This window comes from Helianthus annuus, chromosome 12 (assembly GCF_002127325.2).
Source record: "Helianthus annuus cultivar XRQ/B chromosome 12, HanXRQr2.0-SUNRISE, whole genome shotgun sequence".
Lineage (NCBI taxonomy): Eukaryota > Viridiplantae > Streptophyta > Magnoliopsida > Asterales > Asteraceae > Helianthus > Helianthus annuus.
Window position 1 is genome coordinate 73874219 of NC_035444.2, and position 144179 is coordinate 74018397.

The 144179-nt window shown below is 39.7% G+C and overlaps 2 protein-coding genes, 1 long non-coding RNA gene and 2 other non-coding genes across 10 annotated transcripts; 3 read left to right on the top strand and 2 right to left on the bottom strand.

Annotated features, from left to right (window-relative positions):
- The first annotated feature begins 39503 nt into the window (after positions 1–39503).
- LOC118485280 lies at positions 39504–39610 on the top strand. The gene has a single exon (XR_004875585.1). It is a non-coding gene; the product is annotated as a small nucleolar RNA R71 (small nucleolar RNA).
- Positions 39611–64717: 25107 nt separating this feature from the next.
- LOC118484734 lies at positions 64718–66315 on the bottom strand. The gene is made up of 4 exons (XR_004874213.1): positions 65643–66315; positions 65224–65540; positions 64998–65133; positions 64718–64899 (listed from the first exon to the last, which is right to left on the bottom strand). It is a non-coding gene; the product is annotated as an uncharacterized LOC118484734 (long non-coding RNA).
- Positions 66316–69511: 3196 nt separating this feature from the next.
- LOC110919456 (ctenidin-1-like) lies at positions 69512–70316 on the top strand. The gene is made up of 2 exons (XM_022163720.1): positions 69512–69816; positions 70226–70316. The coding sequence occupies exons 1-2, from the start codon at positions 69512–69514 to the stop codon at positions 70314–70316; spliced, it is 396 nt and encodes a 131-aa protein (XP_022019412.1).
- A 4043-nt stretch (positions 70317–74359) lies between these two features.
- On the top strand, positions 74360–102683 carry LOC110915931. 6 transcript variants are annotated; one of them, XR_004874216.1, is made up of 7 exons: positions 74360–74768; positions 74860–75072; positions 100704–100823; positions 101602–101713; positions 101819–101959; positions 102025–102216; positions 102623–102683. It is a non-coding gene; the product is annotated as an uncharacterized LOC110915931 (transcript). The 6 variants fall into 6 exon arrangements; XR_004874215.1 differs by having other exon boundaries at positions 101602–101959; XR_004874219.1 differs by lacking the exon at positions 101819–101959.
- Positions 102684–126713: 24030 nt separating this feature from the next.
- Positions 126714–127868, bottom strand: LOC110866737 (zinc finger CCHC domain-containing protein 9-like). The gene is made up of 2 exons (XM_035981299.1): positions 127508–127868; positions 126714–127054 (listed from the first exon to the last, which is right to left on the bottom strand). Exons 1-2 carry the CDS (start codon positions 127866–127868, stop codon positions 126714–126716), a joined length of 702 nt encoding a protein of 233 aa, XP_035837192.1.
- Positions 127869–144179: the final 16311 nt, after the last annotated feature.

Here is a 144179-nt window from a genome sequence, read left to right on the forward strand (position 1 = left end):
GGCCACCAGTATGTAGTTTTCAAGTCGTGGTACATCTTATCTGATCCAGGATGTACGGAGTAACGTGACTTATGTGCCTCATCCATTACAAGTTGTCGTAAGTCACCATAGAGTGGAACCCAGATGCGTCCGGTTACGTAGTAAGCACCGTCTCCCTTTTGTTCTAGTCGTTGCCTTGAGCCGCGTAAAGCTTCAGCTTGAACGTTCTCTGGTTTCAACGCTTCTAACTGAGCGTTTCGTATCTGGGAAGGAAGATTGGACTGGATCGTGAGTTGCAATGCTCGCACACGCCTAGGTGCATTATCCTTTCTGCTGAGGGCGTCAGCTACAACGTTCGCCTTGCCCGGATGATACTTGATGGCACATTCATAGTCGTTCAATAATTCAACCCATCGCCGTTGCCGCATATTCAATTCTTTCTGGTCGAAGATATGCTGAAGACTCCTATGGTCGGTGTAGATGGTGCATTTGGTACCGTACAGATAGTGCCTCCAGATCTTCAACGCAAATACCACCGCTCCTAACTCCAAGTCGTGTGTCGTGTAGTTTTTCTCGTGAATCTTCAACTGACGAGAAGCATAAGCTATCACCTTCTCGCGTTGCATCAACACGCAACCGAGACCCTGAATCGAAGCATCACAATATACCACAAAATCGTTAGTGCCCTCTGGTAATGACAAGATTGGTGCGCTGCAAAGTTTCTGTTTTAGTACTTGGAAGGCCTCTTCCTGCTTTGCTCCCCAAGAGTATGCCGTGTTCTTCTGTGTCAGCGAGGTAAGGGGTTGCGTGATCTTCGAGAAATCTTTAATAAACCTCCGATAATATCCAGCGAGACCGAGAAATTGTCGCACCTCAGATGGAGTCTTTGGTGCCGCCCAATTCTTAACTGCGTCCACCTTCGCAGGATCTACATGTATCCCTTTCTCGTTAACAACGTGCCCAAGGAAATGCACTTCTTGAATCCAAAAATCGCACTTAGAAAACTTAGCATACAGCTGTTCTCTTCTCAAAAGTTCTAAGATGAGACGTAGGTGACGCTCGTGATCCTCCTTGTTCCTTGAATAAACCAAGATGTCGTCAATAAACACTATAACAAACTCGTCGAGATATGGCTTACATACACGGTTCATGAGATCCATGAAGACCGCTGGTGCATTTGTCAATCCAAACGGCATGACCAAAAACTCGTAGTGTCCGTAGCGCGTTCGAAAAGCAGTCTTGGGAACGTCCTCTTCCCTAACCCTTACCTGGTGGTAACCCGACCTTAAGTCGATCTTTGAATAAAAACTTGACCCTTGCAACTAGTCAAACAAGTCGTCGATGCGTGGTAACGGGTAGCGGTTCTTAATGGTTACCTTGTTGAGCTCTCGATAATCGATACACATACGGAATGACCCGTCTTTCTTCTTTACAAACAGAACTAGGGCTCCCCACGGCGAAGAACGGGGTCGAATGAAACCCCTATCCAACAATTCTTGTAGCTGATTAGACAGCTCCTGCAACTCACCAGGGGCCAACCGTATGGAGCTCGAGCAATTGGGGCCGCCCCTGGCGCCAGATCAACCTGAAATTCTACTTGACGGTGAGGAGGTAACCCTGGTAACTCCTCTGGGAACACATCAGCGAATTCTCGCACCACTGGTAGATCCTCGATCTTTCTTTCTTCAGACTGAGCATTGGTAACTAACGCTAACATTGCAGGATACCCCTTTTGTAGATATTTCTGCGCATGCATAGCCGAGATAATTCCAACCATCGTCCCACTACGATGCCCTTGAACCAGTAATGACTCCCCATCAGGGAGAGGGATACGCACCACCTTCTCCTTGCACAAAATTTCTGCTTGGTGCTTGGACAGCCAATCCATGCCTACCACTATATCGAAACTACCGAGCGTAACGGGAAGGAGATCAATATCAAATACTTGACCCACGAGATCTAGCTTGCACCCGAAGAGGACATTCGAGGCTTCTATTGTTTTACCATCTGCTAGTTCTACTACTTGTTTAACTTCTAAAGGTGTTGGGGTTATCCCTAATCGTTGACTAAACTCTAGGGACACATAACTCCAATCGGCACCCGAATCAAATAATACAGAAGCAATACGATTGTTAACAGGAAATGTACCAGTTACAACGTTGCCGTCATTCTTGGCATCCCCTGCTCCAAGCTGGAACACTCTGCCTCGAGCACCATTTCCCCCATTGTTGCCGTTGTTGTTGTTGTTGTTTCCAGCATTGTTGTTATTCGGGCGGTTGTTGTCGTTAGCATTCTGGTTTAACTGAGGGCAATCCCGCTTAAAGTGACCCTCGTCACCACACTGATAGCACCCCTTCCTGAAACCCTGGTTCTGCTGGGGTGGTTGTCCCTGTTGTCTCTGATTCTGCTGGTTTTGTTGCTGCTGGTGTTTGGGCTGTGGGGCCCTACAATCCCTGGCCTCATGGCCCGCCTTACCACACCTGTTACATATCCGACTACACGACCCGAAATGATGATAGCCACACTTGTTACATCGTGGCTTCTTCCCTGCGTACTGACCTTGGCTTTGGCTACCCCCTTGGCCTTGATTGACAGAAGACGACTGGCTGATGCTGCGGTTGTTGTTATTATCTGGTCTTTTCTGTGTCTGACTCGCGCTAGAGGCTTTATCGTAGTCACTCCACTTCCGTTTGTTATCATTAGCGGATACAGTGGCAGTGGTGGTAGCAGCAGTGGCTGAAATGCGCGGGGGTAACGAATTGCTCTCTACCTCTTGGTCCACAATCTTATGAGTCAATCGAACAATCTGTGTCAAATCATTGAGATGGGCTGCAGTAACCAAACTCTTCACACGCGGAGGCAGCCCCTTGATGAATAACTCAATCCTCCGAGACATAGGCCGAGACAAGTTCGGGCACATGTCGGCCAATTCATACGATCGCTTCACATACGCTTCGACTTCAGATCCAACCATCTTCAAGTCATAGTACTCGTTTTCCAACTTCTGGACCTCATCCCGAGGACAATACTCCTCTCTGATCAGTTCTTTAAAGTCATCCCAAGTTGTGGCATTCGCTGCCTCAATGCCTAACAACTGCACTTGGGCATTCCACCACGTTAGGGCACCATCCGCCAAGGTACCCGCAGCATATTTCACCCTGTCCCCAGCGGGACAGTTACAGATAGCAAACACAGACTCTGCTTTCTCGAACCACCTCAGAAGCCCCACAGCCCCTTCTGTCCCGGTGAAGGTCTGTGGCTTGCGGTCCATAAACATTTTGAACGTACACGCAGGCTGGTTGGGTTGAGGTTGCGCTTGCTGACCTAAATGACAAAAGGAAACACGTTACAGGAGTGAAAAGATGTGTATGCGATATAAGAGTAAGAGTACTTGGTACATTCCGTACCAGCTTGATAGGCTGCTAAAGCCTCAGCCACACGGGTGTTGATTAGGTCAGTCAACTCAGCCTGAGTCATGTTGATGTTGCCACGTCCGTGTCCTCGTCCACTCATGATTCTATATATAGAGATGAACCAATTCAGGAAATCGAAACGAGATGGATATCAAGTATCAGGTTGATATCTACGTACTACCAAGTTCACACATAATAAGGCAGAACCCTTCTCACGCTCGATAAGCCTCACTGGGACTTGCATGCACCCCGCGTTATTATTAAGTGTGCACCCATAATAATAAGGCAATTTGCATGCTTATCTCAGTGCCTCTTAGCTTGCGCTCGAAGTTTCCCCCGTTCACACAACACAACGAATTGTATCACAGGTTTACTATTCACATAAGTCGATGAGTAGTGTCTCCCTATCTAGTCACCGTAGTATCGAGTATATCGTGTCATGCAAGTTATGAGTGTGTGACTACTAAAGAAGTAATGCATAAACTAAACAGGAGACGAACCTTGCGATCTGGAGCTGAGTGTCATGATCGATTCTTCGAAGGTATTTGGTTATAGTCTGGTTTTATAAAACGTTTTAAAACCTAGTTCACTATAACCAGTGGCTCTGATACCAAACTGTAACACCCCCAAAATACCACCTGCGGAAACCCCGCGAGGCGTGTTACACATCAGAGTCTGAGCCACCAATCACATTGAACTAATGATAAATCTTTAAATAAAACATGTCATTAATTGCCAAGATTAAATGTCACACATAATATCAATTCACCAAGAGTTATATAGCGGAAGCATGTGACAAATTGTTTAGCAAATGTTTCATGATAATACTCAAAACCAATGTATCTAATATAAGTAGACCAATAGCTTCGATCCATGACCACTCCAGCACTCCCAGATAGCAAGTCCATGTCTTGTATTCTAACGACCTGCAAGCATGCAGACAAGTATGTCAGACGACGCTGGTGAGTTCAACGTTTTGTTAACGTGTTTTGTTACCAGATGTATGTTAACGCGATTTAGTGTTGTGATACGATGTCGTTCACGTTAGATACCCTAGAGAGTGTGCCCATATGTATCCGGGAGTGTGTACCCCTTAACGACCGAAACTATGTTGTCTTCGCTAGATACCCTAGGGAGTGTGCCCATATGTATCCGAGGAGTGTGCCTCTAACAACCATAGCGATACCCAGATAATTAGTTCACGCCCGTCCTTACGGCCCGGTGTGAGGTTTCCCACCTAATAGCGTTATCAGCTAATTACCCCCATTGCCCTCCAGGCAATCCGATGATAGATTCCATGTTTAATAACCAAAACCGATTAAGTTGTTTACCCAAGGTTTCCCTTCCAAATGTTCACCAGTTGTCCCAAACCACCGGGACGCATGCTAGAGAAATGCAATGAACTCACCTTGATTTGCTCGGTATGTTACAGTAAGTGCTCACAAACAATCAGTCAAGTCCTACGGTACGTATATGTATATGATCAGTTGGTATTCACAAAGTTGGCACGTATGTGTAATCACAAAGGACAATACATCGATGATCACAAATAGCACATTGTACGCATTCGAATTCATATAAGTCATGTGTGTCACTTAACAGCAGTTAAATATCTCAGTTAACTTCTAACAATGTTAAATCAGGTTACTGTGCAAGTAATCAAGTTGGCGAAACAGAAGTTGGCGAATCACATAACTGGCGAAACACATGTTTGACGAAACACTTGTGTTTCGTCAACTACCCTTTGGCGAATCAAAATTCTATTTCGTTGATTATCCCTTGGCGAAACTGTTGGAACCTGAAGGTTTATTCATGTAGGTTAACAATATTAGGGATTGATTATGTAATTAGTTATCTATGTTTTGGGTTAAACATTGTGGGTTGGGCTAGAATAGGTGTCGCATGGGCCTAAGTGTGTTTTCGGCCCTAATGTGTTTTGTATATAAACACCCCTAATCACTTGATTAGGGGTTGTTGATTGCGAGTAGAAGGCAGGCGACACAAGGTATTGGAACCGAGTTCCATCCGAGATTTGTATCAGTCATCGTTCATCGTGAATGCAAGTTTCGGTTTGATTCTTATTTATTATTTGTTATTTGATCATAATATTAGTTCTTGAATCACCTTGTGTTTGATTTCCGCGCTCTCACAAGGCTTAGATTGATATCATTGAGATCCTCACGGGTTTTACAATTGGTATCAGAGCCATTGAAGCCATTCAAGGGCTCGGTTTTGGTATCAATCAGATTCAAGAAATTGCATATATTACTGATCCGGTTTGTTAAGTGTGTTTGCAGATTTTTATCGACTGTTCTTGACAAATTCATTGGAAAAATCACTGATTTTGGTTTGTTGATTTCAGTATTGGTGTTTGCTGATATTTCGGGATATCGGTTCAACAGATTCAAAGATTACAATATCTTTGAATTTTGGAAATTGCTGAAAAGTCGGGATTGCGAGTAAACAGTTCTTATCACTTATTGTTTTGCAGGTTACGACTCGCAATCACCCAGTTGCGGCTCATCACGTTTCAGTTACGACTCGCAACCTCAGCTGGTTTCGGTTCATACTGCCTCAGTTACGACTCGCAACCAAAGGATTGGTCTTCACTCGCAACCGTGGTTTCGGCTCATTCGGTTTTGTTACGACTCGCAACCATTCAGTTACGACTCGCAACCACAGAAATCTTGACTCGCAACCTACGTTGTTACGACTCGCAATCACTGAAGTTTCGACTCGCAACCTTGTCAGTTTCGACTAACAACCATCAGAAAATTGACTCGCAACCCCGTTTCGACTCGCAACGATTTTGTGTGACGGACATTTGGACTGTTGATTTTGGACTTAATAAAATTAATTAATTAATTAACTGATTAATTAACCATGTCAACCACCAACAGTGAATTGTCTGCCCTAACTCAACAACAAGAACTGGATTCAAAGCTAGGAACCACAACACGTATTCCGAGATTAACTCATGCTAATGACTTTCCCGAGTGGAAGTGGCGCTTTGAACAGCATCTGAAAGTTAAAGATTACAAGCTATGGCGCAGCATCTTGAGAGGACCTAGGGAGATCATGATGGAAAGCCCTACAGAACCTGATGTCAAAGTAAAGAAGCCTCGAGACCAATACACTGAAGAGGATCTGCTCATTATTGAAGAAGATGATAGAGCTCTCTATAGTGTCACCATGTAATCTCCAAAGGAGAACCTTGTACCCGACAATCCTAGGGATTGTGTGCAAGGTTCTCGAAGATCGTACCAGACGGTTCGTTGAAACCGTGTGCGATCTAATCAGCGACACTTTGATTTGTATTGAATATTTCTTTTTGTTCTTATGGATTGATCTTATTTTCCGCATTCGATTAATCCTAGAGTGATATCACGGGTTTTTCGGGACTAACAAGTGATATCACGGGTTTTTCGGGACTAACAAGTTTTCTATTCTTAGGTAGTTTTTATTTATGCACATATTTAGGGGGAGAAAAATCGAAAAATACAAAAACATTGAAAAATCGAAAAAATACAAAAACATTGAAAAATTAAAAAAAAAATACAAAAAGAGTTTCAAAAGGAAGTGTGGCTGGACTGGGAAATGAAATGAATTTTCACTTTATGGTCAAGGGCTGACTCATGTAAGACCAGTATCGAAATTGTTTGACTCTAGTATGATGTGTTGGTAGGCTCTATCCTTAAGATTGGAAACAATAGCTGTTTCTGTTCAGAACTAAACCAGTACATGACCTCAGAAAAGAAAATCACTTGGAATTAGCTCATGTCTATTTGAATGTTTGTATGCTTTTCCCGATACACACAATTTTGATCTGATTCTGAAATCTTATCTGAAAAAGTCGTGTACCTCCTCTGCTGCATCCAGATACATGCTGACCTGGAGGTGCTAGGCAACGTCAGCTTCTGCTGCATCCAGATACATGCTGACCTAGCTGTACGTTGTCGATCTGTAGATCAATTAACACCCGAAAGAGGCCCTCTAGTGCCCAAAAGAAACCCCAATAAACCTATATCAAATTGAGAAAACTCATTTGATCTGTATATTATATCATCTCAATCTAAGATCTATTCTGTTCTTTTCTCAACCTATTCCCAGTTAAGATTTCAGAGATTTGGGTTGGACTTGTGAAATATGTGGTAGGGAAACTGCTTGCATGATAGAGTGAGCTGTGCATAATTCCAGGATTTGATTAGTATTTCTTTGGGTGCTCATTATTAAAAAAAATATCAAAACATGATAAAAGGAGATACAGGCAGTTATATGGAAAAGATCTAGGGAGATGAGTTTAAGAGGACAAATATACTGGCAATCGTCTAGATCATCCTCTAGTAGATCAGTGTTGATAAGTGAAGTCATGCCCGAAACCTTGTGATTTGATCCCTGAATATCTATGCAAATTTCCTGATTTTATTTTTGTAAATAATTTTTATTATTTAATTTTGTTTTAGGTTTTATTTTGCAAATAAATGCTCAAAAAGGTTTAATGGGTAATTTTTGGTAAATCAGATTTTTAATTGGGTTTTGTTTAAAAAAATATCTTTTGAAAATCATGTTTGAGCCCATGTTCATCTGGCCCAAGCCCAAAAGATTTGGGCCCATGAGATACAGTGAGTATAAAATGGTCATTACGAGTCAACTTCATTTATTCACTCGTAATCAGCTTTTAAAGCTCTCTCAACATTCCGGCCGCAATCACGATTCCGACTCAATTCCGGTTGCGACTCGCAATCCGATTAGATCATCATCAGGTAATATGACGTCATTGTTCAAGTTTTTGCAGGATTTTTGAATTTTGGTTGAAGATTCCGGCGAATATATGAAGATTCCGATGAAGATTTGATGATTCCGATGAAGTTTCTGATGAGTTTTTGAAGTTTCCGATGAAGTTTCCAGTCGCAATCAAGAACAACAGGACTCGAAACCAGTGATTACGACTCGCAACCTCTAGATTGCGACTCGTGATTGCGACTCATTTTGGCTTGTTGCGACTCATGATTGCGACTCGCAATCTGCTGGTTGCGACTCATTTTGGCTGGTTGCGACTCATGGTTGCGACTCAGTTTTCCTGGTTGCGACTCATGGTTTCGAGTGAACAGTGCCAGTGTTTGTTTTATTTTTAATTTTTATCACTGTTGTTATTGGAAACTTATATGTTTTGTGTGGTGTGCAGAAAAATGGACTTAAAGTTTATCGCGTCTCACAATCAAGTAGCATATTTGGCACCTCCACCTGCAAAGCATAAGCAGCTGTTCACGTCTTTGATCAAAGGCCTAAGTACATGCCGTATTGCTCACGCTCTTCGTGAAAATCCGGTTGTGTATGAAAGCCTCATTCGAGATTTTTGGAAGACTGTAAAAGTGGAAATCATTGAAGGAAAATGAGCTATAGCTGCTGAAATCGACGGGACGAAGATTATTGTGACGGAGCAGGTTATCAGGGATGTGTTGAAGTTCAATGATCAGGAAACGGATCCAATCGAGCTTGCTGCTGGAGCGATTGAAGCAATTTTGCCACGACTGAGCTATGAAGGAAAATTTCCTCCCCTGGTTAAGAAGTTTGTTCATCCGTACTGGCGTTTATTATTGCACATGTTCCTGTTGTGCATGACAGAGAACCGAGGGGGAATTGATCAATTAAACACAACACAGACGGCTGCATTGATTTGTGTGATTACAAATGAGCCGTTCAACTATTCACGATATGTTCTAGAAGCGATGAAGAGAAATGCTATTGGGCTTCGAAAGGATAAGTTTCTTATGTATCCTAGATTTGTGCAAATGATTCTCAATGAGCGTTATCCTGAATTGAAGAGATCTGGTGATACTCTGGAGTTAAAGCCTATGGGCCCTTCGTGTTTTGGTGCTCTCACTACGAAGAAGGGAACAGAGAAAAGGTTTGAAGGTTTGATCGAGTTGGAAAAGTTTGGTCAGTTTGCAGAGACCGAAGACATTGTTGAGAATCCAGTCATGGCACAAGCCGTATCTACACGTGCCATTGTTGCTGAAGAACATGACATCCAAAGGAGAGCTGAAAATGAGCCTGAGCCAGAGCGTATCACTATTAACTCTGACGATGAAGGTGTTGAGATTACGTGTGATTCAGATGATGATAACATAGAACTTCCTCCTGAAGTTAATGCTGATGCTGTTTCTACAGTTAATCCAGTGATTTCTGCTGAGAGTTTGGCAATGCTGATAAAGAAAGTGACTGACACGATGGGAAATCCTCCTCCCAATCTGTCAGTATCTACTGAAGAGCCAGAAGAAAGCCCAAGGGATTCTGATTCTATTCCGCTAAAAAGGAAAAGAAGGGATCCTAGACCCGGAATGTTTATCGAACAAAGCAAAGATCAATCTGTAACTGTTGCTGATGATGCTGAAGGTTTATATGACTTCGATTTTGAAAAGTATGTTGACGATGCTACCACCACCACTACAGAGAATATCTTTGAGTCTGGTGTTCATACTCAAGGTGATGATACAGTTATGACGAATGTTGAAGTTCAAAATGAAGCTGTGCCTAATGTTGAAGCTCACGTAGAAGCAGGGCCCTCTGAAACTGTTAGTGCTGGACCTTCTGGTACTATTCATGAAGAACCGAGCAGTTCAAGTGGTAAACGGCCTGTAGAACCACTTAGAATGCCTTTCGACAGTGATTCTAGTGATGATGATGAGTTTATAAGCATGAGGGAAATGAAAAAACGTTTGGTTATGCTCGAACAAGATTCAATTCATAAAGATGCAAAGATCATACAGCTTGAAGACACCATTGTGAAGAAAGATCAACAAATTGAGCAACTGCAGGGAGATGTTGGCCTATTGTTCAATATTGTTTATGATCTGCGAGGTAAGCTTGAAAAGAAATTCGGACAAGAGTTTTCTGATCCCACAGATGTCGAAAACAGAAAGAAAGCTTTTGAGAAAGATAATGCTGAAAGGAGTGCTGCTATGGAAAAATACTTTGAAAGAGTTACTGATCCAGAAGCAGAGAAAGCTAAAGCAGAGAGGTTGAAGAAGAAAAGAGAGTTTGTGATTCTGAAGAACAAGAAAGCTAATCCAGATGATGAAGATGCACGTGCTACTCATCATTTAATGGATGTTGGTGAAACTCTCTACGATAAGAAAGGAAATCGATCTGGTGTAGTCAGCTGGGGTTATGATCATGATCGTAACAGATGGTGGATCAAGAGGAAAGTTGGACCGGTTGAATGGTACAAACATTCAGGACAATTTCAGTCGTTCACTAAGGTAGATTTGACAGACTTGACTAATAAACCTTATGTGGATGATAAGCCTAATGGTCCTGGTTATGCATTCTTCGAGAGATTGAAAAGGGAAGTTGCAAAAGGTTTTCCCTCGATGCGTACAGCGGATTCTATTGTTAAACCTGCAAAAGGGATTAGGGATCCGTATACGAATAAGCGAATGAAGATTGTCCATTGGCCAGCTACTGATAAAGAGAAGACGATTCCGTTGGTGAGGAAGATTCCAAAAGGGGCGCTGAAGACAATGCACTTTTGGGTGTATGATGAACGTCTTGGTCAAGCAGTAATTGTTTGTGATGGTGATGCAAGTTACTGTTTGGTAGATCAGATCGACTTATTGAATCTTGCAGTTGAAGATCTTGAAGTCTTGGCAAGCAACCAAATCCGAGCTACTGAAAAATATGAAGAAATTGCTAAGGGTTGGACATCTGCAGTAGCCTCTGTCATGCATATTCATAAGAAGGGTTTTGGTGGATACAAAGACAATATGAGTGGCGGTCATCAAAGCAGCTGAAGTCAGAAGAACCTGCATGCATAAACCTAGGGGGAGATTGTTGGAACCTGAAGGTTTATTCATGTAGGTTAACAATATTAGGGATTGATTATGTAATTAGTTATCTATGTTTTGGGTTAAACATTGTGGGTTGGGCTAGAATAGGTGTCGCATGGGCCTAAGTGTGTTTTCGGCCCTAATGTGTTTTGTATATAAACACCCCTAATCACTTGATTAGGGGTTGTTGATTGCGAGTAGAAGGCAGGCGACACAAGGTATTGGAACCGAGTTCCATCCGAGATTTGTATCAGTCATCGTTCATCGTGAATGCAAGTTTCGGTTTGATTCTTATTTATTATTTGTTATTTGATCATAATATTAGTTCTTGAATCACCTTGTGTTTGATTTCCGCGCTCTCACAAGGCTTAGATTGATATCATTGAGATCCTCACGGGTTTTACAGAAACACATTCCTGTTTCGTCAAGAGTTCCATTTCGTCAAGCCTTCACATTCGTCAACATTCTATTACGCCAAACATCCTAATTCGCCAAACATCCTAATTCGCCAAACATCCTAATTTGCCAAACATCCTAATTCGCCAAACATTCTGATTCGTCAAGCAGCAGTTACGTCAACATGTCAGTTACGCAATCATCACAGAAAACCCTAATCATTCTAACAGCCGTTATCAACGTTCAACCATACAGTCGTTAATCTCATAATCATCATCTAATCCTCATACAGCAATCATTACCCAGAAACATACGGAATCATTATCATATAGAAATCGATCAATACCGCACATCATCATCCATTTAACACAAAATCAGCAGGGTATAGCTATGTACAGATTCATAACATGTAACGCGTATTCATTCCGTATACATCAATAAGTTTTGCAACACTAAATCAACACTATAGACCATAGCCTAGTCAAAACCATCAACCAAAACATGAACACGGTTATAATCTAGCATGATTCTTCATGGTTACAAACAAGAACAGCAATGGATGATATAAACAAGCACTCACACATAGAAAAACACTAACCGTAAAGAACAAGGAAGCAACTAGATCGGTTCGGGGCTTCGGGTATGCGAGATCGCCGTCACAGAGCAAGGGAGTTCCAGGGTTTCGGTAGTTTTGATAAAAGTGACGAATGAACAGAGAGTTCGGTACATATGCAATTACGTAACGTGTTGGGCCCTTACTGGGCTTCGACGAGACTGGGCCGACGAAACAGACTTTGTTTCGTCGAATGGTTCTTGGCGAATCACAATTCTGATTCGTTGAGATGTGCTTGGCGAAACACACTTGTGTTTCGTCGAGTTGTTGTTCAAGAGTTAACAGTTTAAGACTAAGTTTTCTGATAAGTCACATGTTATACATATACAATCAAACACAAAACCAAGCAAACACAATTTGTTTCATTATAACATAACGTGTGCAGTTACAAGTCAATAAATCAAATACTACCAGTCAAAGTCAACGTGCATTTAATGTGAAAGTGAAGGTCGAAAACTCGAGTTGTCACAGTGTCCGAGGGCACTGTTTCATTAAAATTTTGTTTATTTTCGTAGAATGTCAAGCCAAAACAGTGGAACCTCTTCTGCGCACTCCAGAAACTGTCGAAGGGAAAGAAGGTCTTCAATTGAAGCAACTCTCGTACGCTACGTGATGGCATTACGTGAGGCGCTTGATGAGATGACATCGGTAGAGGAGGTCCTCATAGACCGTATAAATTATCTTATGGTGGGGTTGGAAAACCGTTTTCAAGAAATCAACGTCTTGCACCAGATGTTGAACATTCTTGTAACACCTCCCATGGAACCAATCCTCCCTCAAGAGGATTGGAACCTAGCACTTGGAGTCAACAATCCTACCGTATGGGATGACATTCCAGCGGAGCCTCCTCTTGAAGATCTTCAAGAAGTCCCAGTGGAGGTTGCACCCCCTCAAACCGATGCCAATGAGCCCGCCTTTCTTCTCCCAAGGGAGATAGAGGAGTGGCTCGCCGACGTGTGAGGGACCCATGCCCGGAGAAAGAAGTTCTTCAAGCCGCATCCAACCGAGAGAATTATCTTTTCGGAAATTTTGCTAATAGAATAAATTTTAGGCTAGAACTTCTTGGTTTAAACTTCTTGGGCTTCTTTTGACCTATTTATCTAGGATTTTAGTTTATTAGGAATATTATGTAATTTCTCTCTATTTGAATGAGTGACGGTTTTATTTAATTTGGTGTTTGGATGATGTTGTAATGGATAAAACACACTCGGGATGGTGAATGATACTAAGGGAAACTTGAACCAACACCCCATGCACAAAAACAGGGCCACCCGAAAAATTTTTCTTCATTACAGCAAGTTCAGCACGGGTCGTGCCCGCCCAACACAGCCCCGTGCTGCACAATCTGCAAGAAATGCCCAGTTCAGATAACTGGACACGGGGCATCCTCACTGAACACGCCCCCGTGCCCAGGCTTCTGTTTCTTTTTTTTTCTAATTTCATTAGTGGCGATCTGAACACGGGGTCGTGCCCGGACACCACGGGGCCGTGTCCAGACGCCCAGTAACATAAAATTTTGCTTTTTCACACCTTTTTACACATTCAATCAACCTAAAAACTTATTTTTGGGAGACATTAAGGACAACGTGTAATTTAAGTGTGGGGAGGGGATGCTAAAACCTTGAATCTTGCAAGTCCTAATTAACAAGCCTTACACAAAACTCTATTGGAACCGCTAATCACCCCAAATTTTTTCAAAAAAAAAATTCATTTTTTACTTGTCTAGGTTTAATTTGGGAATTTCAAGTTCTAAAAAGGTTATATTTTTACAAATTTACAACCGATAGCGTCGTGATAAAAAGAACCAACATAAGAAAATTATGAAACGCCATGACAAGTTTAGTTAAAATTTGATTATATATACTTGATCACGTAAAAACCCATTCCCATAAAAAGTGAGTTTTGAGCCTTTATTGAGCATACAAATACATATCTTTAAACTAAATGCTCATTTTTCGTTTCGTGTGTGAATAGCCGCTTGGTTCTTACGACTCTAGAACTTGCCACGACGATACATTCCCGGTCCTACCAACTTAAACCCGAGTAAGTAAATGATGGAAGCATTAGGACTAACCCTTTTTATTTCTACACCATTATTTTTCTTTTTTTTTTACCACCTATCCAAAATCCTCCTAGTTAACCCCTTTGAGCATAAACCTTTTCATTTCTTAACCCAAACAAACACCCTTTTACCCACTAAAACCCTTTTTCATTTTAAACCCTTTATTTTAGTAACAAGCTCGGTTTTTCTAAAGACTTGCTTATGAAAAAAAATGAGATGAAGCCAAAAGATATAAACAAACAAGTTTATAAAAAAAAGAACTTTGTTTGAAAGTAATGTTTCATCAAAATAAAAAAGTTATGAAAAATAAAAGGTCTACTGAAAACTGATGCCTTTTACGCCTTTCGCCCTTTTACTAACCACTAACCCAACCACCTACCTTTAACCCAAGCCTAACCCTTCACCCAAAAAGTCCTCTTGATATTTACAAAGGTGTATAGTTAAAAAGGAGGATGATTGATTGCTTGGCAAACCTATGGTAGGAGTAAGTTCCATGCCGCTCTCGAGTGATTCACTAAAATACATTTTCGGCCGAGTGTTGAGTGATCCCACGTGGTATATGAACTTGTATATAAATGGAATTTTAAAAAAGAAAGGCATGTTATGCCTTAATAAGTAGTTTATCTTATGTAACGTTTCAAATAAATCATGACGAATAGGATTATAAATAAATAAAAATAAAACTTAATAAAGAATCTTAGAAATCCCGACACTCTATGACAAGCCCAAAAACCTTCTCTTCTACCCTTTTGTTACGCGATCTTGGGCCTCCAAATACAAGATGGCCCGCTCTTCCACACTTGGGCCTGCATCACCGACCCCCCGACAGCATCTTCCCAAGAAAAACAAGAGAACAGAAGGCTGAACACGCCCCATGCTCAGTGAGCACGAGGGCGTGCCCAAGTGTCAGCAGAAAAGACAAAGTTGTAGAAGCTTCTATCACCCACCACGGGGGCGTGCCCACCGGACACGGGGCCGTGGTCAACTCTAAGATTCGCAGAATCTAGGGAAATCTTTATAGTACATATACGCTTCTGCACACCGGGTCGTGCCCAGCGGACACGGGGGCGTGGTCAACTAATGCAGACAAACTGCATTTAATGAAGAAAGAGAAGGAGGATGGACACGGGGCCGTGCCCGAGCTGCTGTTCAGGCTATAAATAGCGGTGCTTGGCTCATTTGCAAACCATCCCTTGGCACGCCACCTTTCTCACACTTCACCCACCCACCACCACCATCACAACACCATCCACCATCATCCCTCATAGAGTGTGTGAGTCGTCTCGGGATCCAAGATTGATCGTAAGAGTTCTTGACAATCAAAGGCCATGTTTGCCTAAGTCTCTTACATCACTTGGTGAAGACAAGTGTCTAGTGTAATACTTTTTATTTTTAATCTTTTCGCACTTTTTATTTGGTTATGTATTAATGACGTTAATAACTAGTTTCTTATGATGAAGGTGATTCTTCCTTATCGTTTGTCCGTGGTGTCTTGGCATTATTTTACTGTCTATATAAAATAAAAGATTTTCACCATTCATATCTCCACGGTCTATATGGAGATATGTTGGCTACCTGGTTGGGGGTTAAGGGAACGATTTGGTAAGAGTCTTGCCTTGTTTAGTGTATAGATCCTGCAAGGACCTGGGTCAAATTTAGTAGGACCTCCTTCAATACCCACCGGTATTGGATGGCGGGGGTCCAAACTCTTTGATCCCCTCATATGTAAGCTACTATTGAAACTTTAACCCGGCTGCTTAGGACAGTATCCCTGCTGACTCAGACTACTTAGCCGAGGGTAACGTCACCTTCAAAAGAGGGGCCTACCACATTATGCATTAATAACTTTATTAATTATCTTTCAATAATCCGACCCTTTAGGATTGTATCCTTGCTGACTCAAACTACTGGGTTGAGGGTAACGTCACCTTCAAAAGAGGGGCCTACTACAATAACTAAGATAATCTCTTAAAAAGTGCAAAAGTGCGGAAATAATTAAAGGTTACACTACACACGAGTCGGATCCAAGTGATTCATCTTGTCTATCTATTTTTATTTTTATTTTATTTTTCAGCATTTTAGTTAGTTTTATTTTTCTAGTTTAAAAACCTTTTTCTAACTTTTTGATTTGATTAGACGTTGAGGATAAACCGATACTAAAAGCTCTTGTGTCCTTGGACGACCTCGGTATCTTAACAACACTATACTACGCTCACGATGGGTGCACTTGTCCATATGTGTGTTTAGTGTTAGTAAATATCGTGTTTTATAAATTTAAAAGTTGGCTAAAAAATGTAAAAGTGCTTAAAATATACATAAAAATAGCACACTTCACGCACATCACTTACCATACTAAATCTATGGTAGTTTTCTCTTTTCGGAAGCTCAAACACGCAATGCACTGGGACCCGCCTTCAAGCTGGTAGTATTTCATTCATTTGGCCATACTTTAATATAGGATGCAGCCTCAGGACAACAGGTTTAAACAGGTTTAATCAAAGATAGATGTATTTCATTCATTAGACAATGGGACTTGCCTGCTTCGCAGTAAATGATGTAGCTTTAAACAAAGATGGATAATCAACAAAAAAAATGTAAAATAAATAGCAAAAAACTGCAAAACACCAGCAAAAACAGCATAAAAAACAGATAAAAACTAAAAAAAATAACAAAAAAACATTTGTGGTTACTTTGACAATACATAACTTCTTGGTGATTATTAGGCAAACCACTACATATTCTTCTGAACGATGGTCATATTTGGCTATTTATAGAACTGGATAAATACATACGGGTTGGATTGGGCTTGAAGCAAATAAAGAACAAATACTGAACTGGTCTGGTTTTTAAATATTGCAAAGTGGTTTTCCTTCAAGTTGTTAGGGTAATTAGCGATGAAGATCTCTAAGTCTTGTTTCTCATGGGGTTCAATATACACACTCACCTTGTCACCAAATTCATTAGTTTGACTAATTTACAAGTTGCTATTCTTCATGGGCTGAAGATCTGCATGATTGTTTATATATATTTTAGCAATTTTGATTTGATTTGTTGTTTAGACCGGTAATGATGATCCAAGGGTTTGTTACTTACCAATCTCAGTGGCTTGAGAACTTAACCAAGTTTGTTTAATAAAAACTTTAACTTAGATGGTTTAAAAGTTATCAACTTTTGACAGTTTTCTAAACAACCTGTTCTGATTCAAACTAAAATAAGCATTCTCTAAAGTGTCACCTTATCATCAGAACCCATTCTAACCTATCCGACCCAACCTACTCGTTTAGCGAGGCCGGTATACTAAAAAATAACTACCTAATTCATAATACCATATAGAGATGGTTTCTATTCTTATTCTGGTCATAACTACAAAATAATAACATATAAATGATGATGCGAGAAGAAATAATCACCTAAGAACAGATAAAAATACCATCTTTTGAACATATATAGTCAAATCTTGCAAGCATTAATTGGTCTCTTACCTTGCTGGTAATTCTGGAAAAAGAAGTCGGACAAAAATGTTACATTCTTGTTTAACCTTGGTGTGCCATCCGTAATCAACCCGTCAACAGGTCCAATATCCTTTCCTGTTTGAGCCATGTAGAACACAACCAAAGTAATCCTTTGATTTTCAGTGTTCACTAACACTTGATGCACCGGGCTCTTGAATATCCTATTTTACATTGTATGCACATTTTCATATCTTTCACCATTTGACAAGTAAGACTGATTTAGAGTTGTCACATTAACATAAAAAAATGAACATTTACCTCGATTTGGTCTCATTGATGGTTAGAGCATCAGGGATAATAGGAACTCCAGACCACTACTGATCATCTTTCAAAACCTAAAGACCTTCAACCTCTTTCTCTTGTAACAAACTCCACACACAATATCAATTATCAATAAACAAATATACAAACTGTTGGAATTTCTTTTATTAAGAAAAAAATAATCAACCTGATGAATAATTCTTTTTCTGGTTCATACCTACATTAACCAAATATCAGCATCATTCTAATGATTTAATCGTTCTTTTTTAAAATTTATGAGATTTTACATATAATTATCTTCATTTAAGTTGCAGGCATCGATAATACAACTCCAGGAGTGTATTGAAGGTTGAAACCCTAACCTTCAATTTCTCATTTCATTTGATCTGATCTGCGGCTTTTAGATCTGTCATGACAACAAACATTAAAAGATATCCTAAACTAAATTAAAGGTATGTTCGGCTCAGATACACAATCCCTAAACGGTAAACACAATAAACCTTTTATCAAATACTTTAATATAACGTATTGTAGGTGTAATCGATAAATAAACATACCTGCAATCTCAACATATGCAACACGTCCCTCATCATATAGACTTTCAAAACGTTGACCTGAATTCCAGAATTCACTAATTCAGTAACTCTGCAACCGATTTCTACTTTTCCTAAAAAAATGGACTTCTCCAACCAAAAACTTCTACCAATTTCGACCACAACATGATACTTTCAAAACATTGACTTGAATTCCAAAATTCAACTAATTTAGTACCCTTGCAACCAATTTCTACTTTTCCTAAAAAATTGACTTCTCCAACCAAAAACTTCACCAACTTCGACCATAACATGTTCCAAGATTATTGTCAAGATTTAGACATGTAAACGATTAAACGGACATCTATATGCGAATTAGACTATTTCATCTAACATGCATTTAGCATAACATTTTGTACGTGTCAACACATGGCAACCTCTAAATGTTCCATATGCAAGTAAGAGACAACCTCACTGAACGTGCCTGTAAACATGATTACACTCCACTTCATTCTTCAACATTACACACAAGTTATTTACTCCTCCATTTACTCCGACTTGACCGCACCCGTTCTCGATCTTGAACCCGATCTCGTTCTCGATTATTATATTTCTATACATTAACAGTTGTTTTACCATTTGGCAAATGATTATACTACACTGGTTATTTAGCATGTATATCAAAACATAAAAAAATGTTACTATTTAAAAATCACAATAATCAGCTCCAAAGCACAAATCCAAACACCTAGTTACAGCTCTTTCCATCCTACACAATGGACAATTCTACACATAATCAAAAGCAAATTAATTACATTTCTTTTTCCATAATGCGTGATAACGAAAGGGATACTTATGTAACATCAATTAACAGTCTTCTTTCAGACAAAACTTGTAAAGTGCATAATTTATTACGGGGAAAATAGACAAACCTGCTTGAGATGAGTATCACCTGTTAAAACACAAAAATTGTTTCATTAAAGCTCAAATTGCACACAATCATTTACCTAAACACAAAAATAAATCTGCCTGATCTTGCAAACAAACATGTTGTATACCAGTTTTGTCTATTGTGATAACCCGAGATTTCAAGGTCTTTCCTCTACGCATCACTTGTTTCACTATCCTGTTTTCACAAATCGTTTTACGTTGTATTATGTGCCTTGTATATGAATGATTAAAGTATTGTTATGTTTGGTTGTTGCATGAAAACTTAGGAAATTGTTTAATGTTTAATGTTTAGTCATAACATGTGCATACCACACTCATATCGACGAAGAACTCAAGTCGACGAAGAACTGGTTCTTCATTGACTGTCTTTGACGAAGAACTAGGGTTCTTCGTCACAACCACTCCTTGACGAAGAAGGGTTCTTCGCCAAGAAGGTTTTTCGCCGGAAAGGGCTCTCGGCCCAAATCTCTTCGAAGCCCAAGAGGGGCCCGGTTCACTTATTCGAGCATATACATGCATAGGGTTTTGTTATCTCACAAAATTCACCCTATTGCAAACCCTAGCGAACGACGGCAGCTCCTCCACCCTCATTTGAAACTCTCTAATCCTAAACACCACTGATTTATCTTACCCCAAGGTTAGTGTCTTGTTTTCATTCATTTGATTAATACCCGATACGTGATTTCATGTAGTGATGATTTTGTATGAGTATTTAGGGTTGCATATTAGTAGAGATCTCGATGAATACTCCGTTGCAACAAACTGTATGGTTAATCTAGAAGTATACTTGATGTTAATTGATGATCTAGAACTGTTATACATAAACTGATGATGATTATAGAGTATAAATCAATCGTTATTGTGGTTTGGATGTGACATGAAAAACTAGGGTTTGTATAGTGTTGTGTGTTCATTGGAATTATGGTGGTTCAACTCGATTAGGGAATATGAGTATTAAACTGTTAAACGATGATTAGGGTTATCGTAAATCATAGAATCTGATTAGTGATTATGTTGTTGATGAACGACTACAATTACAGTTGTTTGAACATGTATAAGAACGTGCTAAATTGTGTCGTTTGATCTGTTAACTGTTGTTACGAGAGTAGTGGGGAATCACAGAAGGAAATCATGTAATTGTTGAGGTGCAGCGATGAAGGACTCCCCAACGAAGAACGCAGGTCGACAAAGAATTGATACTTCGTTGACTGGCATTCGACGAACAACTAAGGTTCTTCGCCACCATCATTTCTCGATGAAACATGGTTCTTCGCCTGGAGGGTTCTTTGCCATGAGAATATCCCACGAAGAACTGGTTCTTCGTGAGGATGCTGCAAAAGATCAAACATGCAGAACTGTTTAAAACAGCAAATGTGTCCATATAACATAAGGTTTCGAATAATTCGTGATGAAGGTTTATGTTTATAAAACTATATTTGATGCATGTTAACAATATTAATTGAGAATGAGGAACCTGATTTGGCTCGTGTGAGTAACCAACTAATCTGTTAAAAGTTATTATGTGTCATGCACATGGGATGTGGACTTGTATAAGAACAGAGTACTTGCTATGTGATATACGGTGATGTGTGCGATGAATGAAATTTGTGAAAATACGTGACTTAATTGATTATGAAACTGATTTCGTTGGTAACCACGGTAGGGTTTGGTTGATTAACTTGGAATGGGTAACTTAACAAACCGAGCAAAACTAAGGTGAGTTCATTTCTCTTGAGCATGCGTCCCGGTGGGTGGGACAATCAATGGGTATTACTGAGAGGAACAAGTCTTTTGGGTAGAAACTGGGATGTTAGATAATACACACATTTCCTATCACTTTAAGTCCTATCTTATACCGAATTAGTTACCTGAGAGGTAACGGGGTATTAGTTGATAGCACTATTAGGCTTGGCAACCTCACACCGTACCTGAGAGGACGAGCGTGAACTAATGACCTTAATCATAACCAATGCATTGATAGGGGGCATTGTGGACGGGCAAAACAATCTGGAGCCATCTTGTACGGTACTCGAGTTATTATCAACATTATCCATAAACTGAACTAAACACTTGGCAATTAACGTTTTCGTAAAACTATGAACTCACCAGTGTTGTCTGATACACTTGTTGCTTGCTCGCAGGTCGTTAGATTTTATGGACAAGGAACTTGCTATCTGGGATTGCTGGAGTGGTCATGGGTCGTGCTGCTTGGATACACATGACGGGCTTACTGATTTTTCATACATTTGGTTTTGAAACATTTAAACAATGATAACTATTTGCTTTCACTGAACCTGTCAAACTTGTGATATGATTTGGAATGTTTGATTCAATAAATGGGAGTTTATTTTAATATCTTGTGAATAGTTCAATGTGATTGGTGGCTAGATCCTGGTACGTCACACGCCTAGCGGGGTTTTCCGCATGTGGTATTTTTGGGGTGTAACTATTTAGTATCAGAGCCACTGGTTATAGTGAACTAGGTTTTAAAACATTTTTATAAAACCAGACTATAACCGAATAGTTCAGAAATCGACCATGACACTCAGCTCCAGATTGCAAGGTCCGTCTTGTTTACTTATTGCACATCAAATCTAGTGTACACTTATGTATGACATTGTTTGTGAATGCACACTTAGCACTACAGTATGAGTTCCTGTGTTACTAGCTAACATTATGTATTTGATAGTGTGACACTCCTCTAAACCTTCATGATCTACGTTATGGTGTCTTTTGTCTTGCTACTAGAGTTTGAGGAACCTTTTAGCACGAGTTGGGAGAAGCTAAGATAAACATGCAAATCGTATTGTTATTATGGGTGCACACATTATAATAATGTGGGGTGTATGTGAGTCCCAGCGAGGCTTAACGAGTGTAAAAGGGGTTCTGCTCTGTTGTTTGATGTAATGATAGAACTCAGTAATCTGTAGAAGTCATCGTGATGTTTGACTCCTACTCAATCCCGACTTCTAGTCTTTTCCACTTTTTATATAGAATCATGAACGGACGAAGTGGTAGACGTGGTGGAGGCCGCGGCGGTGGACGTGGCAATATTGTTATGTCCCAGGCTGAATTAACTGATTTGATCAATACTCGTGTGGCTGAAGCCCTAGCGGCTCAGCAGGCTGGTACGATGTGTGCCAAATACTCTTTATCCTTGTGTCGCGTACTCGACTCTTACCCGTGTGTTGTATTTTCTTTCTTCTTTAGGTCAACATGTGAATCAGAATCAGAACAACCAGTCTATTTGCATGTTCAAAACGTTTATGGATTGTAAACCCCAGACGTTTAGTGGGACTGGAAGAGCAGTGGGGTTACTGCGTTGGTTTGAAAAGGCGGATCGGTGTTCGCTATGTGTAACTGTCCTGCTGGGGACAGAGTGAAGTATGCTTCAGGCACACTTGAAGATGGTGCCTTGACTTGGTGGAATTCCCAAGTCCAAATGCTGGGTATCGAAATGGCGAACACGACTACTTGGGCGATTTCATGGAGCTAATGCGTGAAGAGTACTGACCTCAAGATGAGATTCAAAAGTTAGAGAATGAATACTATAATTTGAAGATGGCAGGGTCTGAAATTGAAGCACACACGAAACGATCACATGAGCTCGTGAATATGTGTCCTAACTTATCACGACCACCCAACCGTAGGATTGAGCTGTACATCAATGGTTTAGCACCACAGGTCAGGGGTCTGGTCACTGCGGTGAATCTTGAAAACTTGCCTCGAATCATTCGTCTAGCTCATAAGATTACCGATCAGGAGGTGTAGCGTGGCTCGCTACCACCACGTGTTTCTGCTACTGCTGTTACTACTGCTACAGCTACTACTCCTGCTACTGACAGCTAACGTAAATGGAATGATGTGGACAAGGTGTCCAACTCGAATCAGTCACAGAAGAAGCCAGACAACGGCAGCAACCGCAGTTTTAGTTAGTCCTCCTCAGTTAATCAAAATCAGACCAACAACTCTAATCAGGGTTCTTACACAGGGAAACAACCAAAGTGTAACAAGTGCAACTTCCACCATCGTGGGCCATGCACCCGGGTCTGTCACGGGTGCAACAAGGTGGGCCATATGGCTAGAGATTGCAGGGCCCAATTCCCAAAACAGCAGCAACAGCAACCCCCACAGCAGCAGCCGCAGCAGCAGGAAAGGCAGCAGCCTCAACAGAACCAGGGAAATCGTAAGGGGTGTTTTCAGTGTGTAGACGAGGGTCATTTTAGGCGGGATTGCCCTCAACTGAATCAGAATGCTGGTAATAATAACAACAACACTGGGAACAACAACAACGGGAACAATGGTGGAAATGGTGCGCGTGGAAGAGTGTTTATTATTGGTGCTGGGGAAGCTAGGAATGATGGCAACGTGGTGACCGGTACGTTTTCTGTGAACATTCTATTTGCTTCTGTTTTATTCGACTCTGGTGCCGATTGGAGTTATGTGTCTTTGGGGTTCAGTCGTCAGTTAGGGTTGACCCCTACACCCCTTGTAAACAAGCACGTAGTAGAATTAGCTAATGGCCAATCGATTGAAGCTTCCCATGTTCTTTTTGGGTGTAAACTCGATCTTATGGGTCAAGTGTTCGACATTGACCTACTTCCCGTTATTCTTGGAAGCTTCGATGTAGTCGTTGGTATGGATTGGATGTCTAAGCATCAAGCGGAAATTCTTTGTAAGGAGAAGATCGTACGTATCCCTCTCCCCAGGGGAGAATCTCTGTCGGTTCAAGGTCATCATAGTGGTGCAATGGTTGGCATCATTTCAGCCATGAAAGCCCATAAGTGTCTACAAAAGGGCTACCCTGCTATTTTAGCACTTGTTACTGACACTCAGCCTGAAGAAAGGAAAATCGAAGATCTGCCTGTTGTCCGTGAATTTCTTGATGTATTTCCTGAAGAACTTCCTGGTTTACCTCCACACCGTCAGCTAGAGTTTCAGATTGACCTTACACCAGAAGCAGCCTTGATTGCTCGTGCTCCTTATCGTCTTGCACCAGGAGAGTTGCAAGAACTGTCTAACCAACTCCAAGAACTGTTGGATAGAGGTTTCATCCGACCCAGTTCTTCGCCTTGGGGAGCCCCAGTTCTATTTGTGAAAAAGAAAGACGGGTCCTTTCGTATGTGTATAGATTATCATGAACTCAACAAGGTGACCGTCAAAAACCGTTATCCTTTACCACGTATCGACGACCTGTTTGACCAGTTGCAAGGGTCAAGTTTTTACTCGAAAATCGACTTAAGATCGGGCTATCATCAGATGAGAGTCCGAGAGGGGGATGTACCAAAAACAGCTTTTCGAACGCGGTATGGCCATTATGAGTTTCTGGTTATGCCATTCGGGTTGACAAACGTACCAGCGGTTTTCATGGACCTTACGAATCGTGTGTGCAAACTGTATCTTGACGACTTCGTCATTATCTTTATCGATGACATTTTGATCTATTATAAGAGCAAGGAGGACCACGAGCGACACTTGCCTCTTATCTTAGAGCTCCTGAGGAAGGAGCAACTCTACACGAAATTCTCTAAGTGCGATTCTGGATTCGAGAAGTACAATTCCTTGGCCACATTGTTATTGAAACGGGGATACACGTGGATCCTGCTAAGATTGACGCTATCAGAAATTGGGCGGCACCGAAGAATCCTTCAGAGGCGCGACAATTTCTTGGTCTCGCTGGGTACTATCGTAGATTTATTAAAGACTTCTCGAAGATCGCTCAACCTCTCACCGCATTAACACAGAAAGGCGTTGTATTTTCTTTGGGGACGAAGCAGGAGGATGCCTTCCAACTCTTGAAACAAAAACTCTGCAGTGCACCGATCTTATCTTTACCTGAAGGTACCGAAGATTTTGTGGTGTATTGTGATGCTTCTATTCAGGGTCTCGGTTGTGTGCTAATGCAACGCGAGAAGGTGATAGCGTACACTTCTCGACAGTTGAAGGTTCATGAGAATAATTACACTACTCACGACTTGGAGTTGGGGGCCGTGGTCTTTGCGTTAAAAATCTGGAGGCATTACTTGTACGGTACTGAATGCACTATTTATACCGACCACAAGAGCCTTCAGCATATCTTCGATCAGAAGGAATTGAATATGCGACAGCGTCGCTGGGTAGAACTCTTAAATGACTACGAATGTGCAATCAAGTACAATCCAGGTAAAGCTAACGTTGTAGCTGATGCCCTTAGTCAAAAGGAAACGAAACCCAAGCGTGTCCGCGCTCTGCAGCTCACTATCCACTCTAATTTACCTGATCAGATCCGTTCTGCCCAGACTGAAGCGTTGAAGGAAGAAAACCTGGAAGCTGAATATTTGCGGGGCATGGAGAAACGACTTGTAGAGAGGTCCGATGGCATTTATTATTTCATGGAACGGATATGGGTTCCTTCGTATGGTAATCTTAGAGAGCTCGTGATGGACGAAGCGCACAAGTCTCGATACTCTGTTCACCCGGGTTCGGATAAGATGTATCAGGACCTCAAAGTTTTATATTGGTGGCCGAAGATGAAAGCTCACATCGTGACGTATGTGAGTAAATGTTTGACTTGTGCGAAAGTCAAGGTAGAGTGTCAGAAACCCTCAGGCCTGCTTCAGCAATCAGAAATACCCTTGTGGAAATGGGAGCAAATTGCTATGGATTTCGTCACTGGTTTGCCAAGAACTCAAAATGGAAACGATACCATCTGGGTGATCGTTGACCGTCTCACCAAGTCAGCGCACTTCCTAGCAATCAAGGAAACTGATAAGTTCTCACAACTTGCTGTTGTTTAACTAAAGGGGTGGTTTCTAGGCACGGGGTGCCAACCTCAATTATTTCTGATCGCGACCAGCATTTTATATCCGATTTGTGGTAGTCGATGCATAAATCATTCGGCTCTCGTCTCGACATGAGTACTGCTTATCACCCACAGAGGGATGGTCAAAGTGAACGAACCATCTAGACACTTGAAGACATGCTGCGAGCATGTGTGATCGATTTTGGTAAGGGTTGGGAGAAACACTTGCCGTTGATAGAGTTCTCCTACAACAACAATTACCATACCAGCATCCAGGCAGCTCTGTTCGAAGCATTGTACGGGCGGAAAGGTCGTTCTCCTCTTTGTTGGGTTGAGGTGGGTGACAGCCAGATCACAAGTCCAGAACTTGTACTTGAAACTTCAGAGAAGATTGTCCATATCAGAAATCGTATGGCGGCAGTGCGCGACCGTCAGAAAAGCTACGCTGACAAGCGTAGGAAACCTTTGGAGTTCGTTGTAGGCGATCGCGTCATGTTAAAAGTCTCACCCTGGAAGGGTGTGGTACGCTTTGGGAAGCGCGACAAGCTTAATCCGCGTTATGTCGGGCCATTCAAAATTCTGGAATCAATTGGTAAAGTGGCCTACAAGCTCGAGTTACCTGCTGAGTTGGGTAACGTTCATGATGTCTTCCATGTTTCGCAACTAAAGAAGTGTTTGTCCGATGAAACACTTGTGGTACCACTCCAAGAACTGAAGATCGACGACAAATTACAGTTTATCGAAGAACCCATCGAAATTATGGATCAGGAAGTCAAGGTCCATAAGCATAGCCGAATCCTGATCGTGAGAGTTCGTTGGAACTCAAGACGTGGACCGGAGTTCACGTGGGAACGCGAGGATCAGATGAAGCTCAAGTATCCTCGACTTTTCCCAACTGACCAGTCAATGCAACAGGTGAATTTCAGGACGAAATTCCCTTTCAAGTTGGGGATGATGTGGCACCCAACGAAAATCCGCTGTTATCCTGATCTAACTCTCTGCCGCTTTGGATTACTTATCAAATTTCGGGACGAAATTTCTTTCAAGCTGGGGATAATGTGACAACCCGAGATTTCAAGGTCTTTCCTCTATGCATCACTTGCTTCACAATCCTGTTTTCATAAATCGTTTTACGTTGTATCATATGCCTTGTATATGAATGATTAAAGTATTGTTATGTTTGGTTGTTGCATGAAAACGTAGGAAATGTTTAATGTTTAATGTTTAGTCATAACATGTGCATACCACACTCATATCGACGAAGAACTCAAGTCGACGAAGAATTGGTTCTTCGTTGACTGTCTTTGACGAAGAACTAGGGTTCTTCATCAAACCACTCCTTGACGAAGAAGGGTTCTTCGCCAAGAAGGTTTTCGCCGGAAAGGGCTCTCGGCCTAAATCTCTTTGAAGCCCAAGAGGGGCCCGGTTCACTTATTCGAGCATATACATGCATAGGGTTTTGTTATCTCATAAAATTCACCCTATTGCAAACCGTAGCGAATGACGGCAGCTCCTCCACCCTCATTCGAAACTCTCTAATCCTAAACACCACTGATTTATCTTACCCCAAGGTTAGTGTCTTGTTTTCGTTCATTTGATTAATACCCGATACGTGATTTCGTGTATTGATGATTTTGTATGAGTATTTAGGGTTGCATATTAGTAGAGATCTTGATGAATACTCCGTTGCAACAAACTGTATGGTTAATCTAGAAGTATACTTGATGTTAATTGATGATCTAGAACTGTTATACATAAACTGATGATGATTAGAGAGTATAAATCAATCGTTATTGTGGTTTGGATGTGACATGAAAAACTAGGTTTGTATACTGTTGTGTGTTCATTAGAATTATGGTGGTTCGACTCGATTAGGGAATGTGAGTATTAAACTGTTAAACGATGATTGGGGTTATCGTAAATCATAGAATCTGATTAGTGATTATGTTGTTGATGAACGACTACAATTACGGTTGTTTGAACATGTATAAGAACGTGCTAAATTGTGTCGTTTGATCTGTTAACTGTTGTTACGAGAGTAGTGGGGAATCACAGAAGGAAATCATGTAACTGTTGAGGTGCAGCGATGAAGGACTCCCCAACGAAGAACCCAGGTCGACGAAGAACTGATTCTTCGTTGACTGGCATTCGACGAACAACTAAGGATCTTCGCCACCATCATTTCTCGACGAAACATGGTTCTTCGCCTAGAGGGTTCTTCGCCAGAGAGTATCCCATGAAGAACTGGTTCTTCGTGAGGATGCTGCAAAAGATCAAACATGCAGAACTGTTTAAAATAGCAAATGTGTCCATATAACATAAGGTTTCGAATAATTCGTGATGAAGGTTTATGTTTATAAAACTATATTTGATGCATGTTAACAATATTAATTGAGAATGAGGAACCTGATTTGGCTCGTGTGAGTAACCAACTCATTTGTTAAAAGTTATTATATGTCATGCACATGGGATGTGGACTTGTATGAGAACAGAGTACTTGCTATGTGATATACGGTGATCTGTGCGATGAATGCAATTTGTGAAAATACGTGACTTAACTGATTATGAAACTGATTTCGTTGGTAACCACGGTAGGGTTTGGTTGATTAACTTGGAACGGGTAACTTAACAAACCGAGCAAAACTAAGGTGAGTTCATTTCTCTTGAGCATGCGTCCCGGTGGGTGGGACAATCAATGGGTATTCCTGAGAGGAATACGTTTTTTGGGTAGAAACTGGGATGTTAGATAATACACTCATTTCTATCACTTTAAGTCCCATCTTATACCGAATTAGTTACCTGAGAGTTAACGGGGTATTAGTTGATAGCGCTATGAGGCTTGGCAACCTCACACCATACCTGAGAGGACGGGCGTGAACTAATGACCTTAATCATGACCAATGCTTAGATAGGGGGCATTGTGAACGGGAAAAACAATCTGGAGCCATCTTGTACGGTACTCAAGTTATTATCAACATTATCAATAAACTGGACTAAACACTTGGCAATTAACGTTTTCGTAAAACTATGAACTCACCAGCGTTGTCTGATACACTTGTTGCATGCTCGCAGGTCGTTAGATTTTATGGACAAGGAACTTGCTATCTGGGATTACTGGAGTGGTCATGGGTCGTACTGCTTGGATAAGCATGACGGGCTTACTGATTTTTCATACATTTGGTTTTGAAACATTTAAACAATGATTTACTATTTGCTTCCGCTGAACCTGCAAACTTGTGATATGATTTGGAATGTTTGATTCAATAAATGGGAGTTTAATTTAATATCTTGTGAATAGTTCAATGTGATTGGTGGCTAGATCCTGGTACGTCACACGCCTAGCGGGGTTTCCCGCATGTGGTATTTTTGGGGTGTGACAGTTTGGTATCATAGCCTCTGGTTATAGTGAACTAGGTTTTAAAACGTTTTTATAAAACCAGACTATAATCGAACAGTTCGAAAATCGACCATGACACTCAGCTCCAGATTTTAAAACGTTTTTATGTGAATGCACACTTAGCACTACAGTATGAGTTCCTTTGTTACTAGCCAACGTTATGTATTTGATAGTGTGACACTCCTCTAAACCTTCATGATCTACGTTATGGTGTCTTTTGTCTTGCTACTCGAATTTGAGGAACCTTTTAGCACGAGTTGGGAGGAGCTGAGATAAACATGCAAATCGTATTGTTATTATGGGTGCACACATAATAATAATGTGGGGTGCATGTGAGTCCTAGTGAGGCTTAACGAGTGTGAAAGGGGTTCTGCTATGTTGTCTGATATAATGATAGAACTCAGTAATCTGTAGAAGTCATCGTGATGTTTGACTCCTACTCAATCCCGACTTCTAATCTTTTCCACTTTTTATATAGAATCATGAACGGACGAAATGGTGGACGTGGTGGAGGCCGCGGCGGTGGACGTGGCAATATTGTTATGTCCCAGGCTGAATTAACTGATTTGATCAATACACGTGTGACTGAAGCCCTAGCGGCTCAGCAGGCTGGTACGATGTGTGCCAAATACTCTTTATCCTTATGTCGCGTACTCGACTCTTACCCGTGTGTTGTATTTTCTTTCTTCTTTAGGTCAACATGTGAATCAGAATCAGAACAACCCGCCTGTTTGCATGTTCAAAATGTTTATGGATTGTAAACCCTAGACGTTTAGTGAGACTGGAGGAGCAGTGGGGTTACTGCGTTGGTTTGAAAAGGCAGAATCGGTGTTCGCTATGTGTAACTGTCCTGCTGGGGACAGAGTGAAGTATGCTTCAGGCACACTTCAAGATTGTGCCTTGACTTGGTGGAATTCCCAAGTCCAAATGCTGGGTATCGAAATGGCGAACGCGACTACTTGGGACGATTTCAAGGAGCTAATGCGTGAAGTGTACTGCCCTCGAGATGAGATTCAAAAGTTGGAGAATGAGTACTATAATTTGAAGATGGCAGGGTCTGAAATTGAAGCATACACGAAATGATCACACGAGCTCGCGAATATGTGTCCTAACTTATCACGACCACCCCACCGTAGGATTGAGCTGTACATCAATGGTTTAGCACCGCAGGCCAAGGGTCTGGTCACTGCGGAGAATCTTGACAACTTGCCTCGTATCATTCGTCTAGCTCATAAGATTACTGATCAGGAGGTGGAGCGTGGCTCGCTACCACCACGTGTTTCTGCTACTGCTGCTACATCTACTACTCCTGCTACTGACAGCAAACATAAATGGAATGATGTGGATAAGGTGTCCAACTCGAATCAGTCACAGAAGAAGCCAGACAACGGCAGCAACCGCAGTTTTAGTTAGTCGTCTTCAGTTAATCAGAATCAGACCAACAACTCGAATCAGGGTTCTTACGCAGGGAAACAACCAAAGTGTAACAAGTGCAACTTCCACCATCGTGGGCCATGCACCCGGGTTTGTCACAGGTGCAACAAGGTGGGCCATATGGCTATTTGCTTCCGTTGAACCTGTCAAACTTGTGATATGATTTGGAATGTTTGATTCAATAAATGGGAGATTATTTTAATATCTTGGGAATAGTTCAATGTGATTGGTGGCTAGATCCTGGTACGTCACACGCCTAGCGGGTTTCCCGCATGTGGTATTTTTGGGGTGTGACATCTATTTACTCACCTTCTCACAGTCCTTATGAATGGTGTGGCGACCACTAAACATGGCAGTGAGCATCGACCGAGGCTCCCTATTAGTTAGGCTATGAATGATTCTGCAAAACACGCTTCAACCTGTAGATAATAAACTCAAATCAACAAATCTGGTCTCATGTCTTATTCATCTAGTACAAACTTCATACTACCTATTAGATATTAATTTTAACCCTAAATCGAATCAAAATGGGTAAATACACAATTTCTTTAACCAAGCACGTAAGTGAGTGTAGAATTTACAAATAATTATGCATGTGATTTCTTGTAATATCAAAAATAAGAAGGGAGAATAGCATAGGATATCAAACAAAAGCATAAATTAAAATTGCTAGTGCTAGAGAATGCAGAACCAAACCTGCGAATGGGAATTTTAAGACCGGTTCAAGAAACCTGCAAATGGTGATGTACCGGTGAACTTTCAACTTAAGAATAGCAAAATCGAACTGGAGTAGAAAAAAGATTGTTTACCTGCAATGATAGAGAATGAGAGATATAACCACCTGGATCCCGACCCAACAGATAGAAAAAGGAAGGCAGAGGTGCCTAGTATTTTCTTCAACCATTCAATTGCTCGACGACATTGATTGTTTACCTCCAATGATAGAGAATGAGAGAAACACAATTAAAGTCACTCAGTTTGGTGAGAGTCAACTTTCCTTGTTTTGCAGAAAAAAAAAGTTTAAGCAAATCACACAATTTGACCAAAGGCAAAGCAATTATCACAGTTTGGCCTTCTGCTAAAAGTCAAATTGACTAAAGAAACTCCTAATTTTTTTTTTGCATAATAATGAAACTAAGCTAAATCACATCTTTTTTTGGTAAATTAATCTATTAATTTTAAATAGTTTGAAGTTACCAAACACTAAAAAGTAAAAACATTTGGGTATCTCTTTATATAACTGCAAATTGTGAAATCACATTCCAAGACATTTTTTTGTTGGTGCAGTCATCTGTCGTCTTCGTCTGATGTCGAGTCTCAGTCTCGGAGTGGATTTGATCAAGCATGACATCACGAAACAAGATAATGAATCCTGGCCGTTTGAAGCAAGTGTGGCCGTTTAAAACAAGCCCTTCCGTTTGAGACGTGGCCGTTTGAAGTGATGTGTGTCGTTTGAATTGTGACCGTTTGAGGGCATTCCGTTTGAGTGATACATGACCGTTTGAGCATGTTCAAACGGTCAAGCTTCTAGTATATATATCATTCAAACGGTGACATTTGTAACGATTCGAAAATTTGATACCGAGGTGTTGCCGGTATTTCCTCTCATTGTAGACATTGTTTATTGAATGAAAAAGAGGATTAAAGTGATTTTCTAGCTGTTTTCAAGTTCGTTTCTTAGTTTCCGCCTCTGAAACGGATTAGAGCTCTTCCGAATGACTCATTCAGGTAGCGAATCCGATCCTACAATTGGTATCAGAGCTCAGGACGAGGAGTTCATGCCATTTTCAGCTTGAAAATCTGATTTTCTACACCTTCTTTCTCAAAGCCGATACTTTCCACGGTCAAAATTAGCTCAAAACTTCACATTGTGTTCGGAATTGACATTTAACAAAGCCTTAAAAGTTTCAGACTGAAAATCGAAGTAAACTGATAGATAGCTGCTTGTCCGTTTGAAACTGTTCGGGAAATGATGACGTCATAGACTTTTTCGTTTGAAATCAGGTTCCTATCGTTTGAAAACCGTCTAATCGTTTGAAGCATCGTTTGAAGCTACTGTCCTATCGTTTGAAGCTGTTGTCCGTTTGAATAATATCCTGTCGTTTGAACAGATCGTTACCGTTTGAAACTGTTCCGTTTGAAAGTTCATCGCTTGAACCAACTTTCGTTTGAAAACGTGTGTTCAGTTTGAAAGCGAACTGATCGTTTGAAATAGTGTACCATTTGAAACTTTATTGTCCGTTTGAAAGTTGTTCAGTGTGTTAAATATGGATTCTGAGTTTTATAACGCTTTTGCAACACCGATGTCAGTGACTCAAAGTGCTATGATTGAAAATGAAACCGGAACATCTCAGAAACCACCCAAACTCATAGATATTGATGACTATAACGTGTGGTCTGAACGTTTTGGAAATTGGGTCGAGGCTTATCATCTAGATGCGTGGGAACATACTGAAGAGCCGTATGTTAAGCCCACAAAGAACGATGTTGTGAATGGTACTTTGTTAACACTTAGAGAGATGAGTACTGCAGATAAAAAGAAATATCGAGATGAGAAATTGATGGTGAGTCTGCTTCAGCAAGCGATAAAAGAAGATATTTTGATACTGCTTCAACATGATGGAACTGCACATTCGATTTGGACAGAGTTGGAAGCAAAGTTTACTGGAAGTGACGATATGCTTAGGAATAAGATGTCTCTCATGAAAAAGGAATTTGACTTATTTAGGGGATTGAAAAATGAAAGTACCAAGCAAATAATTGATAGATATTGTAACTTGGTGAGAAATATGACGAAACTTGGTGTTAAGAAAGATACTGATGAATTGATTGAAAAACTTGCAGATGCGCTACCATATGAAACATGGGGAACATTTCTGATGATGCTGCGGTCAAACAAAACAGATTATAAGAAAATGACACTGGGAGATTTTATCAAGCATCTGGAAGCTCAGGAGATGGAGCAGAGGAAGATCGCTAGAATGAAAAACTATGATGGAGAACAGGATATCAGTTTGTACTATAAGAGTGGTGCTACTGATTCTACAAAGTATTCTCCAAAGATCGAAACTGCTTACAGTGTTAAAGATTCTCCTGAGAAGAAGGCATCTCAAGGATCAAACAGCACAAGATTTTCATCATACGATCCTAACATCTCTGTAACAAAGAATGGTAGAAAACTTCAGTGTAACATTGTGTTAAGCCTTGAAAATGATCAAGACTACACTGAAGAAATTGCAAAAAATCAAATGTGTTTGTTAGGGATGATTTTAGAGTCTTATAGTTGCTTTGTTGCAGGAAAGATCGGAAATCCAATGCTCACGAAAGAGGATTACGATCAAATCGATGCTGAGGAAATGGAATTGATAGATATCAAATGGTGTATGGCGAGTGTGATGAGACGTGCTGAAAAGTTTAAACAAATTACAGGTCGTGATGATTTTCGTGATGCAAACGTTTCAGCTTTGGGTTTTGATAAATCTAAAGTTACGTGTTTTCGTTGCAGGGAGAAGGGGCATTTCAAGAGGGAGTGCAAAAACCGTGAAGCTACCGGAGCCCAGAATCCTTTAGGAAACAACGACTATCACAAGAAGGCCATCTATCATCAAATCACACCACCAGCACAGCAACAGGCACAAACAGCTCATGGAAGAGATGTGGTTGATAGAAAGGCATGTGTTGTTAGTCAGGGAAAATATGATAATTTTACATGGGAAAAGTATCTTCCGAGAGACAGCAAAGTGTGTTTAGTTGAACAAGTTGATGAAAAGTTGGCTGAAGGTTTTACTTGGGATGATTTTAGTTCGGATAAAGATCTCATGACCAAAGAGATGTCCAAAAACACTTCTCATGCTTTCTTTGCTAATGCTTATGATTTGAAATGTGCAGAAAGGTGCAGAAAAGTCATGGAAGCTGCTGAAGAAAGACGAAGGAAGAACAAAGAAGAGGAAGAAAAGGAAGAGAGATTGATGATGTCTGTCGTTATGGACATGCAAAAACCTATTTAAACTATTAGTATAGAATAAGCAGGGTATCGAACCAAGGGAGGACTGTGGAAAGTGTCGTAATGAAAAGGATTGATTAAATATTACTGAATGAGAAAATCGGTTTGTTTGATTTTGAGAAATAGCTAAATTAACGAATAAAAATTATGTTTTAAATCAATGAGAAGAAAGATGGTTCCTCCAGATTTCAGGTTCTGCAGTTAACTTCAATTATGTGTTTAATCATACCTACATAGACATAGGTGTTAAACTCGATTAATTAATTGTGACAACCAACGACTAAGTACTCCGGTCAATACATAACGGGAGGTTATCGAATGATTATCAATTACAATTTACAAACCCTAACCCCATGTCAAATATATCCCAATTACTAGAACTCTCGGGAACTGAATGCTTAGAAATTAAGGTTTAAATAAATGCAATTGGTTACAATCAAGAAATCAAATCAATGGTGAAAAGCATCGAATGCTTAGATCACCAGGTTAAACGATTGTGTCAACACATAATATCAATCAACTTACAAAAACCCTCCATCCGGAGGAAACCACAAAAAGTTTAGCCGCTCATCTCGCACGAAGAATCTTCAAAAGCTTGAATTGATGAAGAAATCATGGTTGATTCAGTGATGGAATTGAGAATCTTGATGGAATTGGATGGAAGAAACCTTGAATCTTGAGTATCTTGAAGCCTAGGATCGATTTGGAAGATGAGATAATCATTGCCCACATTAACCAACCCTAATATATCATAAAAACCCTCAAATTTGCGTTTTTTCGTAACCCAAACCGTAGGCTACGGTTTGAGAACCGTAGCTTACAGTTTCAGAATTCTGACCAACATCAGCACCCAACCGTAGCTTACGGTTGGTGAACCGTAGCTTACGGTCGGCAGATTCTTCCAAAATTGTTTTCTTCATAACTTCTTCGTTTTAGCTCCGTTTTACGCACCGTTTTCGCCCACGTCTTCGTAATTCAACCCTCTATCATGCCATCTTCTAATATCTTCATTTTAAATCCATTAACATTCCCCAAAACTCATCCAATCTTCGTATTTAACCTACAAAACATCATTTTCTCATAGTTATCCAATTCCACACATATAAACAACCAAATATGCATAAGATTAGACATTAAACACATATAAATCACATTCCTAAACCCATCCATCACATCCCCACACTTACCTTTGCTTGTCCTCAAGCAAACCAACTAAGAGTAGTCACCACAGTAACAATACCTCTAAACTCCCTAACCGGTTCAACCTGTTCAGTCCCAAGTCATACCCATCCCATAGACTGACATAATCGAGATTGACAGTCTGACAAGTAAATGATGCAATTTCAAAACTTAAGACTTGTCTATCTAAAACTAACATGTTTACAATTAACCACATGCTACACACCCCTCACAATGTACTCTCCTCTCGGGTTAATATCTGGACTAGCGTGTAATGTGCTAGTATATAAACACTCCAAAAAGCAAACATGAAATCCTGCAATCATAGGCTTGTATGACAATCACACCTCCACCGTATCATCTAACATGGCACAGATCAAAAGGACTTTCGGGTTTTGGGCTTAGGGTAAAGGTAGGAAAATATTTTTTTTAGGTTCTTTTTCTTTTCTAGTTGGCTCACAAACAATAACCAAACCGTGATCACTTTATTCAAACACAACTTATACTATTGGGTTGGTTTCTACCCAAGAACATAGTCGATATTCACAACACTTATATTTTTGTTCTTTTCTTTTTCTTTTTCATTTTCCTTTTTTCTTTTTCTCTTCTTTTTTTTTCATAACAATATCATCACGGTCGGTTTTTCACAATCAACAATGAGCGAACAAACGAAAGGTAGTTAGGCTCAACAGGGCTACTAAAGGAAATTTGGTGAATAACACAAAAGAAACACAACACAAAAGGGTGTGACAGGAAATCCTACTGCCTTTATCACACATGTGCACATGTCAAACCCACAATCTCAGCATGCATCGAATCATACAAGTTCTAACACAGAATGACACGTAGCCTACACTCAACAAATGAATTCATCATATAATGTATCCTATCCATCTACAGGCTCAAGATCTCACCAAGAAAAGGTAAAAAGGTTGACGACATGTAGCATATGCAATTAAAACATGTTACCCCTAGATAGACATCTCTTTTCACTCATTTTCTATAAAAACACTTGTCAAACCTACTCTCATGAAACTTAAAGGGACATCCATTACAAGGGACTAATCTAGCTTACTACCGGTAAGAAGCCTATTAGTGATTGAAACTTTAGGTTTTCGTATCCAATTAGCTTGTTTAAGGCGATGAAAAATTTTAAAATTTTCAACATTTTCAATTTTTACCAAATTTCATCGATTTCAACCACTTTCAATCGCTTCAAAGCTTTATCCACAAATTCCTTCCCGGGCTCCCCCATCCCCACACTTGGGATACATTGTCCCCAATGTATGGTGCTTTTAAAATATAAGCCCGGGAAAACAAACCAACTATCCTAAATGAACGGCTAACTCATAACAAAACAAACAAAACACATCCCCTAAACAAAATAAAGTTTCACACCACCAAAAACAACAAAACACACCAAAGGCAAATTAAGATAGATAAACACATGCACCTGATCATGTGTCTGTAGTGATGCGACTGTTGTGCTTTAACCGGAATAGACGTATTCCATAGATTCTTTGACATCTCACCGGGGATGTTGCGAAACATCCCCACACTTGAATTATTGCATCCGTGAAGATAGAATCAAGAACCTGACAAAACACAAACACAAAACAACACAAAACAAGGTACACTGCTCTACATCCTCGGGCTGCCTCCCGAGAGCGCTAAGTTTTAGGTCTTCAGCCAGACCGTACCTGATGTTCAAGGTGGTTCAGCTGCACGTTTTCCCTCCCATGTCTCTCCGTACATATCCATCCAGTTTTTAGGGAGGGTCACCGTTTCACTTCGGTTGGGGTTAACTACAGTTTCATTACCCCATCCAAACCCACCATCAGGTGGTTTTCCTCCGCCAAATGGCCTTCTCACACTTGACTTCTTCACCCGATATCCACTCGCCTCTAACCTGTCCTTTGTCACACTTGAATCATGTTCATTAGTAGCAACTGTGTGACAAGCATCATTAACAGGATCGTAAGAAATAGTTTTTAAAAACACATTAAAGTACAACTTACGATTCTTATAGCTCATGGTGACCATTCCGCTTTGACAATCAATCTGGGCATTCGCAGTATATAGGAATGGGCGACCCAAAACTACCAGCGGCTGCTCGTATGTAAGCGATGGTGCATAATCGACCACCATAAAATCAACCGGGTAGTAAAAATCGCCAAGTTGGATGACCACATTCTTCACAACCCCCCGTGGTCGTTTCAAACTCGCATCTGCGAACATGGCCATGCTATCACATGCTTGTAGCGGACCGAAGTCATACTGGTCATACAAGCTACCAGGTAACACGCTCACTCCTGCTCCGTAGTCCAGCAATGCCTTGTGGATTTTGAACTTCCCAACTCTGATGGAGACAACCGGCTCCCCCAAATCGATTCCACTTTCTTCCACAACCGCTTCATTTAGACCTGCAATCACATTCGAAGCAGACAAACCATTATCATAACAAGTATTATTAGGAACTGGATTTACCCCACTGATCAATGTACTCCGTGTATTCTTGGGGTTTGGTTGAGTATCACTTGGCAGCTTCCCTTGTTGTTGCTTCAGCTCCTTCACATCGGTTGCAAGTTGGGCCATTTGTGTGGTTAATGATTGAACGGATTTATCTCGCATCTCCTCCTTTTGAGCAAGATTTTTCAATTCAAGCCTTTGATTTTGTAAGTCAAGCTTAATTGCTTTCAACATATCCATCATATCATTGTTCCCCTGACCACTATTCTGCTGGTAGTTTCGTTGGAAACCCGAATTATCACCCCCTTGATAATTATTTTGGTTCCGAGGCTGATAATATTGGTTATTTCCTTGGAAACTCGAATACCTGTTCCCACTACCCTGCATCATATTCACCTCATCCAGATTACCGATAATGCTAGAGCACTGATCAGCAATGTGCCCTATATCCCCACAATGACCACAAAACGGGTATGGTCCCCCAGTCTCTCGTAACTGGTCTGCAGCTTTCACTGTCGAATGTCGTGCACTTCTAGAAGATTGAGCTTTGCGTTTTGACGCCCTTGCGGTTCTTTCTAAATATTCCCAATCATCCTCTTCGTAAAACGTACCATTGGATATTGAATTTACATCCCTTGCATCTTCATCTGTTAGGCCTTCGTGGAATATATTGATGAGCTCCCACAAATATATCTCATGATGTGGACAATTCTTGAGCATCATTTTGAAACGATTGAACGCTTCGTGAAATAACTCACCGGGTTGTTGTCGAAACCCTCGAATATCCTTCCTGGCGTTGTTAGTACGCAAATGAGTATAAAATTCGTCTAAGAATTGTTGCTGCATTTCGCCCCATGTGAAGATCGAAGCTGACGGTAGCAAATGAAACCATTGTTGTGCTTTGTCTTCAAGTGTGAATTGGAAAAGTACCAATTTCACATCATCAACTGAGAAACCTTGGCTGCTGATTGTGTTGCAACGTGCATCATATGCAGCAATGTGTAGATATGGTTCCTCATGTGCGTGACCATGAAACTTAGGCAGACTGAATATTGATTGTGTTCGTACTTCGAATGACCGCCCTCCTTGTAGTTGCGGGATCACAACCGGTGATGGGTTGTTAATTATAGCAGGCCTGAAGTGGCTCTCTATACCTCGAACTGGACCTTGATTATTTCGACGTGGAATTCCTTCCGGTAAAATCACCGGTCGGTGTAGGTTTCGTGGCAGCGGTCTTGCCTGACCCTGCATCTGAGGTACCGGTGGTGGTAATGGAATATCCACCACCGGCCTTCTCGGAACAGGCTGCTGATTGATTGGGTCAGGTTGATTATATTGATCCTGTATCGGTTGCACCTGCGGTTGTTGATATAGAACTTGTTGTTGCTGCACAATCGTTTGATAACCCAAAACATTCTGATTCCCCTGTTCTAATACTCTCGAACCCATATTTCCTTCGTAATTACCCAATTGCATTCCTTGCCGCTCACCTTGATTCCCGTAATTATCATACTCATCGTAATCATCCCCAAAATCCCTTGAACTATTCCCTTGCTCAAGTATTGAAGGTCTGAAAGAGAACCGTTGATGCTGAGCTGGTTGGTAATGGGATGGTTGTGTCGGTAAATAAATTGAAGTGGAAGAGTTAACGGGTTGTGCTTGATTAGGTAGGGCGGTGCTCTGATCATCAACGATCCTCACGTATGGTGAAGAATGTTGAATGCTAGAAGTTTGGGTGTATGTTGGGTATTGGAAGGATATTGGTTGAGTTGTGAGGGGTGGCATGTTGTCTAAATTCGGGAATGGTGGTGGTGGCATAGGTGGAAGTGGAGAAGTAGCTTGGGTGGTTTGTGGTTGTTGTTCAGACGGTATAAAGGTGTTGGGTGATAGCTGTGTAGGAGTCGGGGTGAATTGAGTTTGTTCAGTTGAAGTTTCGGGTTGCTTCTCGAGGTTGCTTGAATTCTCCATTGCTTTGAGATTCGATGTTAATGCTTGCACAACTTTATTTTCTCGTTGCACAACTCGGGTGTCCCTAGAGGTTCTCTCGATTTCTGGATCAAAAACTAGTGGTGAAGTTTTTCCGGAATTTCTCGTATGATGTATACAAATATGAGATCACCTGCGCAACACAAACAAACAAAACCTCGCGTAATTCTGAACAAAACAAAACAAAATAAAAAGACACTATTTTTGGATTTTTGTATATTTTTAACTAAAACTAGAACTAGAACTTAACACTAAGCACTTTGCGCACGCCTCCCCGGCAACGGCGCCATTTTGATGTCTGTCGTTATGGACATGCAAAAACCTATTTAAACTATTAGTATAGAATAAGCAGGGTATCGAACCAAGGGAGGACTGTGGAAAGTGTCGTAATGAAAAGGATTGATTAAATATTACTGAATGAGAAAATCGGTTTGTTTGATTTTGAGAAATAGCTAAATTAACGAATAAAAATTATGTTTTAAATCAATGAGAAGAAAGATGGTTCCTCCAGATTTCAGGTTCTGCAGTTAACTTCAATTATGTGTTTAATCATACCTACATAGACATAGGTGTTAAACTCGATTAATTAATTGTGACAACCAACGACTAAGTACTCCGGTCAATACATAACGGGAGGTTATCGAATGATTATCAATTACAATTTACAAACCCTAACCCCATGTCAAATATATCCCAATTACTAGAACTCTCGGGAACTGAATGCTTAGAAATTAAGGTTTAAATAAATGCAATTGGTTACAATCAAGAAATCAAATCAATGGTGAAAAGCATCGAATGCTTAGATCACCAGGTTAAACGATTGTGTCAACACATAATATCAATCAACTTACAAAAACCCTCCATCCGGAGGAAACCACAAAAAGTTTAGCCGCTCATCTCGCACGAAGAATCTTCAAAAGCTTGAATTGATGAAGAAATCATGGTTGATTCAGTGATGGAATTGAGAATCTTGATGGAATTGGATGGAAGAAACCTTGAATCTTGAGTATCTTGAAGCCTAGGATCGATTTGGAAGATGAGATAATCATTGCCCACATTAACCAACCCTAATATATCATAAAAACCCTCAAATTTGCGTTTTTTCGTAACCCAAACCGTAGGCTACGGTTTGAGAACCGTAGCTTACAGTTTCAGAATTCTGACCAACATCAGCACCCAACCGTAGCTTACGGTTGGTGAACCGTAGCTTACGGTCGGCAGATTCTTCCAAAATTGTTTTCTTCATAACTTCTTCGTTTTAGCTCCGTTTTACGCACCGTTTTCGCCCACGTCTTCGTAATTCAACCCTCTATCATGCCATCTTCTAATATCTTCATTTTAAATCCATTAACATTCCCCAAAACTCATCCAATCTTCGTATTTAACCTACAAAACATCATTTTCTCATAGTTATCCAATTCCACACATATAAACAACCAAATATGCATAAGATTAGACATTAAACACATATAAATCACATTCCTAAACCCATCCATCAATTGAAGACCGAAGCAAAAGCTGAGAAATGAAGAAGAGCTGAATTTTTACAATCAAGCAGAAGTGTCAAAGAAGTTCCAGAATATGAAGTGAAGATTGATACAGAACAAGTTGAAGTTTCTGAAAAGTGCATGAACTGTGATTCGTTAATCAAACAAAACAATGAGTTTTTGCACAATATTCACAAGTTGAAAGAATCGTATGACACAATGAACAGAGAAATCAACAAATATACTGATTCGAGTGGTGAACAAGCAATGGCGATGAATACTTTGAAAGTAGCATATCTTAGACCGCTGGATGATGCTAACTTTCATATCAAAAAATGTGCTGATTTAGAATTGGAGCTGGCAACACAGAAGATAGAGACTGAGAAAGTAAAAAAGTTGTTAAACAGTTACTCATGTTCTTCTTTTGTTGTTGACAGGATTTATGCCATAGTGGAGAATTTGAAGACGTTTGAAGAAATGAAAATGTCTGAAGAAGAGAAAGCTGTGACTAAAGATGAAGGAAAAGTAAAATCTTCTGGTAAGAAATCAAGTGTGGTCTATAATAGATGTCCGCCCCCGGTTGAATATGGATTTATGCCTCGAAATCCAAATTCTGAAAGAGTCAATAAAGCAATCAATTTGCAATGGGAGTCTGGGCCGTCAGATAACTTGCCAGAAAGTATTGATGTTATGTATACGTTATCAGACACTGATCATGAGTCAAAGTTGATAAAAAGTGTGGTAGATCAGGTGTTAGACAAAGATGACAGTGAGGAGTCAAAACCGGAGTCCAAACCCGAGTCAAAGTCTGGGTCAAATATGTCAACGCCGACAAATAAAAAGGACAAACGGGTTTATGATAACGAGTTTTTACTTTCGAAATCTAATTTGAATGATGAATCGGTCAAAGTGGCATATACTTTGAAAGGTTCTGACAAATTATATTCTGACGAGAGTTTTCCAATAAGAAGTGTCAGATTTGAAATGATTCAAAAGGTTTTCAAAATAACAGAAATTAATATTTCTGAAATAAAAGATTTAAATCTTTCCGGAAAACCTAAACAATACACTTCAAGAGTTCAACAAAGAATTAACAAGAAAATGGGTTACAATTGTGGTTATAATTTCCAAAAGAAATCAAACCATAATCGTAATTTCAAAAAGAAAGGTCTTGGTTTTGTTCCACCGAAAAACTATAAAAATAAAAAAAAGTATAAACCAAAAACTGTGTTTGTTTCAAGAAAAGCGTCAGAAGCTGAAAAAGAACAATCATTTAGAAAACAGTCGAAACAGGAATTCCTTGCCAAGAAGCAAGAAGAACTGAAGAAGAATGAAGTTCCGAAGAAGATTGAGAAGAGAACTTGTTTTCTGTGCAAGATTGCCGGTCATGTGGCGAAGGATTGCCCAAAGACATTCAAGCCAAAACAGGAAGTCTCTGGTAAAATGAAAGAAAAAGTTGTTGAGAAGACTGAACTGTCAACCCGGAAGTTTACTGGCTTTGAAAATTCAACTTTTGAGAAAGGAGAATGTTCAAAGAGTGCTTCAAAAATGAAAGATAATATGCCAAATCAAAAATGGGTTGTGAAAGGTTCAGGTAATAGTTCTGGTGATGAATCTGATTCCATAAAATCAGAGGAGCCACGTGTTGAGAAAAAAATTGAAAGATCAGTTCCAACTATGAATGATGAAAATTTTCCACCGTTGTGTGCTGAAAATTTTATGAAGAAAGTTGGAAAAGTAGAAATTTCAAATCAATTTTATTCTGATAAGAAGAAATTTGATGTTGAAAAGACGTTCAACGGCAATGTGAAACGTATCTTTGGACAAATGGTCAACGGTAAGTGATGTGCGTGAAGTGTGTTATATTTTTAGATATATAATTAAGCCCTTTTTACACTTTTAGCCAAGTTTTAAATTTATAAAACACGATATTTACTAACACTAAACACACATATGGGCAAGTGCACCCATCGTGGACGTAGTATAGTGTTGGTAAGATACCGAGGTCGTCCAAGGACACAAGAGCTTTTAATACCGGTTTATCCTCAACGTCTAATCAAATCAAAAAGTTAGAAAAATGTTTTAAACTAAGAAAAATAAAAACTAACTAAATGCTGAAAAATAAAATAAAATAAAAACAGATAGACAAGATGAATCACTTGGATCCGACACGTGTATTAGTATAACCTTTGATTATTTTCGCACTTTTGCACTTATTTAAGAGATTATCTTAGTTATTGTAGTAGGCCCCTTTTTCGGAGGTGACGTTACCCTCAACCCAGTAGTTTGAGTCAGCAAGGATACAATCCTAAAGGGTTGGATTATTGAAAGATAATGAATTAAGTTATTAATGCAAATTATGGTAGGCCCCGCTTTTGGCGGCGACGTTACCCTCGGCTAAGTAGTCTGAGTCAGCAGGGATACAGTCCTAAATAGCCGGGTTATAGTATTAATAGTAGTTAGCTTATGAGGGGGTCAAAGAGTTTGGATCCCCGCCATCCAATACCTATGGGCATTGAAGGAGATCCTACTAAATTTGACCCAGGTCCCAAGCAGGACCTCTAAACGCTGAACAAGGGCAAGACCTTTACCAAACCGTTCCCTTAACCCCCGACCAGGTAGCCAACATACCTCCATATAGACCGTGGAGATATGAATGGTGAAAATCTTTTATTTTATATAGACAGTAAAATAATGCCAAGACACCACGGACAAACGATAAGGAAAGATCACCTTCAACATAAGTAACTAGTTATTAAAGTCATTAATACAAAACCAAATAAAAAGTGCAAAAGATTAAAAATAAAAAGTATTATACTAAACACTTGTCTTCACCAAGTGATGTAAGAGACTTAGGCAAACATGGCCTTGATTGTCAAGAACTCTTACGATCAATCTTGGATCCCGAGACGACTCACACACTCTATGATGGACAATGGATGATGGTGGTGGATGATGGTGTTATGGTGGTGGTGGGTGGTGGATGAAGTGTGAGAGAGGTGGTGTGCCAAGGGATGAGAGAGAATGAAGCCAAGCTCCTCTATTTATAGGCTGAACAGAACGCTGGACACGGCCCCGTGTTCGCTGAACACGGCCCCGTGCCCGTCTGACATTCTCTCTCTTCATTAATTGTAATTGCGAATTACAATTAATGCGCCTGCTGTACTTTCAACACGCCCCCGTGTCCGCTGGGCACGGCCCCGTGGTGAGCAATGGAAGCTTCTACTGGTTTGTCTTTTCTGCTGCTTCCTGGGCACGCCCCCGTGTCCACTGGACACGGGGCGTGTTCAGGCTCTGTTTCTCTTCTCTTTGTCTTGGGAGGTGCCGTTGAGGGTCCGGGCAGTTCACCTTTGTTCCTTTTCTTGTATTTATGGTAGATTTAGTAGTCTTTTTGCTTCTTTTGTGATTTTGAGCTCATTTCATCCTGAAAATACAAAAGGAAGACAAAAACACTCTTTTTCCAACATTAGTACTTAAAAAGGGTTAGTTTTATGCCTTAATTGATGTGTTTTATATGTTGCATTTTACACACATCAAATACCCCCACACTTGAACTTTTGCTTGTCCTCAAGCAAAACTCTTTTAATGTGGCTTACACTCCCAAATGGAATAGGTAGAAGAGAAGTTTTTCAACTTGTCCTAGAGTGTCGGGAATCCAAGGTTTAGATAGGTTCTATTTTTATCTTATTTACAATCTTATTCGTCATGGTTTATTTTGAACTTTTCATAAGATAAACTACTTAATTTGGCATAGCATGCCTTATTAAAATTCCATTTATATACAAGTTCACATACCTCACGGGAGATCACTCAATCACTCGGCCGAAGGTGTATATTTAAGTGAATCGCTCGAGAGCGGCACGGATTTACATTTTCCATATGCTTGCCAAGCGATCAATCCTCCTCCTTTTTAACTTTTTACCTTTGTAAATATCAAGAGGACTTTTGGGGTGAAGGCTTGGGTTTAAAGGTGGGTGGTTGGTTAGTGGTTAGTAAAAAGGGCGAAAATTGTAACAAGTGTCGGTTTTCATGAAATACCTTATTTTTTTGGTGACATTTATTTTTGAAGTATTTCTCCAAACAAGCTTTTTGTAGCTTATGTTTGTTTTTGACTTCATATATAAATTTTTTTTTTTTTTTTTTTTTAAGTCACGTAAAGGGTATGTTTATGAAAAACCGAGTTTGTTACTAAAATAAAAGTAAAAAAAAATGAAAAAGGTTTTTGGTGGGTAGAAAATTGTTTTGGGGGTAATGAAATGAAAGGTTTAGGCTCAAAGGGGTTTTCTAGGGGGATTTTTGGGTAGGTAAAAAAAAATGAAAAATAATGGTTTTGAAAGAAAAATGGTTAGTCCTAATGCCTCCATCATTTACTTACTTGGGTTTAAGTTGGTAAGGACCGGGAATGTATCGTCGTGGCAAGTTCTAGATTTGTAAAGACCGAGCGGCTATTCACACAAGAAACGAAAAATGAGCATTTAATCTAAATATGTGTATTTTTATGCTCAATAAAGGCTCAAAACTCACTTTTTGTGGGAATGGGTTTTTAATGTGACCAAGCATATATAATCGAATTTTAGCTAGACTTGTTATGCCGTTTCATAATTTTCTTATGTTAGTTCTTTTTATCACGACGCTATCAGTTGTAAGTTTGTAAAAATATAACCCTTTTATAACTTGTTATTCCCAACTTAAACTAAGACAAATAAATAAAAAAATGAAAAAGTTTTTGAAAAAATTTGGGGTGTTTAGCGGTTCCAATAGAGTTTTGTGTAAGGCTTGTTTTAGGATTTTGCAAAATTCCAAGGTTTTAGCATCCCCCCCACACTTAAATTACACATTGTCCTCAATGTGTCCAAAAATATAGTTTTTGGTTGATTAGAATATGTAAAAGTGTGTTTAAAAACAAAGATTTGTGTTACTGGCGCTCTGGACACGGCCCCGTGTTGACCGGGCACGGCCCCGTGGTCAAGTGCCAGTAACAAAAATTATAGAATTGAAACAGAAGCCTGGACACGGGGGCGTGTTCGCTGAACACGGCCCGTGTCCAGTTACCTGAACTGGGTGATTTCTTGCAGGGGGCTCAGCACGGGGCCGTGTTGGTTGGGCACGGCCCGTGTGGAGCCTTCTGTTTTGGAGATTTTTGTCGGTTTGTTCTGTTCTTCTGCATGGTTCCATTTTTTCTCGTTCCCTTTTTCATCCATTACCACCATGAGTGTGTTTTATTCTGCAAAAACTAAGAGATTAAACTAAACTAAGGATAGGTCCGCGGAATGCCTCCGTGGTGCGCCACGTTTATAAGGGTCCTTGGCTAGACCCAATTCCCGGTCACACGTCATTTGATTGGGGTGCCTTGCCTCCCAAGTTACACCGTCGGAGAGCGGCATCCAAGCTTGAGTCGATAACCTTCATGTAGTGGACCGGGTCGTCATCCTCTATTCTTTTCCCAACTCCGAACTTTACCTCATCGTCCCCATACCTCAATGTTAGTGTCCCTTCATTCATGTCCACTACTGCTTGTGCGGTGGCAAGAAAAGGCCTCCCTAGAATAAGGGGGACCTCGTTGTCTTCCTCCATGTCGAGTATGACAAAGTCAACAGGATAAACAAACCTGCTTACCCTTACCAAGACATTCTCGATGACACCTTGCGGGAACTTGACCGATCGATCCGCGAGTTGTATGCTTATTTTTGTGGGGCTTGTGGTTCCCAAGCCAAGCCTTTTAAACATTGAAGAGGGCATGAGGTTAATGCTTGCCCCTAAGTCGGCCAAGGCATTGCGAACGGGAGATTCCCCTATTGAGCACGGAATCGTGAAGCTTCCGGGATCGATCTTCTTTTGGGGCAGTTTATTGAGTACGAGGGCAGAGCATTCTTCGCCTAAATTAACTAATTGCAAATTCTCAATTTTCTTTTTATGTGTAAGGAAGTCCCTCATAAATTTAGAGTATTTGGGCATTTGGGTTAGGACTTCGATAAAAGGAATATTGACATGCAATTGTTTTAGCAAACTTTCGAACTTTGCGAATTGCTCGTTGGTTTTTTGACGAATTAACCTACCGGGGTACGGAACTCGAGGAGCCTTGGTAGGCTCTGTTGATGGGGGAGGGTCCTTTTCCTGCAGATGTGTTTGCGTTGATTCTTCCGCGGTTGGAGGTACTTCTGCAGGCCCTACGGTTCGGTTTCGTAGCGTGATGAGGTGAACTTGTGCCTTCGGGTTGGTTTCGGTATTGCTGGGTAACGCGCCCTGTGGTCTTTCGGAAAAATTTTGAGCTAGTTGATTTATTTGTTTTTCTATATTTTGAATGCTAGCTTGTTGATTCCTGAAGTTTGATTCTAATTGTAGGAATCTTTCCGAATTTTTCTTGTCAGTGTCAGAGACGAGGCGAGATATAGTATCTTCGAGCCTTTCTCTCCCACTTTGTTGAGTGAAATTTTGTGACTCATTTCTTGATTGCTGAAAGTTTGTTCGTTGTGGTTGTTGGTTACTACTATTGCCGGGCTCCCTCCAACCAAGGTTTGGGTGGTTTCGCCATCCTTGGTTGTAGGTCCCCGTTGGAGGACCCGACGGCCTAGGTCTATTGTCAATGTAGTTTACCATTTCTTGTTGATCGTCCGTTTCTTTCATGCAACTCCAATTTTCATGTGACCCACCACACCCCTCACAAGCCATAACCGAGACTGTTTTTGACATTTCTAGTTTTTTTATTTTTGAAGAAAGGGCCTCGATTTGAGCTTGTAGAGAGGTGCTTTCGTCCACCTTATGGGCGCCCGGGGCGATAGTTTTATTTCCCCGGGGAGTGTGCCATTGAAAATTGGTTTGAGCAATTTCCTCAATTTGATTATATATTTCGTGTGGGCGTCGATTACCTAAAAGTCCCCCGGAGCTAGAATCAAGTGTCTGCCTAGTATGTGGCAACAACCCATTGTAGAAAGTGGATACTTGTTGCCATATTGCGAGGCCGTGATGGGGACACTTGCGTAATAGCTCCTTGAACCTTTCCCAAGTTTCATATAAGGATTCCCCGTCCTCTTGTGAGTATGTGTTAATTTCAGCCATTAATTTAGCAGTTTTAGAAGGAGGGAAATACTTATATAGAAATTTTTGGGCTAGTTCATCCCAGGTGTTTACCGATCCAGCTGGGAGGGTGTTGAGCCAAGCTTTCGCTCGGTCTTTTAGTGAGAATGGAAACATACGAAGGCGGATGGCGTCGTTTGATGCTCCATTGATCCGAAATGTATCACATATCTCTAAGAAATTAGTTATATGTAGATGGGGATCCTCGTCTGCAAGCCCGTGAAAGGTTGCGGAGTTTTAGAGCATTTGTATCAAGTGCGGTCGAAGTTCGAAGTTATTGGCTTCGACATTCGGGGCATTGATAGCGGCGCCGAGATTACCTACGGTGGGCCGTAAGTAATCCATGAGGGTACGTTGGTCCGCCATTGGGGTTGGGTCACCCGAAACTTTCTCTTGGTTTTTGGCTTTTAACCTTTTTCTGAGAAAGCGTTCGGGTTCTTCTAATGGTTCCTTTATGTCTTTATTGGAACTGGAGCTCATACACTATGCGAGGTTGGCGTCGGGTTCCAAGTCCTGCAATAAAAACAGAAAAGAATGTTGGTCAGAAGGTTCACCACGGCCCCGTGTCGAGCGAACACGGCCCCGTGGTCGGAGATACAGTGGTTGTTGAGCACGGCCCGTGTCCGACCAGGCACGGCCCCGTGCTGAGCTCTGCAGAAGCTGAAAAATCTAAAAAAATCCTAAAAAATTAAAGAAAAATAAAAAGATGATTAGGCCGTTGATTCCTAACTTTCTTAAAATCCTTGTGTCCCCGGCAGCGGCGCCAAAAACTTGATGTGCGTGAAGTGTGTTATATTTTTAGATATATAATTAAGCCCTTTTTACACTTTTAGCCAAGTTTTAAATTTATAAAACACGATATTTACTAACACTAAACACACATATGGGCAAGTGCACCCATCGTGGACGTAGTATAGTGTTGGTAAGATACCGAGGTCGTCCAAGGACACAAGAGCTTTTAATACCGGTTTATCCTCAACGTCTAATCAAATCAAAAAGTTAGAAAAATGTTTTAAACTAAGAAAAATAAAAACTAACTAAATGCTGAAAAATAAAATAAAATAAAAACAGATAGACAAGATGAATCACTTGGATCCGACACGTGTATTAGTATAACCTTTGATTATTTTCGCACTTTTGCACTTATTTAAGAGATTATCTTAGTTATTGTAGTAGGCCCCTTTTTCGGAGGTGACGTTACCCTCAACCCAGTAGTTTGAGTCAGCAAGGATACAATCCTAAAGGGTTGGATTATTGAAAGATAATGAATTAAGTTATTAATGCAAATTATGGTAGGCCCCGCTTTTGGCGGCGACGTTACCCTCGGCTAAGTAGTCTGAGTCAGCAGGGATACAGTCCTAAATAGCCGGGTTATAGTATTAATAGTAGTTAGCTTATGAGGGGGTCAAAGAGTTTGGATCCCCGCCATCCAATACCTATGGGCATTGAAGGAGATCCTACTAAATTTGACCCAGGTCCCAAGCAGGACCTCTAAACGCTGAACAAGGGCAAGACCTTTACCAAACCGTTCCCTTAACCCCCGACCAGGTAGCCAACATACCTCCATATAGACCGTGGAGATATGAATGGTGAAAATCTTTTATTTTATATAGACAGTAAAATAATGCCAAGACACCACGGACAAACGATAAGGAAAGATCACCTTCAACATAAGTAACTAGTTATTAAAGTCATTAATACAAAACCAAATAAAAAGTGCAAAAGATTAAAAATAAAAAGTATTATACTAAACACTTGTCTTCACCAAGTGATGTAAGAGACTTAGGCAAACATGGCCTTGATTGTCAAGAACTCTTACGATCAATCTTGGATCCCGAGACGACTCACACACTCTATGATGGACAATGGATGATGGTGGTGGATGATGGTGTTATGGTGGTGGTGGGTGGTGGATGAAGTGTGAGAGAGGTGGTGTGCCAAGGGATGAGAGAGAATGAAGCCAAGCTCCTCTATTTATAGGCTGAACAGAACGCTGGACACGGCCCCGTGTTCGCTGAACACGGCCCCGTGCCCGTCTGACATTCTCTCTCTTCATTAATTGTAATTGCGAATTACAATTAATGCGCCTGCTGTACTTTCAACACGCCCCCGTGTCCGCTGGGCACGGCCCCGTGGTGAGCAATGGAAGCTTCTACTGGTTTGTCTTTTCTGCTGCTTCCTGGGCACGCCCCCGTGTCCACTGGACACGGGGCGTGTTCAGGCTCTGTTTCTCTTCTCTTTGTCTTGGGAGGTGCCGTTGAGGGTCCGGGCAGTTCACCTTTGTTCCTTTTCTTGTATTTATGGTAGATTTAGTAGTCTTTTTGCTTCTTTTGTGATTTTGAGCTCATTTCATCCTGAAAATACAAAAGGAAGACAAAAACACTCTTTTTCCAACATTAGTACTTAAAAAGGGTTAGTTTTATGCCTTAATTGATGTGTTTTATATGTTGCATTTTACACACATCAGTAAGGCCAAAAGTATCGAAGATTTTTATGCTTCAAAAGGACGTGTTTACAAGTCTGTTGATAGAAAAGATGAAAAAGATGTAGTTACACCCAAGGAAGGTCAGGCTTGGGTGGATACATTTTTCAAAGAGTAAAAACTTGACTTGCCGGAGATCCCAATATGGTATCGTGGATCATGAATCGGCATCCATCTAAATCTGTGTTTGAGAAATTGCAAGACTTGCCGGAACTCCCAGGTTGGTAAGCGTGGAGTAGGAATCAGCACCTTGAGAATTCAACCAACAGATGGTAATTGGTTGAAAAACAGGTTTGAGTTGTATGTTTGTGATTGTTATAAGTGATTCAGAATTTGAACTAGGTTGATCGTACAAGTGGTTAAATCAAGGTCATTAATTTGAACTTGAGTTAACTATCATTCACAAGATTGGTAAGACAATATGATGAACCACAACCCCGAACTTGTTATTGATAAATCTACAAGTGATAAAATCAATCAAACTTATTTTCCGGAAAAACCATTTTGATTAAAACAAACTTAAGTGTTTTGAAATCTAAATGGGAAAATAGTTTGTTGTGAGGGGGAGTTCTGATTGTTTATGCCAAGCGAATAGCGAATTGTAGTAATTCGATATCAGTTGTCATGTTCTGTACAGTTTGTTTTCAAATTTTCATTAGATATTTTTGAATTTTAGGGGGAGTAAGAATTTTTAGAAAATCCAAAAACATCAGAAAATTAAAAAAAAAACAAAAACATGATAAAACTGAAAAATGAGTTTTCGTTGCATAAAAGAGGAAATGATAGTACATCAGTGGACTATCACGACACGCTAAAGAAATGTATAGTCAAAAATGTGATAAACAATCTTACTGTGGATGTGTCAGTAGGTTTTCGCACATTTAGTAAATTGTAACGAGATATAAACCTAAAATCAAACTTGCTTATTCTGTGGGTTAACAAAACTGCTTGGATATATAGGTAACCCCTGAAATCTTGTTTGAAAGGTCCCGTATTCTGAGATACTAGGTCTTTATACTCAGTGATATCTGGGGTATTATCCTGGTGTGACAACTCGAGTTACCAAGATTCCGTATTCACATTAATTGCGCGTTAATTGTTAAACTGTTTGGTTCACGACTGGTTGCTTTGTAATTGTACACGTTTGTTATATGTTGTGACATTATATGATTGTTACATTTATATGCTTGGTGACTTAATATGTAAACTGTTCAAAAGTTAGGAACATTAGACTGTTATACCCCGAACCAACCCAATGAAACAAATGTGTTTCGCCAAGTTCATTCCGACGAAACAGAGATTGTTTCGTCACAAGCTCCTCGACAAAATAGAAGTGCTTCGCCGGCCCATGATCCGTCGAAGCCCAGTAATGGGCCCAGCTCTGTTACGTGGGTTATACCACACAAACAACGATTTCATTTGGGAAACTCATCACAAAAAGCCGAAACCCTAGAGCCTCCTCTCTGCCAACAGACGGCTGCTCTCATTTACCCGAAGTCCTTGGCGTTTTCTCCCTCTCCCAAACCTTTACTAGTCTCACATCGTAGTTGGTTAGTATTCCGTCTTAGTAATTCGATTGTTGTTATGTTCTGAATGGTTGTTAAGCTTACATGTTATTGCGGATCATGTGTACACATATGCGGATTGACGATGATATGATTTTTTTGTCATTGATTTAATTGATTAGTATGGTAGGAATCTTGGTAATCTGATGATGTGATTGATATTGTTTATTGCATGTCATAAGTTGGTCCAATGATTTCTTGAGGTGAGTAACGATTTGTCGGCCATGTTTATTAATAAGATTTTCATGCATTGTATGTCATGTTGAGATTAGATCTGATGATATAAGTATTGTCGGCTAGTGCATATGATCACCTCATCATAATTGACTAATGGTTAGAATGCATATGTCATGTGAATAAAGCTGCAGCCTACTACTACATATATTAGGTCAAATAATTGATTCATGTGGGGGGGCTTGACTTTTGAGTAATAATTTAATTAATCAATTTGTGAAATTGGACGGCACAACATGAACCAAGGGATCAAACTGTGCATGTTGTAATGATTGTTTAGGGTTATGGAAACTCATAATAACTAGTGATGATAATTGCGGCCCAATGAACATTTGTCCTATGTATGGCGGTCCAATAAGACTTGGGGGTGGTTGATAGATGTCCGACTTTTCTTGCCAAAAAGAATGTTGTCCGAGTTTTGTAATGGGGGACCTAGTCCGACTTTTCAAGGGTGTTAAGAGGTCCGAGTTTTAACCCCCCACCCCCTTTGTCCGACTTTGTGGCCCTGTTCCCTTCTGTCCGAGTTTTAACCCCCAACCCCCCTCACTTGTCCGAATTTCTTGTAGTAATGATGTCCGAGCTTTTGCTGGTGTTAAGTGTTGGCCCGAGTTTCGTTATCTGTTAAGTGATTTACCCTGTTAAATAAGTTAAGTAAGTTAACTATGTTAACTTTGTGATGATAACTATGTTATGAGAGTTAACTGTAATATGGTTCTGATTTAACTCTGTTATGCATTGAACTATGCAAAGTGTATTAATCCAGTTAAGTGCGGATGATATTGTTAGATTAAATTGAGAAAGCCTTTATGTGAAACGTGGATTGTATGAATGTGATTAACTGACGTATGATGCATGATATCAACTATTGAACATACTCTGTGGTATTAATTGCATGTGAAACTTTATGAACACGAACTGATCCAGTACACGTGCTTACTATAGGACTTGATTGATTAATTGCAAGCACATAGTTAAGCATACCGAGCAAACCAAGGTGAGTTCACACAGCCAAGGCATGGGGTTCCCAGGGTGGGAATGGGTTTGGATTATTTACTTGTACTTACCTAGCATATGGAACTTAATTATATGGTCCTCGGGTGAGGAAGGGTTATTGATAAGATACGACTAGACTAGTGATACTTATAGAACTGATCTTCGCACACACGCCGGGGTTGGCTGCGATAATATGACTGATCTTCGCACACATGCCAGGGTTGGCTGCGATAATATGACTAATCTTCGCACACATGCCTAGGAAGGCTGCGAACTATACACAAAACTTCGCACAGGTGCCGGGTGGCCGCGATACAAATATACCTAGTCTAGAATACTTGGAAACATTCCCTAATCTTCGCATACATGCCTAGAGGGCTGCGATACGAACTAATACGATACATGACTTAATGAACGAACACAAGGCTTACTATACTATTACAATTACTGTACTATAAACTATGAACTCGCTCAACTAGTTGTTGACTCTCTGCTGCATGCCTTGCAGGACCTTAGGTACATATGGAGCTTGCACAGGGAGGAGCAGGTCGTTGTGGAGCATGGATCGTGGATGTTATGTTAAACTTTATAACACTTGAACTTATTACTTACATTGGGTTTACATATTATGCTTCCGCTACTTACACTATGTTTGGTTTGAACATCAATTGTATTGATTTGGGTTTTACAAACTACCTTGATTATTATATACTATGTTCAATATGATTGATGGCTTGATCCTGGTCAATCACGCTCCCAAGCGGTGATATTCCGCAGGTGGATTTTGGGGGTGTGACAGATTGGTATCAGAGCCATTGGTTATAGAGAACTTGGTTTTAATATGGGAAAACGTTTTTATTAAAACCAGACTATAACCAGAACAGTGCTCTCAACGATCCACAACGACGCTTCGCTCCACGTGCAAGACTCAACATCCTAGGTAATAAGGTTTATGTTTATTGCCTACATGCTAGAATTACATAGAACTTTGCTCGTGGTATGCTTAGATTACATTACTTGCTATTCGATATTACATGAGAACACCTATGTGCTTACACTCTTCTGTCATCGCACTACTCGCGAACCATTCTCACTTACGTTACATTTGCCATGAAGATCATGGCCGGATATATCAACATGACACAAGCCCAGTTGATGGCTCTCATTAACGAACGAATTGCTGCGACACTTGCAGCCATACAAGCAGGAGGTCAACACGCTCAGTCACCTATTTACACCTTCAAAAACCTCAAGGAATGTCGACCTAGTACTTTCAGTGGAACTGAGGGAGTTGAAGACCTCCTCCATTGGTGCGAGAGGCTCGAAACTGACTTCGAGGTGCATGATTGCCCTGACTCACGTAGAGTAAAGTTTGCTACTGGAACACTCGAAGGTGCTGCATTAACCTGGTGGGAAACACATGTTCAAATGTTAGGACTGGCAGCTACTAATGCCACCCCCTGGAACGAGTTGAAGGACCTAATTAAGGAAGAGTTTTGCAGTCGGGAAGACATCCACGAACTAAAGGTAGAGTTCCTCAACCTACAGATGGTGGGGTCGGAAATTGAAGCTTATACAAAGAGATCGAATGAATTAGCCACATTTTGTCCCACTATGGTAGACCCTCCCACCAAACGCATCGAACTGTATCTCAAGGGTCTGGTGCCCGAAATTCAGAGTCATATGACCGCAGCTAATCTTGACACTATCCAAGAAGTCACTCGGCTTGCTCATCGACTCACAGACCAAGCAGTAGAACAAAACAAACTACTGAAACGTGTTAAAGCTGATACTACATGTGCTTCTAGTGATAACAAACGCAAGTGGGATGAAAGCCTGAGCAAGGAATTAATTTTGATCTAGCCTCTGGCGCAGCAGCAAAAGATAGATGACTACCAGAGCCCAAGACAGCAGTTTTCTAGTAGTCATGGGCAGAGTGGATATCGAGGTAATCATCCAAAGTGTAACAGATGCAATAGACACCACCGTGGTCAGTGCAACAAGGGTCGTTGCCAGCGGTGTCTCAAGATTGGTCATGAAGCTAAGGATTGTCGAAACTCACGTCCTGTAACTCAAGAACAACAACGACCGCCTCAACCTCCACAGAATCAGCAGCAACAATAGAGTTTTAAAGGATGTTATCAGTGCGATGCTAAAGATCACTACAAAGGCATTGTCCGCAAATAAACCAGGACCAGAGTTAGAACTACGACCATGGAAACAGGAACATAACAATGGGTAAATTTCTTCCTGATGACTTTTATGATTCGGGTGTGAATACCAATTATATGACCCTGAAAGTTAGTCAAATATTAAAATGTGCACCAACCCCCTTGAACACCAAACATGTCGTAGTGTTAGCTTATGGTACAAGTCTAGAGGCCATTCATAGTTCAGGATTGTAATCTTATCCTCGCTGGTCAGACGTTCTCTATCGACCTCATTCCTACAGTTCTGGACAGCACCTATAGCTCACGCACCGTATCGCTTAGCTCCATTAGAACTGGGAGAACTATCGACGCAACTACAAGAACTCTTGGATAAAGGCTTCATTCGTCCAAGCTCTTCGCCTTGGGGAGCTCCAGTATTATTCGTGAAAAAGAAGGATGGCACTTTCAGGATGTGTATAGACTACCGCGAACTGAACAAGGTCACAGTGAAGAACCGCTATCCTCTTCCTCGTATTGACGACTTATTCGACCAATTGCAGGGGTCGAGTTACTATTCCAAGATTGATCTAAGGTCAGGTTACCATCAGTTGAGAGTCCGGGAGGAGGACGTCTCTAAGACAGCATTCAGAACTCGCTACGGCCATTACGAGTTCCTAGTCATACCATTTGGGCTTACGAACGCGCCTGCAGTTTTCATGGATCTTATGAACAGGGTGTGAAAACCCTATCTAGACAAGTTCGTCCCTGTTTTCATCGACGACATTCTGATCTACTCCAAGAGTCAGGAGGAACACGAGCAGCACTTACGACTTATCTTGGAACTTCTTCGAAAGGAACCATTGTACGCCAAGTTTTCAAAATGCGACTTCTGGCTTCGTGAAGTCCACTTCTTAGGCCATGTGGTGAACAGGGATGGGATTCATGTCGATCCATCCAAGGTAGATTCGATCAAGAACTAGCCTGCACCGCGTACACCAACGGAAATATGCCAATTCTTGGGTTTGGCGGGGTATTACAGACGATTCATCAAAGACTTCTCGAAGATCGCACAGCCGCTTACAATGCTGACACAGAAAGGTGTTACCTATCGTTGGGGTAATACACAAGAAACTACTTTCCAGTACCTGAAGGATAGACTATGCAGCGCACCTATTCTCTCATTGCCAGAGGGCACGGATGATTTGTGGTCTACTGTGACGCATCGATACAGGGGCTTGGTTGTGTATTGATGCAGCGGGATAAAGTTATTGCCTACGCTTCGCGGCAACTTAAAGATCATGAACGGAACTACACGACGCACGATTTAGAGCTGGGAGCTGTTGTTTTTGCGCTTAAGATATGGCGACACTACTTGTACGGTACCAAGTGCACTATTTACACCGATCACAGGAGTCTCGAGCATATCTTCAAGCAGAAGGAATTGAACATGCGTCAACGACGATGGGCCGAGTTACTTAATGATTACGAATGCGCTATCAAGTACCATCCAGGCAAAGCCAATGTTGTGGCTGACGCTCTCAGTTGAAAAGACACTTTACCTAGGGGTGTACGAGCTTTGCAGCTCACTATTCAGTCTGATCTTCCTGCACAGATACGAGATGCTCAGGTGGAAGCATTGAAACCAGAAAACGTCAGGGCTGAAGCCTTACGCGGCTCAAGGCAACGATTAGAACAGAGGGAAGACGGCGCCTACTATGTAACAGGGCGTATTTGGGTACCACTATACGGCGGTTTACGAGAACTTGTGATGGTTGAAGCTCATAAGGCTCGCTACTCGGTACATCCAGGTTCGGATAAAATGTACCACGATCTCAGAACTACATACTGGTGGCCTAGTATGAAGGCCCACATTGCAACTTACGTCGGCAAATGTTTGACTTGTGCGAGAGTCAAGACAGAGTACCAGAAACCCTCAGGCCTACTGCAACAACCCAGGATACCACAGTGGAAATGGGAAGAAATTTCCATGGATTTTGTTACTGGCCTGCCTAGATCCCAGCGCGGGAATGATACTATTTGGGTGATCGTAGATCGACTCACAAAGTCTGCTCATTTCCTGGCTATTAAGGAAACAGATAAGTTCTCTACCTTAGCAGACATCTACTTGAAAGAAATTGTTTCAAGGCACGGGGTGCCAACCTCTATTATTTCGGATCGGGATGCACGATTCACTTCGGAACTATGGCAAGCAATGCACAATGCACAAAAATTTTGGCTCTCGATTAGACATGAGCACAGCTTATCACCCTAAGATGGATGGGCAGTCTGAGCGCACGATTCAAACTCTAGAAGATATGCTTCGAGCATGTGTTATTGATTTCGGCAACAGCTGGGAAAAACATCTTCCTTTGGTGGAATTTTCATACAACAACAGTTACCACACCAGCATACAAGCTGCTCCATTCGAGGCATTGTACGGTCGTAAATGCCGGTCACCTCTCTGTTGGGCAGAGGTGGGGGGATAGTCAGATTACAGGTCCAGAAATGGTAGTTGACGCTACTGAACGAATAGCACAGATACGACAACGCATGGCGGCAGCTCGTGATCGCCAGAAAAGCTACGCTGATAAACGCAGAAAACCGCTCGAATTCTAGGTTGGGGATCGAGTGCTACTCAAAGTCTCACCCTGGAAGGGTGTGGTTCGATTTGGTAAACGAGGCAAACTCAATCCACGGTATGTTGGACCGTTCGAAATCACTGAAAGAATAGGCAAGGTAGCCTACAGACTAAACCTACCAGCTGAACTTGGTGCAGTTCACAACGTATTCCATGTGTCGAATCTGAAGAAGTGTCTGTCAGATGAGACCCTCATAGTTCCTTTTAAGGAACTCACTATCGACGAGCGGTTGCAGTTCGTCGAGGAACCAGTTGAAATCACGGACCGGGATGTCAAGGTCCTCAAGAACACTAGAATACCTCTTGTACGAGTTCGTTGGAACTCCCGTCGTGGCCCAGAGTATACCTGGGAAAGAGAAGATCAAATGAAACTCAAGTATCCCCAGTTATTCGAAAACCGTGCAACCACTAGTGAAGCTGAAGCTACTACTACGGAATTTCGGGATGAAATTCCAAATCAACGGGGGGATGATGTGACACCCCAGGAAAACCAGTAAACGATACAACTTACCTAGCTTCCTCAGTGACCGCATGCAACATTTCGGGATGAAATTTCTTTCAAGTTGGGGATAATGTGACAACTCGAGTTACCAAGATTCCGTATTCACGTTAATTGCGCGTTAATTGTTAAACTGTTTGGTTCACGACTGGTTGCTTTGTAATTGTACACGTTTGTTATATGTTGTGACATTATATGATTGTTACATTTATATGCTTGGTGACTTAATATGTAAACTGTTCAAAAGTTAGGAACATTAGACTGTTATACCCCGAACCAACCCAATGAAAAAATGTGTTTCGCCAAGTTCATTCCGACGAAACAGAGATTGTTTCGTCACAAGCTCCTCGACAAAATAGAAGTGCTTCGCCGGCCCATGATCCGTCGAAGCCCAGTAATGGGCCCAACTCTGTTACGTGGGTTATACCACACAAAAAACGATTTCATTTGGGAAACTCATCACAAAAAGCCGAAACCCTAGAGCCTCCTCTCTGCCAACAGACGGCTGCTCTCATTTACCCGAAGTCCTTGGCGTTTTCTCCCTCTCCCAAACCTTTACTAGTCTCACATCGTAGTTGGTTAGTATTCCGTCTTAGTGATTTGATTGTTGTTATGTTCTGAATGGTTGTTAAGCTTACATGTTATTGCGGATCATGTGTACACATATGCGGATTGACGATGATATGATTTTTTTTCTCATTGATTTAATTGATTAGTATGGTAGGAATCTTGGTAATCTGATGATGGTGCATGTCATAAGTTGGTCCAATGATCTCTTGAGGTGAGTAACGATTTGTCGGCCATGTTTATTAATAAGATTTTCATGCATTGTATGTCATGTTGAGATTAGATCTGATGATATAAGTATTGTCGGCTAGTGCATATGATCACCTCATCATAATTGACTAATGGTTAGAATGCATATGTCATGTGAATAAAGCTGCAGCCTACTACTACATATATTAGGTCAAATAATTGATTCATCTGGGGGGGGGGCTTGACTTTTGAGTAATAATTTAATTAATCAATTTGTGATATTGGACGGCACAACATGAACCAAGGGATCAAACTATGCATGTTGTAATGATTGTTTAGGGTTATGGAAACTCATAATAACTAGTGATGATAATTGCGGCCCAATGAACATTTGTCCTATGTATGGCGGTCCAATAAGACTTGGGGGTGGTTGATAGATGTCCGACTTTTCTTGCCAAAAAGAATGTTGTCCGAGTTTTGTAAGGGGGGACCTAGTCCGACTTTTCAAGGGTGTTAAGAGGTCCGAGTTTTAACCCCCCAACCCCTGTCCGAATTTTAAACCCCCACCCCCTTTGTCCGAATTTGTGGCCCTGTTCCCTTCTGTCCGAGTTTTAACCCCCAACCCCCCTCACTTGTCCGAATTTCTTGTAGTAATGATGTCCAAGATTTTGCTGGTGTTAAGTGTTGGCCCGAGTTTCGTTATCTGTTAAGTGATTTACCCTGTTAAATATGTTAAGTATGTTAACTATGTTAACTCTGTGATGATAACTACGTTATGAGAGTTAACTGTAATATGGTTCTGATTTAACTCTGTTATGCATGTGAACTATGCAAAGTGTATTAATCCAGTTAAGTGCGGATGATATTGTTAGATTAAATTGAGAAAGCCTTTATGTGAAACGTGGATTGTATGAATGTGATTAACTGACGTATGATGCATGATATCAACTGTCGAACATACTCTGTGGTATTAATTGCATGTGAAACTTTACGAACACGAACTGATCCAGTACACGTGCTTACTATAGGACTTGATTGATTAATTGCAAGCACATAGTTAAGCATACCGAGCAAACCAAGGTGAGTTCACACAGCCAAGGCTTGGGGTTCCCAGGGTGGGAATGGGTTTGGATTATTTACTTGTACTTACCTAGCATATGGAACTTAATTATATGGTCCTCGGGTGAGGAAGGGTTATTGATAAGATACGACTAGACTAGTGATACTTATAGAACTGATCTTCGCACAAACGTCGGGGTTGGCTGCGATAATATGACTGATCTTCGCACACATGCCATGGTTGGTTGCGATAATATGACTAATCTTCGCACACATGCCTAGGAAGGCTGCGAACTATACACAAAACTTCGCACAGGTGCCGGGTGGCCGCGATACAAATATACCTAGTCTAGAATACTTGGAAACATTCCCTAATCTTCGCATACATGCCTAGAGGGCTGCGATACGAACTAATACGATACATGACTTAATGAATGAACACAAGGCTTACTATACTATTACAATTACTGAACTATAAACTGTGAACTCGCTCAACTAGTTGTTGACTCTCTGCTGCATGCCTTGCAGAACCTTAGGTACATATGGAGCTTGCACAGGGAGGAGCAGGTCGTTGTGGAGCATGGATCGTGGATGTTATGTTAAACTTTATAACACTTGAACTTATTACTTACATTGGGTTTACATATTATGCTTCCGCTACTTACACTATGTTTGGTTTGAACATCAATTGTATTGATTTGGGTTTTACAAACTACCTTGATTATTATATACTATGTTCAATATGATTGATGGCTTGATCCTGGTCAATCACGCTCCCAAGCGGTGATATTCCGCAGGTGGATTTTGGGGGTGTGACACCCGGGACTTCTGCTGTATGGAAATACTGACCTAGTCCCCGGATAATGCTTTTCGCAAAATGCTTGAAACATAGCATCGCCCTCAGCAAGCTGATGAAACAATAAAATTGATAGTCGCTGCTGTTGTAACAAAAGATCCTCTAAAGGGGACCCACCAAAAGTCGAGCCGTCATCTCTCTGCTGAACGGAAGTTCTGACCTGAGCTCTCACGGTTTCGCACCTAACCCCTTACAGATATCACCTGTGGTATACTCACCTGTAAGACTGAATATTGGGTTCTGGATACGGGAGTATATTCGAGTAGTGGGACACACGGATAAGTTTAAGTATCTAAGAAACTAATTGCGTATCTCGAAACAGTTGAAATCTATGTGAAAATTTAAGAGGACAAACATACTGACAATCTAGGTAAATTGTTTAGAACTTAAAATGCAATCAAGCTTAACGGTGTTTGTGATATGTTTCAAAAACTGATATGATCCTCTTGCACGAACTCACAAAAATATTGTCTGTAAATATTTCGTTTCTGCATTTACTTCTATTAAAAATTCAAAAAGATTTTTGGTGTGTTTTAGCATAAAATTTTGAAAATTCAAAAAGATTTTCGACAACTGATATTGAAAAGCAGATTTTCAAAATTCCGAGTGCTAAACATGATGAGCAATATTTGAGAGGGAGTGTTTGTTTGGAATTTAATGTTTTCATAATCTAACCCAAAAATGGTTCATCTGGTTAGAAGATCTGTAATTGTTTTGATAGAGAGTCTGAATAGTGCGGGTGTTTACATTTGAAAGTGAGAGAAATTTATGTTGAGGTAGAGTTTTTGCAGAATAGGATGAAACGTTGCTAGTCGGAAAGCCAGACAATGAACCTAAAGCTGATAATGTTGATGATCTGAAGAAATGCCAGCATATCGCAAGGGGGAGTCAGAAGACCTGCAAGAATAGACTGAGAGTGAAGCTCAGAAACAAATCAAGACTGAAGATTGTGAAGACTCGACACTTCAGACTCGTCAACATCTGAGGGGGAGTCTGTTGGTGCAGTCATCTGTCGTCTTCGTCTGATGTCGAGTCTCAGTCTCGGAGTGGATTTGATCAAGCATGACATCACGAAACAAGATAATGAATCCTGGCCGTTTGAAGCAAGTGTGGCCGTTTGAAACAAGCCCTTCCATTTGAGACGTGGCCGTTTGAAGTGATGTGTGTCGTTTGAATTGTGACCGTTTGAGGGCATTCCGTTTGAGTGATACATGACCGTTTGAGCATGTTCAAACGTTCAAGCTTCTAGTATATATATCATTCAAACGGTGACATTTGTAACGATTCAAAAATTTGATACCGAGGTGCTGCCGGTATTTCCTCTCATTGTAGACATTGTTTATTGAATGAAAAAAGAGGATTAAAGTGATTTTCTAGCTGGTTTCAAGTTCGTTTCTTAGTTTCCGCCTCTGAAACGGATTAGAGCTCTTCCGAACGACTCATTCAGATCGCGAATCCGATCCTACATTTTTTACAGCCATTTTTTAGTTTGACCATTAAATAATCAATATCTCATCATCACATCCAAACACACCCTACAAAAAACACTTTGTATCCAATAATTAAAAAGAAAACGTTCATGTCGGTCTGTAATAAATAAGTTTTTGGTTTCCAAAATCATAGTTTCAATATAAATGTACAATCATAGTAAAGAAAGTGCTAATAGTATGTACCTCAGAATAACGATCAAAATGTCAAGCATGACCCGTCATACACTCTTTGAATTTCTTTTAAGGTGCCTATCTGCAAACATGCAGTAAGAAAACAATAAAAAAAAATCATAAGATTTGTACTTTCAAATATTAATTGTTAATAAAGGGTGCTCTATACGTTTTATACAAAAAATCATAAATGTCTCTGAAAATTAGACATTAACCTTCTTATTTTCAAAACATTTTTTTCCATAAATATATATTAGGTAAGTAGTTGCGAAGAAAACCCAGTGGGGAGGTCAAGTAGATGCCATGACCTCAAGAAGGTTTATTTGGTTTGTAAGAATCCATTCAACATATTCATCAACATATTCATCTTGAATAATATATATAAGCAAATAAATAAAAAAACCAATGCCTTACAATGCCTCATATATCAACACCAAGCAATTATGAAAATAAAGATGTCAGAAAAACACATTAAATTAACATATTAAGTCATTGATAAGTATAACTAAAAGGACTTGTTGGTAGTTGTCGATCAAAATCAACCAGAAAAGGTACAAACTGTTCCGACCAGCAATTAAAATTCGCTAACCTTCTTGCTTTGTTGTTGGATTTCAATTTGGCACCTTCTACCATTATCCATCATTATTCTGCATTGTAATAATCAGATAATCATTTTCAAAACACAAATCCGAACACCCCTTAAGAAAGTAAAATCGTCAAGAACGATTAAAACAGAGAATTATACCTGCCCAAAACGACGAACCACCACAAATCAAAATGTACATGATAGCTCAAGCACTCCATACATCAACCTCTGAGCCATAGTTGCGTTTTAGAACTCCAGGAGCCATATAATGACTTTCCACTATCTTGGTAAAGAGCTGCCTTGTATAAACAGAACTTATATGTACATTTGTAAATTATATGAATCCAATACCCTTTAACACAGTCTGTATGACATAAATATATACCTCGTTGAAAGAAAACCAAGAGCCCGAAATCAATGCCTTCAGAGGATTAAACACAAGACCACATACTGTAGGATCCCCTGGTCAAATTAAGAAAACAAAAAAAATCTAAAAGTAATTAATATATAATTTGATTTAACATTGAGATGTATAAACTAATTAAAATAAGGAAAATGAGGGAATATCAACAATGGTTGCAATATAATACATAAGTATAACATGGATTTGAATTTTCTCACTCCCATTCTATATATTCCATTTAGAGCATTTAAAATTCCCATGGCTAGTTCTCTATTTGAAAATTTTATCAAATGCACATCCTTCGAAAAAAAAATTAAAAAGAGGTAAACATAATGTTAAAACAAATAATGGCATTTCTATAAAAAAAAAAAACACCAGGTCACAAAGTAATGAGAACAAACCACAACTTTGGTTCACTGGTAATAGCCCCTTCCCAAGGAACATCAACTATTGTCTCCTCTGTCATCAAAATCCTTTTCAAAAGCCAAACTCAATGTTGCAATCGTACCATAAACAAAATTGCCACGGAACACCGGAAGATCAATCAGTTGGGACCAGATCGAATTATCCTAGATGAACGTCACAAAACAAATCTAAAATAGATGATGAAAAAATCAAAACAACATACCTTCGATTTTCAAAATTGTTTAGAAAAGATAGCTTGAATCAGAAATCGTGAATGGGATTTAGGCAAGATCGATGGAATCAGAATCGCTTTTTGAAAGTTAGGGTTTCAGTTACAAATAAAGATTGATCCGTTCTTCAATTCTGTATCGCAATCGTGGAAACAACGATTTTAGATTGCTGAATCTGTAACATCATTGATGGTGATCCCATCGGTGGTCGCAGCCGTCCTTCAGCCATGACAATGATGAAGATCACATCTCTCTTCCTGCAGAGAGAAAAACGACTGAAGCAATTAGGGTTTTAAGAGAGAGAATGGAAACTTGATTGTTGAAATACTCCACAATCTCTGAGAATAACAATGGTTCAGAAAGCTTCGATCGTTCATAGGTTTTGGTTTCTAGGGTTTGTGGAGATAATCAAGAAGATGAATTTAGGTCATAACAAAGAGAGGAGATGTTAATCGCCGACAGAAGAACAGGATGCACACTCTCGTTTAGGGTTTGGAGAAAAAGTAAAGCGTGAATGTTATATATAAAGGATCTGATTAGGCTATTGTGATTTACCCAAAAACAACAAAATCCAACCCATTTAAAAACGGATCCCGCGTCCAAGTGTGTATTTTGAATGATTCCCTCCCAAAATCACCCTCTACCTCTACCATAACATGCCACATCACCCTCTAGCTCCACTATCACATGCCACATGGCCCAAATGCTTTTTGCTTTTATATATATAGATGGTTGGTTCCTCTACAAAGTTTGGTTTTTTTTTCTAAAAAGTGTAAAAAATGATCATGGCAATTAGATTATGGTATTGATGGATGATTAAATGAGTGGGAAAATTGTAATATATTAAATTGATTGATTTCTTAGATTAAGGGTATAAAAGTAAATTTAGCATGCCTTAAATTTAGGAACCCACATGCAAGTCAATGCAACTTCCCCCGTCTTTTTAAAATACCAATAACTTTTTTATAAGTAATTTATTTTTAAAAAGGTAAACCATAATAACGAGTGTTTTTTTCCTCTTTATATGAGTATCATATTGCTACATATATATTAAAAATTACGTTTTACCTAGTTGATTTGTTTTACCACTTAGGTTGTGTTTTATATAACAACATGGTGTGTTTTATAGTTTGAATGACTAGTTATGATGTGTTTTACGTATGGTGTGTTATACAATATAACACATCGTGAAGAACCTCAAAAATTATAAAACACAACATCAAGAAAATACAAAGACATGTCTTTTGTGAATCATAACTGGTATAACAACTCGTGGTGAAACCAATACCCGATAAAACACAACTTTAATAATTACACAAATACATCTCCTTCTTAAATCATAAACTGCTTTAACAAATTGTGAATAACCCTGTAACTGGTAAAACACAGCGTTAAGAAATTGTTCATGAATGATTGTAACTGGTAAAACACATCGTCAAGAAATTGTTCATACAGGATCTGTTTACAAGCAAAAATGAAATTTGTAACTCATTGTGAATGAACCTATAACTGGTTAACACAACGTCAAGAATTCATGAAGAATCAAATTGGATCCGATTAGGCTATTGTGATTTACCCAAAAACAACAAAATCCAACCCATTTAAAAACGGATCCCGCGTCCAAGTGTGTATTTTGAATGATTCCCTCCCAAAATCACCCTCTACCTCTACCATAACATGCCACATCACCCTCTAGCTCCACCATCACATGCCACATGGCCCAAATGCTTTTCGCTTTTATATATATAGATGGTTGGTTCCTCTACAAAGTGTGGTTTTTTTTCTAAAAAGTGTAAAAAATGATCATGGCAATTAGATTATGGTATTGATGGATGATTAAATGAGTGGGAAAATTGTAATATATTAAATTGATTGATTTCTTAGATTAAGGGTATAAAAGTAAATTTAGCATGCCTTAAATTTAGGAACCCACATGCAAGTCAATGCAACTTCCCCTATCTTTTTAAAACACCAATAACTTTTTATACGTGATTTATTTTTAAAAAGGTAAACCATAATAACGAGTATTTTTTTCCTCTTTATATGAGTATCATATTGCTACATATATATTAAAAATTACGTTTTACCTAGTTGATTTGTTTTACCACTTAGGTTGTGTTTTATATAACAACATGGTGTGTTTTATAGTTTGAATGACTAGTTATGATGTGTTTTACGTATGGTGTGTTATACAATATAACACATGTTGAAGAACCTTAAAAATTCATAAAACACAACATCAAGAAAATACAAAGACATGTCATTTGTGAATCATAACTGGTATAACAACTCGTGGTGAAACCAATACCCGATAAAACACAACTTTAATAATTACACAAATACATCTCCTTCCTAAATCATAAACTGCTATAACAAATTGTGAATGAACCTGTAACTGGTAAAACACAACGTTAAGAAATTGTTCATGAATGATTGTAACTGGTAAAACACATCGTCAAGAAATTGTTCATACAGGATCTGTTTACAAGCAAAAATGAAATCTATAACTCATTGTGAATGAACCTATAACTGGTTAAACACAACGTCAAGAATTCATGAAGAATTCAATTGAATCAAACAAACAAATCGTGAAGAATGATGATCGAAGGATGCATGATTCGTAATTATGTAACGAATACTTTACAGTATTTAAAAGATAGAGAGTTTTCTTAAAAATCACCTTTTATTGTTTTAGAAAAAAATGTCTTCTAAAAATAACTTAATTATTGATCTACCTATATGCCATTTTGTTAAAATTCATTAGATGCCACATGTCGCCAGAAAAACACTTCTTACACTTTGTAGGAAAAATGAACTTTGTAGCCAACTCCTACCCTATATATAATATGTTAATAAATATTTTCCAATAATTTGGGTTAAAGTAAAAAAGTGATTTCAACCTTCATCTAAACACACAGAATAGGTAAGTGTAACTATCGTGTAATAGTATAGCTAGGATAAGACATGATTGCTCCTAATAATAAATCCATTACATGACCTAGTCGATAAGGAGGGTGATTTGTAAATATTATAGTTAAAGCTGAATTAACTAACAACTATTGTAATGAAACACTAACAACACATATGTTTTCAATGGTGAGATCATTTAATACACATAAAGACGATGGATTTATATTACACTCCCATAAGGCTATGTATTCATATGACTATTCAGATAACTATAATGATAAACACACAAAAGCCAACTAAAGTCGTTCAATCAAGAACAAATGATATAGTCATGTCTTTATAAGGCTAGAAGGTGTGGTTTAAAGCCCTACAATTTCATGTCTTGTTTGGTTACCATGTGTGGTATGGGGTAATGGAATGGACGGGGGAATGGAACAGACGAGGTAATGGAATGGATGAGGTAATGGAATTGATCATTACAATTTCATGTCTTGTTTGGTTACCATGTGTGAATGGAATGAACAATTACCTTTTGTTGTTTGGTATGCGAAAAAAGACGAAGGAATAAAATCAGATAGTGGTGGTCAGTGATGGGCGATGATGGTGCGTGGTGCTAGGTGTCAGTTGTAGCGGTGGCGGTGGTTGGCGGTGGTGGTGGGTGGAGACGACGGCGGATGGTGACAACGGTGGTGGTGGATGACGGTGGAGGTAGGTGGCGGTGGTAGATGACGGTGGAGGTAGGTGGCGGCAGTGGCGATGGTGGTGGTGGGGGCGGTAGCAGCGGCGACGGTGGTCGGAGGTGGCGGTGGATGGTGGCGGTTGATAGCGGTGGTAACGTTGGGTGGTGGCGGTGGGGGGTGGCGGTGATCGGAGGTGGCAGTGGCAATGGTGGCGGCGATGATCGAAGGTGGGTGGTGGCGATGATCGGAGGTGGCAGTGGCGACGGTGTGTGGCAACGACGGCGGTGGCGGGGACAGAGGTGGGTGGCGGCGGTAGGTGGTGGCAGCGGCGGTGGCGGGTGGCGGCGGAGGTGGGTGACAGCAGCGGATGACGGTGGTGGTGGTGGTAGCAACGATGGTGGGTTGTGGTGTTGTTAATGAAGGAAGAAGAAGGAATGGAATGGAAAAAAAAACAGGGGGGACGGATGGAATGATTTTGAGGGAATGGAATGCATTTTGGAATGGACGATTCCATTCCGTCGACCAACCAAACACTCTTTTCTCCATTCCCTCGCAATGATGCATTCCATTCCAACTCTCATTCCTGGATACCAAACGCTACCTAGGGGCTTTATTACATCACGTAAATGCCACGTAGGCGACACATAAGCAGAGGCCTTTATCACTAACTTATACGGTGTGGATTAACGTCCCTTATAAAGTCTCCTTTTAACTATATTAAAACAAGATAAATAAAAAACTCTGATTGGTTTACATTAGGTGGGGCCCCTTGATTTTATCTCTTGTGCGCGCTACTCCTTTGGTGGAAGCCAAGGATGGCACCCCCTTTAACGGAGGCGGGATGGTTTAACTAGATAGAGGGCGCTAAAGTTCATGAGGTGGCGGGAGAGCGCCAAACCATACCCCTGGCCTAATACGTATTTACTAAACTACCGGAAAACCTACCTAATCCCACAATTCATTGGAAAATTAATATGATAAACACATTTGAACCACCTCGAATTGTGGAGTGCAACAATTATATGAAAGTTCCTAAACTTATAAACATCATAACAAGAGCTTATGAACTATATATTTATTTTTATAAACTACAATTCACATACAACACCATAACACGTGAGATTCGTAACACATTTTTATTAAATTTATTAAATCAAATGCAACAGCCCATGAAGGACAATGAGTAAAACATAAACGAAACTAATAACTTCCCCTTTGAAAATAACGAATCACCTAACATTTTATAAGCATTCACTAAAGGACCATTTCATATCTATATTCCTACAGAAGGTCATAAATTTGTAACTAAATGTAATCATAACAAACTATCACTGTACATGATCATATATTAAACAGAACTGAACAAAAAACTTACAGATGTTTGAGAATCATTAGCAAGCCAAACAGTGGAGAACTGGCCTAGCAAAGAGACATAATTATCTAAAATCAAAATCTTAAAACATGTGGATTGATAGCATTCATGATTTTTAAATTATCCAAAGCAGCCATATATCAAATTTTATCAAATATACATACATGTCTTTGCATTTCATTTGTCAACAACTGATCATAGTCAAGCTTAGTTAGACCGCTTTTCAGACCTATTGTTTTGCCTTTTGCCTTTGTATAATATATAAATAATTCAAGTTTAATGAACCTTTGTATAATATATAAGTAAACCAAGTTTAATAAGACCCCCAATAAATCAATAATTAAATAAATATATATGAAGCAATAGTAAGAACATATTAGAACTACACAAACATAAATAACATTTTTCACAGCTAATGTATTACTTTGTCGCATTGTAAATTATTTTAGAAAACTAAAACAAACCTGCTAGAATTCAAAAAACCAAAGAGGCTTGCTTTGTCTCCATGACCAAGCCTTCATGATACTCCTCGACCCCAACTAAAACATCACCTTTACCTGCAACACATGCCAACCAAAATCAGAATCGAGAGACTCATAAGAAATCATATATATTGTACTACTTAGAAGAAAAACTGTATTTATGTTTTCTAGCATGTAGCAGCAATAAAATGATCAGAACCCTCCAAAGGCATCGTAATAGAAACACCATTAAAAATCCACTTTAATTGTAATGGAATCACCTTTGAACTCTCCCTCTCTCTCCTTCTCTTGGAACTTTTCCCTTCAAAGATAGTGATGAATGTTGAGGGAGATACCAAATTTCAGCCTGAAGTAAATTCAATCAAACATCAACAAAATCACAATCAGAATTAACACAACTTCTCATATAAGTAAAAGCATCAGTTCTCCAATCTCAAACAATCAAACAAACTCAACATACAACAGAAGATTAGTTGATTCACCTGCTATGCCATTCATCCTTGGTATTCAAACCCGGTTAGATCTGAACTTTAGCCGGTAGCACCGCCGTCGTTGTTGCTTTTAATAAAAAAATAACCGTCGCCGTTTTCGCGCCACCGCAAAACCACCGTCTTCTCTCTCCGGCTTGGTTAAGGAGGCGACGATGAACAATCGTCGATTGTAAATCAAAATACACCAAATAAATCAAATTACCTCGAATTAGTTGTTGATCGGGGTTTCAGAGCTTTTCAGCGGCGGTACAGACCTTCGTTGGGGTTGCTAGAATCCTTGCCAGACAACCAACCCTTCCAGAAACCCTAGATCAGGTGGCTGGTGTTCATCTCGCTTGTAAACCCTCACTGTTACCTCGAATCCACCATCATCGTCCTCAACAGCGCCGACCAGATCTTGTCCGATCATGGTCTCTCTCCCGTGCCGTATGCTCTGTCTCTCTCCCCGGTGCGGTGGGTTTTGAACAATGGGGAAGGGGCGGTGGGTTTTAAGCGGGCTGTTGGATGTCTGGCAACAGCTGGTTACAGAAGGAAATTATAAAAATATCCTCATTTACTGTTCATTTAGTTTGAATTTTAATATAAAATAATAATAATAATATAAGTATAAAAAATATAATATAATAGAATATAATATGATATGATATGATATGATATGATATGATATGATATGATATGATATGATATGATATGATATGATATGATATGATATGATATGATATGATATGATATGATATGATATGATATGATATGATATGATATGATATGATATGATATGATATGATATGATATGATATGATATGATATGATATGATATGATATGATATGATATGATATGATATGATATGATATGATATGATATAATATCAGTATTCATTCGGTTTTAATTTTAATAGGGAAATTGGTCTGTAATAATCCCACCTAGACCTTATTGGCCATTAATAATCCCACCTTAGAATATTCCTCCCACCAGTCCTACCTTTCACCTATTTTTCCTACAATGGTTCCTTCGTTAAAAAAACTTAACGGAGTTAAGCTTTTTTCCAAATTACAAACATATTTTTTAGGGCTTTTGATTAGAATGACGATACGAGTCCATTGATGTAAAACTTGCCTCGAAACGGTGCTCCAAACAATGAAAACAACGCTTCAATTAGGGTGTTTAAATTTCCAGTTAACCAAAATCAAGTCACTTGGAGCACCATTTCGAAGTAAGTTTTACATCAATGGACTCGTATCATCGTTCTGATCAAAAGCCCTAAAAAATATGCTTGTAATTTGGAAAAAAGCTTAACTCCGTTAAGTTTTTTTAACGGGGGACCATTGTAGGAAAAATAGGTGAAAGGTGGGACTGATGGGGGGAATATTCTGAGGTGTGATTATTAGTGGCCAATAAGGTATATGTGAGATTATTAAAGCCAATTCCCTATCTATACTATATAATAAAAGAAACCACTTTTGGGACACTTGTCATCATAATAGGGCATCTCTTAGAGATAATTATTATTTTAATTTGATCTTTTTTAATTAATTATAGATAATTCTTCTACTAAATATTATTTAGTTATCTTTTCTAATTAATTATAGATAGTCTTTCTAGTAAATATTATTTAGTTTAATATCTTATGGATAATTATTATTTAGTTTAATCTTCTTCTCATTTATAATATTATTTATGGTAAATTACGATTTTGACCCCTATGGTTATATCACTTTTACCCTTTTAGCTCAAAAAAAAAATTTAACATCTGAGCCCCCAACGTCTTCTTTTCTAACCCTTTTGGCCCCTAACACTAACTTCATCCATTAAATGTTATTTTTAACATCTGAGCCCCCAACGTCTTCTTTTTTAACCCTTTTGGCCCCTAACACTAACCCTATCCATTAAATGTTAGGGGCCAAGAGAGTTAGAAAAAAAGACGTTAGGGGCCAAAAAGGTTAGAAAAAAAGACGTTGGGGGTTTAGATGTTGAAAAATTATTTTTTGGGCTAAAAGGGTACATGTGATATAACCACGGGTTACGTAGTTTTAAATAAAGGGTTAAATTTATTGAGACATCGTTAACAAATTTTACAACGACAGAATAATCTATTTTTATCACGAAAACCAAACTTTGTGTAAATATATTAAATATTTTTATTTTCACTCTACAAAATTACATTTACTCGACCCATGTAATACATGAGGTTTTTTAAGATATAACTTTTTATTATTTGATGTATAAAATTAGCTTTATTCAATTCGTACAATACACATGGTTTTTTAAGGATATATATTTTTTTATTATATAGTACAGAAAATTACATTTGTTCAAACCGTGTAATACGTATATTTTTAAATATGTAATTTTTTTATTATTTGATATATAAAATAATATTTATTCAACCCTTTTAATAAAGGGGGTTTTTAAAGATGTATTATATATTGCTTTATTATTTAGTATATAAAATTTATTTATTTAATCCGTGTAATACATGGGGTTTAACCTAGTTTTAATATATAGGTAAAGGTAATTGGGGGTGAATACCCAAAACTTGTTGATTCAAAATTCAAATTCACGTGGTTCTCTAGGCCTGCAAGAATCGCTGAACCCTGTACAATGTTGTCATGAATACACATGTCCCTATACACCCAATTCAAAACCCTAGATCTGCTCTCCTTATCCTCATACGAATTCAAAATACAAAATCAAATCCCATCTCTCCACAAAACCACTTCCTATCCGCTTTACTCCATGGATTCCCACGATGAACTACCGAAGGAGATGACAGGAGAGAGAGCGTCCTTCGATTGTGTTTCTTCGATGGCGAAAGTGGTCGGTTTCTAGCATTTACTTTGGTTCTGTGTTGGTGCTTCGGCTTACAGGGTTTCAAAGGAAACGACATTCTGTATAAAGAATGTATTATCCTAGTTGTTAATTCTTGCCATCCTCATCTTCATCCTATGCCTTCTGAAAGGTAATTAAAATAAAATTTCTTTCACTTCGTGGGTACCCTAAATTTCACAATTTATATAAAATGTGGTTTTAAGTCAAAACTTGTTTTGCAGCATCATATTGCCCAGTGGTAGCACATTATTCCTAGGTTTTTGGTGAGGGCTGTTTAGGCTCTTGGTTTCAAGCATGAACCAGGTAAGGGTGAAGGGGGCACCCCTAAGACTACATGGTATGATGATGGACCATCCTTAGAGGATGGTCCGTCACGTAGGCGTCACGTCACATTTCTCTCTAAGATGGTCCATCCTCTAAAACTAGAAGGCATGGTACGATGATCCTTGTCATAGTCCTCCACTATTTTTTATGTTTTTTTTTTTATTTTTTTTAGTATTCTATTTTTTTTAACATTTAACAAATATACTAATAAAATATTTTCATTAATATTAAACCCACGTTACGTAAATATAAAAAAAAAACATAAACTTAAAAAAAAACAAAGACTTAATAAAAAGTGTTCGGGTTCTCCGGGTTGTTGAACGGATCCATGAAAATTATGTGGAAGAAAGTTGAGAGAATAGTGGAAAGAGTATAAAAATTATATGAGAAAGATGTGAATTTTTGAGGTTAATTTGGTGTTTGATAGTGAAAATGGAAGTTATATTTATATATTTTAAAAAAGTGACCATTTGGCATTTTTCCAATTATGGTTTTTTTGTTTTTTTTTTTTTATTTTTTAAGGGTCAAAAAATGAGGTGGACCCACTGTTTTTGCATCGTCGCAAACGGCTACATATGGACGGAGAGGACGGGGACGGTAGGGGGCGACACAGTGTTTGGACCGTAGCCGACCCGCAACGGGCCGGGGCCGACCCCCATACCGTGTAGCCTAATGAGGTGAGGGGAAACTTTTTTTAACCCAATCATACGTTGCCATGTCATTTCCCGCTCTATAACTTCCCTTTTGTCAAAAAACGTACGGGGTGCAACCCTTTTAGGGGAATTGTTTTTTTATTAAAAAAAATTGATTGGTTGAAAATGAGGGTGGCCCCACCATCTCCTCTCTCCTTCTTCGGTGAACACTCCCCTCACACCCTCCCCGATTTGCCTCCCCTCTTGGATGGCGGCACCTTCCCGCACGGCAAAAATGGTCCCCGAATGGAGTCCCCGAGGGTGCCCCTGCACCCTAAGGGTGTAAGGGGCACTCCCCTAAGAGGGGAGTCCCCTCTCTTACGCATAACCAATCCTTGTGTGCCACGTCAACTCCCCTCTTAAACTCCCCTAACACCCTAAATTGATGGCCGCACTCCCCTCTTAGGTGACTTGGTTTTTTATTAAAAAAAAAAAGGAAATTTCTCATTGGTCCAACCCTTCCCTCTCTCCTCCCTCTCTTCGGTGAATCCCCACCGATTTTGGTCCCCTATCTTGGTCACCGATTGATTGGCGGCACCTCCACTCTTCGGTGGAGGAGGTCCCCGCTCTTGGTCACCGACTACGCCCCGATCACCCTAAGAAACTCATTTTTAGTCAACAAGGACGTTGGAATTTGGAATGATTAGAAAGTATTGCGACATGATCTATGCGTTAACTAAGAAGATTAAAGCTGATTGTTGCCCTCTATATGTTTAAATAGGCTCAGGTCAGTTGAGAACCACACAAGACTTAAAAACAGGCAACCAAATAAATAAATCGCAGTCTTTAGAAAAATTTACACTCTGTAGTAAAATTTACATCTTGAAATATTTACTGTTCTGATCCACTGGATTGTTACACCGTAACTTAGTATCTATACAATAATATAATATAACCCTACACTATAATATAATATAGGGAAATTTATGAAAATGTCAGTTGACCAACCGTGTTTTCAAATTTGTCACGCTCCTGTGTCCGTGGACCGACCTCTGAGCATGGAATGAGTTGGCGTATCATGTTGAAGAGTCCATGTATCAAGCAGCAGACACGTGCCCGACAAGTTGAAGCGTCGGTGGACACACGCATCAGATACGACTTGTGTCACTGATTTGATTTCAGTTTGGCTTGCGTCTGTGTAGTAATAGAATATTATTGTAGAAAATATTGTGATTAACTGTATTATATTGTTTCCATACTTATGAGATCCTTATTGATCTCAATTGTATTATTACCAAGGTTAATGAGAAGAGAAGGCAAACATTGAAAATAATTCCTTACATGGTATCATTGTAACCCTACCCCCACCACCTCGCTGCCGCCTTTTTCCCCCGCTGCCGAACTTCTTCTGCTTCGGCCGCTGCTTCTCTTCTCCTTTACCTCATGAATACCCCACCTCCTACCCCTCCTGCTCTGACGGACCCCAAACCCACGTCAACAGACGCCAAAATTCATCCGGCGGTTACCGTCTCCAATATCAAAAACTTTATCCCTGTTCTCCTCGAGATGGAAACCGGACAATACTCGTCATGGTGCGAACTTTTTCGCATTCATTGTCGGGCGTTTCAGGTCATTGACCATCTCTCCCCCAAGTCGGATACCAAACCGGCTACCACCACTTCCACGGATCCCAAACCGGCTGCCCCCTCCACGGATGAACTTTGGGATCGGCTAGACGCCATTGTCTTGCAATGGATTTATAGCACGATCTCAAACGACCTTCTCAGCACCATCATACGTCCGGGTAACACCGCCTACGATGCATGGTCAACTCTCGAAGGCCTCTTTCATGACAACAAAAACGCTCGTGCCATACACCTCATGCAACGTTTTGCAACCACTCGGCTAGACGGATTTCCCAATATGTCCGCCTATTGTCAAGCTATCAAATCTTTAGCCGACCAACTTGCAAATGTCGGAGCCCCTGTTAACAACAAACGCCTTGTTCTTCATCTCCTTGCCGGTCTCACCGACCAATATGAAGGTATCTCTACTATTCTTCCGCAAAAGGAACCTACACCCTCCTTCTATGAGGCCCGTTCACAGCTTTGCATGATTGAAAACCAGAAAGCGGAAAAAGCTCTCTACGCTTCTCAACAGGCCGCCCATGCTCTCACCGCCACAACTACTAAAAACCCCAACCCACCCGATCAATCCGCCAGTACCACTGCATACCGCGGCCGTGGCCGAGGACGTAGTGGTCGTGGTCGTGGACATGGTGGCCGTGGTCGTTCCTAGCAACCTCATGGTGCTTGGACTTCTCCGACCACTTACATTTGGACTCTCCCTGCTCCATGGCAACCACCCACCCAACACTCCACCGCCGCCAACTCATCCTGGCTCCAATGGGCTCCACCGCCACCACCGTGCCCCTACCCGACTACCTCGCCACAAGCCGCTCCTCACCCAGGTCAAGATATCCTCGGTCCCGGTCCTAACCAGGCTCATCAAGCATCCACAGTTCCTACTGATATCCAACAGACGCTATACACCATGTCCCTCAATCCTCCATCTTACAACAATGGCGTTATGGACACTGGTGCCACTATAAGCATGGATCCTAATGCAGGTAATTTCCATTCTATTTTTAATAATGACATGAATGAAAATATTATTGTTGGTGATGGCACAAACATTCCGGTGCTTGGACATGGACCTCAAACCTTCCCACCACCTTACCCACCCTTCACTTTAAACCATGTCCTTTATGCTCCACACCTCATTAGAAAACTTATTTCTGTCCGTCAATTTACAAAAGATAACTCTGTTTCTGTCCAATTTGACCCTTTTGGTTTTATTGTGAAGGACTACAAGACCCGGGCTCCCATTATCTGGTGCAACAGCAGCGGTGATCTCTACACCTTCTCCAAAGACTTTCATTGCTTCTCCACTTCCATCACTGCTGCTCAGTCCTCCACTCTATGGCATCAACGTCTTGGCCACCCCGGCCCCACTTTATTGCAATCTTTAAAGAATTCTAATTCTATTTGTTTTAAAAAATCTATTTGTGAACCTTGCGTGTTTGGCAAAAGTATTAAACTTCCGTTTCATTTATCTAATAATGTTACATTGCAACCTTTTGACATTGTGCATAGCGATTTATGGACATCTCCTTAAGCTCGGGAGGTCACCGTTATTATGTCTTGTTCTTGGATGATTATACAAATTTCTTATGGACCTTTCCTATATCAAACAAATCTCAGGTTTACCACATCTTTGAATCATTCACCACACTTGTCCACACTCAATTTCACCGCAAAATAAAAACTTTTCAATGTGATAATGGGAAAGAATATGTCAACGCTTCATTTAAAAACTTCTTTGACAAGTATGGCATTCTTTTTCGCCTCTCTTGTCCCTACACATCATCTCATAATGGCAAAGCCGAGTGTAAAATTCGCTCGATTAACAACATCACCCGAACCCTTCTTTCCCAATCCTCCCTCCCCACAAATTTTTGGCCTTATGCACTCGAAACTGCCACCTACTTAATTAACATCATACCCTCCAAAACTCACAAATACCAAACCCCCACATACTTACTTTATCAACAAAATCCCACCTATGCCCATCTCCGTGTTTTTGGGTGTCTTTGCTACCCACTCATTCCTTCCACTAAAATTCACAAACTTCAACATCGCTCTTACCCTTGTATTTTTCTCGGTTTGATGCTATGACTAATGAGTTTCGTGCCCTTATTAAAAATGATACATGGGAATTGGTTCCACGACAGTCCAACATGAATATAATTCGAAGCATGTGGCTCTTTAAACACAAGTTCAAATCCGATGGCACTCTTGAACGTTACAAAGCAATGTTAGCCTATGATGGGCGGTTACAGCAAGTTGGGATCGATTGTGGTGAGACGTTTAGTCCAGTGGTTAAGCCTGCTACTATTTGGACTGTTCTTTCGGTTACTCTGTCCAACTCTTGGCCAGTTCACCAGTTGGATGTCACCAACGCCTTCCTGCATGGTACTTTACATGAGACTGTCTACTTGCACCAACCCATGGGGTACCGTGATAAGAATTTTCTTGATCATGTATGTCGGCTCAAGAAATCCTTGTATGGCCTAAAGCAAGCTCCTCGTGCATGGTATCAACGATTCACTGACTATGTTCTTATGTTGGGTTTTCGCCAAAGTGGTTGTGACACCTCTCTGTTCATTCTTCACAGCCAGGCCCACACTGCATACCTTCTTCTTTATGTGGATGGCATTCTTCTTGTCACTTCCTCTCCTTCTCTTCGTGAACAACTTATGGGTTATCTTTCTACAGAATTTGCTGTGAAGGATCTTGGTTCTCTAAGTTTTTTTCTCGGGATCTCTGTCTCCCGTACCCAGGATACTATGTTCCTATCGCAACACGGTTATGCATCAGACATTATCGAGCGTGCAGGGATGGCATCCTGCAAGCCTGTTGCCACTCCTGTTGACACCAATTCCAAATTAAGTTCATTCTAGTGATGTTTTTGATAACCCCACTTTTTACAGGAGCTTGGCTGGGGCACTGCAATACCTGACATTCACCCGCCCTGACATTAGCTATGCTGTGCAACAAGTTTGTATGCATATACATGCTCCCCGGACTGATCATTGGAATGCCCTAAAGCGCATCATTAGATACATCAAAGGCACAGTTGCTTACGGCCTAACCTTGTCCTCTCATCGTGCTCCTACTCTTCTTGCATACACTGATGCTGACTGGGCAGGATACCCTGATACACGTCGCTCCACGAGTAGTTACTGCGTCTACTTCGGGGACAACCTCGTCTCCTGGTCCTCTAAGCGCCAACCCACCATCTCTCGCTCCAATGCTGAAGCTGAGTATCGTGCTGTTGCAAATGTTGTTGCGGAAATTTCCTGGCTTCGCAATTTGCTTGTTGAGTTACATCGACCGCCAGATAGAGCCACCATAGTTTACTGTGATAACGTCAGTACCATTTACCTCTCCGGAAATCCAGTTCAACACCAGCGTACTAAACACATCGAACTCGACATCCATTTTGTCCGAAAACAAGTTCAACGGTGTCAAGTACGGGTTCTTCACATTCCTTCTCGTTATCAGGTTGCTGACATTTTTACAAAGGGCTTGCCTAGAGTTTTATTTGAAGACTTTCGTTACAGTCTCAGCATCCGTTCACCTCCCGCTTCGACTGAGGGGGTGTAATAGAATATTATTGTAGAAAATATTGTGATTAACTGTATTATATTGTTTCCATATTTATGAGATCCTTATTGATCTCAATTGTATTATTTATACCAAGGTTAATGAGAAGAGAAGGCAAGCATTGAAAATAATTCCTTACATGTAGTAATATGGCTGACGCATGCGGCGTGGTCCGGCTGACGCATGTGGTGTGGTCTGGCTGACGCATCGGGACTGACGCTGTATCGAGGACTGGCCGACGCCTTAGAGAGGTTTGGCCGACGACTTAGAGCAATACGCCCGACGCATTAGAACGGTCTGGCCGACGCCATAAATTAATTTTAATTTTCATTTTTAAATCTTTTGAAGATTATATTTAAAAAAAGAAGTTATAAATCAAACAATAATTTATTAACATTGTAATAAACAATAACAATTTATGTATAACTTGATTTGTTAAAGGGTTTTGACCGAGTTCCCTTTGATATATGTATAAGTAATGTATTTATTCATATAAAACGATTTGTAAAAAAAAAGGTTATCTAATTAATTTTTTTTTGTTAAAGAAAGCGATTATAATATAACTTTGTAATTATATGTTTTTGGGGAAATAGCAAAGATTAGTCTTGACCTGGTCAAATTTTTGAAACTAGCCAAAGCAAACGTTTTCTTGCATTAAGACGTTTGAGCCGTTTCAACTGTTAAATAAATACGGGTATGCACAGCAGGTTTCATTAAACGAACCCATTTCTTCCCCTATATATACAACCACTTCTTCAACATCTTCTCAAAATATCCTTTACCACCATAGTTTTCACACCTTTCAAAAATGGTCAGACCCCCTGAAAGGGGAGTTTAAAGGCACAATGTTCTTGGTAGTTGGCATGGAGGGAAACAATCAGATTTTGCCTATCGGCTACGGTATTGGTAGATCTGAGGACGGGCAGTCTTGGACCTGGTTCTTGTCCAAATTAAGAGAGTGTATTGGTGTTTATCCGGAGTTGGCCGTCATATCTTATCATGCAAACTCAATTCAATTAGCGGTACGTGAGGTTTTTCCAGAAGCCTTTCACGGCCTGTGTTGCCGGCATTTGATGGTCAATCTTCATTTACCGTCAAACAAGAAAAAGGAACACGAGAGCCTCTGGTGGAAGACTTGTAAATCCTACAGGATCTCCAATTTTGAAGAATCGTTCGACGCGCTTTGTGCAGCTGTACTGAGAATTCGACAGACTCTTATAACTGTTGGTTTTCAAAAATGGTCTAGAGCACACTGTCCTAGCAAAAGATATCATTATATGACATCTAACAGTGCTGAGTCTATGAACGCTCTGTCTAGATACCAGAGGAAAATGCTAATAACCCAACTGGTCGAATTTTTTTGACACTTTTTACAAGATTGGTTTTATGATTGCCGAAATTAGGGTATCCATGGTAAGCAATTGCTTACGGAATAGGCTCAGAAAAAAAATTGAAAAGAAGATATCCAAATCTCGGACGTGGACGGTTGATGGCATTGGTGTTAATACTTTTGACGTTGAAGACGGGAAAAAAAGAAGCATTGTCGACTTCTCGAGCCAAACATGCAGTTGTCGGGTATGGCAGGTATCTGGGTTTCCGTGTGGCCATGTGATTGCCGTTTCCAGATTTCTAGGTGAAACGAACTGCAGTCATTATGCGTTTTCTTGTTATAGCAATGAAGTTTACAAGAGAGCGTATGAGGAAGCGATATATCCACTACCGCATAAATCTAAATGGGAAGTACCTGATGGCCTGATCAATCTTCTGCCATCCCACATTACTAAACATCAAGTGGGTCGTCCTAAGGAGGGGAAAAGAATCTTACCTAGAGGAGAGGAACCCACTCGTGTATATTGTGGTAGGTGTAAAACGTACGACCATCATCGTGACTGTTGCACATTTTTTCCGTCATACAGTGACTTCTAATGTTTATGTAATACATGCGCGTTGCGTTGGAGTTGATAATATGGGTGTGAATATAATTCAAACCTTAACGCGCTTTGCGGTTAGATTAATTACTTGTATATTAACATATAAATAAATATCTTGAGTAAACCCTACATGGAATGCTAGGATTCCCCTTTCAATTCGTAAAAAAGAAGAATAATAAGTTGCATAAAGGAATGTAAACAACATAATTAGTAGTGCTAAGTTATTCTTTAAATCCGTAAAAAATATCATAAAAAGGCTATTAAGATGAACCATTCAATAAATGCCAACCCTCATATTATTCAATCAACCAATTACAAAGTAAGTTTGGATTCAACAATAAGCCTAAATTTCATTACTTTTGGAATAGATGAATAAATGTAGACCAGCAAAGACCTACTCTTATGGTATGGATCCATTGGTTATTTTATTATTATTTTTTGAACGCCTGCAGACTTTATAGAAAGGAGCTAGCAAGTAGCTAAAACCCCAACCACAAACAAAGAAACACAAGCATAAAAACAAAACCAAAACAGTACATGCTCCCCATCCCCTATACTGTTAAGACAAAAACTATAAGCCACTACAGAAACCAATCCTGCTCCTTTGCCTTCATTCTCTTCTTTACCCATAGTGAACTCAGAAGTTTTATCTCAGCCAAAAGCCGTGACAACGACACCATCTTTTGACTGAATGTAACTTCATTCCTCATTTTCCATATCGACCAACACGAAATAAGGATTATGGCCTGGACAATTTTCTTCTTTGATTTTACCTCCGTGATTGATCTATGAATCTCTATAAGATCCCTATATGAAAAAGCAAGTATGAGATCAATTTTGCACCATTCACTAACTTGCATCCAGATGATATTCGCCACCGAACACGAGATGAAAAGATGATTCACTGATTCCCCCACATCCCCACACATCTTGCACCTCTCTGAGTCGACTTGGATATTTCGCTTTATAAGATTGTCAATCGTCGGGATCCGATTCATTTCTGCCCTCCAACTAAACAAGTTAACTTTCCTCGGCGCCCAATTGTTCCACAGAAATTTGTATGTCCCTACCTATTGAGTTGCTGCAGTATATCGAGTCTTTACGTCTTTAACCGTGAAAGTTTCATCTCCGGTTTCACCCCACCTCCATCCATCTTCATTATTACTCAATTGTGCCGTCCTAATTAATTCCTCTAAGGCTGTTACTTCAGCCAATTCCTCATGAAGAAAGAACTGGTTCCCGTCACCACCTCCAAACCTAACCCAGTTGCCCATCGACCCAGTTATAACATTCTGCTATTGTGACCATTTTATTACTTTGCAACGCAAACAATCCATTGGTTATTTAACACACATTTTATATTTTAATTTTATATTATTGTTTCTACGGAATTTATTATGTTGCATTCAATTTAATGTTTTTTTTTTGTTTTTGTTATCTTTTTTACTTTGAAACTGTAAAATTCTGCTCAGTAATATTTGACTCTACATGCATATTAATGAAAGTACTCTCGCAAGATTCAAGAATTAGATGAACATTTGTTAAGGACAATCACTATTTGAATAGAACTTAATGGCAATAATGTAATTTTGGCCTAGCAATAAATAAGTGGCATTTTATAATTTTATAATTTTTGGTTCCATATACAAAGTATTTACATTGTTTACCTATACAATCCACTTGGAATAAAATGACTATCCATCCTACACACAATGATTTTAACCCATCCAGGTAGTTTTACACAAACTGTTCTCGATTTTCATCATGAGTATTTTGATAAACTGGCAAGGAGAGTTGCATATGACAAATGATCTTGTTAAATCGTACATCTATCCGATGATATAGAAGGTTTTATGCTTTTTTATCACTCATTATGCCATCTAAAAAAATTAATTCGGTCTTCTTAAGTGCAGTACCTTCATACCCTAGTAAGAGCTAATATAACAATTTGATACCTCACATAAGCCGCGGCAGCCCATCCAACAGCCAGAAACAAGTGCATTACACATCCCTGCAGCATGAATATTTCGTCATATAAAAGAACATTATGATAGTGTGAAACATGAGCAATAAACAAAAAACAGAACTTCCTAGAATAAGATCATAAAAGAGTTTTTAGGACTCTATATTACAGCACAAATGCCTTTCGTAATATATAATCTAACAGCCTATAAAGTATAAACAATAGTAATATGCATTCAGTAAACACCATCACCCTCCTATGGCTAACAATGATTTTTAAAACATTGCAAAAACATAGTTAAGTTTTAGACAAACAAAGGGTAGGCATAAGATGAGTTACACCCCCAGGCCCCAACACAGAGTTATTGATATATATATATATATATATATATATGGGGAAGGTTCAAATGAAAACCACTAGTTATTGTGAAAACTCGAAAACTAATTAAAAAAAGCCAAAAAAACATACAAAAATTTTTTTTTTAATTTTTTTTTGCAATCAAAATTTCGCAGGTTTTTTAATATAAAAAAAATTCAAAAAAAAAAAAAATTTTTGTGTAGTGCACATGTGTAATACTGCACATATGTATGTGTACTACACATGTGTATTATTACACATGTGCACTACACAAATTTTTTTTTTTAAAAAAAAGTTTTTTTTATATATAAAAACTAGCGATTTTTATAAAAAAATTGAAAAAAAAAATTTTTTTTTGTGTGTTTTTTAGGCTTTTTTTAGTTAGTTTTCGAGTTTTCACAATAAAAGTGATTTTCATTTGAACTATCCCCATATATATATATATATATATATATATATATATAGGGTTAGGATCAAGAGTGAACAACTTCTTGAGAGTGAACTAATCTTAGCCCTTGATCATTTTTTAGATTAAAATGGTAAGATTGACATTAGCCAAAGTATGTTTAATTAAAATTCCTTAATTTTCTCATCTCTTAACTCTCTCTCTCTCTCTCTCTCTCATTTTTAATTATTTCTCCATTATTTCTTTATCCATAGATTTTGTTTTAATTTTAACTTGAATATTGTTTTTCTTTTATTATCCGTACATATAGATATCACAATACATTGTTTTTAACTTTTTTATAATTTTCAATAAACATTAAAAAATTTCTCTGAGATTGAAATTGTAATTATTTTTGGGTATTATTTCTTTTTTTGAATATGTGATGAAGTTATTTATTTTTGCATACATGTGATATGTTTCATTTTTATTAATTTCATAATTTTTATATGAATCTACTCGTGTGCATGCCTAATATACTATATGTTGTTAATATACACATATGTAACCATTTCTGAATATAATACACAAATGTATAAAAGACTGTACACATATGTATAAACTAACAGCTGTGTATCTTGTATAAACTGATAGTTAACGAGACTGTACACATGTTTATAAACTAACAGCTGTGTATATTGTATAAACTGATACTAGCGAGACTGTACAGATGTGTATACACTAATAACTATGTATCTTGTATATACGGAAACTAGCGAGATTTTAGGGATTTTGATTATATTGTTTAATAAATGCAATTTACAAAAGACACAAATACCCTTCTGTTATTTATTTTAAAAGGGAGTTACAACATTATAATTACAATCTTGTCATTGTTTAGAAATCTCTAGATAATGTAATCCAATGGCCCAGATTAGTTCACACAGTTCACTCTCAACCTAGTGTTCACTCTAGAACCCTACCCTATGTATATATATATATATATATATATATATATATATATATATATATATATATATATATATATATATATATAAACATCATTGGTAGCTCAATTTGTTTGTTTCAGATTGAATGCCTTTTTCACTTTTACCATGCTTCGCTATCAACTTCACTGTAACAACTTATGGTAAAGAGACAAAAAGTAATAAGAAGAAAACAAATATGACTACCGGCTATCATATAACTTTTGTTTCTTCAAATCGCCCAAACATGACAGGGTATACGATATTACAAACATCAAAACAGGAAGTTTGAATCAATTAAAAGTAAGAGATACCTTGAACTGCAACAGTTGAACGTCAGTCAGATGGCCGGAGGAAAGAAATCCGAACTAGACGCCGCCTCCGCAACCTTCTGTTTTCATCGACTGGAAAGAAGATCCCATCGCCTTCAGAAACCACCGACCACTTCCTTACTTCTCCCTCTCTCTCACTCCCGTTTCTCTTACTTTTTCCCTAGAAGCTGACCTATACGCGCCACCCATCTGCCAATTTATGAAGAGTCACTCTTTAATATTTCGAGCTTCCTCTAAAGAATCCGGTGCCCTTCCTACACAATATATGAAATTATGAATGAATTCTTCTTTTAAAAGATTCTTTGCCTATTTCATAACAAAGTAATATTGATTTTTAATCATAATATGCTATTAACACAATGAAAAAAAATGAAAAATCAACAAAATGTAATTGTGGGTCAATGCAGTTCATTCTAGCCTGTACTAAAAATGACCAGGTACAACCTAGACCCGTTTTAACCCATTAATCCTACTGCATACTCCCTGCATTAGCAACAATAATCAGAATCAACTTGAATAAAAGCAAAAGTTATGTAATAAAATCAAATAGACTTCTAAAAGGGCACCTTGTCAAAAACCCAGATGAAGCTTTTCATGGGTTCTTCAAAATTTCCTAGTAAAGCAACAATGACTCGATTAATTCTAACTAAAATTCAGCAGGCAATTGAATGTTGTCAATCAAAATCCTAGATGATGACTCGATCAGAACCCAATCAAAACTAGGATTCGATACGATAATTTAAACCCTTTTGTTTGACAACTCAAAATTGAAAACTCATACCTGTGGTCCGCCGAATGTGTTGAATAATCTCGCCTTCGTTCATCTTCAATCAGTCCGTAAGCAACAACCATCGCGTCAGACAGTGGCAGTGGGGTTGGCAACGACAATGGCAGTGAAGGGAAACCCTCACACCTCACTCTCCGTTATAACAATCTGATGAAACTGGATATAAATGGATGAAAACTTACTCATTTGTACGGTTCGTCTTCTTCACCGGGAGAATTAGGGTTGCTGCCATCCAATCGTCCAGGTGAAGAATTGATTTCAATGATGTGACCTAATTGATTGTATTATTAATTGTAGTGATGCTTTGAGTCATCTTAGTAGTGTTATTCAGCTGTAAACCATACAAAGCTGTAAACCATACAAACGAACCATTGAATTGGGGGGCAAAATTGGTAGAAGATGATGAAAGAACAGGGAATAAGGCATGACACTTTGTCTGCCGTCTTAAAATTTCAGGGGTAAATTACTTTTTAGTACAGAGGAGATATATTATATAGTATTATAGATATGCATACAACCAACTTCTTTCATATCAAACAAGTTATTTCAAGTATTCAACATCAAAATAATATCATTCAAGACAATGTCTAGCTCAAAATAGACGACCCGTCTAAATCTATACGTGGCGTCTTGTTTTAGTAAAATGACCTCTATGCCCCTGGTTTATGCCTAGACTGAGGGAATATCAGGGGTAAAATGGTCTTTTGACAAAACATAGACGACCCGTCTAGGGCTATACGATACGTATAAATTTTTTTTTGTATTTATAAAAAAATGATAGAAATTAAAAAAAATCTTATTAAGATGTTTTAATCAACTGTAATTATAAAAAAATGATAGAAATTTATAAAAAAATTAAAAAAATGATAGAAATTTATAAAAAAATCTTGTTAAATTGTTTTAATCAATTGTAATTATAAAAAATGTTATTTATAAAAAAATTAAAAAAATGATAGAAATTTATAAAAAAAATCTTGTTAAATTGTTTTAATCAATTGTAATTATAAAAAATGTTAGAAATTTATAAAAAAAAATCTTATTAAATTGTTTTATGCAATTGTGATTATAAAAAAAATTATAGAAATTAATACAAAAAATCTTAATAATTACAATAAGAATAATTATCGATACAAAAAATCCTATTAATTACAAAAATCATTTTTCCGTATCACTGTCGATGTAATTAAGACTCGGGTTTGATCTTGGTGGCGGATTCATTATCGATGCATACCATTCTAGACGTGGCAAGTACATATCTTCCCATTGTCCCGCATGAGGTCTTCGGTGGTTTAACCATAGCCCGTGTGTTGGTGGCATTTGATAATCCCTTTCTAGCTTAACATGTATGAAGTGGTTCTAGTTAACATGTGCAAGCGTTATGAATAGTGTTTGTTGATTAGCCGGAGGACTTAATATCGGGAAGAAAGTGGAACTCGCACTGATGCTTAACAGGTGCACCCCGATACCGTACATTTGCGTAAAAAGAAGCCTTGCTAAGGGGAAGTCCATCCAGTGATTCGGGAGACAACCGTTCCTTTGTAAAAATATCCTTCATCCCATGCTTCAAATATTGGGAACCAGATCGATTCGTTCTGGTCCATTTCTTGGACAAGGTCCCTTCGAATGTGCCCCCATGAACGTTCTTCCATACCTAAGCCTACAACTACAGACTGAAACCCACAGTGACCGTCCAGCCTCACATCTCGTATGCACGAGACGTACGGGTGAAACACTGGCGGAATGGAAGATTTAAACTGTTTGATGATTCCCACGTTCTCGTCCCCAATTATTAAAGGAAAACCATTATCATCTCGTATCTCTTTCTTCTTAGAACTCTTTGAATGGCTTAGGCCCGCTTTGGGTTTTTGAGACCTTATAACCGACTTCTGAGAGGCCTGTGACAGAACGTATGAGCTGTGGCAAGGGTTATCGTATTTACTTTATCGGGAACCTTCAAAGCACGTGTTTGCATCACCGAAGGAGCTTTTCCTCAATTCTTCGTCTATACGAGCGACCTCGTCCAACCTTTGTTGTACCTACTTTGTTGTTGGTCGGCCACAAGTATTTTGTTGGACAACCGGTGGTTTCTTGGTAGATTTCTGTGGAGTCAACACCGCTTTAATTTTTGACATCAGGCTTTTTTTTTCTGAGCTGGGGGTGCGACTCTAATTTTTGTCTAACAATATTTAGCTCTTCGACCACGTGAACATCATCGTCTATCAATTTGCAACTTTGGAAGTTAAGCTTCCGCCAGAAGACGTCTATGTCTTCGAGTTGAATCGGACGCTCTGCACGGTTAAAAACAACATTGTTTAAGTCACATGATTAACGGACATATATCACACAAGTGTTGTACGTTTAAAAATTATTACCTGCACGTAGGTACTTTTCTAGCCTACAAGCACACGGCAACCCACAGCTGTACCAATCTGGCAATCACATGATGAATGATAGCGCTGCAAGACGTTTAGCTTCCTAACTGCCTCTTCCCTCAACAAGTCAAGGGCAGTATGGGATACTTTTCCAAGTAGGTGTTGAAACAACAGGTTTCTGTGGTGGTTCATTATTTTTTCGATGCTTTCTCGAAAACTCTTCCTTATTTCACCGTACTGTGTCTCAACTATATCCCAGACACAACCAACTATACGGTCCAGCGAGCTCCTATCTAAGACGTATCTCTTTAAGTTGGCGTGTTGGCTCTCAACTCTGTTTGTTGTACGATTACCAAAGTTGCGCCTCTTATCAGTCCACGAAAAGACGAACATCTCCTTATAATGTTTTAGCCAGTTATCATACCCGTAATTGAAGACCCCTAAAAAGTAAAAATGATTTATTAAAATGTACATAGGTGAGTCATATGTTATTAAAAAGCTTACTTGAACATTTTCACTCCACAAGTCGCTTTTACAGGTTGCGCAAGTGGTACTCGTATATAGGTACAGATGGAGACTCACACAGTTACCCTAGAATGACAAATTTTTTTCCCAGTCTTCTTCTATGAAGGCACTCTTGCAGTGCTTCATAATATTCTGTTGTATGTGAAACCTGCAAAGAAGCCTGGAGGCGTCTGGAAATACTTTAGCACACGCGCCCATAAGGGTCAGGTCTCTATCCGTTACAATCACACGTGGCTCCATACATTCATCCAACATTGACTTGATCCTCTTAAGCACCCACACAAAGTTATCACTCCATTCTTTACAGATAACGGCATGCGCGATACAAAACGAATGGTTGGTAGGCGTCACACCAACAATCTGGACAAATGGCATATTGTATATGTTTGTCTTGTACATCGAATCGATCAGCAAAACGTGGGGGAATGCACGCCACATTTCACTCGAGTACTGATGAAGAAAGAAGATCTCTGTTACGACCTCTGTTCCGGGTTCCTCCCGTGTCTCGTAAATAAATTCATTGTTTATCAACATGTTTTCTAGTGACTGCATGGGAGTCAATCCGTCTCTTTATTCGGCTCTAATCTTCGTCACGGCGTTTTGAATGTCTTTCTAAACATGAAACCTGTCGGGGTCCTGCTTCCTTCTCGTTTGAAAATTTTTGCGCGGCTCCATGTTTTGAGCTGTCAGCTGCTCGATCAGTTTCTTTTCAGTTGGAGTAAACCTTCGCACAAACGCGTGGGCCGACAGGTCCTCCCAAAGTTCGTGGTTATGTTCAATTTTTCCCTCTTTTATCTCCCAGGTTTCATACGGATGGTCACGCACAACCAGCAGGTAAAACAGGCAACCGGTTTTTTTGCTTCCGGCTTTTCTAAGTGTTGCTGTAGTGTGTTGCTCACCACCACGGTCACATTCAAGCCATACCCTCCTGGTCCTTCCCCCGATTTTCTTTGATCGACGGGTGACAATAACGAAACCATCCGCGTTTACCAATTGTTGGATCCATTTCTTTAGTTCATCTAGAGAGTTGAAAACCTGTAACATCGACAATAATAACAATAATAATAATAATAATAATAATACAAATTTCAGTAATAATAATAATTAAACTATCTAACGTAACAAAATTAAATTGATACCTGCTTTTTTAAGTACGGATTGTCCGGGATGGGGGTTGCCTCACCACCATATCCACCATATTCACCATATCCTCCAACGCCCGAATAGTTTTGTTGAACGTAAGGACCGCTCGGGGAAATGAATTGCTGATGACCACCTTCCCCTCCGTATCCATCAGGATAATGTTGTTGCACGTAAGAATATTCACACCCGTATCCATAATCCGGATACCCTTGTTGCGCCACATAACTTGGTTGACCAGCATGGTATGAGTCATCTACAGGGGATGTTTCATCAACTGGGGGATGCGTGTTCAAATCTAGAAATGGTCTGTTTTGTTTTCCTTGTACACTAGACACAACCTCCTCTTGCTCATTAGAATCGGGAACACCAGACTCCTCCAAAAAACGGTATCATCATTAGTAAATAATTAACTAAAACAACAAGTAATTAAAACAGTTAAGCTAATAACTGTTACCAGGACGTTTTCGGGCACCCATGCGTCACTAGAATATTGCGCAAAGACATAGTTGACGTCCCAGTATGATGACATTTCAACACTTCACAGTGATAAGAAATACGAATGCAAACAAGAAAATATATTTCGAAGAAATGGAAGAAACAGAAGGAATGCTCGGCTGGATGAATAATGCACTGTAAGTTCCTGTTTATATGAAACAGAGACGCCTCGTATAGCCCTAGACGCCCCATATTGTTTTATGTCGCATGCAAGACACATAGTCACATTAGTCTTCAAGACGCCTCGTATAGGGCTATACGAGGCGTCTTGGTCCCTTCGTATTGCTTCCTCGTACAGGCCTAGACACCCCATCTGATGTGACTGATGTGACGTTATACGAGGTTTAGTGGTTGGTTGGATAAAGTAACCCTAGACGCCTCGTATAGGCCTATACGAGGCATCTTGAAGGGTGGGGAAATAGGCAGTTGGGTGCGTGAATATGTAGACCCTTTTCTAATTCCTATTTCCTGTAGGGTTTTCACCGATAGCCTTATCTCTAACAACTTCATTAACGACTCTAACACGACCATAAACAGAAACGAACCAGCATCAAGAATCCATTTGATTCTCAAAACCCTAGCAACACCATCTTCCTTTTCGTTGTTAACTTTCTGTTCTGGAGTTACTGGACCTGTTGGTTCACCTTTCTTCAACTTTACTCACACAATCATTGATCCTTTCTTGTAGCTTGCGGGTATGATTAATTGCTTCTTAGTTTGTGGAGGGTGTTTAAGGATGGTTTCTGACTACCTTTTTGTTCTTGCATGTTTTCACCATCTCATCCATTTGTTCACCATACATTTCCATTTTTCACGAGAGTTCTCGAAATCTTTGCAACCGATCTGATTTGCTGATCAATCGTGTCAAAGCTGGTTATGGTGAGCCCAAACATGCGTGCAAAATCAGGAAAGCTCAAACAAAGCTAAGAGTTAAAGTCTTTGAGAATAGAAGAACTATGTTTGATTTACGGTTTGACCAAAAAACCAAGTAATAGAAGAACCATGATGGTTAGACTAATTGGTCTTTTTAAATGTTAGTTAATGAGAATCTTTTCAAAAGACAGTAGTTCAACGTTTTAAGGTATTTATCAAATCTAGACAGCAGATTTTGACTACCATATAATAAGTCATACCAATCTAGATAACAAATTATACAAAATCTAATTCAGTCTTTCGAAGTTGTCTATAGCTTAGCATGAACACATTTTATTATGGGTCTACAAATTCACACACCCAACTCCCTATTTCCACACCCTTCAAGACGCCTCGTATAGGCCTATACAAGGCATCTAGGGTTACTTTATCCGACCAACCACTAAACCTCGTACAACGTCACATCAGTCACATCAGACGGGGTGTCTAGGCCGGTACGAGGGAGCAATACGAAGGGACCAAGACGCCTCGTATAGCCCTATATGAGGCTTCTTAAAGACTGATGTGCCTATGTGTCTGGCATGCGACATAAAGTAATATGGGGCGTCTAGGGCTATACGAGGCGCCTCTGTTTCATATAAACAACAACTTACAGTGCATTGTTGGTCCACCCACGCATTCCTTATGTTTCTTCTACTATCTCTTCGAAACATATTTTGTTGTTTGCATTTGTGTTCTTATCACTGCGAAGTGTTGAAATGTCATCATACTGGTACGACAACTATGTCTTTGGGCAGTATTCTAGCGACGCATGGGTGCCTGAAAATGTTCCGGTAATAGTTATTAGCTTAACTGTTTTAATTACTTGTTTTAGTTAATTATATACTAATGATGATACCGTTTTTTTTTGAGGAGTCTGGCGTTCCTGATTCTAATGAGCAAGAGGAGGTTGTGTCTAGGGTACAAGGAAAACAAAACAGATCGTTTCTAGATTTGAACACACATCCCCCTGTTGATGAAACATCCCCTATAGATGACTCATACCAAGCTGGTCAACCAAGTAATCCGGCGCACCAAGGGTATCCGGATTATGGATACGGGTGTGAATATTCTTACGTGCAACAACATTATCCAGATGAATACGGAGGAGACGGTGGTCATCAGCAATTCATTTCCCCGAGCGGTCCTTACGTTAAACAAAACTATGCGGACGTTGGAGGATATGGTGGTGAGGTACCCCCGATCCCGGACAATCCGTACTTAAAAAAGCAGGTATCAATTTTATTTTGTTATGCTAGATAGATTAATTGTTATTGCTATCGTTATATCGTTATTGTCAATGTTACAAGTTTTCAACTCTCTAGATGAACTAAAGAAATGGATACAAGAAATAGCAAATGCGGATGGTTTCGTTATTGACACCCGTCGATCAAAGAAAATCAGGGGAAGGACCGGGAGGGTATGGCTTGAATGTGACCGTGGTGATGAGCACCACACTACAACAACACTTAGAAAAGCCGGAAGCAAAAAAACCGGTTGCCCGTTTTACCTGCTGGCTGTGCGAGACCACCCGTATGAAACCTGGGAGATAAAAGAGGGAAAAATTGAACATAACCACGAACTTTGTGAGGACCTATCGGCCCACGCGTTTGTGCGAAGGTTTACTCCAAGTGAAAAGAAACTGATCGAGCAGCTGACAGCTCAAAACATGGAGCCGCGCAAAATTTTTCAAACGATAAGGAAGCAGGACCCCGACAGATTTCATGTTCAGAAAGACGTTCAAAACGCTGTGGCGAAGATTAGAGCCGAACAAAGAGACAGATTGACTCCCATGCAGTCCCTAGATAACATGCTTATAAACAACGAATTTATTTACGAGACATGGGAGGAACCCGGAACAGAGGTCGTAACAGAGATCTTCTTTCTTCATGAGTACTCGAGTGAAATGTGGTGTGCATTCCCCCACGTCTTGCTGATCTATTCGACGTACAAGACAAACATATACAATATGTCATTTGTCTAGATTGTTGGTATGACGCCTACGAACCATTCGTTTTGTATCGCGCATGCCGTTATCTGTAAAGAACAGAGTGATAACTTTGTGTGGGTGCTTGAGAGGATCAAGTAAATGTTGGATGAATGTATGGAGCCACGTGTGATTGTAACGGATAGAGACCTGGCCCTTATGGCCGCGTGTGCTAAAGTATTTCAAGACACCTCCAGGCTTCTTTGCAGGTTCATATACAACAGAATATTATGAAGCACTGCAAGAGTGCCTTCACAGAAGAAGACTGGGAAAAATTTTTGGCATTCTGGGGATCATTGTGTGAATCTCCATCCACACCCATCTACGAGTACCACTTGCGCAACCTGCAAAAGCGACTTGTGGAGTGCAAACGTTCAAGTAAGTTTTTTAATAACATATGACTCACCTATGTACATTTTAATAAATTATTTTTACTTTTTAGGGGTCTTCAATTTCGTGTATGATAACTGGCTAAAAGACTATAAGGTGATGTTCGTCTTTGTGTGGACTAATAAGAGGCGGATCTTTGGTAATCGTACCACAAACAGAGTTGAGAGCCAACACGCCAACTTAAAGAGATACGTCCTAGATAGGAGCTCGCTGGACCGTATAGTTGGTTGTGTCAGGGATTTAGTTGAGACACAGTACAGTGAAATAAGGAAGAGTTTTCGATAACGCATCGAAAAAATAATGAACCACCACAGACACCCGCTGTTTCAACACCTACTTGGAAAAGTATCCCATACAGCCCTTGACTTGTTGAGTGGAGAGGCACTTACGAAGCTAGATATCTTGCAGCACTATCATTCATCATGTGGTTGCCAGATGTGGTACAGTTGTGGGTTGCCGTGTGCTTGTAGGCTAGAAAAGTACCTACATACAGGTAATAATTGTTAAACGTACAACACTTGTGTAATATATTTTCGTTAATCATGTGACTTAAACAGTGTTGTTTTTAACCGTGCAGAGCATCCGATTCAACTCGAAGACATAGACGTCTTCTGGCGGAAGCTTAACTTCCAAAGTTGTAAATTGGTAGACGATGACGTTGACGTGGTCGAATAGCAAAATATTGTTAGACAACAATTAGAGTCACACCCCCTAGCTCAGAAAAAAGCCTGATGTAAAAGATTAAAGCGGTGTTGACTCCACAGAAATCTACCAAGAAACCACCGTTTGTGCAACAAAATACTCGTGGCCGACCAACAACAAAGTAGATACAACAAAGGTTGGACGAGGCCGCTCGTATAGACGAATAATTGAGGAGAAGCTCCTTCGGTGATGCAAACACGTGCTTTGAAGGTTCCCGACAAAGTAAATACGTTAACCCTCGCCACTGCTCGTACGTTCCGTCACATGCCTCTCAACAGTAGACTATAAGGTCTCAAAAACCCAAAGCGGGCCTAAGCCGTTCAAAGAGTTCTAAGAAGAAAGAGATACGAGATGATAACGTTTTTCCTTTAATAATTGGGGACTAGAACGTGGGAATCATCAAACAGTTTAAGTCTGCCATTCCGCCAGTGTTTCACCCGTATATCTCATGCATACGAGATGTGAGGCCGGACGGTCATTGTGGGTTTCGGTTTGTGGCTGTAGGCTTAGGTATGGGTTAGAGTTCACGAGGGCTCATTCGAAGGGACCTTGTCTAAGAAATGGATCAGAACGAATCGATCTGGTTCCCAATATTTGAAGCATGGGACGAAGGATATTTTAACACGCATCGTCAGGGCCTAATTTGGAATTCAGTGTCCGGCTGTCCCCCGAATCACTGGATGGACTTCCCCTTAGCAGGGCTTCATATTGCACAAACGTACGGTATCGGGGTGCACCTGTTAAGCAACGGTGCGAGTTCCACTTTCTTCCCGATATTAAGTCCCCCGGCTAATCAACAACCACTATTCCAAACGCGTGCACATGTTAACGAGAACCACTTCATACACGTTAAGCTGGAAGGGAATTATCCAATGCCACCAACACATGGGCTATGGTTGAACCACTAAAGACCTCATACGGAACAATGGGAAGATATGTACTTGCCACGTTTAGAATGGTATGCATCGGTAATGAATCCGCCACCAAGATGAAACCCGAGTTTTAATTACATCGACAGTGATAAGGAAGAATGATTTTTGTAATTAATAGGATTTTTGGTATCGATAATTATTCTTATTGTAATTAATAAGATTTTTGTATTAATTTCTATATTTTTTTTATAATTACAATTGCATAAAACAATTTAATAAGATTTTTTTTTAAATTTCTATCTTTTTTTTTATAATTACAATTGATTAAAACAGTTTAATAAGATTTTTTTTATAAATTTCTACCATTTATTTATAATTACAATTGACTAAAACAATTTAATAAGATTTTTGTTCATATTTCCATCATTTTTTTATAATTACAATATATATCTATATATATATATACGTATATATATATAGGGGATGGTTCAAATGAAAACCACTTTTATTATGAAAACTCGAAAACTAACTAAAAAAGCCTAAAAAACATACAAATTTTTTTTTTTTTTTTTTTTACAATTTTTTTTAGAAAAATTGCTACTTTTTATATATGGAAAAAAAATTTCAAAAAAAAAAAAAATTTTTTTTTGGTTGTACTGCACATGTGCACTAATACGGAAAGCCTAAACCACTTAACCCACCCCCACCGACACCCCCCAAAAACCTAAACCCCCCACCCCCCCCCCCCAAACCTAAATTCACCCTCCCACCAAAAGCCTAACCCCCCCCCCCCCCAACAAAAAAAAAACCTAAACCCCCCCACCCCCACCCTCCCGAAAACCTAAAACTAAACCCTAAACATAAACCCGAAAAAAACCTAACCCCCCCACCCCCACCCCCCAAAAACCTAAACCCCCCTCCCCCCCACACCCAAAAACCTAATCCTAATCCTAAACCTCTAAAAAACTAACCCTAAAAGCTAAACTAGAATCAAAAAACTAATTTTAAGCATGTAATGCACATTGTAGTACATGTTATATTGCACATGTGCACTACTATAATAATAGTATTGAAAACAAGACGACACCATAAATCTTTTTTTATGTGATAAAAAATATGCTCGAATATACTTGAATGAAAGATAAGAAAATTTGTGATCTTATGGTGTCATTTTTGTTTTAAAATGATAACGTATGGAGAAATGTGAAATGTTTGAAAAGTTATATATTTTTTGTTCCAATTTTACCCCTCCTTCATTAAAAGTCTTCCCTCCCTCCTTTTTAGTGGGTTTTAGTTAGTTTTCTAGTTTTCACAATAACTAGTGGTTTTCATTTGAACCTTCCCCTATATATATACACGTGTATATATGTGTATATATATATATATACGTATATATATATATACGTATATATATATACGTATATATATATATACGTATATATATATATATACACGTATTATACACGTATATATATATATACACGTTTTTTATATACACGTATATATATACGTGTATATATATATATATACACGTGTATATATATACACGTGTATATATACACGTGTATATATATACACGTGTATATATATATATACGTCTATATATATATATACGTATATATATATATATATATACGTATATATATATATATACGTATATATATACGTATATATATATATATATGCCTCGTATAGCCCTAGACGGGTCGTCTAAGGATTGTCAAAAGACCATTTTACTCCTGATATACCCTCAGTCTAGGCCCAAACAAGGGGCAAAAAGGTCATTTTACATAACCCAGACGCCCCGTACAGAGCTAGACGGGTAGTCTATTTTGAGCGGCATATTTGGTTTTGAAAATTTAAAAAAGTACATGTCGTCTATTTTGGTCTCAATCAGGGGTATAAAAGTAAATTTCTAAAAAGTGGACGCCTCGTATAGCGCTGGACGTGTCGTCTATTTTGGGCGGCAACATTTCCTTTTTTAAAATTTGAATTTTGAAAATTTTTATTTAATTATCATTAAACCCCTGAGATGCCCCCAGCATAGGCCTTAATCAGGGGCTTAAAGGTAATTTTAAAAAGTGGACACCACGTTTAGACCTAAACGCGTCATATACGATGGGCGGCTACTTTTTGGGTTTTTTTAATTATTAATAAAGTATTTAATAAATTACCATTTGACCCCTGTAGTGCCCCTAGTATAGGCCACATTCAGGGGTAAAATGGTAATTAACCATTTCAGAAATATCTTTTTGGAATGGTTAATTACCATTTTACCCCTGAATGAGGCCTATACTGGGGTGACACAGGGGTAAATTGGTAATTTTGCAGCCTTGCTAGACGGGTCGTCTAGGTCTATACGAGGCGTTTATGTTTCGTATAACAGGGGGAGACCTAGACGCCCCTGCATAATACTCCCAAATCAAATACAAACACACATATACGAGACACATACGGATATACGCCCCTGGATCGTATTCGGACCGTATTTTCGACGATTGAAGCATCCTCGATATGTATTTCAACCCGTAGTTTAATATTCTTGCTTCGTTTTTGCCTTTAGACCTTAGGATTACCCTGATTTTAGGTTTTTGGTGGGTTTGGTTGTTGTTGCTTGTTGTTGAAGATGACAGGGTAGAACAGGACCCCCTGTCTACCTCTATATGAGGCAAGACGGAGCAATGATTTTTTTTCTTTTATTATTGTTAATGTTATTATAATTAATATTGTTAATGTTGTTTATTATTAATATTATTATTGTTATTATTATTATTAATATTTTATTGTTATTATTATTATTATTTTATTTATTATTATTATTATTATTTTAGTATTATTATTGTTATTATATATTATAAATTATAAATTTGCAACAACTGGGTGCATTAATGACTTGTAAGTTGTGTTTCTTTGATGTTTTATGTACATTTGTTTGTTTCTTTGTACGGTTTGTTGTTTACACGTGTCTTCATATGCGCCTTCTTTCTTCCATTTCCCACTGCCGTAACAACACAACAAAAGCCCTAACATCAGTTCAGCACCTTTTCTTTCTCTCTCTAAAACTCAATGCCATCATCATCCTCGATTGTTTGGTATTAGGGTTATGACAGCGGCTCCGGCTGTAGATGTTACAGCGACTACTATTTAGGTCGATGGTGATGGTTTCTGAAGGTGGGTGTGCGTTGGAGATGGTTGTTAACGGTGGTTGTCCACCCCTCTGATCAACCGCTGGTAATCAATCTCTCACCGGTAAACTCCACATACATGTTCTTGATCATTCTTACTTTTATGTTTCTTTTCATCTTTATTTATATCATTCATCTGATCAATACTCATGTTTTAGTTCACATAAGTTGATAAAAATTGAATCTTTCGTCATTTACAATTATTTGTTCATGCAATAATGTCTGCATCGTTAGAGATAATGACAGCAGAGTTCTTACAAGTATGTGCCTTTTCATTTAATAATAGTCTTAAAGCTATTTACAGTTTATTAATTTGGGTGTAACCAAGGTTTTTAAAGAAATGTGTCTGAGAAAGTTCGAGCTGTGGTGTTGGTAGATACCCAGCAGTTGGGTAATGTGGATGATTTGGGTACTGAAAAAGTGTTTATTAAATTTGGGTGTAAACAAGGTGTTTGATGAAATGCGTCTGAGAAAGTTTGATGTGTGGTGTCGGTAGACACCCAACAGTTGGGTAATGTGGATGATTTGGGTACTGAAAAAGTGTTTAATTTTTTCAGAACTCTTTTGATTCAAGAGAGTGGTGTCGTGAACGTGTATGTGGAGTTTGAGGAGGCGATTCCAATCCCAGGCGTTCCATGTGATGTTGTGGAGGTCTCTGTCAGCTTCTATTCCAATCGGTGAGTCTCGAACACATGCAGATGATTCTATTTGTTTTAAACTCAGTTAGATGCACTTGATGGCCTGAGTCTGATTCTCCAAGTAGCCATAATTATATTGCTCTTATCTGTTGTAGCTTTTGCAATTAGTCATTATGTACAAAAGTAGATTGTGTGTATTATTATTATCTATTGTATATGTGAAACCATTTCTGAACAATAAAATATTGAAATCTGATAGATCTTATGTGCTCACCGGTGTTTAGCACTTGGGTGTGGGTTAGGGAAAGGCCACCCACATCTATGATACGACACAAATGAACCCCTGCAAACATCAAGATTTTGAGAATTGCATGATATGGTGTAAACCATGATGAAAGATAACAGGTTCAAGTTGCATTTGATCAGTCAATTAGCAACACGTCTTAGCTAGAAAAGTTGCCAATAGTTTGATCAGGTTGCTAAGTTTAGTACAAATTATTTAATGTATGCCATTGGGAATTTAGTTATATCTTAAATCATAATATATATATAGGATTAGGTTCAAACGTGAACATTTTCTCCAGCGTGAACTTATCTGGGCCCTTGATTTTGTAGATGATAGATCTTAGATCAATGGCAGAATTGTAATTAAAGGTTTAGTAAATTTAATTTAAATTTTAATCAAAAGGGTAAAATAGGGAACTTTCATATTAAAGATATGGAAACTAATTAAATTGTAATCCCCTAAAATCCCTATATCAGTTTCAATATATTCTAACAAACACACACATACACCGCACACACACATATCCCCCAGACGACGGCAGCAGAGCCGGTGACGGCACGGCGGCCGGCCACCGTGGATGGTGGTCCGGCGAGAGCTTACACTGGACGGTGGTCCGGCGACGGCACAACGTGGGACGTAGATGGTAAGTCTTTGAATCATTTTCTTTTCCTTTTTTTTCTTTTAGATCTTTCTAGATCCAAGCTTACACTGACGATCACCGGTTGCGCCGATCTTCCTCCGCCGCTAGCGGCGGTGACAGTTTAGGGCCGATCGTCTGCAACAAAAAGTCATACTCGTTCCTCTTGACCAAAAGCTTGACATGCTATGGAGTTTCATTAAAGCGCATTTGAATTCAATAATTCTTGTTTTTCTTTCTGCCTGCAAGCAGGTAATTTTTTTAATTTTGTTTTTTTTTGTTTTGTAATTTGGAGCCTGTGACGCCTGTCTTGATAGGTGAGGTTTGTACACGAAGCGTTCAAGAAACTGCAGCCCGGGATCCCGTTAAAGTGCCTGCATGGAAGGATGAAACAAGTGAAAAGAATGTTTATATTGCAACAGTTTGTTGAACAAAGATCAGTTCTTTTTTCAACTGATGTGTCTTCAAGGGGCCTGGATTTCAACAAGGGGGTCGATTGGGTTGTTCAGGTGATCTACGGTTTTAATAGAAGTGATAAAATTAGTGGGTCGGATAATAGTCATAACGTGTTCATGTTGAAACATGCTGTTTTTTGTGTATACGTCAAGGCACGAGAGGTCTGTTCGTGGACCCAAGGTAAACCTGTGACATTTAGGTGTTGTACACATGTGTATTCTGATTTTTGCTCTGGTTTTAAGGCGCTGTACACATGTGTATTCTGATTTTGCTATGTTTTTAAGGCGCTGTACACATGTGTATTCTGGTTTTGCTATGTTTTTAATGCGATGTACACATGTGTATAGCGTCTGTTTTTGTGATATCTCATATTTTTTGTGTATTGAATGTGTAAAGTTGTTGATGTACACTTGTGAATTATGCAAAGTACTAATTGCTGAGTTTTTTGTGTTATTATAGGAGACGTCGTAAACGAGGAAAGTGGAGATGGAAGGTCGATAAGGATGATTCACGTATGAGGTCGATAAGGATGATTCACGTATGTTTGTTTGCTTGGTCGATAAGGATGATTCAGCATACAACGCGGCGAATAGTTGTAAAAGACTATGTCTTTTTTATTTTTCCGATTATGTTGCGTTTATTGTTTTCACGAAACTGAAACTTGTAATTGTATGTTTTTTTTGGTTTGGCAAACATTATGGAAATTGTTATTTGCTTAATATAAAATAGTTTACAAGTTTTGTTTATATGTATGTATTATGTAGCTAATTACACATATGTACCATGCTGAGTACACATGTGTACTACTGTTCAATTCATATCAAAGTACACATGTGTATACCGTTGAAATCTGAAGGTTACGTGAATCTTAAAAATCATAATCCGAATTCTGGTGGTGAAATCTAAAAAATAAAAATGAAATAAAAGACAATGTGGATAATGAATTTAAAATAGGAAAGATGTAACTTAATTCATTTATTAAAATAATGATTTAAATCTAATTTTTTATATAATTACAATCATACCCTTAACAACTAAAAAGGAAATCAATGGTCCAGATTAGTTCACGCATGGGATTAGGTTCACGCTGGAACCCTACCCTATATATATATATATGACTAATTAATTCATGAAACCTGACAGGTTGTGGTTATTATATGGAGCGGATAAACAGAACTAGCCACTGTTGCCAAAGAAATTCACCTATTCTCTAGATCACCAAATGTTGAGGTCTCAAAACTAGAGAAATACAATAATGTATGGCAGCACTTCAAGGTAATCTAATAATATTTTTCGTTTAGATTTATATGCAGATATAAATGTTAAGGACTCAAAACTGAAACTCACGATAATTTATTATATATTTCTAATAGATATATCGTGTTTTCAAAGATGGCATACTTAAGTTTCAAGAAGAAGTCTCCATTCAAGGAGATGCAATTATTCTTCCCACTGGGTGAGAACCACAATTAAACCTTCATCCATAATATAATAATTACATAGTTATCCACTAATGGTTTTTATATGCTAAAATTGTGTTATACATACATATATGGGTACGAATTTCACATTCCGTTTCTTAAAAACACGACATTATAACCATTGGTGACAAGCGTGTTTCGCCTATTTATGGGAATGTTTTCCCTCCACAACTAGCCCCTAGACTGCCGGGTATTTTTCATTTCAAAAAACAATTTTCCATACGTAGTGCAAGATTTTTAACATCTTTAATTTATTAGAGTATGGCATTCCTTCCAAACGAACTATAGTCGAAGTGGATAGCTTGAGCGTTATCCGGGAAGGTATCCTTACCTTCAGAAACTGAAATGTTGCATGACGTGCAACACGTTTATCGAGAAATGGAAGAAAATAAAATCCCTAAGAGTTACACTCAATTCTCTTTCATTTTCAAGTAATTGTAGTCATTTCAGTTTATACGTATTTACTTTTGTTTTATAATATATAGTCATTCTTATGTCAACAATAAATGTCTTAACAGTGGATTACATGGATTGGTTATCAGATCAGTTGGGGACGATGCACCCTCCACAAAAGTTGGAAGGACTTTTATGCCGATTTTATAAAACTATTTTCTTTATGATGATGAAGGGTTCCATGAAATGTTTCAAGAGGATTTAGGGTGTCCGGGGTGTTCTCGGCAAAGGAAGCGGCAAGTGGTATTGCCGCACGGGGTAACCACCACCATCAAACATTTGCCACGCGGGGAGTTAAATGCGGTGAACTATTGCCGCTTGCGGGGAGTTGAGGGAGAGGGGTAAGTGGTGGGTCTTAGTATCTTCTCAACCAATCATCCTTTTTTAAATGATTTGGGGGAAACTACCCTTTGTGTTTTTGGGCATGAGGGGAGAATGAGAGGAAAAATGACATGACATATTAAGCATGCACCCTTTACACCCTTATTGTCTGTGATGAGATGTTAGGTAGGTAGGTCATTTTCTTGTAACACGAGTGAGATGTATGGATTCATTTATAAACAATTGAAAAGTGTTCAAACTTCTTTCTCTATCTTCATTTGTTTTCACTTAGATGCATAACTAAATAAATTTACCTGCTTATATTGTGCATAAACATTTTGTTAATTTTGCCAAACACAACTCATTGGGTGATTGTTATGGAATCTGCAGCGCATCGCGCGCAGGGTTACATCTAGTTATTATTATAATTGTTATTAATTATTATTATTATTATTATTATTATTATTATTATTATTATTGTTGTTGTTACTATTATTATTGTTATTATTATTTATTTATTTATTTATTATTATTATAATTATTATTATTATTATATTATGTATACGGTATTTATTTGTAGATTGATTATGGAGGACAGTGAGATTCAGAGGGAGATTGATGGGGCACCGCCGGCGGATAAGCTGGTGCCGCCGGATTCCCAATGGAGGCGGCCACCGCCGGTGGATCCGCTGCAGGGTCACCCGTATTTAGAGTTTCTTGACGGCATCCGCACCTCCCGTCATTGCCAGAAGCTTAGGAGGATGCACAATGGAGCGCATGCAACGATCGACTCGGATGCGATTGATGAGATTAGTGAGACGCCTAGAGTGCGTCAGTTTATGCCTGTGGATTCGCCGTGGCATCGTCTTTTTGAGTTAGCACACACGCCGAGCTACAGGGAGCTGCTGATCGAGTTCCTATCGACATTCACATTTCACCCTCCTCGGGCCGCGCAGCCGCCTGCACAGCCAGATGCTCCTCCCCCTCCGCCTGAGGTTTCTTTCAGGCTTGCTGGCGTTTGGCGTTAGATGACACTAGCACAATTTGCGGTTCATTGCGGTTTATACAGGCAGGAGGAGATCGAGAGTGACGTTTATATAGGGGGCTAGTGGTGGTTGATAGACCCACTCTTTTAGGGTTTTGGCAGGTGATTGCGGCCCCAGATACTTGGGAGCACGACAAGTCGAAGGGGAGGGTTTCATTTATTCGTGACCCATTGTATAGGTATGTACGTTTATTACAGTAATTATTGTGATTTTGTGTATTGTTTATTAATTTCTGTTTCTGTATTTCGCTAACACTATCTACAAGTATATGCACCATATGCTCGCTACTTTTATTACAGGGCGCGGCTACAGCCGTGAGTGGTGTACGACCACAGATCTTTTTTTTTTCTTTTATTGTTTGTTGTACAGGAGGCTGTGCGCACTAGCACACGGTCTAGCCCAGTATTTCGCCTCCGCCCATCACCGGCAGGAGCACAGATTTTTGTATGGCGGCGCGTACGTGACCGTCATTGCCCGTTCACTGGCCTCGTACCGGAGCAGGACCCACATTTACGGATGCCGCCCGTCATGTCGTTGTGGGGGATGGGATTGATTAAGAGGTTCGTCGTTGGCTGCAGTGCTTCTTCCGGACCCTCCGGTGAATTTAGACGATCCAGCGATGCCACAACCACCACCACCTCCCGGGGCGCCTCAATTTCCACATCACGTTATTCCAGGTCATGCCCTGGGAGCTGCAGTACATCCGGAGATACGAGCCGAGCTTGACAGGCTCAACGATTTGATAGGTTGGTTGGCTCTGGCCGAGCAGGATAGACAAGAGAGGGGTTACCCCCGATACCGCTCCCACCACCTCGAGCACCACATCAGCAGCAGCAGCAGCCGCAGCATGCAGATCCAGATTCGGAGCCTGATGCATAGACCAGTTGTGGTTTTTATTTTTGTTATGGATGTACAAACTTATCTTATATATTTTTGTTATGGATGTACAAAGTTATCTTATATATGTCACTAGTTTATAGACCCATGTGTTACATGGGTTGAGGATAGAAAAATAAAGGTTTTAAGATAATCATGAAGTTGATCGAGTTCTTTAGGAAAAAATGTGTTTTCAATTTATATAAACTTGAATGAGTTTTTTTTTAAAATGAATACGTTAATGTTGAAGTTGGTTGTATTTGAAGGACATAAGGATTATAAAATTTGAATTATTTTTTATATTTTATACTATTTCTTGCATCACACATAATAAATATAAATTTTGATATGAATATATATAACCCCAATATGAACTATATATACAAAATTAAAGAAAGAATATAACATTACTCATTTTAAATGATTCGTTTACGATGTAAGAATGTTCGTCTCATTTGCGGTATGCACATATAATGTATATATGTGTGGGTGCTCGGGGGCTAAAATGAAAGTGCACTAATTTTAACGTTATTTTACTAATTTCGTGAAAATAACGTTAAAAGAGGGGGATGGTTAATCATGCATCATGTGGTGGCGTTGATAGCCGAAAGACAAGGGAGTACATGCACTAATCGGCCTTTGTCTTAATTGTTGCTAGAGTGTTATGTGTCTTATGTCCAAGGCTTAATGCAAAACTACTATCGAGTCGGGGGTCTCACTGGAAGCAACCTCTCTATTCCGACGGGGTAGAGGTAAGGCTGTCTACATCTTACCCTCCTTAGACCCTACCTTAGCTTTGCTATTGGTGGGATTTACCGATGATGACGATGACGATGACGACGACGACGACGGCGACGGCGGCGTCCAACTAGAAGATGGAATGAAATTAGTTCACAATCTAAGATTAGATATATTAAACAGATATATACTGTTTGTATTTCCTGTGCCATATCCTGCAAAAGCTGGGTCTGGAGAGACTTCTAAGGCAGCTGAGGTGGTGGACAAGGCTGGAGAAAAGAAGGATGCTGGTGAGGATGCTGCCCAGGATGATTAAGCTGAGGAGGTGAAGAAGGGTGGTGGTGATGCCGCTGTGTGAGGGCACTCAAGTTGGCAATGATGGATATTATTGCTTAGGCCGGAGCCCACTTTTTTTTAAATTCGAATAGTCTATAACTCCAAACAATTTACTTTTCCTACATTTACTTTTCCTGCACTTAGATACAATATGATGGCCAAAGGTGGAGGGATCCTGAGTTTCAAGACGAAGCCTTTAACTTTTTAAGTAAATATGGTTTAGAACTAGTTGCACTGTTGGTGGATGGGTCTCATTTTGAGATGAAGCCAATAGTGCAACCTTTTGCATGTGAATAATAAACTAACCTTTCTAGCCTTATCCACTGTTATTTATTACGTTGCATGTGTTTGATTTGAAAGTAGTTTTCTCCTTTATTTCAATATTATTTCAAATATTCTGAGAAAATATTTTGAGAAAATATCCTGAGAAAATTTTCTGAAAGAATATCCTGATCAGGATACTGTTATTAAACTTAGTATTTAGTCAGGAATGTTCTGTTAAAGCTTTGTCATACATGACTCTAAAAACTTAGGTTATTTAGATAAGGTTTCAAAAGATGAAAAGGAGAGATCATACCAAAGACTCTTGGAGAATTGATTCCAATTTCCCACCTTTGAACCTTTCGCAACATTCCCCTCATGGATGTCCCCTGTGCACATTTAGGAAATTGAGTTCATCCTTCGAATTGTTTACAATGTATCAAGACGGATGTCCCCTGTCTACAGCATATTTGAAAACTTAGGAACTTCAAGAATATATGTAAACAGAATCAAATTTTGTTTGGAACCTGTCCATAGACTTTAGTTTTTCTGGGGATAAACCCTTAATATTCTGGGGATAAACCCCTTAATATCCTGGGGGTAAACCCTTAATATCCTGGTGATAAACCCTTGTTTTCATGTGCTACAGGCTGGAGTGTATAAACTCCAAGACCTAGAGAGGAGAAAACCTTTAAATCTCAGAGAGTATGAAAATACCCTTTCGTGAGAGAGGGTGATCAATCATATACCTTAAGGATCCAGGATATAGCCAATAATAACGAAATTGTCAGCCATTTTTACATGAACTGGTCTCGCTATCCTGAACTATCCCTGAATAATTTGCGCTCTATGCAGGGTGTTTAAACCCAATTCGACAGAAAGGTGAATATCTTTAAACCTTTGAAAGGATAAGAATCCCTTAAACGTGAGAGAGGGGGCCAATCCTCGAATCTTTGGATTCATCTTGAGCATATATGTCACACCCCGATTTCCACGTGTATCACCGGTGGGCCCGGTGGGGGATTACCGTGACGTAGTTGGCAACAATATAGTCAAACCACACAATTATATGAATGCACAGCGGAAGCATAAAGATTAAATATAATTCAACCTTTTGAATGTAATATCAAATGTATTACAGAAGTCGAATTGTATCCACAGGGGATCATAAATAAAATAAAGTATTGTTCAGTCAGATACAACATCAAGTTTGCGAGACTATTCGTGATGCTAGGAAGCTATTACCGGCCAAATTTCGTGTAGTACCTGCACTTAATCTTTTGGGGAAAATACGTCAGTTTACACTGGTAAATACATTCAACTGACACATTTGAAAATGTTTATTTAAATTGATTTGAATGCACGAGGCACAAACTCTTTTATAACTTGGGAAAATTATTAAAATCTTGTGAACGAATTACATGTCCTTTTATGCGTTCAGTAGCCCGGATCCTGTCCGGGTTAAAGATTAATAGACACACCACATTGCGTAAAACCGTAGTGTAAAAACCAACGGCTACGTCTTTTAATAATAATAATGTCGACATAATATACCGGGTGTACGCCTACACCGGGATGTCGAGGTCGTGGCCATTTCGTAAAATGATGCCAAGGATATCCGGGACAACGGTCATTAACCACCCAAAGGCTTTTAAGTAACAAGACTGTTTAAATGAGCCGATCACATTATTCAATTAACCACCTAAGCGATGGAAGATATGATGCTCAATCAAGCGGTATTAATATACCGTATCCCAAGCCCGTATAAGGGAAAATAAGTTAAAGTATTTACCTTTGCAAGTATATTCCTTAATGGATTACGTCACAGATAGCTTTTTCTGGGGCTCCTATTCTGGAACGAAGGTTTTAATTAACCTATTAGAATCCTAACAGGTCTTTATATTGGCCGTAGCCTAGACCGGTTGGTTCCGAAATATAAATACGGTTTAATCGCGTGAAAAGGCGAAAACCGAGAAAGGAGTGTGATTCTGACCCAACAAGTTCAGAGACTTGTCTTATATGGGTTTAAGGTTCACACTCTGGATTTTGGGGTCATAATGATATAATTTGACCCATATCGGCTAATTTACGAAAACTAGTTTCATAAGCCGAACCGTGCGCGCATTAGGCGAAACGGTTAGCCATGAGAGTCCTACGCTTATTTCCTAAGTCAATATGCCTTAAAGAGGTTGTGGTATCAGTAGGATACCTTCTGTGATGCCCGTAACGAGTTTTAGTTAATATATCGCCCCGTAGGGGTTTTACGGTCATTTTAAAGACTTTTAAGGAGCTTTTCGAGTTCTACAGGAAATCTGAGTTTCCCGAACAGTTTATAGAGTCTAAAATACTTTATTTATTATTTAAAATCAGTAGCAACTGGAATCGGGTCAAAAGACCTTGTAGAACTCAAGTTTCGGCCAAAAAGGGCATATTCGGTATTTACCGAACCGTAGCCATAACCGCAGGTTATGAGCAAGGTAAAAATTATTAAAAATCTTTAAAAATCCCAAAATATTATTTTATAACAGTGGGTAAAAGTTTTGGTGACGAAATCTTGGTTTAGATAGGCGTTATGCTAATTGCGCCGTTTATTACAAAAGTTTCTTATAAATGCGCTATTTAGCATAACTCTCATTCTAGATCTCGGATTGACGTGAAACTTTAAGGACATGCTTATAATTTAGTAAGCAAGGTTATGGTCCATTCACGTGTCCGAAATACTCGTTTTATTTTAAAAAGGCCGTTACGGTCAACTTTTAGGCGATTAACGGAAATGTGTAAAAGACTCGGACAAATCATGAACCGGTCACAGAGGGTTATACCATCGTGTAACCTGGTCCAAAGAGAGTCCTAAGGCATATCTATACCTCACTAAAACGGGTCAGAACTGAAGTCAAAGCAAAAGTCAAACTTTTGCGACATTCGGCTCCGAACCGGGTCAATATAGCAAATGGTCGATTCAAACGAGCGTAAACAAGTTTATATGCTTAATATCATGTTTTATGAGTGTCTAAACAGGTTGCATATCATTTATATTACAGATTATGCAAGAATCGCAAAAATAGCTTTCTGTTGACTTTTTAAGCATTCGTTTGACTCGACATTTGAGCTAGTTAGAGTGGTGATCAGAGGGAACCCTTTTAGAGGTTTATTACCCACATGAATACCAACTCATAACCACTTTTGATCCGTCATAAGACTGAGCCATTACGGATTTATTTTGAAGTCAAACCGTAGTTACGACGGTTTGATTTTTAGCTATATTACTAAGTAAAATTGAACCACAAAGGATCTAAACGACTTACAGAAGCTTAGGCTTGCTTAGAGAACAAAGAAGAACACTTGGGAGCTTTTGAAGTGACCAGAGAAGTGTTTTTGAGTTGTGATAAACTTATGCACACAATGTGCTTATTTATAGTGCAAGAAGGGCTTTAAGATCATCACAACACACTCTACAAGTGACCATGGATGAATGGCAGGTGGCCTAGAGAGTTATGGGTCGAGTAGGGGGCGCCCATGCCTCATTTATTGGATGTTTGGTCGTTCACAAGCTCAAAAGGCATGTAAATCCAAAGTTTCTGCATATGGGCGTCCCACGCGGCCCGCATGGAGGAACTAGGCACTTTGTACGCGGGCCGCCTGAGGTTTAAAAATCAGGCGCGTATATTAGAAGGCTCGCGACCCGCCTTCACTTAACCCAAAACTTAACGCGGGTCGCGAGAGGTTTCTTTTTCAGGATTTTTAAATCTTTTGCAATGATGACGAAATCCTGGTAATTAATAACAAAATCTTTCGTAATTATTAACCTGACCTTTCGGGTTTGAAGGGGTAACTTTGCGGTTTGGCCCTCGGTTAATTACAACTAAGGACCTCGTGTTATTTACCCGCATTGTTAAGTCCCCGGTTAGTTTATTAATTATTCTGAAAGCCTTAACTTTCATTGTTGACGCTTTTAACCCTTCTTATACGAATTTGACCACAACTTTCTCGTTTTAAAACGGAACTTCGCGGAATTTATACAGTATATTCTAGTGAGCGTATAATACTGTTACAAAGCCTCGGGAGCGTTAAGGGGTCACTCAGAGGTATAATTTAAACATGTTGACACAGTTAACCCCTGTAGCTTGTAATCTCTCACTTTCTTCCGCGTTTCGCTTCCGTACGATCCATGATTTATTCGTTTGAAGGTACAAGCATCACTTAGGGTTACTATACAGTATATTTACCCTTGTTTGACATTTATAACCCTCGAATTCACATATTTTCAAGGCTTGTCAAAATTAGTCCTTTATTTAATATCAATGCCACGTGTAATCAAATGACACGTGTTAACACATCATTGGACACAAAAATTCGAGGTGTTACATCCTCACCCCCTTAAAATAAATCTCGACCCGAGATTTACTCAAATAAATGAGGATATTTTTCTTTCATCGTGGATTCAACTTCCCACGTGAATTCGGGACCTCTACGGGCATCCCCTTTAACTTTTACTATCGGCACATGTTTTCTTCGGAGCTTTTTCACCTGTCGGTCTTCAATCGACAAAGGCTTCTCCACGAACTTCAAGCTCTCATCTATATGCACATCCGTGTGTGGGATCACCAATGATTCATCGGCAAAGCACTTCTTTAGATTGTAGATGTGGAACACATTATGAATTCCATTGAGCTCTTCTGGTAAGTTTAATTTATAGGCAACTGACCCGACCCGTTCGATAACCTCAAAAGGTCCTATATATCGCGGGCTCAGTTTACCCTTCTTACCGAAACGCATCACCCCCTTCCAGGGCGATACTTTTAGTAACACTTTTTCACCTACCTCAAAGTGAAAATCTTTACGCTTCGGATCAGCGTAACTTTTCTGCCTATCACGGGCAGCCTTGAGACGTTCCCGGATCTGGACAATCTTGTCCGTTGTCTCGAAAACTATCTCCGGTCCTGATAACTGGACCTCTCCCACTTCCGCCCAACAAACAGGCGATCTACATTTCCTACCATATAATGCCTCGAAAGGCGCAGCCTTTATGCTGGTATGGTAGCTATTGTTGTAGGAGAATTCGATTAGGGGTAGGTTCTTATCCCAACTACCACCTAAATCGATAGCACATGCTCGCAGCATGTCTTCTAACGTTTGAATAGTACGCTCACTCTGACCGTCCGTCTGTGGATGGTAAGTCGTACTGAAGTTCAAACGCGTGCCCAAAGATTGCTGGAAACTCTTCCAGAAATGAGACGTGTATCGAGTATCTCGGTCTGAGATAATAGACACAGGTATACCATGTAAGGCTACAATCTTATCAACATAAAGTTGGGCTAACATATCGGAGCTATACGTCTCCTTGATGGGTAAGAAATGAGCTGACTTAGTCAGTCGATCGACTATAACCCATAATGTGTCGTTTCCTTTGCTCGTTTTCGGTAACTTGGTGATAAAGTCCATAGTTACACACTCCCATTTCCATTCAGGAAGTTCAGGCTGTTGTAGCAAGCCAGATGGCTTTTGATGCTCAGCCTTGACTTGCGCAGAAGTTAAGCATTTGGCTACATAGGCGGCTACAGACTTTTTCAAGCCTATCCACCAATAATTTGCCTTTAAGTCTTGATACATTTTATCTGCTCCAGGATGGACCGAATATTTGGAACTATGGGCTTCCTGGAGGATAACATCTCGTAGCCCTCCATAAATCGGAACCCATATTCGTCCGTTCAGTCTAAGGATTCCATCCTTGCTAAGAGTTAACTGCTCTTCAGTTACTCCTAACTTTTCCTTAGGATAATTAGCTTCCAACACAGCCTCTCGCTGTGCAGCTAAGATCCTTTCAATCAAGTTATTCCTGACTTCAATGCTCTTGGCATTGATCCGAATAGGTTTCACCCTTTCCTTTCTGCTCAGGGCATCAGCGACTACATTCGCTTTGCCGGGATGGTACCTGATCTCACAATCATAATCATTCAAGGTTTCCATCCAACGGCGTTGCCTCATGTTCAACTCCTTCTGGTTGAACAGATGTTGAAGGCTTTTGTGATCAGAATAAATCACAAATTTAATACCATAGAGGTAATGCCTCCACAATTTTAGTGCAAATACAACGGCACCCAATTCCAAGTCGTGGGTGGTGTAATTCTTCTCGTGCACCTTTAATTGTCTTGAAGCATAGGCAATCACCTTGCCCTTCTGCATAATTACACACCCCATGCCAGTGTGTGACGCATCGCAGTAAACTACGAATTCTTCTGTACCTTCCGGTAGTGTCAACACAGGTGCGTTGCTTAGCTTCTGCTTCAGAATTTCGAAAGATTCTTGCTGCTTTGGGCCCCAAATGAACTTTTCTTTCTTCTTGGTTAGGGAAGTCAAGGGCGCAGCAATCCTTGAAAAATTCTCAATAAATCTCCTGTAGTATCCTGCTAACCCCAGGAAACTACGAATTTCGGTAGGCGTCTTTGGCTCTTGCCAGTTCATGACTGCCTCCACCTTAGCGGGATCCACCTGGATACCACGCTCACTTAAACATGACCCAAAAATTGAACCTCTCGTAGCCAAAATTCGCATTTAGAGAATTTGGCGTAGAGTTTCTCACGCTGTAGCAATTCGAGAATACAACGGAGGTGTTTCTCGTGGTCAGCTTGGTTCTTGGAATATATAAGGATATCGTCGATGAAGACGATGACAAATTTGTCCAAGTACGGCTTGCAGACGCGATTCATGAGATCCATGAACGCAGCAGGTGCATTTGTGAGCCCAAAAGGCATCACTAGAAACTCGTAATGACCGTAGCGAGTCCTAAATGCTGTCTTATGCACGTCTTCATCTCTGACCTTTAGTTGATGATAGCCCGACCTTAAGTCGATCTTCGAGAAGTAGCTCGCTCCTTGCAGTTGATCGAACAGATCGTCGATCCTTGGCAAAGGATATCTATTCTTTATGGTAACTTTATTGAGCTCACGATAATCGATGCACAAACGCATCGATCCGTCCTTCTTCTTCACAAATAGGACAGGTGCTCCCCAGGGAGACGAACTAGGTCTGATAAAACCTTTTGCCAACAGTTCATCCAACTGGGTTCTTAATTCCTTCATTTCCGTCGGAGCAAGCCTGTAAGGCGCTCTAGCTATAGGAGCTGCTCCAGGTATGATATCTATTCTGAATTCCACTTGTCTATCTGGTGGTAAACCAGGTAGTTCTTCGGGGAAAACCTTGGAATATTCAGAAATAACAGGAAGATCCTCTATCTTCGGCTTGGGCTCTTCAATTATCACCTGAGCCATGTAAATGACACAGCCTCTGTTCAAACATCTAGAAGCCTTGAGCATAGATATGTCCTCGGGTAATCCATACTGCGTGTCTCCTCGAATGGTAAGCGATTCACCACTCGGAGTCTTTAGCACTATATGCCTTCTGTTGCAAATGATTTGGGCCTGATTACGGGATAACCAGTCCATGCCTAGAACAATGTCGAAACCCGCTAGTTTGAAAGGAAGTAGAGATAGAGGAAAAGAATGGTTCTTAATGGATATTTCACATCCCTCTAGAACAGTGGAGACGGTTTCTATCGTGCCGTCTGCTAACTCTACCTCGTATTTTACGTCTAGGGTTTTGATAGGCATATTCAATAGTTCGCAAAATTTTTGGTCTACAAAGGACTTATCAGCGCCAGAATCGAAAAGTACTCTTGCAAATATATTATTTACGAGAAAAGTACCTGTAAGTACATTGTCGTTCAGCACAGCCTCCTTTGCATCCATACGGAAGACTCTCGCATTTGTCTTCTTGTTCTCTTCTGGTTTCCTGGCATTCTTGGGACAGTTACTCTTGATATGCCCCTTTTCATTGCAACCATAGCATGTTGCATCTTTGATTTTCTTGCAGTCCACTGTCTTATGGTCCTTGGACTTGCATAGTCCACAGGCAAAAGACTTTGGCTGGGACTGTGAATTCGACCCAAACCTACATTTTCAAGAATGGGGTTTCTGGCAGATTTTGCATTTGGGCCTTTCTCCAGCTTGCCCATCTTTCTTTGCTTCAGTCCCTCTCTTGCCTTCACCGTTTCCACGGTGTTTCTTTCCTGACCTACGTGAGGTGTCGTCCTCACGTTTCGTCTTTTCCGCCTCCTTGTTCCTTAGCGTCCTCAGACGGACAACATCTAAAGTGAGAGACAAGGAGAGGTCAGTTACTGACCTGAAGGTCGTCGGCCGAGAGGCCTTCACGCTAGCTTTTATCGCGGGTTCTAATCCCCCAATGAAACGAGCGATTCTTCTGGACTCTGGTGTCACAAGGTACGGAACCAGACGAGACATCGTATTGAAGCTCGTCAAGTAGGCCTGGCAGTCCAAGTTTTTCATTACCAATGACACAAAATCAGACTCGATCTTCTCCACCTCATGCTGAGGGCAGTAGTTTTCTTTAATGAGAGCAATAAATTCCTCCCATGTCATCTTGTACAGAGCAGACTTACCCGATGCTTGTACCAACGCTCTCCACCATGCCAGGGCCTCGCCCTTAAACGACTGTGACACAAACTTCACCACATCCTTCTCCGCACACCCACTGATGTCCACAATAGTGTCCATCTCATTCAGCCAGTTGATACAATCAACAACACCCTTTTCCCCTGTGAATTCCCGGGGTTTACAAGACACGAAGTACTTGTAGGTGCAACCCTTGGCACCGGGTGCATCAGTATATTCTCGATCACGACGAATACTATTCTCAGCGGACGAGTGATTATCGTCATCTTTCTTGGGTTTGGAGAGTGGTTTGGATTGTGACTTTGGTTTGGAGGGTGGTTTTGATACGGTTCTGCTATGAGACTCGGTGTATTGACGATCAAGAGCTGCCTGAACAGCGTTGTCAATCAGAGCCTTTAGCTGTGCGCCTGTCAGATGCACTTGCGCATTTTCGTAGTCATCTTCGTTTGTATGGCTGTTTACTCCGTTGGGATCCGCCATTGTAACTTGAATCTGTTACAGAAGATAACAAAATTTTATTCAGGAGTTTATTATGGAATTGTCTTTTATGGCAATTCGTTAACCATGGTAACAGAGACCATATTTGGTCAACTTATTACTCACTTAATTTTAGGATTGGAATATATCCTATTTAGCTATAACAACAATATTGGCGGCGAAAAACCTAATCACGAGGATGTTTTATAATGTTAGCCGAGATTTCAGAGAATCAAAGGCATAGAGATTTGAACCGTAGTTCTTTCATCTCTTTCTGACAGGGAGTCATAGACCACCACCGTCTTTTGTCCTTATAAGACAATTATTACGGCCTATAGGCACTACACCACTAATGGTGTCAAATGTAAATCGTGTCAACGGATACAACTGGTTTACACGGTTCAATGGTTACAAACGGTTCATATAATCGAAGGGTTAAGACGGTTCACATAGTCAAATGGTTACAATGGTTCAAAATGTAGTATAATGTGTTCATATGCTGGATGAGCATATGCAACAGAAATGCAATGTGAAACAATGTACTACGTGTGCACACAATGGGCGTACGTAGCATGAAATGTATTGTAGAGTACAATGGTTCAAAATGTAGAATAATGTGTTCATATGCTGGATGAGCATATGCAACAGATATGCAATGTGAAACAATGTACTACGTATGCACACAATGGGCGTACGTAGCATGAAATGTGATGTAAAGCAATGTACTAAGTACGCACACAATGGGCATACATAGCATAAACACAATGAAATCATGTACTATATATGTACTATCGAACATAGCAGTATATGATGTGAAAACCGGAAAGCATGAAAGTAGCAAGTAGGCACATGTGTTTCACCCCAAAACAGTTTGGAAAACAGTAAAAGAGGGGTTCAATGTACTCACCTGAGATTGCTTTGAATTCCTTGTATAATAACCAGATAATGCTAGAGGTCACGGGATATCAAACGGCACCTAATAGGTAGCTATATTAATATACCGGACCAAAATCGGAGGGTCGGATAGTATGCGGGTTTGTAAACCAAACGAGTATGGAGACTCATGTAATATGGTTTAATCAAAGCCTACATACTAAAATGAAACCTAACCTAAGCGCTTACGGTCCATCACGACCCGTTTAGGTAGCTTATGCTACCTTACGCGTTATTCGCGTAGAACGCCTCTGGAACGCCTAACATCGTGACCACAAGGTATAACCTCGGAAGGTTATAGCTATGGTCACCTAATGCGTTTGGTCGGATCCTAATGATCGACCAAATGGGTCGGGTTCGAAAGTATAAGCGATTGTTTAGATCGCTTACCTTACGACCCTATATAAGCACTTAACTAAAACCTACATTTTCCAGAATGGGGTTTCTGGCAGATTTTGCATTTGGGCCTTTCTCCAACTTGCCCATCTTTCTTTGCTTCAGTCCCTCTCTTGCCTTCACCGTTTCCACGGTGTTTCTTTCCTGACCTACGTGAGGTGTCGTCCTCACGTTTCCTCTTTTCCGCCTCCTTGTTCCTTAGCGTCCTCAGACGGACAGCATCTAAAGTGAGAGACAAGGAGAGGTCAGTTACTGACCTGAAGGTCGTCGGCCGAGAGGCCTTCACGCTAGCTTTTATCGCGGGTTCTAATCCCCCAATGAAACGAGCGATTCTTCTGGACTCTGGTGTCACAAGGTACGGAACCAGGCGAGACATCGTATTGAAGCTCGTCAAGTAGGCCTGGCAGTCCAAGTTTGTCATTACCAATGACACAAAATCAGACTCGATCTTCTCCACCTCATGCTGAGGGCAGTAGTTTTCTTTAATGAGAGCAATAAATTCCTTCCATGTCATCTTGTACAGAGCAGACTTACCCGATGCTTGTACCAACGCTCTCCACCACTTCACCACATCCTTCTCCGCACACCCACTGATGTCCACAATAGTGTCCATCTCATCCAGCCAGGTGATACAATCAACAGCACCCTTTTCCCCTGTGAATTCCCGGGGTTTACAAGACAAGAAGTACTTGTAGGTGCAACCCTTGGCACCGGGTGCATCAGTATATTCTCGATCTCGACGAATACTATTCTCAGCGGACGAGTGATTATCGTCATCTTTCTTGGGTTTGGAGAGTGGTTTGGATTGTGAATTTGGTTTGGAGGGTGGTTTTGATACGGTTCTGCTATGAGACTCGGTGTATTAACGATCAAGAGCTGCCTGAACAGCGTTGTCAATCAGAGCCTTTAGCTGTGCGCCTGTTAGATGCACTTGCGCATTGTCGTAGTCATCTTCGTTTGTATGGCTGTTTACTCCGTTGGGATCCGCCATTGTAACTTGAATCTGTTACAGAAGATAACAAAATTTTATTCAGGAGTTTATTATGGAATTGTCTTTTATGGCAATTCGTTAACCATGGTTACAGAGACCATATTTGGTCAACTTATTACTCACTTAATTTTAGGATTGGAATATATCCTATTTAGCTATAACAACAATATTGGCGGCGAAAAACCTAATCACCAGGATGTTTTATAATGTTAGCCGAGATTTCAGAGAATCAAAGGCATAGAGATTTGAACCGTAGTTCTTTCATCTCTTTCTGACAGGGAGTCATAGACCACCACCGTCTTTTGTCCTTATAAGACAATTATTACGGCCTATAGGCACTACACCACAAATGGATGTATTATTAAGGTTGGCCCGTAGGCACTACATCGCTAATGGATGTTTTAATAAGGTTGGCCCGTAGGCACTACATCGCTAATGGATGTTTTAATAAGGTTGGCCCGTAGGCACGACATCACTAATGGATGTTTTACAAAATTGGCCCGTAGGCACTACATCACTAATGGATGTTTTATAAATGATTATCTTTATTGATGATTTAACCCATGATTTATAAATCATTTATTTGGGTTTTTGAAATCCCTTAAAGGATTATGGTATAAGAATGACGTATGTGATTTTAACGAATCACATCTGCCATGATTGTTAACATGCTTACAGAGGTCAACAGTGAATCAGAATCTTTTAATTAGGTCTTACCATCTTGGCCGGATCTTAAAAGACACCTGGCTAGGTTTCACTCTAAGATTCTTTATTTTGGCAGATCAAATTAAAAGGAATGGTTTTGATTTATTTCATATATAGTAATCACAAATGAAATTCATAACATAATATTCCAAAATTTTTAATATGATTACACACCGCCCTAAACGGGACTCTTAAATAGTACATACCTACATAGAGGTTTAAAATAAGTGGCAAGTCCACGCAGGGACTAATATAAGATAAGTGTCCATGCAAGGACTAAAAGATAAGTCCACGTAGGGACTGAAATACGATAAATGTCCACGCAGGGACTTCTTTTAAAATAACATTACATTAGAACATACATAAGGACTAATGGTCACGTTTCTTCTTCTTACCTTTTAGTAGGTTCGCTAAGCCCTTGAGGAATCCTCGGTGGCTCTTACGTTCTTCCTCAAATTCTCTCTCCACACGGCTCAAACGGTGGAGTATTTCTTCTTGTTCGGGAGGAGAGAAACGTGGTTGCGGCACCTGTTGCAGAACTGGAGGTCTGGGAGGTACTGGATACCCATGAGCTGAGTAGTCCGGTGCTCCCATGTTCCCATGAGCTCCGTCGGGATATTGTGCATTATATCTAGCCGACACCACATATGGGTCGCGCTCATAATTGTAGTTGTAATGTGCTTGTGACGACGGTTCGAACGGGTTGTAAGCCGTTGGACCCGTGTAAGCAGGTATGGGTTGGTCATACCCAAATGGTGGCGAATTTGGTGCAGCTGGTGCGGAGTTCGCCTCCTGTATAGGACTTGAAGGTCCTTCTTCTTATAGTGGCGGGTAATTGCTACTACTAGAGTGTCGAGGGGTGCTGAAGTGGAAATCCCCTCCTCCTCGTGTGGACATACGAGCATTTGTTCTCCTACGCCTTGGCGGATCAGGCATTACTGGTTGTACCGGTGGCGGAGGTGGTGGCGTAACTGCCACGAAGCGTGAATCCTCGGAGGGATCCTGCGGATGTCGCGGTTGTTGTGATGTCTGCTGAGGTGGTGTGTAGTACCACTCATGCCGGTCAAACAACGCTTGGAAACTATCTGGTCCCTGATAGGGTGTGCCATGGAAGGATGACCCATCAGAGACTTCTATCGGATGCGTGGGCGTACCACGAGCAGGTTCTGTCGGATCAGTATCTTCGTCCATATGATCTTCGGAGAAGTGATCTTGTGGCCCTAGTGGAACAAAACCTGAAGGTTCCTGGATGTAGTCAGCTGGATTAAACTGACCTCTGAAGTATGGAGTAGGGTTGTCAAAATTTCGGTGCGATACCGAACGTTGTAGAGGTATGAAGGAGGGTTGCGGGTTGTTGGGTTCATTCTCGGAATTTGGCCCGAATGAGTGCCGGTACGACGGCGTCGAGCTATGCGAGGTGGAATGCCTCGCAGGTTCATAAAGGTCTCTTCGCCTCTGCGGTTCTTCACTCCTTGTAGTCGAATGTCACACCCCGATTTCCACGTGTATCACCGGTGGGCCCGGTGGGGATTACCGTGACGTAGTTGGAGACATCATAGTCAAACCACACAATATAATACTGCACAGCGGAAGCATAAAGATAATTATATTCAACTATTGTTCGTAATATCAAATGTATTACAAATAGTCGAAAGGTATCCACAGGGGATCAAATAATAATATCGAAAAGTATTGTTCAACAGACTTTGACATCTAAAGCTTGCAAGACTTGAATAATGATGCCTGGAGTAGCCAGCCTATTATGTATAGCACCTGCACTTAATCTTTTTGGAAAAATACGTCAGTTTACACTGGTAAATACACTCAACTGACTCATTTTGGAAAATGATTGAAAATTTATTTGAATGCACATGGCACAAAATATCTTTTGATTAAAATACCCAGAGGCAAGATTAATCTTTTTATAACTTGGGACAATCATAGTTATGATCTTGTATACAGATTTACATGTTCGTTGTACGTTCAGGGCCCGATGTAGAAACTGAGTCATGATTAATAGACACATCACAAGTATAGGCCCACTGAGCGTGAGATACCGTTTCCCTTATGCAACTGTCAGGTGTATGCCTACACCCCGTGCATAAGACGTGACCATTTTATAATACAATGATGTCAAGGATATCCGGGACATGGTCATTAACCCCTAAAGGCTTTTATTTCAAACAATACAGATCAAACCGGGTTACCTCAATAACTCAATCACAATCCGATTAAATATTCAATACCCGACCAAGCGGTATTATTATACCGTATCCCAAGCCCGTATAGGGAAATAAGTTAAGAGTATTTACCTGAGCTAGCTCCTGTCTTAAATAGCAAGAATAATAACTCAGCCGTATATTCTAATCAGTAGTCGCAAGTACTTTTACTGGGCTCCTAATCTGGAACGAAGGTTTTATCAACCTATTAGAATCCTAACGGGTCTTTATAATAGCCGTAGCTTAGACCGGTCAGTTTCAAAGGAATATATACGGTTTAATCGCGTGAAAGGCGAAAACCAGGAACAAGTGGTGATTTCGCCCAAACAAGTTCGAAGACTTGTTTTATATGGGTCTTACATTCACACTCTGGATTTTGGGGTCAAAACAATATGGTTTGACCCGCATCGGCTAATTCATGTAAACTAGTTACGTACGCCGAACCGTACGCGCAAAAGGCGCATCGGGTAACCGTAAGAGTCTTACGCTTGTTTCCTAAGTTAATATGCCTTAAAGAGGTTGTGGTATCAGTAGGATACCTTCCGTAATGCCCGTAACGAGTTTTTGTCCTTTATACGCCCCGTAGGGGTTTTTCGGTCATTTTAAAGATTCTTAAAGGGGTTTATGAGTTCTACAGGGAATCTGAGTTTCCCGACCAGTTTATAAAGTCTAAAATACTTTATTTATTATTTAAAATCAGTAGCAACTGGAATCGGGTCAAAAGACCTTATAGAACTCAAGTTACGGCCCAAAAGGGTATATTCGGTATTACCGAACCGTAGCCATAACCGTAGGTTATGAGCAGGGTAAAAATGATTAAAAATCTTTAAAAATCCCCAAATATTATTTTACAACAGTAGGTAAAAGTTTTGGGGACGAAATCTTGGTTTAGGTAGGCGTTATGCTAAATGCGCTATTTAATTACCAAAGTTCCGAAATTTGCGCCATTTGGCATAACTCCTATTCTGGACCTCGGATTGACATGAAATTTTTGGGACATGCTTAGAAATCAGTAACCAAGGTCATGATCCGTTCACATGTCCGAAAACCTCGTTTAAATTTATAAAGGGCGTTACGGTCAACTTTTAGGCGATTAGCGGAAATGCGTAAAAGACTCGGACACACAATGAACCGGTCACAGAGGGTTATACCATCATGTAACCTGGTCCTAAGAGAGTCCTAAGGCATATCTATACCTCACTAAAACGGGTCAGAACTGAAGTCAATGCAAAAGTCAAACTTTTGCGACATTCGGCTCCGAACCGGTTCAATATAGCAAATGGTCGATTCAAACGAGCGCAAACAAGTTTATATACTTAATATCATGTTTTATGAGTGTCTAAACAGGTTTCATAGCATATACATTACAGATTATGCAAGATTCGCCAAAACGACATTCTGTTGACTTTTTTAGGTGCACGTTTGACTCGACATTTGACATGGTTAGAGTGGTGATCAGGGGAAACCCTTTTAGGGGTTTATTACCCACATAAATACCAACTCATAACTACTTTTGATCCGCAATAAGACTGAGCCATTACGGATTTATTTTGAAGTCAAACCGTAGTTACGACGATTTGGTTTCTAGTAGTTATCTAAGCATAAATCAAACTACAAAGGATCTAGACGACTTACAGAAGTTGGGTCTTGCTTAGAGTATACAGAGAAATGCTTGAGAGCCTTTAGAATGACCAGAGGAGTGTGTTTTGAGTTGTGTGTTGGTTATGAACCAAACATGCCCTTTTATAGTAAGGTTTCACAACAAATTTTGACACACAAGTCCCCCAACTAACCCCAACCTTCCAACATGTGTCCCTAGTGTTTAGGAGTTGTTTAGGGGTCACTTTGAAGGTTTAAATGCAGGTCATGGCTTTTAGAAGGCTGAATAGCCAAGTTAAGCATGTTTCTGCATCTGGGCGCCTGACGCGGCCCGCATGGGGGAACCATGCACCTTGTACGCGGGTCGCCTGGTTTTTAAAATCATGCGCGTATCTTAGGGGGCTCGCGGCCCGCCTTCACTTACCCCTAATCTCAACGCGGGTCGCGAGAGGGTGGTTTTTCAAGGCTTTTAAATCTTTTGAAATGATTACGAGAATCTGGTAATTAATAACGATATCTTTCGTAATCATTAACCTGACCTTTCGGGTTTTGAAGGGGTAACTTGAATATTTTATAATCATGACTAAATCTTGGTAATAATGATAAAATCTTTAGTAATAAATAATGAAATCTTTAGTAATCATCAACTTGACCTTTCGGGTTTTGAAGGCGTAACTTGAATCTTTTATAATCATGATCAGAATCTTTGTAATTAATAACCTGACCTTTCGGAACCGAAGGGGCAACTTTGCGATTTGGCCCTTGGTTATTTACAACTAAGGGCCTCGTGTTATTTATATGTATTATTCGGCCCCTTGGTTATTTTCAATATTATTAGAAAGGTTTTAACCTTTATTATTGACGCTTTTTACCCCTCGCATACGGATTTGATCATAACTTTCTCGTTTTAAAACGGAACTTCGCGAAATTTATATATTATATTCTAGTGAGCGTATTTTACTGTTACGAAGCCCCGGGTTCGTTAAATGGTCACTCAGAGGTATAATTAAACATGTTGACACGTTTAACCCCTATAGCTTGTAATCTCTCACTTTCTTTCGCGTTTCGTTTCCGTACGATCCATGATTTATCCGTTTGAAGGTACGAGCATCATTTAGGGATACTATAAAGTATATTACCCTTGATTGACATTTATAATCCTCGAATTTACATATGTTCAAGGTTTGTCAATTTTAGTCCTTCAATGCCACGTGTAAACTTAGGACACGTGTCGGCACATTATTGGACGCAAAAATTTCGAGGTGTTACATCCTCACCCCCTTAAAATAAATCTCGACCCGAGATTTACTCAAATAATTTGGGGTATTTTTCTTTCATCGTGGATTCAACTTCCCACGTATTTTCGGGATCTCTCCGGGCATCCCATTTAACCTTTACTATAGGCACATGTTTTCTTCTAAGCTTCTTCACCTGTCGGTCTTTAATTGACAAGGCTTTACCACAAACTTCAAGTTCTCATTTATACGTTCATCAGTATGAGGTATCATCAATGATCCATCGGTGAAGCATTTCTTTAGATTGCAGATGCGGAGCACATTGTGAACTCCATTGAGCTCTTCCTGTAAGTTCGACTCATAGGCGTCGGACCCGACACATTTGGTAACATTGAAAGGTCCTATGTATCTCGGGCTTAGCTTGCCTTTCTTCCAAACCGCATCACTCCAATTAATGATTCTGGGTCTACGTACTCTTCTGCCTATCTCGGGCAGACTTGAGTTGGCCTCGAGTCTGGACAATCTTGTCCGTTATTTCGAAGGCTATTTCTGGTCCTGATAGTTGGACCTTTACAACATCCGTCCAACAAACAGGCGATCTATACTTACTACCGTATATGCCTCGAAAGGCGCAGCCTTTATGCCGGTACGGCAGTTATTGTTGTAGGAGAATTCGATTAGTGGTAGGTCTCATATTAATGATGCAGTCCTAAACGGGATATGCATCTTAACCCTTCTCACCGTTCGGGAGATAAACAGGATAATCTTAGAAAGAGATAGTCGAGATACAGGGAGACTACAGAGACTTTCCATATTTCAGGCTCCTGTTCCTTCATTATTATTTGTGTTAATACGTGATATGTTTATGTTATAAGTCCATGAATTCCTTATTTCGGAACGCTTTACTTGGACAATATTATGGATATCTTCTTCGAATACTACTAGTCGATATTTGTATAATATGATCATTGGGGTAGTTCCGGGGTTCCATGTATTAACTTCCATACTGATCAGGCATGGAAATAATCTATGGGACACGCCAGTATACGCCAATCCTCATATGGTACTTTTATCAAACATAGTTTGGCATTCGTAGGTGATAGAAAAACAATGAGAAATAATAACATATGTTGTCGTACTCTATTGCGAAGAAAGAGTACTTTTAGATTTTTCGGAAGGATTCTTATGAATTTTCCATCCGTAGGTTTTTACATTATGCTAAATATATAGGGTTTTATGAAACGTTTGTAAAAAGCTTGCTATATTTATTGTTTATGAAGGATTTATTGGTATCTGATTCAAAATAAAACTTTTCGCATTTAAATTTATGATAAAGGTTAGGGAAAGTACTCCAGATTTCTAATGCCATTAAAACAATTTATTAGTTGCAAACCAACAACTGTTACTCTTTATCTAGATGGCCTTAATATATACTAACCATGGTATTTATAGACCATATAGGTTAATATAGTACTAACATTCTCAATGAACGTTATTTAATATATATATATATATATATATATATATATATATATATATATATATATATATATATATATATATATATATATATATATATATATATATATATATATATATATTCATTATGTTTAGTCTAGGTCATGAAAGACCATAAACGGCATTTAAGGTTCGGCCGAATTCATCATTTTCTTGACAGGGGATCAAAACGTCACTTCTGTCTTTATTATATTGATGAATTTTTGGACAGCTCAAAAGTCTGCCACGAGGATATCAGAACAGAGTGATTTTTTAATAGATACAACATCGATCTAAGATTTGTTGGAGCGTTTTCTTAGGTACAAATGACAAATTCCTATCTCATATCAAATGATTGAGATCCTAAACATGCGGAGTCAATAGTTCTCAACAAATATGATCTCTTATGGAATTATATGTGCCAGTAGTAACTATTTTCTTCATAACCGTTTGATAAGAAAGGTACCCGCTGTATCCTTATAATACTGCACCATCTTCTGGCCGTTCATTCCGAAGACTCATGCGTTTGTTCTTTTGGCTTCTTCGGGTTTCTTCTGATTCTTAGGGCAGTTGGTCTTGACATGCCCCCTCTCGTTACAACCGTAACAGGTTGCATCTTTTAGCTTTTCGCAATCCAGGGTTTTATGTTCCTGTGATTTGCAAATCCCACAAGGTAGGGGCTGAGATTCGAATTTGCATTTCCCGAGGTGGTATTTCCTACAGGTTTCGCACTTGGTCTTCTCAACCGACTGCTGACTGTCTCTTTTTAACCCGGAACTCTTTCTATCGGAGCGACGAGAATTCTCATCCTCCCTTTTTCTCTTTCCATTTTCAGAGGCCTTGGCAGCCATGCCTCTGACTATATCAAGTGTAAGAGATAGCGACAGGTCTGCCGTTGACCTGAACGTAGCAGGCCTTGAGGCCTTAACACTGGCCTTGATTTCTGGGGCTAAACCCCCAATGAAGCGAGCAATCCTCTTTGGTTCCGGTGTTACTAGGTAAGGAACCAGTCTGGACAGTGTATTGAAATTGGTGAGGTACGCTTGACAATCTAAATTTGTCATAACCAAGAATATAAAGCCAGCTTCAATTTTCTCAATTTCATGTTGAGGACAGTAATTCTCTTTGATAAGAGTAACGAACTGATCCCAAGTCATGTTGTACAAAGGGATTTTCCCGGTGGCTTGAATCAACGACCGCCACCAGGCTAAGGCCTCACCCTTAAATGATTGCGACACGAACTTGACCACATCCCTCTCAGCGCATCCGCTGATGTCCACAACCGTATCCATTTCATCTAACCATGTCATACAATCTACAGCTCCATTCTCCCCAGTGAAATCCCGGGGTTTACATGAAATAAAGTACTTGTAGGAGCAACCCTTATCATGGGGTCCTTGATTTAGTATGATCTGTTGAGACGGATCGCTGTGATTATTAGAAGGGTGACACTCGTCATCTTCCTTCTTGGGTTCATCCTTCTTGGAAGGAGGCTTCGAATGTGGTATAGATAGGGTCCTACTACGAGTCCCACTATACTCTTCGTACTGCCGCTCTAAGGCCTTCTTAACTGCGTCGTCTACCAACGCTTTTAGTTCAGCACCCGTTAAATTAATTCGGGCGTTATCATTGTTCTCCATTGGGTGGCTATTAATTTTATCTGAGCCAGCCATTTAATTGAACTGTTACATAAAACAAGGACAATAGTTTACTTGGGAGCTTATTATGGAATTGTCTTTTATGGCAATTCATTAACCATGGTAACGGAGACCATATTTGGTTAATTTATTAATCACATTTGTTTAGGATTTGTATTATAACTTAACCTAATTATAAAAACAATAACTGTTTTACTAGTGGCACGAAAGGCCTAGTCACATGGACGGTTTAATTTATAAGTCATGATTTCAGAGAATTAAGGTATTAAGGTTTGAATTGCATTCAGTACCTTCTCTTGACAGGGAGTTGTAGACTTCAACTGTCTTTTGTCTTTTAGGACAACAGGTATAGCCCGTGGGCATTTCCCTTCTGAGGGATGGTTATAATATGATCATCTTCTCAGATGCTATTAGTCGAGATCGTATGGATCCTACAATTTTGCTTGGACCTGGTCCAACACTTTTAGACTGGAGGTCACAGACCACCACTGTCATTGTCTTATCGGACAACAAGCTTAGCCCGTAGGCACTTCATCACTATCGGATGTTTATAATGTGATCATCTTATAGGATGACACAAGCCGTGATTTCTAAATCACTAGGCCAGATAAGAAAATTGGAAGAATCCAATATAAGGATGACTGTTGTGATTTTCCCGAATCACATTTGTCAATAGTGTTAACACGTGCTTAGGTGTTAACAAGGATCTGAATCCCTTGAGTAGGTTTCACCATCTTGGCCGTGTAGGCTAGGTCTCACCTTTAAGATTCTTTTTAAACTGCATACTGGCAGGGAAAAGAGGGATGTTTATTTTATTCAGGATTTTTATCATAAATCCTAATTTAATAATATATAATTATGGCACAAGAGACCAAGTCACAGGGACAACTTTATATTATCAACCTTGATTTTGTAGAATTAAGGTATTTAGGCCTGAACGTGTTCTTGCCTTTTCTTGACAGGGAGTTGTAAGTTACGACTGTCTTTAAAATTTCTGGCCTGGGGGCCTATCAATTAACATCTCGTAAGATGTTAAGACATATAGTCATTGCACTGATGATACGTTCAGCGGTCACAGTAATGACATGACGACATGATCAGTGCCATTAATTTAATCAACTGTCGTTCAGTGGTCATAATAATGACATGACGGCAGGATTAGCACTTAATTTAATCAACTGACGTTCAGTGGTCATAATAATGACATGACGACAGGATTTGCACTTAATTTGATCAACTGTCGTTCAGTGGTCATAATAATGACATGACGGCAGGATTAGTACTTAATTTAATCAACTGTCGTTCATTGGTCACAATAATGACATGACGGCAGGATTAGCACTTAATTTAATCAACTGACGTTCAGTGGTCATAATAATGACATGACGACAGGATTTGCACTTAATTTGATCAACTGTCGTTCAGTGGTCATAATAATGACATGACGACAGGATTTGCACTTAATTTGATCAACTGTCGTTCAGTGGTCATAATAATGACATGACGGCAGGATTAGTACTTAATTTAATCAACTGTCGTTCATTGGTCATAATAATGACATGACGGCAGGATTATCGTCTAGAGGGCTTTGAGCATAGCTCATCTCCTTAGGATGGGGAATTTCAAAAGATCACAATTGTTGATGTCGCAATCGGACAGTGTATTATAGCCCGTGGCACTTCCTCCTTAAGGGATGATTATTTTTAATAAGGAAGGTTTGGAATAACCCAATCTAGGGATGACTTACGTGATTTTATCGAACCACGTTTGCCAGGAGTGTTAACATTTTACGGATGTTAACAAGGATTTGAATCTCTTGAATAGGTCCTACCATCTTGGCCTCGTCATATAGGCTAGGTTTACCCTTGAGATTTCTTTTTAAAAATGCCTACTGGCAGGGAAGGAAGGATATTTATTTTATTTAGGATCTTATCATAAATCCTAATTTATAAGTTAATAATAGCACAATTGGCCTAGTCGCATAGACAAGTTTAATTTATAAGCCATGATCGTCTGGGATCGAGGCATTTAGTAATAGCACAAAAGGCTTAGTCACAAGGACATATATAATTTATAAGCTATGATTTCAGAGAATCACAGCATGAAGGTATTCTGGCACAATAGGCCTAGTCACTAGGACATTTATACCTTATAAGCTAGGATTTCAGAGAATCAAAGCCTTGAGGTTTGAACCTAGTTCATTACCTTTTTCTGACAGGGAGTCATAGACTACCACTGCCCTTTTGTTTTATATGACAATTTGTATGGCCTGTAGGCTCTACACCACTAATGGATGTTTTAATAAGTTTGGCCCGTAGGCACTACATCACTAATGGATGTTTTAATAAGTTTGGCCCGTAGGCACTACATCACTAATGGATGTTTAATAAGTTTGGCCCGTAGGCACTACATCACTAATGGATGTTTAATAAGTTTGGCCCGTAGGCACTACACCACTAATGGATGTTTTAATAAGTGATCATCTTTATTGATGACTTAACCCATGATTTATGAATCATTTATTTGGGTTTTGAAATCATTTAAAGGATTATTGTATAAGAATGACGTGTGCGATTTTAACGAATCACATCTGCCATGATTTGTTAACATGCTTACATAGGTTAACAGCGAATCTGAATCTTTTAATTAGGTCGTACCATCATGACCGGATCTTAAAAGACACCAGGCTAGGTTTCACCCCCTTAAGATTCTTTATTTAGGCAGATCAAATAAAAGGAATGGTTTTGATTTATTTAATATTTCTTATTTAGAATGAAAGTCTAAACTTAATCATTCCATTATATAAAAGTGGAAGTATAAAGTTGCCCTAAGCGGGACTTGAAAGGAATAATGTTGTCCTCGCAGGGACTGAAAGATAATTATGTCCTTATAAGGACTAATAAGGAAACGATCTTCAGTATAAGGAGTTCCTTCTTCATTTTATTTCTGAATACTTTCTCCTTGGATGTTCGTTTCATTTTAACCGCGGTACGAAGCTCAGCATCTCAGGACCCCGGGTGTGGAGAACTCCTATTATGGCTTCTTCGCTTGGCGACGTATCCAATATAAAAATAATTGGAAGCAGTAAATTCTAGATTAGAATCGTGAGTATTCCTATGTTAAGTCTAGACTCGAATATGCGCAATTGTGTCATTGAGATTAAACACATAAGGATAGTGTTTAATTCACTCAATGTTGGCTCTGATACCAACCTGTCACACCCCGATTTCCACGTGTATCACCGGTGGGCCCGGTGGGGATTACCGTGACGTAGTTGGAGACATCATAGTCAAACCACACAATATAATAATGCACAGCGGAAGCATAAAGATAATTATATTCAACTATTGTTCGTAATATCAAATGTATTACAAATAGTCGAAAGGTATCCACATGGGATCAAATAATAATATCGAAAAGTATTGTTCAACAGACTTTGACATCTAAAGCTTGCAAGACTTGAATAATGATGCCTGGAGTAGCCAGCCTATTACGTATAGCACCTGCACTTAATCTTTTTGGAAAAATACGTCAGTTTACACTGGTAAATACACTCAACTGACTCATTTTGGAAAATGATTGAAAATTTATTTGAATGCACATGGCACAAAATATCTTTTGATTAAAATACGCAGAGGCAAGATTAATCTTTTTATAACTTGGGACAATCATAGTTATGATCTTGTATACAGATTTACATGTTCGTTGTACGTTCAGGGCCCGATGTAGAAACCGAGTCATGATTAATAGACACATCACAAGTATAGGCCCACTGAGCGTGAGATACCGTTTCCCTTATGCAACTGTCAGGTGTATGCCTACACCCCGTGCATAAGACGTGACCATTTTATAATACAATGATGTCAAGGATATCCGGGACATGGTCATTAACCCCTAAAGGCTTTTATTTCAAACAATACAGATCAAACCGGGTTACCTCAATAACTCAATCACAATCCGATTAAATATTCAATACCCGACCAAGCGGTATTATTATACCGTATCCCAAGCCCGTATAGGGAAATAAGTTAAGAGTATTTACCTGAGCTAGCTCCTGTCTTAAATAGCAAGAATAATAACTCAGCCGTATATTCTAATCAGTAGTCGCAAGTACTTTTACTGGGCTCCTAATCTGGAACGAAGGTTTTATCAACCTATTAGAATCCTAACGGGTCTTTATAATAGCCGTAGCTTAGACCGGTCAGTTTCAAAGGAATATATACGGTTTAATCGCGTGAAAGGCGAAAACCGGGAACAAGTGGTGATTTCGCCCAAAAAAGTTCGAAGACTTGTTTTATATGGGTCTTAAATTCACACTCTGGATTTTGGGGTCAAAACAATATGGTTTGACCCGCATCGGCTAATTCATGTAAACTAGTTACGTACGCCGAACCGTACGCGCAAAAGGCGCATCGGGTAACCGTAAGAGTCTTACGCTTGTTTCCTAAGTTAATATGCCTTAAAGAGGTTGTGGTATCAGTAGGATACCTTCCGTAATGCCCGTAACGAGTTTTTGTCCTTTATACGCCCCGTAGGGGTTTTTCGGTCATTTTAAAGATTCTTAAAGGGGTTTATGAGTTCTACAGGGAATCTGAGTTTCCCGACCAGTTTATAAAGTCTAAAATACTTTATTTATTATTTAAAATCAGTAGCAACTGGAATCGGGTCAAAAGACCTTATAGAACTCAAGTTACGGCCCAAAAGGGTATATTCGGTATTACCGAACCGTAGCCATAACCGTAGGTTATGAGCAGGGTAAAAATGATTAAAAATCTTTAAAAATCCCCAAATATTATTTTACAACAGTAGGTAAAAGTTTTGGGGACGAAATCTTGGTTTAGGTAGGCGTTATGCTAAATGCGCTATTTAATTACCAAAGTTCCGAAATTTGCGCCATTTGGCATAACTCCTATTCTGGACCTCGGATTGACATGAAATTTTTGGGACATGCTTAGAAATCAGTAACCAAGGTCATGATCCGTTCACATGTCCGAAAACCTCGTTTAAATTTATAAAGGGCGTTACGGTCAACTTTTAGGCGATTAGCGGAAATGCGTAAAAGACTCGGACACACAATGAACCGGTCACAGAGGGTTATACCATCATGTAACCTGGTCCTAAGAGAGTCCTAAGGCATATCTATACCTCACTAAAACGGGTCAGAACTGAAGTCAATGCAAAAGTCAAACTTTTGCGACATTCGGCTCCGAACCGGTTCAATATAGCAAATGGTCGATTCAAACGAGCGCAAACAAGTTTATATACTTAATATCATGTTTTATGAGTGTCTAAACAGGTTTCATAGCATATACATTACAGATTATGCAAGATTCGCCAAAACGACATTCTGTTGACTTTTTAGGTGCACGTTTGACTCGACATTTGACATGGTTAGAGTGGTGATCAGGGGAAACCCTTTTAGGGGTTTATTACCCACATAAATACCAACTCATAACTACTTTTGATCCGCAATAAGACTGAGCCATTACGGATTTATTTTGAAGTCAAACCGTAGTTACGACGATTTGGTTTCTAGTAGTTATCTAAGCATAAATCAAACTACAAAGGATCTAGACGACTTACAGAAGTTGGGTCTTGCTTAGAGTATACAGAGAAATGCTTGAGAGCCTTTAGAATGACCAGAGGAGTGTGTTTTGAGTTGTGTGTTGGTTATGAACCAAACATGCCCTTTTATAGTAAGGTTTCACAACAAATTTTGACACACAAGTCCCCCAACTAACCCCAACCTTCCAACATGTGTCCCTAGTGTTTAGGAGTTGTTTAGGGGTCACTTTGAAGGTTTAAATGCAGGTCATGGCTTTTAGAAGGCTGAACAGCCAAGTTAAGCATGTTTCTGCATCTGGGCGCCTGACGCGGCCCGCATGGGGGAACCATGCACCTTGTACGCGGGTCGCCTGGTTTTTAAAATCATGCGCGTATCTTAGGGGGCTCGCGACCCGCCTTCACTTACCCCAAATCTCAACGCGGGTCGCGAGAGGGTGGTTTTTCAAGGCTTTTAAATCTTTTGAAATGATTACGAGAATCTGGTAATTAATAATGATATCTTTCGTAATCATTAACCTGACCTTTCGGGTTTTGAAGGGGTAACTTGAATATTTTATAATCATGACTAAATCTTGGTAATAATGATAAAATCTTTAGTAATAAATAATGAAATCTTTTGTAATCATCAACTTGACCTTTCGGGTTTTGAAGGGGTAACTTGAATCTTTTATAATCATGATCAGAATCTTTGTAATTAATAACCTGACCTTTCGGAGGAACCGAAGGGGCAACTTTGCGATTTGGCCCTTGGTTATTTACAACTAAGGGCCTCGTGTTATTTATATGTATTATTCGGCCCCTTGGTTATTTTCAATATTATTAGAAAGGTTTTAACCTTTATTATTGACGCTTTTTACCCCTCGCATACGGATTTGATCATAACTTTCTCGTTTTAAAACGGAACTTCGCGAAATTTATATATTATATTCTAGTGAGCGTATTTTACTGTTACGAAGCCCCGGGTTCGTTAAATGGTCACTCAGAGGTATAATTAAACATGTTGACACGTTTAACCCCTATAGCTTGTAATCTCTCACTTTCTTTCGCGTTTCGTTTCCGTACGATCCATGATTTATCCGTTTGAAGGTACGAGCATCATTTAGGGATACTATAAAGTATATTACCCTTGATTGACATTTATAATCCTCGAATTTACATATGTTCAAGGTTTGTCAATTTTAGTCCTTCAATGCCACGTGTAAACTTAGGACACGTGTCGGCACATTATTGGACGCAAAAATTTCGAGGTGTTACATCGAAGGAGCTCGCGTACCTGAAGGCCCGGCTTCGTGATCGTGATGAGTAACGATCTCTCCTCTGCCTCTTCTTCCCCTTCCTCTTCCTCGGAATATCACTGGCGGCATATTTCCTGCTTTATAAAACTTTAAATACCATTAACAAAAGAAAAGACAAAATTGGAATAACAATTCGAATTTGTCCTAAGTTCTTGTCTAGACTCAAGTATGTGCAATTGTGTCACTGAGATCAAACACATTAGGATAGTGTTTAATTCCCTCAATGTTGGCTCTGATACCAACCTGTCACACCCCGATTTCCACGTGTATCACCGGTGGGCCCGGTGGGGGATTACCGTGACGTAGTTGGCAACAATATAGTCAAACCACACAATTATATGAATGCACAGCGGAAGCATAAAGATTAAATATAATTCAACCTTTTGAATGTAATATCAAATGTATTACAGAAGTCGAATTGTATCCACAGGGGATCACAAATAAAATAAAGTATTGTTCTGTCAGATACATCATCAAGTTTGCGAGACTATTCGTGATGCTAGGAAGCTATTACCGGCCAAATTTCGTGTAGTACCTGCACTTAATCTTTTGGGGAAAATACGTCAGTTTACACTGGTAAATACGTTCAACTGACACATTTGAAAATGTTTATTTAAATTGATTTGAATGCACGAGGCACAAACTCTTTTATAACTTGGGAAAATTATTAAAATCTTGTGAACGAATTACATGTCCTTTTATGCGTTCAGTAGCCCGGATCCTGTCCGGGTTAAAGATTAATAGACACACCACATTGCGTAAAACCGTAGTGTAAAAACCAACGGCTACGTCTTTTAATAATAATAATGTCGACATAATATACCGGGTGTACGCCTACACCGGGATGTCGAGGTCGTGGCCATTTCGTAAAATGATGCCAAGGATATCCGGGACAACGGTCATTAACCCCCCAAAGGCTTTTAAGTAACAAGACTGTTTAAATGAGCCGATCACATTATTCAATTAACCACCTAAGCGATGGAAGATATGATGCTCAATCAAGCGGTATTAATATACCGTATCCCAAGCCCGTATAAGGGAAAATAAGTTAAAGTATTTACCTTTGCAAGTATATTCCTTAATGGATTACGTCACAGATAGCTTTTACTGGGGCTCCTATTCTGGAACGAAGGTTTTAATTAACCTATTAGAATCCTAACGGGTCTTTATATTGGCCGTAGCCTAGACCGGTTGGTTCCGAAATATAAATACGGTTTGATCACGCGAAAAGGCGAAAACCGAGAAAGGAGTGTGATTCTGACCCAACAAGTTCAGAGACTTGTCTTATATGGGTTTAAGGTTCACACTCTGGATTTTGGGGTCATAATGATATAATTTGACCCATATCGGCTAATTTACGAAAACTAGTTTCATAAGCCGAACCGTGCGCGCATTAGGCGAAACGGTTAGCCATGAGAGTCCTACGCTTATTTCCTAAGTCAATATGCCTTAAAGAGGTTGTGGTATCAGTAGGATACCTTCTGTGATGCCCGTAACGAGTTTTAGTTAATATATCGCCCCATAGGGGTTTTACGGTCATTTTAAAGACTTTTAAGGAGCTTTTCGAGTTCTACAGGAAATCTGAGTTTCCTGAACAGTTTATTGAGTCTAAAATACTTTATTTATTATTTAAAATCAGTAGCAACTGGAATCGGGTCAAAAGACCTTGTAGAACTCAAGTTTCGGCCAAAAAGGGCATATTCGGTATTTACCGAACCGTAGCCATAACCGCAGGTTATGAGCAAGGTAAAAATTATTAAAAATCTTTAAAAATCCCAAAATATTATTTTATAACAGTGGGTAAAAGTTTTGGTGACGAAATCTTGGTTTAGATAGGCGTTATGCTAATTGCGCCGTTTATTACAAAAGTTTCTTATAAATGCGCTATTTAGCATAACTCTCATTCTAGATCTTGGATTGACGTGAAACTTTAAGGACATGCTTATAATTTAGTAAGCAAGGTTATGGTCCGTTCACGTGTCCAAAATACTCGTTTTATTTTAAAAAGGCCGTTACGGTCAACTTTTAGGCGATTAACGAAAATGCGTAAAAGACTCGGACAAATCATGAACCGGTCACAGAGGGTTATACCATCGTGTAACCTGGTCCTAAGAGAGTCCTAAGGCATATCTATACCTCACTAAAACGGGTCAGAACTGAAGTCAAAGCAAAAGTCAAACTTTTGCGACATTCGGCTCCGAACCGGGTCAATATAGCAAATGGTCGATTCAAACGAGCGTAAACAAGTTTATATGCTTAATATCATGTTTTATGAGTGTCTAAAAAGGTTGCATATCATTTATATTACAGATTATGCAAGAATCGCAAAAATAGCTTTCTGTTGACTTTTTAAGCATTCGTTTGACTCGACATTTGAGCTAGTTAGAGTGGTGATCAGAGGGAACCCTTTTAGAGGTTTATTACCCACATGAATACCAACTCATAACCACTTTTGATCCGTCATAAGACTGAGCCATTACGGTTTTATTTTGAAGTCAAACCGTAGTTACGACGGTTTGATTTTTAGCTATATTACTAAGTAAAATTGAACCACAAAGGATCTAAACGACTTACAGAAGCTTAGGCTTGCTTAGAGAACAAAGAAGAACACTTGGGAGCTTTTGAAGTGACCAGAGAAGTGTTTTTGAGTTGTGATAAACTTATGCACACAATGTGCTTATTTATAGTGCAAGAAGGGCTTTAAGATCATCACAACACACTCTACAAGTGACCATGGATGAATGGCAGGTGGCCTAGAGAGTTATGGGTCGAGTAGGGGGCGCCCATGCCTCATTTATTGGATGTTTGGTCGTTCAAAAGCTCAAAAGGCATGTAAATCCAAAGTTTCTGCATCTGGGCGTCCCACGCGGCCCGCATGGAGGAACTAGGCACTTTGTACGCGGGCCGCCTGAGGTTTAAAAATCAGGCGCGTATATTAGAAGGCTCGCGGCCCGCCTTCACTTAACCCAAAACTTAACGCGGGTCGCGAGAGGTTTGTTTTTCAGGATTTTTAAATCTTTTGCAATGATGACGAAATCCTGGTAATTAATAACAAAATCTTTCGTAATTATTAACCTGACCTTTCGGGTTTGAAGGGGTAACTTTGCGGTTTGGCCCTCGGTTAATTACAACTAAGGACCTCGTGTTATTTACCCGCATTGTTAAGTCCCCGGTTAGTTTATTAATTATTCTGAAAGCCTTAACTTTCATTGTTGACGCTTTTAACCCTTCATATACGAATTTGACCACAACTTTCTCGTTTTAAAACGGAACTTCGCGGAATTTATACAGTATATTCTAGTGAGCGTATAATACTGTTACAAAGCCTCGGGAGCGTTAAGGGGTCACTCAGAGGTATAATTTAAACATGTTGACACAGTTAACCCCTGTAGCTTGTAATCTCTCACTTTCTTCCGCGTTTCGCTTCCGTACGATCCATGATTTATTCGTTTGAAGGTACAAGCATCACTTAGGGTTACTATACAGTATATTTACCCTTGTTTGACGTTTATAACCCTCGAATTCACATATTTTCAAGGCTTGTCAAAATTAGTCCTTTATTTAATATCAATGCCACGTGTAATCAAATGACACGTGTTAACACATCATTGGACACAAAAATTCGAGGTGTTACAATATATCCTGGAGTAACATCCTGAAGCATATCCTACAAAACACCTTCAAACTAAGGTGGGTGTTAGCTTGGCTAACACCCCTCCGATGCTTAGGTTAGTATTGGGTTCAAAAGAATAAATAAATTCAAACATATTTAAAAGGGATAGAATTCATACCATACTGAGTTAGAAACTAAATTCTAAACTCACTTGAAATAGAGCTTAAGGTATATGGCATTCTAGGATCTTGGTAACATATCCCCTTCCGTATTCTTGAGTCGGTATGCTCCTTTCCCAGATTCTGATTCAACTTTATAAGGTCCTTCCCACTTTGGAGCTTATTTCCCATCAGCAGGATTAGTAGTATTCTGAAAAGTCTTCCTTAATACCCAATCTCCTCTGTTGATATGCTGCGATCCTTAGCTTTGTCGCGTCTCTTGTCTCATCAACAATATCTAATTCTTGACACAGGGCTTCAGGATTTGCCTCAGGATCCCAGAGGCTTGATTTTATTGTAGGTATCACCATCTCTGTCCCGATCACTGCTTCTGCCCCAAATACTAAAGAAAATGGGGTCTGACCAGTTGCACTTTTTACTGTCGTCCTATCAGCCCATAGGACAAATGGTAGTTCCTCTACCCATCTTCCTTTTTTAGCACCTAATCTCTTCTTCAAGTTGTTGACAATTATCTTGTTTGAGGATTCTACTTGTCCATTTGCTTGAGGATGTACTGGAGTTGATGTGATCATCTTGATCTCCCAACTTCTGCAAAAATCAGTGGTTCTCTTGCTGATGAACTGAGAGCCATTATCACAAATTATCTCAGCTGGTACCCTAAACCTAGTCAGGATGTTCCTTTTTATGAAAGACACTACTTCTTGATCTCTGACTTGAACAAATGCCTCAGCCTCAACCCATTTGGAGAAATAATTCGTCATTGCTAGCATAAAAACTTTTTCTTCTGGAGCTTTTGGCAACTTCCTCACTATGTCCATACCCCATTTCATGAATGGCCAAGGGGAAGCAATAGGATATAGTGGCTCAGCAGGCTGATGCAGTATATTGTTATGCCTTTGACATGCATCACATCTTCGAGCATATTCTGCAGCATCTTTCCTCATCGTCGGCCAATAGTATCCTGTTCTTAGCACCTTCGAGAATAACGATCTGCCCCCAGTATGGTTGCCACAATCTCCTTCGTGTATATCCTGAAGTACCTCCTTGGTTTCAGGATCCTCCAAGTACCTTAGGTATGGTCCTGCAAGAGACTTCTTATACAAAACATCATTTATAATAGTGAATCGAGATACCTTCATACTAAAAGCCTTAGGATTCTCATCCTTTGGGATGTATCCTTCTTTGAGATATTTCATGATCGGGGCCGTCCAGGATTTAGGATCCTCCTTAGGATACTCATCACCAGGATCCTGGATACTTGCTATTTCCTTATCCTGAGACTTGAAGAGCTCCATCGCAGGATACATGATATATAGTATTGGTATTTGGGTTCCTTCCGGTATCCTGACTGATGATCCCAAGTTTGCCAAAGCATCTGCCTCAGCATTATCCTCCCTTGGTACCTGTTCAAGTGTAAAAACATCGAAATATCCTGCTAATTTTTTGAGAATTTCAAGATACTCGATTAGCCTTTCAGCTTTGACTGCATAAGACCCATTGAAATGGTTAGTAATTAATAAGAAATCGACATATACTTGCAAACTTTTAATATTCATACTCCTGGCCAACTCTAATCCTGCAATCAAAGCTTCATATTCTGCTTCATTATTAGTGGCAGGGAATTCACACCTAATAGCCTGGGGTAATATGTCCCCCTGTGGCGATTTTAGTAGTATACCTAATCCTACACCTCTCACATTAGATGCACCATCAGTATATAATGTCCAGGATTCTAAGGTTTCTCCTGGTTGTTGTACTTCTAGGTCTACTTTATTTTGAATATCACTACTGAAATCAGCCACAAAGTCTGCTAGAGCTTGAGACTTTATAACATTTCTAGGTTCATATACTAGATCATAGGCACTAAACTTTACTGACCACTTAGCCATTCTACCCGACATCTCAGGTTTCCTAAGCACATTTTTAACAGGATAATTAGTTTTAACATGAATCCTATGTGTCTCAAAATAATGTCTAAGCTTAGTTGATGCCATAATTAGGGCTAATATCAATTTTTCTAAGTGTGAATATCTAGTTTCAGCATCTAATAAACTTTTACTAACATAATAGACAGGATACTGCTGACCTTCATGATCCTTTACCAGAACAGCACTTACTGCATTCCCTGATACAACAAGATACAGGGATAATGGTTCACCATCCTCGGGCTTCATCCATAAAGGTGCAGTTGAAAGATATTGCTTTAATTCCTGTAGGGCTGCTTCATGCTTTTCTCCCCATTCGAATTTCTTATTCTTCTTCAGGATATCGTAGAATTCCTTGCATTTCTCTGAGGATCTTGATATAAACCTGTTCAATGCCGCTACTCGTCCTGTTAATCTTTGCACGTCTTTCATGTTGGATGGTGACTTGATATCCAGGATAGATTTGATCTGTTCCGGGCTTGCTTCTATCCCCCTTTTAGTCACCATATATCCTAAAAACTTTCCTGCCCCCACTCCGAAATGGCACTTAGCAGGATTCAGCTTCATGTTATATTGGTCCAGGATATCGAATGCACCTTCAAGATCCTGAAGATGATCCTCCGCCTTTTTGGACTTTACCACCATATCATCAATATATACCTCCATGGTGTCCCGCAGTTTGTCTTTAAACATCATGTTCACCAATCTCTGGTACGTTGCACCTGCATTTTTCAAACCGAAAGGCATATCAGTATAACAGTAAATACATGTTGTTGTCATGAAAGCAGTATCCTCCTAGTCTGAAGGTTCCATTTGGATCTGCTGGAATCCTGAGGATGCATCCATAAAGGATAGCATTTCATGACCGGCAGTTGCATCCACCATTGAGTCTATATGAGGTAGAGGGAATGGGTCTTTAGGGCATGCTTTATTTAAGTCTGTGTAATCTACACAAACTCTCCATTTCCCATTCTTCTTTTGAACTACGACCACATTTGCTAGTCACTTGGGAAATTTGACTTCCCTAATCATCTTGGATTTCAGCAATCTTTCAACCTCTTCCTGTATAATTGCGTTTCTTTCAGGAGCAAACTTCCTTCTCTTTTGCTAAACAGGCTTGAAAGACCTGTCAATTCCAAGCTTGTGAGTTATAATATCCTTAGAAATACCTGTCATATCCTCATGTTTCCATGCGAACGTGGACATCCTGCATTTCAAAAAGTTAGTTAACAGGCTTTCAATATCCTGAGGGATATAGGGTCCTACAAGCACTGAGATATCTGGATTATCCTGATCCAGGATAATTTTCTTAACATCTTGCTCTGAGGCCTCCACGATATCCTGGGCTCATATCTTTAATTGTTATCCTGCTTTAGGCTTCGTGGAAGACTTCCTTGAGGAAGAATATCATTCTTTTGCCTCTTGTTGATCACTTTCCACCTTGACAACCCCCCAAAGGGTAGGAATCTTGATACACTGATGATAGGTTGATGGGACAGCCTTCATGTCATGGATCCATGGTTTGCCCAATATAATATTGTAGCAGGATAATGAATCCATGACACAAAAACGTTGCATTGAATTCACTCCCTCAACATATACTGCCAGCTTTATCTCTCCCACAATATTCTTGGCCTCTCCACTGAACGCTACAAGTACAGTGGATTTTGAAGTGATCTCCATCTGGGGAATATTCATTCTCTTTAGCGTTTCCAGTTGAATAATGTTGACGGAACTGCCATTATCCACCAGTATACTGCGCACAAAATGATTAGCAATATATAAAGTTATTACCAAACCATCATGATGGGGATCCTTGTCACACCCCGATTTCCACGTGTCTCACCGGGCCCACCGGTGGGGGGATTACCGTGACGTAATTGGCAACAATATAGTCAAACCACACAATTATATGAATGCACAGCGGAAGCATAAAGATAAATATAATTCAACCATTGATTGTAATATCGAATGTATCACAAATAGTCGAATGGTATCCACAGGGGGATAAAAATAATAAAAAGTATTGTTCAACAGACAAGGCATCAAAAGCTTGCGAGACTCTTTAAGATGCTAAGGAGCTATAGCCAGCCGATTACGTTTAGTACCTGCAGTTAATCTTTTTGGGAAAATACGTCAGTTTACACTGGTAAATACATTCAACCGACACTTTTGTAAAATGTTTATTAAAATTTATTTGAATGCACAAGGCACAAACTCTTTTATAACTTGGGATAATTTATAATTAAATCTTGTAAAGAATTACATGCTTGCTATGCGTTCGGTCGCCCGGGTCGTGCCGGGTTAAAGTTTAATAGACACACCACATAGCGTAAAACCGAGGTGGGTAAACCAACGGCTACACCTTTAATTAATATAGACACAATGCCGGGTGTACGCCTACACCCGGATGTCGAGGTCGTGGCCATTTCGTAAAATGATGCCAAGGATATCTAGGACATGGTCATTAAGCCCCCAAAGGCGTTAAGCCAATAAAACAAGTTTTTAAACGGGTCACATTGATAATACCCAACTACAAATGAGTTGGGGTCAATTGCCCGACCAAGCGGTATTTTAGATACTGTACCCCAAGCCCGTAATACGGAAAATAAGTTAAAAGTATTTACCTTTGCAAGTATAGTCCTTAATTGATTAAATCACATATATCTTTTACTGGGCTCCTATTCTGGAACGAAGGTTTTAAAATAACCTATTAGAATCCTAACGGGTCTTTATATTAGCCGTAGCCTAGACCGGTCAGTTTCAAAGGATATATACGCTTTAATCGCGTGAAGGGCGAAAACCGGGAATAGAATGTGATTCTGACCCAACAAGTCTTGAAGGCTTGTTTTATATGGGTTTAATATTCACACTCTGGATTTTGGGGTCAAAACAATATGGTTTGGCCCGTATCGGCTAATTTATGTAAACTAGTTACATAAGCCGAACCGTGCGCGCAAAAGGCGCAACGGGTAACCGTAAGAGTCCTACACTGTTTTCCTAAGTCAATATACTTTAAAGAGGTTGTGGTATAAGTAGGATACCTTCCATAATGCCCGTAACGAGTTTAAGTTATTATTATGCCCCGTAGGGGTATTTCGGTCTTTTTAAAGATTTAAAAAGAGGTTTTTAGAGTCTACTGGAAATCTGAGTTTCCCGAACAGTTTATAAAGTCTAAAATACTTTATTTATTATTTAAAATCAGTAGCAACTGGAATCGGGTCAAAAGACCTTGTAGAACTCGAGTTATGGCCGAAAAGGGCATATTCGGTATTTACCGAACCGTAGCCATAACCGCATGTTATGAGCAGGTTAAAAATAATTAAAAATCTTTAAAAATCCCAAAATATTATTTTACAACAGTGAGTAAAAGGTTTGGTGTCAAATTCCGGGTTTAGATAGGCGTTATGCTAATTGCGCTATTTAATTACTAAAGTTTCGCAATTTGCGCTATTTAGCATAACTCCTATTCTGGACCTCGGATTGACATGAAACTTTAGGGACATGCTTAGAATTTAGTAAGCAAGGTTATGGTCCCTTCACGTGTCCGAAATACTTGTTTTATTTTGATAAGGGCGTTACGGTCAACTTTTAAGCAATTAACGGAAATGCGTAAAAGACTCGGACAAACAACGAACCGGTCACAGAGGGTTATACCATCATGTAACCTGGTCCTAAGAGAGTCCTAAGGCATATCTAAATCGAACTTTAACGGGTCAGAACTGAAGTCAAAGCAAAAGTCAAACTTT

Bases quoted from the DNA above. Each gene is read 5' to 3' on its own strand.
- LOC110919456 (XM_022163720.1), top strand. From the start codon at position 69,512: ATGACGGTGGAGGTAGGTGGCGGCAGTGGCGATGGTGGTGGTGGGGGC. The intron at 69,817-70,225 runs GTGGGTGACAGC...GGTTTACATTAG, and splicing joins GGTGGCGGGTGGCGGCGGAG to GTGGGGCCCCTTGATTTTAT.
- LOC110866737 (XM_035981299.1), bottom strand. From the start codon at position 127,868: ATGGCTGGCTCAGATAAAATTAATAGCCACCCAATGGAGAACAATGAT. The intron at 127,055-127,507 runs GTATGACATGGT...CACTTGATATAG, and splicing joins GGAGAATGGAGCTGTAGATT to TCAGAGGCATGGCTGCCAAG.